Genomic DNA, 116,309 nt, shown 5'->3' with positions numbered 1-116,309 from the left:
TATGGTTCATAGTATGTGTGTTGAGACTTTCTATTTGAAGTTGTCTGGCAGAGTCAAGAATCAGTTCTCCATCCATGGCTTCAGTCATGAGATATTTTATTTCATTTGAGCTGTGGATTGTTATTCCATCTGTAGTCTTTATCTTGAGACATTTTAAAGCTGTTGGCTATTATACCAAAACCAAGTCGTATTCTTTTTCAGAAGACTCCTAAGCTATGTGGTGGTTACATAAGGACCTGGTTGTCGATTCATTTTGTCAAGAATCATTGCCTTATAATTTTTTTAAGCCGTTAGGTCTTATATCAATACAACACGTCGTTAGTTGTTTTGTACCATCCAACAAAAGTCTATGGCATAGAATCTCTCAAGAGACTTCCAAGCCGTGTGGTTAATAAGAATATGTGTTTGATTCAGAATCTTTGTCAGGAATCTTCAGGCAGTTTATTTCTTTAGCCGTCGTTAGTTGTTTTTACAATCCAAGAACTCTAAATTGTTTACAAGCTGTGGGGCATTTCTAAGCCGTGGGTTGTCTTTGTTTAGAGAGTTTAGAGAATTTCCAGAGCTGTCGTTAGTCTCTGTCAACTTTTAAGCCATGTGGGTTATCAAACACAAAATAGGTCTTTAAGCCTTCTGGTTCATGTAGTCTATCTTATGACTTTTTAAATCTGTTTGTCATTTTCTTCATCCGACAAGACATTCTCTCTCAGCCATTAGTCGTTTATATTCATCTAATGACCTATTTTTTCTAAGCCGCTGGTCACTGTTTCCATCCAACATGTCTACAAACGGACCCATATTGTCTTTGTCTAGAGTAAGCCGTTGGCAGCCTTTATCATAAGAATTCCCAAAGCCATTGGTTGTTTCTGTATCAGCTCTATCTTAAGGACAATTGTTAATTCTTTCAATCCACCAAATTACAAACCATCTCAAACATGTCTTGAGAGCCTTTTCAGCCTGTCTCAAGTCGTTGGTCATGATACCCATCCAACTCATAGTCTTTGTATACTTTTTAGGCCTTGTATTTATCAAGCAGACCATTTTTTTTAACACCCTTTGGTTCATAGTCTTTGTTTCAAGACTTGAAAGCTATTGGTTTTTTTTCCATATGCTGACTTTTTTTTTGTCTGAGCCATTGGTCTTTTTTTCCCATCCAGCATCATATCTATAGAAACCGACCCCTTTTGTCTTTGTCAAGAGACTTCTTAAACTCTTTTATTCCACCAAGGACCCTTTTCTAAGCAACCCTTTTGTGTAGAGGACTTTTGTTTCAGGCTTCATTTTTCTTTGCCATCCAACAAATCGTAAACCAACCCCATCCAAACTCAGACATCATTGCCTACTTTAAAGCCTTGTGGTGGTTCAGAGTCTTTTGTCTTAAGACATCTTTAAGCTGCTGGTCGTTTTTCCAATCCAACGAGTCTTATTTCTCAACTCTCTTCAATGAAAACTGAAAAGTGTGGAATAAAATTTAGGAGAAATGTAAAGCTGCGTTAGACAAAAACGACCTTTTTAACGGTTATATTTTCGGACAAAAATAAAATAAAATCCGGTTATATTTTCACGCGTTTGACAAACATGCGTTTTCTAACAGTTATATTTTACAATACCGAGCCAAATTAGTTTTAACTGGGCATGCATTTTCCACCTAAACCGTACCTCTGTCCAAACGGTTATATTAAAATCTGGGTCGGTTTATTTGAAAACAGTTTATTCAAGCAGCAAAACACTGTGTAAGGTCTGAAGATCCTAAGAATACTGAGCAAGTTTAGAAATCACAAACGCGATATCATGTTTAGTGATAGTAATAGTCCAATAATATTGAAGATTGTTGGATCCAATGAAGAAATGAGTCCCTAAACAACAAAATGTACATCTAGCTAAGGTTCTTCCCTTCTAATATTAATGAAGAAATGAGTCCATTTAACTAAGCACTGGTAGCCTAGGAGTAAGAGCTAGTTTGAGATAATGCGCAAGTCCTTCGGTCCTGGATTTGTTTTCTTAGGAATAAAATTGTTGTTGCTTGGTTACGGGAAGATGGTGCCACGCTTTAAAAAGCTTGGGACCGGACTAGTCGTCGGTACTGTTTTCTTGGATGATTTGTTAGGTCATAACAACCACTTTTCTTGTCTTCTCCCCTTTTTTCCACCTAAGTTGATCTTGTGTTTGGAATGGACATTTCATCTTTGCACTAGCCCATTGTATTTCCTTTGAAGCTTATTCAAGATTGGTGGTTTTCTCTTCTTCTTCTTCTAAGTCCACATGTAGTAATGTTTAGTGATTCTGTTGCAGAAAGCTGTTTTGCTTTTGGAAGCCAAACCTTCTTCATACCGTCCGTTTGCACACCATTTCTACTTCCCAAGTATTAAGTGTCGGTTATTAAACCAAAAGAACAGCACCCGTTTTACTAAATAAAAGGTTTGAAACCTCTAATTACCGTTGTTTGAATGGTAGAGATTAAATTATGTGAGTAAACAATATATTCGGACGCAATTCACAGAATAGTAAAGGAGAAAGACTTTTATTGCAAAAAAAATATCTTCTAATGGGATAATAAAAGCGTCCTTTTGGAAATATTTTAATGTCAACGTGACATTACATAATGGTCCATCATAGTTTGCTGCTTAAGATTAGTTTTTTTTCCTTATTATTTTCTTGCTATGAATACGTAGGGAATCCCTGAATACGTACAAGTAGGATTTTTGTGAAACATTATTCACTTTCACAATTTCTGGATCTCTCTTAAGAACGAAGGATGATATCAATTAATGATTGATTTCGCAATACGCATACGATTAGGCGTTTGGTAAATTTTAATACGGAAAATAGAAATTTGACCAAATATCAGTGTATCTTTAAATTACGTACGTACGTGGGCTAATGAACTTCTCATGAAATACAATATTGAAAATGATATATCTGCTTTCACGACTTTTTAACATCCACGTGATTATATACAAACACAAAACAATCGATGTCACTATTCATTTATGAAATTCATATTATATAATATCATACTCTATCGTTCTTATCAGTAATTGAACCACTTGTCATGCAGACATGCACATTGCGGCTTTGTGACGGAGATCCATAACTCGTGATTATTGTTTCTTTTTTTTCTGCTGATTATTATTTTAGTCAAAATCTTTGTATCTATTCTCCAAGATCCATGTTTTAAAAATTAGTTTGTATTATTAGCTTCTATAATTGTACTATATTAATTCCTACTGATGTATACAATTAGAGGATGGACAAAAAACAAATGTATGTAAAAAGAGAAATCACATGGCTTGTGGGAGGGTCCTGGCAGTGATTAATTATTATGCCATCCCTTAAGCAATCATAGCTTTGTGGAACCTTTTTTTTTTCTTAGTTGTTGCCAAAACTAATTGTTTTATTATCTACTTAGATACATTTGCTTATGGATTTCAATAGACTACATTTGATGATTTGTCTCTAGTGCTCTAGACTTGTAAATATTCTATCCTGGAATAAGTTCTAGTTTATTTTACCTGGAAAATCTTATAATATTCCATGCAAAAACCAAAATATTCACTCCACAAAGATAATAATATAAAATTTGCTAAAATAATTGAGGAAAGGCTGCCCATGTGGGCACTTCTAAGTAATCTCCAGAATCGATGCTTGAAATACATTGGATATTTACTAAACAACACATATATGAACAAAACAAACACCCACAAAAGAAGATCAGAAGACCATATCTTTGTTATAAACACACAAGTTCTCTCTTTTTAGCATCTCTTGTCTCCATCTTCTCAACTTTCTAGTCTTTCTTTTCTTTTGTTATCTCTTGTCTGAAAAGGAAATGAATCTCTCAAGTTCAAGTGAATCACTTATTGATGATCTTCTAGATGATTACTGGTTCTTTGAGAACTTATTTACCAGAAGGTCGAGAGTCTTAAGGTATTGTCACTCAGATCCTTACCCATCTTCTTCTTCTTCTTTGACATCTCCTGAAAAAGTGGGAGATTTAGATGAGAAGAAGTCTTTAGAAGCCTCCACAGGGAGATGTTTGATCAGGGCAGCTTCTATAGATGGAAGAAAAGGAGAGACAAAGCAGTTCTCTGAAAAGACTAGGGTTCAAGAACCGAGACCAGTTGGATCTTTCTTGCGGCAAAAGGAACCTGTGGTTCTTCCCAAATCTGCTGGATCTTGTTCTGCTCCAGGAAAGATTCAAGAAGCTTCCACCGACCGCTGTTTGGTCCGAGCACCCTCTTTGCCGCCTCGGATAGAAAAAAGAAATGTTGATTACGAGGCAAAGAAGATGATCAGTAAGCTGACGCGTCAGTTCTCTGAGAAGATTAGGGTTCTAGAACCGAAGACAACGGGTGAACGTTACTTGCATAAGAAGAAAAGGAATAGTGAAAGGAACATGACAGAAGGTGGTAGTAGTAGTAGTAGTAGCAGCAGCAGTGTCAAGATTAGTTTGCAAAGAACTCAAACGATGCCAAATAACATAAGAGAAGAAGATGAACTTGAAGATCACGAAACCGACTCAAGAATGGGATTCTTGATCCGTGAAGCACTCGCTAGCTCACAAAATGTTCCAAAGGTAAATAAATTACTTACTATTTATGTAAAAAGCAAATGGGTTTTTGAAAATCTAGAAACCAAAATAGAGTTTGATTCTTGATGTAGGTTTCAATCAATCCAAGGCAGAGACCACCAAGACAGCTGAGATCAGAAGAAACTGTTATGGTCAAACAAGGAAGCTCAAGTTCCAAAACGCTGCGTAAAACGGTAAGTAGCATAGAAACAACCAAAGAGATTCAAAGGCTGAAAGGTTATGATGACCAGCTGGTCGAGCCACATGGATTAGCTACACCGCCTAGGGTTCCAAAGGATTCGAGGAAAGAAATGAAGGATCAGATCAAGTTTTGGGCTCGGGCAGTTGCTAGTAATGTCAGACAAGAGTGCTGAAAATTCTTTTAACTACACTTATTAACTTTGTGTTTTGTATGACAATATTCTGTACATATGATTCTTATCTTGAACTCTTTTGTGATCTTTTTTCTTTCTGAACCTCCTGAAATAATGAGATTCCTCTGTTTATATGATGATGATGTTCTTTTCGTTGGGGGCAAGAAGAAAGTCATGATTATCATGAAGAAAAGGAGATGAGAGAAAAACAACAAGGAAGAACATTATAATAATCAAATTTATATTGAAAACCAAAAGAAAGAACATAATAATTTATGATTTGATTGCGATTTATGAAGAGTTTCCTAGAAGCATTCGAATCAAAATATTCATTCGATTTTAGTAAACATTACACGTAAAATACGTTGAATCATGTTGAGTTAAAATCTATATATAAATGTAATAACGTGGAACTAACTAGATTGAACCGGTTCTTGATTGCAGATATCTCTCGTAAGACCAAAACAATAATAACTTATGCATTCATTCAACTTCAGTTTCTTATTGTTAAATGATTATTTTAAAATATATATATATATAAATGATAATAACTGAAGATCATTTGATAGGATCACTAACGCATATCAGTTTGCACAAAATGATTCCATAACATTTTTTTTTTTGAAAAATGATTCCATAACATGTTACCGTTAATTACGGGTTATTGTTAGGATGAATAGTTGCTACCTTCCATTTTACTATCTTTGCGACCCAATCATCTTACAAAAAGAGAAACACATGTAACAAACAGACAAATCTCACCAGACTTTTAACACTTTTTCAGATGACAGAAAACAGTAGGTTAGATCAAATCACTACGTAGAATAATGAAGAAACTATGACTTTTTAAAAGCATCAAAAAAAAGAAAACCCTGAAAAGTAGAAAAATGAATTTACAAAAAAGTAGCCAATTGGTGTAAACAAACCAAAAACAAGTAGCCACTTTTTTTCAAAATTACACATCCTATTCTTACTTACCCTCATGTGAAGAGACCATCTCTACTACGTGTAGATCATAGATAATAAAAAATAACATTTTGAAAGGCACCACGAAAAAAAAAACTATATATGTTGTAAAGAAATCTAATATTTTATAATCTTAACTAAAACTTAAAAAAAAAACTTAATATGATAACAACCAAAATATCCTATATCAATAAAATTTACTAAAATAATATGATAGACACTATTATATATAAAATTTAGTAAAATAATAGGGCTATATTATTTAAACAAAGAAGTGTTTTACTTATAAATCCCATAAAATACAAAATAATATATGTTAAAGTATATATTTAAACACAACATGTAAATATATAAATGATCTTTAACATATTTCTTTTCTATAATATAAATAAATAAATTTTAAAAATGTATTATAGCAAAATGTATAAATTAATGAGAAAACATATTTTGAAGGAGGTTGTCTATTTGATTATTTCATATTGTTATTTTATTGTATCTAACTCAAAACTATATTAGTAGGTAATAGATATTAATACAAAGTAAAATGTATTACGAAAATCACTATATATTAATAATACTGAATAAGAAATATAAACAATAATATTATAGAGTTACACAATATATAATACTAAAAAGAAAATTTAATATTTAAAATAATTGTAATAATATCAAATATGTTTATAAAATAAAAAATATCCGCACGGATGTGCGGTTTAAAATCTAGTTAATGTTAAAATAGGTTTAATCACATCTAATCCGGTTAAGCCACATTGCTAAGAAAGTCTCTCATATTTACATCCAGAAGAAAGCAAACACTTTATCTCGTGTGACACTCTGTGGTGAGAAACAGATTTTCGTCAAGACTGATAGAAAAAGACCATAACATTTGAGGTCGATAGCTCTGATACGATTGATAATGAGATCCAAAATTCAGGACAAAGAAGGGATCCGACCGGTTCGGGAAAGGCTCATCTTTGGTCGGACTTTAGCAGAATAAAACATTCAGAAAGAGTCAACTTGCTGTTCAATGGTGTTTAGAACATTAAGCACTTGATTCTTTCTTTAGCACTATATTTTCTTCTTCTTTTATTTTGTTACGTCGAACCTCGTAAGCTCATATTTGGGCAATTACATAACTCAGGCGATCGATAAAAAGTTTCAAATATGCCAGTCTCTGTCGACTGGTCTTAAATTTTCATAAATTTTCAAGTTTATTTGGATTCCATAAATTCTTCTTATATTAAGTTTTTTATTCTAAGTTTTCACCATTATTCTTAAAATTTCCTGTCAACATTCTCGATTAAAATGCACCCACTTGATGTAAGTTCTGCTGGTTTATGTTTTTCTATGGGCTAGAAGACCCCTAAATACTAAACTATGACTCGTCTTGTATTATATTTATACAGTACTTTTAATTTATAACCATTCGAAAAAAAAAATTCTATCATAGGCATTAGGCACCATATGTGTAAATCCTCTCGGTCGTTTATCTACGTTATTAAAATTGAAATACCATTTTGACTTAACATTTGAATCACCTAATTATTTACAACTCATGCCACTATATTTAATTAAAAACTAGATTTTGATCCGCGCTTTTAAAGTGCGAGATTATTTTTCTGCCAAATTTATTAATCCGTCTGATTGTTCACTAATATTTTTTGGTTTTCGGTTTGGTTCCAATTTTTTTTATTTAGTTTTTAGTTTTTTTGTTTTCAGTTCGGTTGTGGTTTTTTTTTGTTTAAGCGATATATGAACCATTCAGTTATTTATGAATATGAGTTTGGTTTGGGTTTAGTTATTTTGGTTTTCATTTTTATCTAGATAATAATGTTAGGAACCCGATATTGTAAGTGTTTTAGATAAATATTAAGTGATGCAAAAATATAAATATTAAGAAACTAATGGAAATATGGAAGTATAAGCCCAAAATAGTTAGTGAAAAGAATTTTTTTGAGATATTTTTTGTTATCTCTGGTGTTTTATTAAAAACGTACTTAACAAATACAAAGAATGTCTTCTACAGTTTCGAATTTTTGACTATATTCCTTATAAGAAGTTTGTGCTCTCTCATCATGTCATATAACATTGTATAACCTTTAATTGTTGCTCGATTGGAGATTCTGAATATAATTCAGAGTTTGAAGAGTTGAGTTTCATTTTATAATGAAATTGCTACTACAAGATCAAATTTTCAAAGCTCCATTTTCTTGTTTTTCTAGTGTGTATCACAAAAAAAATAAAAGATGGATCTGTTTGGTTTTAGCTTAGAGTGTTGAAGAGTTGGGTTTCATTTTATCATGAAATTGCTACTACAAGATCAGATTTTCAAAGCTCCATTTTCTTGTTTTTCTAGTGTGTATCACAAAAAAAAATGAGATGGATCTGTTTGGTTTTAGCTTAGAGTGTTGTTGGTCTTTCAAATAGATATGAATACCAACAAGTTCAGTGTCACATAAAAATAATAATTGTAAGAATGTTACTGAATAAACAATTAATAGTTCAAAAAAATCATAGTCTCGCATTCTTTTGACCATCTTCAACATCTTATGAAGAATATCTTTCTTCTCAGCAGATTACATGTGAATAAGTTCCTCACAATTGTCTCTAGTAGCTACAAGGAAATAAAAACAATTACAACATATATTCATTTTCTCATGTAATATATATTGAACAAAGAATCAAAACAAGTAATTGTCGAAAGTGATGTTTATGTGATGTTTTAAGTATTGATTTTTTTAAAATTTTTGATATAATATTGTAATGCAACTGTTTTCTTAAATTTAGTCTAATGTTATCTTTTAATTTCACTATAGAATAGATAGAAAGAGAATGTTTGTTCTAGATGCAAAAGTCTGGAAGGCATGTGCGTAAACGAGAAAGACTGAATATGCATATATTAGAATAGACATTTATTCTAAAGTCAGTTTTATTCATTTTCAACTTTTGTTTGCCATTAGATGAAATGTTTTCAACCACTTCACTAAAAATATAAATGAAAAAATAATAAAATATTACTTCATTTTAAAGAATTAAAAATTTTACTCCAATTATTTTAAATTAAGTTCCTCTGTTTTTCAATCACACTCTAAAAATGTTGTATTCACTAAAATCATTAATAAATATTATTTGTTCTTAAATGATCTATGTTATTATGTTTCAAATATTACAAATAGTAAAATTTAATTATAAATATATTAAACTCCTCCTCCTCATGTTGATGAATATGTGAAGAAAAACAATGATGGCTTAACTCCTCCTCCTGGTGGTGATGATGCTGAGAACAAAAAGAAGCAGCAAGAGGAAGCAGAGAGGAAGCGGTAGGATAATGAGCTTGAGGCTGATGAGAGAATAGCAGAAGATGAGGGAAAGCGACAAGATGATGAGCTTGAGACTGAGGAAAAAAGAGCAAAATATTAAAAGAAGCGGCATGACGATGAGCTTGAAGCTGAGGAGAGAATAACAGAGGCTGAGGAGAGAATAACAGAGGCTGAGGAGATAAAAACATAAGCTGAGAGGAAACATCAAGATGATGAGCTTGCAGCATGGATATATGAGAAGCTACGACTTCAAGCTTTTTTTGAGAGGAACAAAGAAGCTGACATGGAAGAGCTGCTAAATTTTGTAACCAATATAATCTCGACATGAAATTCAAGATTCCGACAAAAGGAGTAGCCTGAAAAGGAAAGTCTGTTGTTGGTTGCAAATTCTTGAAGCAGTAGCTAGAAAGGGAAAGTCGATACAAACGATGATGATGAAAAAAAATGATGGCTTAACTATTCCTCCTCCGGATGATGAAGATGTGAAGAAAAAAAACAATGGCTTTACTTGTTTTCTCTGGTTGATGAAGATGTGAAGAAGAATAACAACAGTTTAACTCCTCCTCATCTGGTTGATGAAGATGTGAAGAATAAGAACAATGGATTAACTCATCCTCTCTGGTTGACGAAGATTTAAAGAGAAACAACAATGGCTTAACTTCTCCTCTTCTTGTTGATGAAGATGTGAAGAAGACCAATGATGGATTGACTATCCTTCATGATGATGCTAAATGATGATGAGAAGAAAAACGATGGTTTAACTATTCCTCCTTCGGTTGTGGTTTTTTTTTGTTTAAGCGATATAGGAACCATTCAGTTATTTATGAATATGAGTTTGATTTTGGTTTAGTTATTTTGGTTTTCATTTTTATATGGATAATAATGTTAGCAACCCGATATTGTAAGTGTTTTAGATAAATATTAAGTGATGCAAAAATATAAATATTAAGAAACTAATGGAAATATGGAAGTATATGCCCAAAATAGTTAGTGAAAAGAATTTTTTTGAGATATTTTTTTTATCTCTAGTGTTATATTAAAAACGTACTTAACAAATACAAAGAATGTCTTCTAAAATTTCGAATTTTTGACTATATTCCTTATAAGAAGTTTGTGCTCTCTCATCATGTCATAGAACATTGTATAACCTTTAATTGTTGCTCAATTGGAGATTCTGAATATAATTCAGAGTTTGAAGAGTTGGGTTTCATTTTATCATGTAATTGCTACTACAAGATCAGATTTTCAAAGCTCCATTTTCTTGTTTTTCTAGTGTGTATCACAAAAAAAAATGAGATGGATATGTTTGGTTTTAGCTTAGAGTGTTGTTGGTATTTCAAATTGATATGAATACCAACAAGTTCAATGTCACATAAAAATAATAATTGTAAGAATGTTACTGAATAAACAATTAATAGTTTAAAAAAATCATAGTCTGACATTCTTTTGACCATCTTCAACTTCTTATGAAGAATATCCTTCTTCTCAGCAGATTACATGTGAATGAGTTCCTCACAATTATCTCAAGTAGCTACAAGGAAATAAAAACAATTACAACATATATTCATTTTCTCATGTAATATATATTGAACAAAGAATCAAAACAAGTAGTTGTCTAAAGTGATGTTTATGGGATGTTTTAAGTATTGATTTTTTTTTAAATTTTGATATAATATTGTAATGCAATTGTTTCCTTAAATTTGGTCTAATGTTATCTTTTAATTTCACTAAAAACAATCATTTTTAGCAAAAAAAATAATAATTAACCTCAATTACCTACAAAAATTAAGTTCAAATTTAATTGTTCCAATACAATATATATGATTTTGTTGATTTGAAAAATATTAATATCATACATATGATTCTATATTGCACAGTTGTAAGATAAAGAGGACAAGAATGATGATGATGAGAATGTTGATGATGGGTTACATCCGGTTGATGATGATGATAATGTTGATGATGAGTTACCTCATGATAAGAATTGTTTTGATGGATTACATCCGGTTTATTATGATGAGAATGATGATGAGCTTCACGCATAGTTAGCATTTTATGAAGCTGATGAAATGGAGGAAGTGCTTGGAGTTTATGAAACAATTCATGAAGACATGAAGTCTAAGCTCCGAGAAAAAATAATGGATAGAAAGAAAATGTTTGTTCTAGATAAAAAATTCTGGAAGGCATGTGCGTAAACGAGAAAGACTGAATATGCATATATTAGAATAGACATTTATTTTAAATTCAGTTTTATTCCTTTTCAACTTTTGTTTGCCATTAGATGAAAGGTTTTCAACCACTTTACTAAAAATATAAATGAAAACATAATAAAATATTACTTCATTTTAAAGAATTAAAAAATTTACTCCAATTATTTTAAATTAAGTTCTTCTCTTTTTTCAATCACACTCTAAAAATGTTGTACTCACTAAAATCATTAATAAATATTATTTATTCTTAAATGATCTATGTTATTATGTTTCAAATATTACAAATAGTAAAATTTAATTATAAATATATTAAACTCCTCATCCTCATGTTGATGAACATGTGAAGGAAAACAATAATGGCTTAACTCCTCCTCCTGGTGGTGATGATGCTGAGAACAAGAAGAAGCAGCAAGAGGAAGCGGTAGGATGATGACCTTGAGACTGATGAGAGAATAGCAGAATATGAGGGAAGCGACAAGATGATGAGCTAGAAGCTGATGAAAGAAGAGCAAAATATTAAAGGAAGCGGCATGACGATGAGCTTGAGGCTGAGGAGAGAATAACAGAGGTTGAGTAGATAAAAACTTAAGCTGAGAGGAAACATCAAGATGATGAGCTTGCAGCATGGATATATGAGAAGCTAGGACTTCAAGCTCTTTTTGAGAGGAACAAAGAAGCTGACATGGAAAAGAATTTTTGACTATATTCCTTATAAGAAGTTAATGTTCTCTCATCATGTCATATAACATTGTATAACCTTTAATTGTTGCTCGATTGGAGATTCTGAATATAATTCAGAGTTTGAATAGTTGGGTTTCATTTTATCATGTAATTGCTACTACAAGATCAGATTTTCAAAGCTCTATTTTCTTGTTTTTCTAGTGTATATCACCAAAAAAAATTGAGATGAATCTGTTTGGTTTTAGCTTAGAGTGTTGTTGGTCTTTCAAATTGATATGAATACCAACAAGTTCAGTGTCACATAAAAATAATAATTGTAAGAATGTTACTGAATAAACAATTAATAGTTCAAAAAAATCATAGTCTGACATTCTTTTGACCATCTTCAACATCTTATGAAGAATATCCTTCTTCTTAGCAGATTAATGTGAATGAGTTCCTCACAATTGTCTCTAGTAGCTATAAGGAAATGAAAACAATTACAACATATATTCATTTTCTCATGTAATATATATTGAACAAAGAATCAAAACAAGTAATTATCTAAAGTGATGTTTATGTGATGTTTTAAGTATTGATTTTTAATAAAAAATTTGATATAATAATGTAATGCAACTGTTTCCTTAAATTTGGTCTAATGTTATCTTTCAATTTCACTAAAAACAATCATTTTTAGGAAATAAAATAATAATTAACCTAAATTATCTACAAAAATTAAGTTCAAATTTAATTGTTCCAATACAATATATATGCTTTTGTTGATTTGGAAAATATTAATATCATACATATGATTCTATATTGGACAAATGTAAGATAAAGATGAGAAGAATGTTGATGATGGGTTACATCCGGTTGATGATGATGATAATGTTGATGATGAGTTACCTCATGATATGAATTGTTATGATGGATTACCTCTGGTTTATTATGATGAGAATGATGATGAGCTTCACGCATGGTTAGCATTTTATGAAGCTGATGAAATGGAGGAAGTGCTAGGAGTTTATGAAAAAATTCGTGAAGACATAAAGTCTAAGCTCCAAGAAAAAAGAATAGATAGAAAAAGAATGTTTGTTTTAGATGCAAAATTCTGGAAGGCATGTGCGTAAACGAGAAAGACTAAATATGCATATATTAGAATATACATTTATTTTAAATTCAGTTTTATTCCTTTTCAACTTTTGTTTGCCATTAGATGAAAGATTTTCAACCACTTTACTAAATATATAAATGAAAACATAATAAAATATTACTTCATTTTAAAGAATTAAAAATTTTACTCTAATTATTTTAAATTAAGTTCCTCTCTTTTTCAATCACACTCTAAAAATGTTGTATTCACTAAAATCATTAATAAATATTATTTGTTCTTAAATGATCTATGTTATTATGTTTCAAATATTACAAATAGTAAAATTTAATTATAAATATATTAAACTCCTCCTCCTCATGTTGATGAATATGTGAAGAAAAACAATGATGGCTTAACTCCTCCTCCTGGTGGTGATGATGCTGAGAACAAGAAGAAGCAGCAAGAGGAAGCGGAGAGGAATCGGTAGGATGATGAGCTTGAGGCTGATGAGAGAATAGCAGAAGATGAGGGAAAGCGACAAGATGATGAGCTTGAGACTGAGGAAAAAAGAGCAAAATATTAAAAGAAGCGGCATGACGATGAGCTTGAGGCTGAGGAGAGAATAACAGAGGCTGAGGAGAGAATAACAGAGGTTGAGGAGATAAAAACATAAGCTGAGAAGAAACATCAAGATGATGAGCTTGCATCATTGATATATGAGAAGCTACGACTTCAAGCTTTTTTTGAGAGGAACAAAGAAGCTGACATGGAAGAACTGCTAAATTTTGTAACCAATATAATCTCCACATGAAATTCAAGATTCTGACAAAAGGAGTAGCCTGAAAAGGAAAGTCTGTTGTTGGTTGCAAATTCTTGAAGCAATAGCCAGAAAGGGAAAGTCTATACAAACGATGATGATGAAAAAAAATGATGCCTTAACTATTCCTCCTCCGGATGATGAAGATGTGAAGAAGAAAAACAATGGTTTTACTTGTTTTCTCTGGTTGATGAAGATGTGAAGAAGAATAACAACGGTTTAACTCTTCCTTATCTGGTTGATAAAGATGTGAAGAATAGGAACAATGGCTTAACTCCTCCTCTCTGGCTGACGAAGATTTAAAGAGGAACAACAATGGCTTAACTTCTCCTCTTCTGGTTCATGAAGATGTGAAGAAGACCAATGATGGATTGACTCTCCTTCATGATGATGCTAAATGATGATGAGAAGAAAAACGATGGTTTAACTATTCTTCCTTTGGTTGATGAAGATGTGAAGAAGAAAAACAACAGCATAACTCATTTTTCTCTGGTTGATGAAGATGTGAAAAAAAATAACGATGACTGAACTCCTCGTCCTTCGGTTGATGAAGATGTGAAGAAGAACAACAATGGCTTAACTCATTCTCATGGTGATGATGATGATGATGATGAGAAGAAGAAAACTGATGGCTTAACTATTTCTCATCCGACTGAAGAATATGTGAAGAAGAAGAACGCTTAACTCATATTTCTCTAGTAGATGAAGATGTGAAGAAAAACAACGAAGGTTTAACTCCTCCTCATCCAGATGATGAAGATGTGAAGAAGAACAACGATGGCATAAATCTTCCTCCTTCGGTTGATGAAGATGTTTAGAAGAACAATGATGGCTTAACTCACTCATCCTCCTCTTGTTGATGAAGATGAGAAGAAGAACAACAATAGCTTACCTGCTACACTTCTGGTTGATGAAGATGCGAAAAAGAAGAAAGATGGCTTAATTCTTACTCTTCCGATTAATGAAGATGTGAAGAAAAACATCTATAACGTAACTTTTTCTCAGGGTGATCATGATGATGAGAAGAGAACAATGGATTAAGTACTATTCTTTTGGTTAATGAAGATGTGAAAGAAAACAACGATGGCTTAACTCATCCACCTCCTATTGATGAAGATGTGAAAAAGAACAACGATCGTTTAACTCATCATCTTCCGGTTGATGAAGATGTGAAGAAGAAAAACGATGGCTGAACTCTTTTTCCTCCGGTTGATGAAGATGTGAAGAAGAAGACCGATGGCAAAAGGAGCTGTTATATTTTTGTAACCAATATGATCTCGACATTAAATTCAAGATTCCTACAAAAAGGGTAGCCAGAAAGGAATAGTTCATTGTGGATTGCAAGTTCTGGTAGGCATGTGGATACTATGCCTCGGATGTAAACCAGAAGGTATTTTATGTGAGAAAGGGGTTGTATATGATTATTTCAGAGGTTCAGTTTCAAACGGAATGATTTTTATAGTCGAATTTAAGCACTATGCTTATACCGTTAGGTGGGATGAGGAAGAAAGCCGTGAGCTTTGGAGGAATAACTATTATGAAATTGTTGCAGAACTGGACAGAGAGGAAGAAGAGAAAAAGATAAGGACCGGCTGTGGCGGTGAGGAAGTCCTCGGGTCTGGGTCCGAGAATAGCAACCCGTAAAAGAAAGTAAATGGATGAGATTAGTTTATGTGATGCTTTAATTTTATTTCGTCTAATCTTGTCTTGTATTGAAACCCTAAATTTAGTCTAATCTTGTTTAATCATTCTTATTCTTACTTAGAGTATCAAACTCTTGATATATCCCCCTAAACATATAAAATCTCTTTACATTAGCCTCCAAACTTTTTAGGCATGCACAATACCTCTCTGTAATGAAATTTCGAAATCAGTGTTTTAGGCTGTAAAAAAAACGGTTATACAAACAATGGTGATGAGGATGATGATAAGAAGAAAAACGATGGCATAGCTCCTTTTTCTCTTGTTGATGAAGATGTGAAGAAGTAAAATAAAGATTTAACTCCACATCCGGTTGATGAAGATGTTAAAAAGAACAACTAAGGTTTAACTCCTCCTCATCCGGTTGTTGAAAATGTGAGGAAGAATAACGGTAGCTTAACTCCTCCTCTCTGATTGATGAAGATGTAAAGAATAATAACGATGACTTAACTACTTCTCATCTGGTTGATGAAGATGTGAAGAAAAACAATGGCTTAACTTCTCCTCCAATTCATGAAGATGTGAAGAAGAAGAGCAATAGATTAACTCCTCTACCTTCTGGTTATGATGCTCCTCCCAGTGGTGATGATGCTGAGAAAAAGAAGACGGTTGATGAAGATGTGAAGAATAATAACGATGATGTAACTACACCTCATCCGGTTAATGAAGATGTGAAGAAGAACGATGGCTTAACTTCTCCTCCTCTAATTCACTAAGATGTGAAGAAGAACAATGATAGATTAACTCATCCACCTTCTGGTGATGATGCTCCTCCCAGTGGTGATTATGCCGAGAACAAGAAGAAGCAGACAAAGGAAGCTGAGAGGAAGCAGTAGGATGATGAGCTTGAGGCTGGGGAGAAAAAAGTAAAAGATGAGAGGATGCGGCAGGATGATGAGCTTGAAGCTGAGGAGAGAAGACCAGAAGATGAAATGAAACGGTAGGATGATGAGCTTGAGACTGAGGAGAGAATAGCAGAAGCTAAGAACAAGAAGAAGCAACCAGAGAAAGTTGAGAGAAAGAGGTAGGATGATGAGGTAGAGGCTGAGGAAAGAAAAACAGAAGATGAGAGGATGCGGCATGATGATGAGCTTGAGGTTGAGGAGAGAAAAGCAGAAGATGAAAGGAAGCAGCATGCTGATGAGCTTGAGTCTGAGGAGAGAATAGCCGAAGCTGAGAGGAAGCGGCAGGATGAAGAGCTTGAAGCATGGATAGCTGTTGAGGAGCTAGGACTTCAAGCTCTTTATGAAAGGAACAAAGAAGCTGACATGGAAGAGCTGCTAAGTTTTTGTAACCAATATCATCTCGGCATGAAATTCAAGATTATGGCAAAAGGATTAGCCAGAACAAGGTACGTGGGCACCATGCCTCAGATGTAAACCAGAAGATATTTTATGTGAGAAAGGGGTTGTGTATGATTCTTTCAGAGGTTCAGTTTCAAATGGAAGGACTTTTATAGTTGAATTTAAGCATGATGCTTATACCGTTAGGTGGGATGAAGAAAGAAGCCGTGAGCTATGAAAGAATAATTATCATGAAATTTTTGCAGAAGTGGACATAGAGGAAGAATAGAAGAAGATAAGGACTGGCGGTGGCGGTGAGGAAGTCCTCGGGTCCGGGTCCGAGAATAGCAACACGTAGAAGAAACGAGATGGATGAGATAAGTTTATGTGATGTTTTAATTTTATTTCGTCTAATAATGTCTTGTAATGGAATCCTAAATTTAGTCTAATCTTGTTTAACCCTTCTTATTCTCACCTAGACTATCAAACTCTTGATATATCCCCCTAAACATATACAATCTCTATATTAACCCCAAACTTTTTAGGCCTGCACAACACCCTCTCTGTAATGAAATTACGAAATCAGTGTTTAGGCTGTAAAAACGGTTATAATGAGGATGATGATGAGAAGAAAAACGATGGCTTAACTATTTCCCTCCGGTTGATGAAGATGAGAGGAAGAAAAACGGTGACTTAACTCATTTTTCTCTGGTTGATGAAGATGTGAAGAAGAACAACGTATGTTTAACTCCTCCTCTGATTGATGAAAATTTGAAAAAGAAGAACGATGCTTAACACCTCTTCTCCGGTTGATGAAGATGTGAAGAAAAACAACGATGGATTAACTTCTCCGCAGAGTGATGATAATGATGAGAAGAAAAATGATGGCTAAAGTATTCATTCTCGTGTTGATGAAGATATGGAGAAGAAGAACGATGACATAACTCATTTTTCTCTGGTTTATGAAAATGTGAATAAATAAAATGAAGGTTTAACTGCTCATCCGGTTGATGAAGATGTGAAAAAGAACTACAAATGTTTAACAACTCCTCCTCATCCGGTTGATGAAGATGTGAAGAAGAATAACGATAGCTTAACTCCTCATCTCCAGTTGATGAAGATGTGAAGAATAATAACGATGACTTAATTACTCCTCATCCGGTTGATGAAGATGTGAAGAAGAACGATGGCTAAACTTCTCTTCCTCCGGTTCTAAAGTCAGGATTTTTGATTTAGAGTAGAATGAGAGAAAATGAAGGAAATTAAATATCAATTTTGATTTCCTTTTACGCCACATCTCTCTCATAAAAACATTCTTTTTGATGCTTCGAACGTTTTGGTTGGTTGGATGCAACTTTTTTTTTAGATTTTTTTACGCATTTTTCATGATTGTCAAATTCTAACAATGTAGGTAGTAAAATTCATTTTATACAAAAATAAAACTATGTGTTAGCCTACAAAACACTGTAAAAAGTAAAAACAAAATGTATAAAGGATACATGTATCTTAATCCATTATATTTTGTTGTGTATTTGCCAAATATTAAACTTAAAATAAAATAAATAAAACAAGAAAAAGTTGATAAATATATATGAATACTGTATGATAAAAAAACATCCATATGGCCAGTCGAACATGACGACATACCACCACAAAAACATTTTATCGTAGAATCCTTCGAACAAATTTTAAATCTTTTGTTTGTCACTATTTTTTAAAACAAATAAACTCTATACTTCAAAGGTTATTTATAAAGTGTTTTAACTATATTTCGTTATAACAAGATATATATGATTATAAAATTATATGAATAAAAATCTCATTTAATAGATATTTAGAATGTATATATATATATATTATTTAAATTAAATTATATACCATATAAAAAATATAATAATTTATAAATTGCATTAACAAGTATTTAAACCTTAAAATTTATATTCCGAATTTTTATTAATTTTTTTAAAAGGAAAAAGTCAAAGTACATATCATGCATTATCATATGACATCCAAAGAATCCTATAATATAGAATTTTAACTACAACTAGATCTCGATCTGCGTAACCGCGTGGATTTTTATTTTCATTTATTTTTATGTAAACATTTTGTTTTTAATTTTAAATTGTTATATATTATAATATATATGTGTCTATGAATTTTTAAAACATAATAAATTTACGGTATATTTTTCATTGAATAGATTGTTTTAAACTTTCACATGTATTTGTATCGTCTTCTATATATATATTTTTGGATTATTACTTCATTATTAAAATCGTAACTATATATATAAAGATTAATAAAATATTGTTTTATTGTCATATTCAAAAATATTGTAACATTTCACAAATTTAGAAAGTTTTTAAAAAATTATATTTTTCGCTTTATAGATTTATATTATCGAGTAAATAATTAAACATTTAGTTTTTTTTTAATTTTAAAAATAAAATATATAGTTAAAAATTTGTTTTCACTGGTTTAAGGTAGTAAAGATTAATCATTGTTAGATAATATGATTTTGTTATTTAAAAAAAAATCTTTATAATTTTAAAAGTTAACATCGACAAATATTTAAATTATTAACATGTCGAGGTATAGTATTACAACATTAAATTATATCTATTTATATTATACTATCTATAAATTCAATGGATTATATGTTGTTTAAATCCAATTATTTATAGCCCAATAAAAATTTCTGGTAGACCCAAAATTTAAATGATAAGATTAGAGATTAAATGTAAGATGACTTTCTAAGAATATGTCAATTAGATCCATTTTAAAAAAAAAAATCACACATGAATCAAGATTGTGACTTCTGTTTTTTAATTTATAAAATACATAATTTGTTAAATAACAATTTTGTTCAAGAAAGTAACAATATTATGCAAATAAATCAAAATATATGTAGGACAGGTCGAAGAAAAAACTTCAAAAAATAAATGTTCTAAGACCCTTTAAAATTACGAAATTATTAGTTCTAAAGCCAAAGTAAAATTTAATTAGTATATTCTGGACAATTATTTTACATTAAATATAAATAAGAAAGATAAAAAAATATTCAGACCATATCTAAAATTTAATTTATTAGTTTTGCTCATTATGTTATACATAACTTTTAATAATAAAAATAGTAAGTTCTTTTTTTTTTGAAACATCTAAAAAACAAGTTTTTATTATTATAAATTTCGTTAGACAAAATACTGAAAATAATTCTAAAATTGTCTAACGGCATATATTTTATAACATATATATAAATATATAAAATATAAATACAAAACATATAACAAAAATTATAAAAAAAATTTCGGGCGTAGTCCGGACTTAGTATATTGTATAAAATGATGTCCGCCCGTGCACGGGAGATAAAACGGAACGTAATAGTTAAAATGGTAAAAAAACTCTTCTCTGTTTCATCTTCCTCCTTGAAAACAAATCATCTGCCCCACACGATGTATATCTACTTCAGTCAATAAAAGCTCCAATCATACATACATACATGTGTATATAAACAATACTCATCCACGCACACTCTTTTAACGTCCTCCTCTTTGACTTTTTACTCAAATCAGAACAGAACCAATCATGAGATTCAGATCTCTGATCTCTCTCCTCTTCCTCCTCTTCTTCACTTCCTCCGCTTACGCTCGACTCGTCTCCCTACATCCATCTTCCACTGATCTCATCTCCGATGGAGTCAACGGCGAACCTCTCATCAACTCCAGATCGATCATCAAAACTGTGGTCTCTGCCGAAGAGAAAGAGGAAGCTTGTGAACAGACATATGGGTTCATGCCGTGCACTAAAACAGCGCTTGGGAACGTGTTCTTGATCTTGGTTTATGGGTTTCTCATGTTCACGGCGGCGACGTATCTCTCCGCCGGAAGTGAGCTTTTGCTCGAGATCTTGGGTCCTGGAATCGTCGGTGGCTTGTTTTTACCGATGCTCGGAGCTCTTCCTGACGCTATGCTGATCATGGGTATAGCGAAAATGTTCCTCTTTTTTTGTCCTGAAAGTTTAAAACTTTCGAGATTAGATTCCGACAGGTCCTTTGCTTTACTAATTATGTCGGAGAAAGACAGATTCTTGTCTGAATTTTGAAAAAAAAAAAAAAAAGTGAATCTTTGTTAGGTTATGTGGATCAAATAGCGAGTGACTATGATACTTTGATGGTAACTGATGAGCTTGTCACAAAAAGAGAATCTTTTATTTTTTTGTGTCAAGAAAACTTTTTTTTGGGTGAAGTGTTGATCTTTGCTCTTTTTTTTTTATTTTCTTGATTGGTCTTGAATCTTAAGTATGTGTTGGTGTTTTGTTTCAGTGTCTGGTCTCTCTGGAGACGCGGCAACTGCACAAACCCAAGTCTCTGTGGGAATGGGTTTGCTCGCTGGCTCCACCGTTATGCTTCTCACTGTCATCTGGGGAACTTGCACTGTTGTTGGCAAGTGTGACCTTCGTGATTCCATTGCTGTAAATAACCAAGACACCAAAGGCTTCCATCTCAAAGGTAACGGGAGATTAGACTTATTCATTTTTGTCTGTGACATATACTTACTGTGTGTGTGTTTACATCTATTTTTTTAGATTCTGGTGTAACTGTTGATGTTTGGACCAGCTATGCTGCAAGAATCATGGCTATATCGGTTATACCGTTCATCATTGTCCAGCTTCCACAGATGTTGGACTCAACTTCTGGAAGACATTTGGCTGTGTTGGTTGCTCTTATCCTCTCGGTTCTTATGTTGATCTCATACTGTGTATATCAGGTACATAGCCAGTAGACTGTCTCTTTGTTTTCTGCTTTTCTCCATCTTGTTTATGAGATTTATTTTTCCATTGTATGATGATTATCTAATAGGTCTTCCAACCATGGATCCAAAGGAGACGGCTTGCTTTTGCAAAGCACAAGCATGTTATATCAGGAATCTTAAGGCACTTGAAACAACATGCTTTGGGAAGGCTTCTTAATGATGAAGGTCAGCCTGATGAACATGTCATTCGAAGGTAAGTCAAATGGAGAGAGTATAAAAAGTTCTTTTAGAATTTTACAATAGACCTGGGCGTTTTTACTCTAAACCGAAATCCGATCCGAACCCTTATAAAAATTATCCTAATGGGACTTAAGAGTTAGGTACTTTGGGGCTTTGGTACAATACAAACCAAACCGAAATCCGAACTAGGAACCGATAGAATCCGAAATTATCCAAAATTAGTTAAATATCTTAATATTTATATATATATGTTAAGTTAATTTAGACATTTATAGTATTTTAAAGATTTATTAACTCGACCCGGGAATGGGAATATAGTTCCGATCGACTCGAGCAAAATTACTCAATTTAAATATTTCCTAACTAGCTTTGGCTCAACCCATCATTTTGGTGCATTCCGCTAGACCAGAGCCATAATCCTTGAGTATCGTTTATCTCTTTATTACTTCACTTGGTTACACCATGGGCTTAAATTTTTATCTGTTTAATAGGTTGTTTGAGACAATTGATGCAAACAAGGACGGACACTTATCAGCAGCTGAGCTTAAGGCGCTTATCATTGGAATCAGCTTTGAGGATATAGATTTTGACAAGGATGATGCTGTGGGAAAAGTTCTTCAAGATTTTGACAAGACTCTTGATGAACAAGTTGATCAAGAAGAGTTTGTCCGTGGGATTAAGCGTTGGCTTATTCAGGCAATGGGAGCTGCTGGTCCTTCTGGTCCTGATGCCGGTCCTCGAACCATGAAGTTCCTTGATCATTTCCATGTGGTAAGAAAGAGAGAGACACTGTTGATACCCTATTTTAAAAACCTCTATGGAACTAACTTTTAGTGTGTTTTGTGCAGCAAACAAAGAGAGAGCATGCTCTGTTGGGAGACAATGAAAATGGCGAGAATGATGAGGAATCAGGGGAGGTTGCAGATCCAAAATGGATCACCATTAAAGCAGCTTTGTTGCTACTTTTAGGAGCAGCCATTGCTGCTGCGTTTGCTGATCCTTTGGTCGACACAGTTAACAACTTCTCCGCAGCCACAGGGATCCCATCTTTCTTCATTTCCTTCATTGCTTTGCCTTTAGCCACCAACTCAAGTGAAGCTGTCTCTGCCATCATCTTTGCCTCTCGCAAAAAGATCAGAACCGCCTCCTTAACTTTCTCCGAGCTATGTGGTGGAGTGACAATGAACAACATTCTCTGTCTCTCTGTGTTCTTAGCGATCGTTTACCTTAGAGGATTAACGTGGAACTTCTCATCAGAAGTGTTGGTGATCCTCATAGTTTGTCTGGTGATGGGAGGTTTTGCTAGCTTCCGCACAACGTATCCTCTATGGACATGTTTCATAGCATACTTGCTTTACCCATTCTCTTTGGGTCTGGTCTATATTCTCGATTACTGGTTTGGCTGGTCTTAGTTCAAAAGATTTGGTGACATGAGTGAGTTTGTTCTATGGCGTGTTTTGTTCTTCTTTATTTCTTTATGTTATGGGTTTGAGAGTGTATAAGCGTAAAGTTCAGCTCCTGAGATTTGTCAGTGATGTTGTTTGAAACACTATTAATAAAACTGATACATTATATTTCTTGTTTCTTCGGTGCATATTCCTCTCCTACTCATTTTTAACGTTCTTATGCTGATGGATGTTACCATTCTTTTTTTTTTTTTTTGACAACAGGATGTTACCATTCTACTGTTGAAAAAATGGTAGAGATCAGTTGTATTCTCATTCAGAGGCCTAATATGAGATGAGATGAAGCAACTGATAAGTGGCTATTGCTACTGATGTTAACGTAAGCTTAGATATTCTACAACTACTATGGATAATTTGCTTTCATTTTGTGTTAACACATGATATAATTGACGAGGTCCCGTAGCTCGCTTGGTCTTATGAGCTGAATGTCACGGGTTCGAGCCCCGCCGGGACCATATATATGGTCATATATGCCTTTGAAAATTTAAAACGTTTAGTTTTTAGACCCAAACTTGGTTAGTTGAACAAATCAAAGAAAAAAACAATTTTCAAAACAGAACCAACCTGATGGTTGGACTAGGTTCGACTATGAACCGGTCTTATAACCGGATTGAATCTAACAAATCATTTGACTATGAACGGGTTTCATAACATGATTGGTTCTTAAAACTATTGAACTGAACAAAAACTTTTCGAACTATAAAAAACACAAAATTTAGTTTATATTTATAATATTCTATATTTATTTTTTATTTATATTTTAAGTACTTTTAAATTCATATATTAAAATATAATTGACAAGGTCCCGTAGCTCAGTTGGTTAGAGCGTTGGTCTTATGAGCCGAAGGTCGCGGGTTCGAGCCCCGCCGGGACCATATTTGTCATATTTGCCTTTGAAAATTTAAAACATGTAGTTTTTAGACCCAAACTTGGTTAGTTGAACAATAAAAAAAAAACAATTTTCAAAACCGAACCAACCTGATGGTTGGACCATGTTCGACTATGAACCGATTTCATAACCGAATTGAATCTAACAACTAATCTGACTATGAACGGGGTTCATAACATGATTAGTTCTTAAAACTACTAGATCCTTTCTCCGCGCTACGCGCGGATAATATATTTAAATTTGTTACATTTATCATTTTTATTTGTATGTGAAGTTTTGCATATTAAATTATATATAACTAATTTTTAAATTTGATTTTTTTTAGTTTGAAGTAAGTATTTCTATTATATGTAACACAATTAATTAATAAAATATAAAGAATCAAGTCCGAGATTTTAGAGTTATGCAAAAAACAAATAATTATGTATAGAACATAAATTATCTTAGTTTAAAAGATCAGAATCTCATCTCGAATAAATTTACGAAAAGAAAAGTATTCCAATAACCTACTTAAAATATAAAATCCCCTTTTTAAAAAAAAGCGTTCTTAATAATATATTTTTTACGTGTAATAGTTGAAAACTGACAATTGAATATCGATCTAGAATATTATTTTAATATATCTAATGGTAAAATATTAATTGTAATAAAAAAATTTTGAATTTTAATATATCTAATGGTAAAATCTATTTTATTAACATAATATATTTTTATTCATTTATTATTTCGACGTTACAAAATATTGCTTTTGTTTTATTTGTATATTATTTTTTTAATAATTTAGTTTCTTTTTAAGTAAATTTAAAATTATCAAGAATATAATATATTTAAAATTATTAATTTAAATATATTCAAATATGATGTCTCATTTTTATGTGTGTTTGCGTTAAGCATATTTAATTTGTAGTTTATATATTTAATAACACGTTGTTGCATGCCGTACTATGATTTTAATAAATGTGTTGTCATTTCATTTTTATTACTACTAACATGATTTTTTAGTGATCAGTGATAATGTATTTTTAATGGTTATGCATTATATTTTATCGTATATTTTATAACTCTTCATGCTGACACTTTTTTAGAATCATTTTAATTAGAAAATAGGTTTAAAGATGTAAATAAAATTGTGTATATTGTAAATTTAGACTTTTTAGTGTAACTGAGCACTATCAATTATGGAAATTATATTATGATTTTATTTTACTAAATCTTTATTTATGTTTATATTTTTTGTTTTATTTTGTATTTTTACAAATTTATTGCCTTATTCTTTAATTGGAAAGAATTGTTATTTCTAATTTTTGTTTCATATACCTTAAAAGTCTTCGGGTGATTTTTGTTTGTTTTGTTTCTCCAATTACAATGTACAGTTCGACCGTTTTTTTTTTTTTTGGATCAAACTACTAATATCATCAGATAGAAAAGCTTAAACTCCAAGAATGTAGTGAGTATTTGTGTTAGAGAAAACTGATTTAGCCACTAATATAGTGAGATATTATAATATTAGAAGGTATGAAAACTCTTCTGTGTTGTCCTATGCTGGACATAATTAAATTATTGTCAATTATTTTTTTATTTGTGATAACTGAAAATACATCTTTATGTCTTTCTTACATCATCCTTAATTGGTTTATGGTTCGACCATTTTTAATATACCGAGAGTAACATAATTTTAGATGTTGATTATCTCCTTCCAATTAGGAATGCACATAATGAGAGAAATTCAAGGTGAGACCAATTTACAATTTTGTCGTCATATCTATATAGAGTTAGTATATAGATTACTCTATATGTTTCAAAATGTAATAAGTTTTAATTAAAATCTATAATATTTAAAAGTTATTACTTTAGAAATTTTTTATTTAATATATAAATTTAATCAATTACACAGTAATTAACATAATTTAATTGACCACACAATATTCAATAAATATAAAGTTACATTGAAATATAAAAATAATTTATATAGTGAAAAAAAATACTTTTAAACCATTATATTACAAAACAATGGAATATTCAAATTATATTGAAACATTAGAATAGTTAGAATCAGAAAAGCTGAAATTTCAACGTCGATCATTTACGTCGGCCATGCCTTAGACCATCTCCAATGTATTCTTTTATTTTTTTCTCTAAAATAGAGGAATTTCATAATAGAGATGGATTTGTCTCTGGTGTATTTTCTATTTTCTCTTCTAAAAAGGAATATTCTTGATATATTTTTTTCTAAGTTTACCGATAATATTTTTTATTTGTGAAAGTTGAAAACCAACCTAATTTATTTTAGTATTTTATAAAATTATGATATTATTTACACTAAATATTTCTTTACAAACTATTATGTAAAAAAGATATATTTATATAAATAATATATTTCACTAAAAAAATATTTTTGTTATAATTGTTTAAGTAAAAAATTAAAGGATCATTTTGTAAAAATAAATAGAGAAGGTGACATGGCAAAAATAGAGTTTCTCATTGGCCGATTATTTTCGCCTACATAGACACTCTATCTGAGGCTTATATCCTCCACTTTTAATTAAACTCTGTAATATTTAAAAGTTATTACTTTAGAAAACTGTCATTTAATATATAAATTTAATCAATTACACAGTAATTTACATAATTTAGTTGGCCACACAATATCCAATAAATATAAAGTTACATTGAAATATAAAAACAATTTATATTGTGAAACAAAAAATACTTTTAAACCATTATATTTTAGAGCAGATGGAATATTCAAATTATATTAAAACATTAGAATAGTAAGAATCAGAAAAGCTGAAATCTCAACGTCGATCATTTACGTCGGTCATGCCTTAGATCATCTCCAATGTATTCCTCTATTTTTTTCTCTAAAATAGAGAAATTTCATAATAGAGATGGATTTGTCTCCGATGTATTTTCTATTTTCTCTCGTGAAACAGAATATTCTTGATATATTTTTTTCTAAGTTTACAAATAATACTTTTTATTTGTGAAATTTAAAAACCAACCCAATTTATTTTAGTATTTTATAAAATTATAATATTATTTACACTAAATATTTCTTTACAAACTATTATGTAAATAAAAATATAATTTTATTTATATAGATAATATATTTCACTAAAAAAATATTTTTGGTTATAGTTGTTTAAGTAAAAAGTTAAAGGATTATTTTATAAAAACAAATAGAGGAAGTGATATGGCAAAAAAATAGTTTCTCATTGGCCGATTATTTTCGCCTACGTGGACACTCTATCTAAAGATTATATCCTCCTTTTATTACAACACTTTTAACTGTTCATTTAAAAAAATTAGATATTTGTATAATTATTATAAATCGTTAAAATAAAATTTATTTTTTCCACCGGATTTCTGAAAGAATTTTGAAAATCTAAACTCCAAACGTAATTTAAAACTCTAAATTCTAAGAAAATTTAATAATTAAACTCAAATCTTAAGAGTATACCTTAAACCCTATACTACAAACACCAAAACCCAAATTTTAAAATAAGTTATATTTATTATATACAATTCTTAACACAAATTTTAAACTTTAAACCCTGAATATTAAACAAACTCTTAATATTTAAACTATAAACTTAACCATAAACTTTATTCTCCATGAAAATACTTTTATAATTTAAATTTATAAATAACAAAATTTTAACCTTAGACTTTATATTTAAATATAAAAAATTTAAATCCAAATATAATAACAAATAATAGTCATAATACAAATAAATAAAAACTGTTTTCTCATTGGTTGATAACAAATAGAATGTATCATAGTAAGTGTTATATTTCATGCTTTGCGTGATAATTTTAATGCACAATTCATATTTTAAAAAATTTGTTTAATATTAATAAGGCTCAAAGGAATTTATTATGTTTTGCTAATCCATTATGTATCAATCTAGATGCTAGACTAAAGCTGAGTTGAAACACATGACGAATCCTAACATTTGGAAAAAGAAAGAAGACGCACAGAACAATATTCATTAAGTTTCAGAGCAACTTAATATATGCAAGCCCACAGAAGTCCATTAAAAACACAACTTAAATTAACTTTTTTCGTGAAGAGTATGAAACGTGGCAGCACTTCATTGGCCGATTTTTTTTGAAGACGTGGCAGCCTCACCATTGAGTATATGCCCCTTTTAGTATAGTATAGATTGAACTGAACAAAAACTTTTCGAACTATTAAAACACACACAAAATTTAGTTCATATTTATAATATTCTATATTTATCTTTTTATGTATATTTTAAGTACTTTTTAATTTATATATTAAAATATAATTGACAAGGTCCCGTAGCTCAGTTGGTTAGAGCGTTGGTCTTATGAGCCGAAGGTCGCGGGTTCGAGCCCCGCCGGGACCATATTTGTAGTCATATTTACCTTTTGAAAATTTAAAATGTTTAGTTTTTAGACCAAACTTGGTTAGTTGAAAAAATCAAAGAATAAGTCAATTTTCAAAACTGAACCAACCTGATGGTTGGACCAGGTTCGACTATGAACCGGTCTCATAACTGGGTTGGATCTATCAATTAATTTGACTATTAACGGGGTTCATAACATGATTGATTCTTAAAACTATTGAATTGAATAAAAAAACTTTTTGAACTATAGAAAAACACAAAATTTAGTTTATATTAATAATATTATATATTTATATTTTATTTATATTTTAAGTACTTTTAAATTCATATATTAAAATATATTGAATCAAGTTATTGAATCGAGTCGAACTATATTAAACATTTATCCGGTTTAGCTTCCGATCTGGTTTCAAAACAAGCTAATGTGACCGAATGGGGTCCATATTTTCATATCTTCTCACTATTATCTATCTTGGGTCTGGGTCCTCAATTCTTTTTCTTCATCTCATCAAATAGATCAGATTTTGTTCTTCTTCTAATTATGGATTGGGTTTAATTTAGTCACAGCAAAAGTTGTAACGTCAATGATCAGTATAAGAAAGATGTCACATTGACAAGATTGGGTTTAAACCACTACCTAGCCCATAATCAAGTTCTGAGCCATTTTTGCATTTATTTCCCTCTGGATCTATGTATTCTCAATCTAAAAACTGATCATTGGGGTATGGAATGGAATGAAAAAAAAAAATCATAACCAGTAACCTTGAGATCTTACAAGAGAAAGAGGGGACCATTCATTCTTTAAAGCTGACAACCTTTTTACCATTTTGGTTCCATCATTTTCTTACACTTTGATATCTTTATAATTGATGAGTTCATGTCTTTTTTACACGTTCATTCCTTCTATTTGATTCCTTCTATCTCTACAAAGTAAAACCTAAAATAAAAGAGGTTTTTCTTTGAGTTCTCTTTATCTTTTATTATTTATCTTCCAGATAACCCCATGACTGAGCTACATATATATAAATAGCACATATGCATTTGAATGAGAAGGCCAAAGAAAAAAAATCAAACACATTTTCAACGAAACTAGCATTAAGACCGTCTCCAATGGTTTACTCTATTTTTTACTCTAAAATAGAGTAATTCTATAATAGAGTTTGAGTTTGCTCCAATGGTACTCTATTTTAGATTAGAAAATAGAGTGATGAACAAACAAAAAACAAATTACTCTATATTTGGAGTAAACTTATTTTTCACTCTATTATAGAGTGAAAAATAGAATACCACTAGAGCATTTTTACTCTAAACTCTATTTTAAATTAAAAAATAGAGTGAGATTGGAGATGCCCTAACTCTATTAGTTTAACTTTCTTATGCTAATTGATCTGAAAAGAATAGAGACTTGCTCTTCCTTTTCAAGTTTCCTTCATTTAGACCAACATGGGGTGTCTTCATGTACTACTCTCATGTCCCATTCTTCTTTACTCATTAAAGACTATATGTCACACTCAATTTGGTGGATCTCCTTCACCCTTCTTAAAAGTGTAGTATGTGTTAAAAGAAGGTAGACATTATTGACACTAGTCACTCAATATCTCTTTTGCTCTTTTTTCATTAAATGTTTTTTCCCCTTTATCTTTGTACAGACACATGATTCTAAATCCCGAATTCCACAAAAGCAAACACATGCAAAACTCTGTCCATGGAAAATGACTCTTCTTCATCAATGGGGCCAAAAGAAGTGATTAAGAAAACACAAGAGCAATTATTGTTCCAAATTCCCTTTGCCACTCAAAGTATTAGCAGTGGGAATGAACCTAAAACGTAAATAACAAATGTTTTAACATTTCGATGCAGATTGATCTCATTGGGTTTGGCAGAAGAAAAAGAGAAATAATTCTTGAGTAAAGCATTAAAACCCACATGGAATAAAGGACAAAAGCTTGGGATTTTAACTTCAAGTGGGGTTAAAAGGAGGTTTCCAACGCAATCAAAAGAGTATAAGAATTTGCAAATTTATTTAATACAAGAACGTATACGCTACAAAAACAGGATACAACAACACAAGATGTGAGCTATGCGTGACTAGAAGAACACAATAGAGTTTACAGAAAATGGTTTAATTGATCCAAATTGGATTCAAATCATTATAGGCTCGGTTACATGAAAGAAACAAGAACCTGAAACTGTTGATAACACACATAAGCATTCGATATCACAAAAACACAACAACAAGACACACATTCCTTATTACACAAAGCTCCCTGAAACGTTAACAGTTTGATGAATGGAAACCATTTTTGTTGCGCAATCTTATGTTTGGGATCTCGTTCAATGTCGAGAATCAGATGAAGCAGACGAGGGCTTGTCGCCGTGACCATCTTCCTCACTCAGATACCGTGCTGGTATTGCTGATTGGTGAATTGCCGGAGAAATATGGTAAGGATGGTGATGATGATTATGATGATGATCATGGTAAGGATCAAACCAAGCACGAGGAGGCATTGGTGTGTTAATGGACTGAAGGGGACCCCTCTGAGAAAAAACCTGACTTTGTGGCTGAAACGACGTCGTTGTCGCCGGAGAAGCAAATACAAACCCTCCTCCACCAAATGCGGCGGAGTCAGCTGCTCCGCCGTTGTTCCACGTCACAAGTCTCTGCATTTTCCCAAATTCCGGCGACTGGTCGCAGCTCGCCGTCGATGAATCAAACACTAACGGATTGCTCTGGCCGGAGAACAGAGCATGCTCTGTTTCATCGGCGAAAGCAGGACCATTTTGGAAGGAGTGAAGCGAGAGACGAAGATCTTGGCTTTGTGCATTGGCTCGTGACGACGGTGGCGGATGATAATGCGGCGTTGAAACAGACGCCGGGAGAAAACTCGACTGATGATGACGCTCTGTTTCTTCTCCGGAACCACCGTGAATTCCCGTCTCCGGCGGAGGAATTACGGTTTTGGGTCTTTTGGGTTTATTTGCAGCAGCTTGACGGGTTGTGTCGGCGGGGTTCCACGGAGGAAGCTCGGCGAGGTTATCAATGGCGGATTTAGCTTTCATGATGAGCCAATCAACAGCTTTGCTTGGTCGATCTAAACCGAGTCTATCTTGAACATCGTAGAACTGAATAGCCGTTGGAGCTGAGAGCCTCACGCGCCTGTCACGTGGTCCTTTGGCCGTACAGACTTTGCTGTGTCTGTCTTTTTTTCCTGTTGATCGGACAATGTGACCTCCTTCAACCTCCACGATCTCGCCGCAGCCACCGTGTTCTGCCGCCGTTGAAAACACTGATTGGTGTCTCATTCCGAGAGGATGCGGCGACGACGGCGAATGTATTGAATGGTGGTGGTTGGATTCTTCATCAGCCATTGTTGAGCATATTTAGGAAACTGAGGTGTTGGGATGATGAGGAAGAAGAGAGTGTTTGGTCATAGAAAGATATGTCATCTCATAGCTGTCGCCGCATTTCTGCTTTTATTTCGTTTTTCAAAATTACGTTATAGTCATATTTTATGAACTGTATGTATACTTGTATATTTTATGCATTTTCGTCTTTAGACTGTGATTGGAATTGTATACTTGTATGTTTCCGATGAATTATGAGGTTTTATACATATTTGTCATTATTGAAAATATTACACCATACTTGTATTTTTTTCAAAAACATAAATAAATCATAATAATAAGAGTTTTTAACCTCTTAACACATATTAATAAAACAAAAAAATTGATTATAAATACTTTTGTGATTAATTATTTTAAATAATTTAGTAGGTTCAATTATTTTTAAAGTTTACAATTTATTATCACCTGATAAATCTTTACAGAAAACTTTAAAAATCTATATTTAAAAATAACTATTTGTATAACAATTTATTTTTGAAAAACTGAGGGATTGGTTTACAACCACAAGGTAGATAATTTTACCATGAGTGAGACATGTCCCAAAGAGGTTTTAGTGTTAGTGGGGTATGAAGGGTTTTACAAAAAGCAGACCTTAAGCAAGCCATCTGCTGACAAAAAAAGCAAGCCATCTGAGTTCACATGTGGTCATACACCGATCTTTGGTTTGTGTGGGTGAACGTGAAACCAAAACGTTGCTTCTTGGTTATGTTCGAAATCAGTGATCCACTAAAAAAAGAGTGACAAGAGCACTAAGAAAACGTCAGACATACCTATAAGGCTATGATCATTATTATTTTTTGGTATGACTATTATAATTTTTCTTGTTTTGTTATCAGTTTATTTCCAACCACTTTCCATAGAGACACCGACCATGTCCTGATTTTTCAATATAAATACTCTACTTGTTTTGTATGTTTCGATTTTGTGACATCATTTTATCTATAAAGATCGTATGATAATGTAAGCGGACGCTCTAATCATGAAATAATGATACTGCACAAATAAATGTACTCCTACTCCTACCAGTTGACCAAAAATAAAATGTACTCCTACCATTCCACCTACTATACTAGTCCACCAGTTTGTCAGTAAGTGCGTACACTCCCCCGTCACCCTCGCGGTCAATTATCTCTCTTGTTTTTAGTTTGTCAACCTTTTATTTTGGAGAAAACTTTCATTCAATTATTTCTGTATCAGAACTAAAATGAAAACTGTACACAGTTATTTCGTCCATTTCCTTTCAAAGTTGGTTTGGGATTTTGTTTGATGAATTATGGTCTGATAAATTAGGACAGAGTTGGATCTTTCGTGATGATAAGGGACATGCTAGATGGTTATTTGCAAAGGCCTACCCTTGTCTCTGCAACTATGTAGAAGCAATAGCACTCACATGAATTGTCAACTATATTAGTAACATCTTTTCCGAATATGTTCAAATTGAGAGTCACTTTTAAGTCATAAAGGATCCTTAGTCAAGACAAACTTTTAAGTTGCTAATTAATTCCCATCATGTAGTCTTATTAGTCTATGATCGTGACATTTATTACGCCATTTTCAACAACAGATAACATAACTAAACCATCACCACAATGCAATCTGGCAGAGACACTCGAGGGAATAGTTGGTACGACGATCCTATGCATCATGAGTCTCTAGTATTAGCTAACAATGTGATTTATCTCTCTTGCTTTGTATCTATCTCAAGTAAACCATGTTGCTCGTCAGAGCAGGAGAGGCACAAATTGATCCATAACATGGTTTGTTTGATTTCGCTTGCGTCTTTAACAAATCCCAACAAATTCACTAATTTCTTTACACTTGCAAATGCTTCAGCACTACCCTGTGAATTAAAAGGAAGTTCATCATGTTGGTTTTAATTCAACTTGCTTGAAATTTATATTCTTTCGGCATATGAAGAAGTTAGCACTCACATGCAACACAATCATATTATATGAATTCTTTTCAGCCTCATCGAGAAGCGCATCTACCACCATCTTGACTTTAGGAAATGCTACCACGTCCCAGCACAGCAATGACGACATTTGCTTTCGCGCACCTCAAGACATCAATGATAGCAACAACTATCATTTCCTACAAACCATCTGGTACAAGAATCTGAACAAGAAAACAACTGAAGAATGTTGAACGAAACATATACACATCAGAAAAGGTGTGACCAGTTTCCCTGTCAACTTTTTTCCATTTCGATACTCATCATAGAAACCACCTGGAGTAGCTAGCTTCTCATACAAAATTCTCACAGATTAAGGGTGCCAACAAAGTGGCTAGGCAGCAACTGAAAGTTAGATATGGGGTACTATCAAAGGACCAACTCATTTGGTTAAGCTCAGTAATGGTGTACTCATCAGCAGGGTTGGGACGCATCACCTGTTGTCAAAACGGGAAGAAGAGAATGTAAGAGCATACCATGGAACAACGTCAATCCTACCACATGTGAATAGACAAGTGAAACATTGACTTAGATTCCCGAAATTTGTTGTTCAGAAAAAAAAAAAAAAAAGATTCCCGAAATTTAAAAGGTAAATTTACATAAATATAGACTCGAGAAGCTGTCAACTTTTAATTAAAATATTTACTAAATTGTTTATAACCCAAAAATCTTAGTACAGGTCATGATCCTACCACAATAGATTTTACTTGTGAAATAAGAAGCTCATGTACCCAAAGCGTTCAATTGCATGTAATCTCTTAAAAACAATCAATGAACACTGGGCAGAGGAACTAAATCTGGAAAGTTTCAGACTTTTATAGACTTCAGATTCAAGGAATTAAAGAAATAGCGAGGTCAAGCAAAGGTTGTACCACTTATATCAAGTTGCTGCCCTATACTTAGTAGAATGTTACCATCAAATATTAAACAACTACTTTGTTGACAATCATGATGTTCAGAGCCAAAATGATAAACTCTGCTCTATTTGTGAAAAAAACTTGGAGAAATAAGTCAATTAAGATAGAAGTGACATGTGTTATCACATAAACTATATACCCAATTATTTGGATTGATGCATTCTATTTATTAAACAACTAGGTAGTTTGTTGTACGTTGTACTAAAACCTATTAGATTGTTTGTTGTACGTTGTACTAAGAGATTTTTCATATAGTTTTTAGGGATGAATATTCTTATATCTGTTTGGATTCAGTTTATCTATTTGGATTTTAGATTTTTAGAGTTAGATATTTAAATCTTATTCGGATATTTATAAATTTTGGTTTGTATTTGTTTTGAATCATTACGGGTTTGGTTCGAATTCGAGTTTGGATACCCATTTTAATTACATATTTATTAACAAAACTCCCGATATAATTAATTCTCAAAATCCGAAAATAAAATAATATAAAACATAAAAATGAATAATATAAGACTAACTATTTAAATTTACATAAGAATTAGTTCAATTTAAATATTTGAATGGAAAACAAATAAATATTATCAGTATTTTGAACATTTACTGTTATTTTTAGACATTTACTTATGACTATGTTGACAATTTATAGATACTTTCATATTTTGAATATCTAATAGATATAAAATTTTAAATAATTAATATATTTAAGTATATAATTGTGATTTAGATATTTTGGTATACAAAATATTTTATTTTGGATTAGATTCGAGTCTGGTTATCTGGATATTAAACTTTTAGATCCCTCTGAGTAATGAATCAGTTTTATTTTGTGTTTAGTATTATTTTAAAACCTAGTTCGGTTCAGTTCTTCGGATCCAGATATTTTACTCATACCTAATTTCTTCTATTAATAAAAAGCAAAATAAAATAAATGTAAAACAAATATTCTTGGCTTATTTAACATACATGATTATTGAACTATACTTCAGAATACCAATAAAAATTGTTGGACGTCGTGTCAATATTGGTGGGCAAGTTGAAAGTTGATGTAGACTATAATTAATAAGGTACATTTTCTCATAAAATACTCGTAGTAACTATAATAAAAACACGATACAATCAAGTGAAAAAGGTTAGAGTTGCCAGTAAAATAATGTGATCTCTTCACTCGGCACATGAATTTTGTTTTTCAATCGATTTCAAGAATTTTCTTTCTTTTTAAAGCTTTTCTGATTTCTGATATTTTCTGGCAATCTGATTATGTTTCCAATTCTTAGTCTGATATGAAAATTCTGTAAAGAAAAATCAATACTTAACTAAACTAAAGATCCGACTTCATATGTGGTGTTTTTTTTTACTTCAGTTTTCTTAAGTCATAACCAATCACGATTATTTGTTGCTTTCGTGTAGAGAAACTTCAACTATGGCCAAGTTTGTCAAGATATGAAATTTTCAGTTTTTAAAAATATTTTTATTACATCATTTTAGTTTATGCCAATATTAATAATTGTGTATTTCTTTTTTTAAAATGATATTATTCAGTAGTTGTAAAGAGATAATTTCAATTCATTAATAAAAAAGTTAAAAATGTATAAATTAAAAATGATTTGATTAAAAAATAGTGTGTGAACACATTAAATTGTCAGCGGTGGAGATAAAAAAAGTGTGTAAACGCATTAATTGTTAAACTAGAGTTTAAACCGCACATCGTGCTGGTATATTTTCATTTTATAAATATTTAATTTTGATATTATTATATAAATTTAAATAAATAATTTATATCTTAGTGTTATGTATTTTATAACTCTTTACTTTTTTTTAGGTTTCTTATTACTTTATTAATATAAGGGTTTGTTTTATTCATTTTACCTTTTATTACGTTTTCGAGTTTTCATGATTTGAAATAATCAAATAAAAAATATTCTTCAACATATGATTTTGGAAAATATATAGCTGTAGAAATAAAATTTTAACATATGTTAATAACTTCATTTGTATAAACAAATATGACATGATTAACAAATTTGAACCCGTTTTAGTGGTAGATGATAATTTATTTAAATGAAAGCATTATATTACTTAATTACGAAATTAATTAATGTAATATTTAATAAAAATTATTTAAAAATTTAGTAAGATTTTGTTAGATTTTTCTCAACAGATTTTGTTATAATTAAAATAAAATTCAAATCTATAGTTAAAATTAATTTATTATTAATATTCTTATTAATTATTATGTCATATTATGTGATTAATGAAATGGTCCTAGTAAACTTCTAAATAGTAGATAAATATGATAATTTTCTTTTAATAGAGAGGATGATTATGAGGCCGACAAGTCATCATATTCAAATTGAAATCGATGTAAAACTACCACATGACCAATATAATATGAATGCATTAATGATAAATTATTCTCTTTTAATATATAAAAATATTATATTGATACTTTTTTTTCTTAAAATGAATACTTTAACAAAATGACGAGTTACTACCCAACTAAAGAAAACGAACCGAGTTATCATTGGTTTTGGTGGATATATTAATAATTATAACGAATTAGAAACTATCTTATTCTTCATATCTTCATTTTCACTTATGTGGGTACTATTTCCTCCTCCACCACCGCATCTTCCTCTTTCTCCGGTGTTCATTTTCTGGTGTTTTATTGTAGTAGTAGTAAACAAACATGACTAATTACGTTGCTCTCGATAATGTCCGAATCCGTTTGCAATATATTGTAAAAGGGTTAAATAAGTAAATTTACATTATAATATATATATAAAGTTCTACAAAATAAAAATAAAAATAAAAATATTATAAAATAAATGATATATCATGCTAATATATCGAATCTCCAAACGGTATATGTGAACCAACATCCACCGTTAAGGAATGTCGCCAATGAAACCAAAAGCCACATGTTTTCATACATTTGGTCTTGATAACATGTATCTGTTTTAATCATAACAAAATCATAATTTCGTCAAATTTTATAAAAATATAAATAAAGATAAAAAAAATCAAGAAAAATTAGTAAAGAACAAAAACAAAATAAATTGTTGTCCACCATGGTAACAGTGTCAATGTAGGTGAGACAAGCAACGTAAATAGCGCACAGAAAACCTCTAGCTAGATAGGATCGCTGGTGAGACAAGTCTGGTAAAAGAGTGCATACTATTAATCCTACCACGAAACAACCACACCCAACAAAATCCTAACTATCATATGCATCAATTATCAGTTTAAGGTAATCAGTTGTCTATTTCCATCAGACAAAGTCTTTCATTACCATTTCTAATCATATTGCCGTGTATCATTCCTGGAGAAAAGTTTTAAAGTCGGCTTTGAAGAAAGTTGTTAAAGTCGCCAAGCCAGTTTTTTATTAATTATATGATGGATTCGACTACATTGATGGTTTTATTATTGCGGGTTTTTCTATCCAACATGTAAATATATAGAACAATACAAGATGAATTAAAGAACAAATTATCTCTTCGCACAAAAAAAGAACTAATTATCTCATTTTTATTATATAAAATAGCAAAAACAGATGTTGACAACTCTGAGACTGATTAAATGGATCGACCATTTCAGTTATAAAAATATTCAAATACTAAAATTAATGAGAATAAAATTAAATCGATGAGTTGTCTTTTTTCATCAATATTTAGTTTAGTTCTAATGACAAGGTTTTAAAATTAATAAACTAAGCTTATTATAATTTTTAATTCCAACAACTTTATCCAAAAAAGTAAACATGGTTATTAATATAAGCAAAAATTAATAAAATTTAAGCAAAAAATAATAAAAAAGGAAAAATATATTTTTTAAAAAAGTTATTTTCATTAAACTATATTTTTCTATCAAACAACATTATATTGATGCTTTTTAAATATTTAATTTTCTTAGAATGAAAATTTTAACAAAATGATGAGTTATTAACTTATTATACAATTAAAGATAAACGACCAAGTGATAACTGGTTTTGTAGTAATTTAAATACAGTATAACCTCTTTAAATTAATACTCTATAAATTAATATACACTAAAAATTTCTATAAAATAATATAATTTTATAGTCTCAAATCGAGTTTTTGATTCAATTAATATATCGATAAATTAATATCTCTATAAATTAATAAAAAAAACTATTGTTTTGGTGTAGTCCCAACATTATTAATTTATAGAGATTTCACTGTATTTATAACTCATTTGAAACTACCTTATTCTTCATGTATCCATCTTCACTCACATTGATACTATGTTTTCCTTCACCACCACCTCCTTCATTTCTGCTTATTTCACCCTTTTTTTTTCTTCTTAATCCCAACGCATCGCATCATGCTTCAGTGGGTTGATAATACCCTGAGGAGACTCCGGAATTTCCTCAACCAGAACCTCATGATAGTTGGAGCTGTTGTGCTCTTTTCTTTTTTTTCATAATGGGGATCTGCTTCATTGGATTCATCATAAAGAACAAAGGTGCAGCACCAAAGTTCTAGAGGACCTTCAAAATCGTTACTCTAGTAGTTACTATAGTTCAAAAACTCAATAATGAATAAGAATAACTCTCTTATTATCTTAAGAAAAAATAACTCAATAACTCTTGCATATCCTTATATAAAAACTTTCCCACAGCTTTAGACTCATTCAGCAAAAACTTGAAATCACTAGCAATACTGATCGCATCTTTATTACTAAACCCAATCTAACAAGGTAAACGAAGTGATGTCACCTTTGTAACCTCACAGCTCAAAACAGAAACAGAGTCCACAATTATTGTAAGAGAATGTGAACCTATGAACTCCATGGCAATACTGTCCTTTCCTACACTAAACCAATCATAGCTTGGCCTGCTTCCTAGGCTCCGACATGAGCGCATCTAGTCACCAATTTCACAAACTGATAGCAGTTCTGCATCTCCAGGTGAGAACTTCCACAATGTCTCTCTATCAGTCACATGTGCACTCAGAGTATCATCAATGTTGATTCTCATTATTATGCCAATAGTTGTTGGAGTCTCGTTTGACCATCCAACTCCATGGTGTTCCTGTTTAAGTTTTAAGGTGAATTATTATTTGTACTTCTATTTGTCTAATATAGATTGATGGGTGAAAACATGTACCTTCTATTCTATGCTTGTGAAGTAGTATCAGCTAGACACCCATTTTGATATGTTTATTATTTATATCATTAAAACTGAGAATATAATTTTGAATCCACCCTAAAATAAAACTATTGTATTAAATATAATTGTGTATTTATTAAAAATTACATTAAAACGTGATTTAAAAATGTATAAGAATCTAGAAAAATTTAAAATCAATAAAGAAATAAAACACAAATGACTATAAATAAATAATCATTCATACTATGGGAGATGCCACACAGTAGTTTGAGTATAATGGGAGGGGAGGTCGAGGAGCAGAGACAGAATCGACGAGCCTCACAGCTTAAGATCGGATGGCGTCTATGCAACTATTTAAAGAGCATTTCCAACTCCACTGCAAAATGGAGTAGAAAATGTAGTCATGAACAAACAAAAAAAGATATTACTCTATATATGCAGTAATACCTTTTTTGTTTGTTCATGACTGCATTTTCTATTCTATTTTGTATTTTTTGTTTGCAATGGGGTTGAAGATGCTCTAAGTACAAACATATATGTAATGTTGATGAATTATGGTCTGATAAATTAGGACAGCGTTGGTCTGATAAATTATGGTCCTAATTATTTTTTTTGTTCAAAAAAACATATTAGGACAGCGTTGGATCTTTCGTGATGATAAGGGACATGCTAGATGGGTATGTACAGAAGCTCACTCTTGTCTCTCAAACTATCAAGAAGCGAAGCTATAACACTCACATTTGTTGTCAACTGTGTTTTTAAAATCATGTTTTGAAAATGTCAAAAAAGAGAGCGGCTTTAGAACCTTTAATGCAAGTCCTAAATGATCTTTCTTCTTAGCCAAGAAAAACTTTAAGCTGCTAAATACTATCACGAAATCTTATTTGTTTGTGACAGTGTCATTTATTACCCGCAAAATACATTGTTTGAAAATAAAAAAGTAAGACTCAATCATGGATTTTATGGAAGGCCAGCTCTAGCCGGAAAATTGGAAAGAAACATAACCGAGTCAAACCGGTTTAACTCATTGGTTGGCAAACTTAACTCCCTTCTCAATGGAAGACTTGAGTTCCGGCTTCAATGCTTCCAAGCCTTCCTTCTCAAAGTCAGAGAGTGGCCCCAAATCAAGAACCTCCTCAACACCGTTCTTCCCCAACCTCACCTGAATCACACAACCAAACCATCACCACACATTCGCATTCATCAACTGAGTCATGAGACCGTATGATGCACATTGATGCTAAGTTTAGAGGATTACCTTTGAGGCAAAGAAAGGAAGCTCAGTGATTGTGGACTGCACGTATGAGCATTCCACTACATCTGGAACACCATTGAGTCCCTTCAAGCATGCGTCAGCGAATAGTGCTCCAGCATACCTGTGTGACAATGATCAGATTACATAATACAAGAATTCAAAAGCAAGAATAATAATAGCACAACACTTACGCCATTGACAATGTAGCTGAACCTTTCCCTGCTTTTGCCTCCACAACTTCTGTACCTCCATCTTGAGTACGCTTGGTGAGGGCAGTGAGCACGTCACCTGACAAGTTAGCTTGGGGAGTGGCCTACATTGTTTACAAAACAGAATATGACTTAGTCCAGCAGAACTAAAACGCTCTAAGAAATAAGAAGATTGTGTGAGAGAGGTAACCTGAGAGAAGAGTGGGAGGATTGTAACCCCAGCATGACCACCAATCACAGGAACATTAACTTCTGTAGACACAACAAGCATTTAAAACTTAAGAAGAACAAATTTTTAAAAGGAGCTTATGATTACAAAAAGACAGACACACAAACACAAACCTGCAACAGGGACATTAGCCTTTCCAGCATAGAAAGTCTTGGCCCTAACAACGTCAAGAGTGGTGACACCAAACAGCTTCTTCTCATCGTACATACCAGCCTTCTTAAATATCTCTGCTGCAATTGGAACAGTAGAGTTCACTGGGTTGCTGATCATATTAACAAGTGCCTGTTTCAACACAAAAAGAGTAACACCAAATGTCAGCCATTTGATTAAAAAACCACAAAAAGGAGACATCTTTACACCTAACAAATCAAGAATCATGCTCAGGGCTTACATGAGGGCAGTACTTGGCGATGGCAGAGCAAAGGTTCTTGACAATGCCGGCATTGATGTTGAAAAGATCATCACGGGTCATACCAGGCTTCCTGGGGACACCAGCTGGAATGATAACAAGGTCAGCTCCTTCAAGAGCTTTCGCCAACTCATCATCTCCCATGTATCCAACCACCTATACAATAACACAAGTGAATGAACAAACCATATCAATATAAGCCTAAAGTAAACGTATATAGACGAATTGAGAGAAATAATCTAAGCTAAGATTAATCTCCAGATCTAGTAGAAGTAGATATAACCTGAGATCTGGTGTTGATGTGGCCGACGTCAGCGGCGACTCCGGGTGTGTTGGCGATATCGAAGAGGGAGAGGCTTGAGACGAGGGGGTTGAGTTTCATGAGGAGAGCAAGAGGCTGACCGATTCCACCGGCGGCTCCCAAGATGGCGACTTTACGCTCGGGGACGGATCCGGAAGAGAAGCTGCGGCGGAGAAGCGACTGCTTCGCCGAGGCGGAGGATCGGACAAGCATAGATCTGAACATTTTGCAGGAGAGAAGAGATGTCTTTTTAGTGTTTGTGGTGAAGCACTTGGCGAGACACTCGATGATGATGAGATATGTATCTGACTCTTTGCTTTTACTGCTTCCACTTCCAGGGCTGTTTTTGTCTTTTTCAGAAAGGTTTCTTTTAAGTGTACATTTTATTTTTTTTTTTTTTTTTTTTTTTTTTTTTTTTTGATAAGTATGTGAATTTCATTAACAGAGTAATGAGACAAGGTGATACAATCAGTTTTGAGGAACTCAAAGCCTAATGCATCTAATTTTGCTAAACAAAGCAAATAAGTTGAAGAGAACCCCAAAAAAAGCTAAAAAAGATCTCTAAAACACGAAAGGTTTAATCTGAATCCCAAAGGATATGATTAAAGCTTAGCTATCACTATGATTTCAGCAACAAACAGATGAGTTTCAGGAGATCCAAGTATTGGCTTGATACCGGAACCTGAATCAAGAACTAAGACCATTGAAGATAACAGCCGGAGAACGGTCTGAGGCACCGCAGACCATCCCGAAGGCGGCTCCTAAAGGGAAAACAAGCGAAGCAGGGTTGGCATCGTCCTGGTCCGGTCATTACACCCAATGAAGCCTACTCCAGACACTGAACACTCCAGATGATGACCTTCGGATCCCTGTGAATCCTAAACCAAATCAAAGAAACTGGCAATGAAGCACTGGTGAAGATACAAGCTGATGGAAGCGGAGGTTTAATGGCTCCAGCTCCGGTCCCATCACACGAGCAGAGCACACAAGATTCCAGATTCAGAGCTTCGGGAAAGGCAGGTAGCGACGATCAACTTCCTTCTGAAACTTTAAATGCGGGGAAGCAAAGCTCCCATCAACAGGCGCAGAAGGTGAGAAAGATCCGTCTTTAAGCGCTATGGTGAAGCAGAGCAACGGCACAAGCTCTGAGCCACCACGAACCGATGAACAGATCCGAACCTAACAAAGCCATGGTAGCCGTGCGAAACCAAACATAAAAGAAGTCCCCGGCGAATACCTCGACTTCGCCTTTTCAACAATGACCAACAGATCTAGAGGGGGAAGTTCTAGCTTGAGCAACCGAGAGAGGAGACAGGAGAAGGCAGAGGAGGAGCTGGTCCGAGAGGCTGTGGCAGCGACGCACAGGAACTCCGACGAAACCTCCAGTGAAGATCTGACCCAGATCTACTTTAAGCCAAACCCTAGATCCACCATCAAAACGGTGCCTCCTGCGGATCTCAGGCCAAACACGAACTCGCCTTCACTCCAGGGAGTCTGAATACACACCCAGACACCGGTTTCTTCGCCGGATCCGGCCGCTATCCGGAGGAAGACCAGAGATAAAGAAGCAAGGAGGACGTGAAGAGGCCAAGATATAACAGATGAAGAGGAATTGGATAAGGGAGCGGAGATGGGGTGGCGACCGACGGGTAGAGAGTCTCCGTCGGCCACCGGAGGCGAGAAATAGAGGTTATCGGCGAAAGAAAAGTGTTTGGTGGGGAGAGAGATGTCGAGAGAATTTTCTCTCACCTCTCTCTACTTTAGTTTTGCTTTTTAAGTGTACATTTTATATATTACTACTCAGAAGAGTGTACATTTTATATATTACTAAAAACATGTTTAAAAACAAAACATCTTGTGTTACATTCTAATCTAGTGTTCACTTAAATCTAGAGCCAAATTCTAATCTTATGATTTTGAATGTTTAGTAGAAAATAAACAACGAATGTTATAGTTTAAACGTGATATCAGTAGAGATTTTAAGCAAACTATCATTAGAAATTATCATCAAAAGTGACTGGCTTGTATTACTAGAATGTGAACATGATTAGCAACGTACTAAGGGCAACGACACATTCAACTACAAGTTGCAAATAAATGATTTCGCCATTGTTCTTCTCATTGCCACGCCTCCTCGGTCGCTCCGGAAAATCGCAAAATAAAAGGAAAAAAATAATAGTAAAACAAAAGACGAAGTGGTCACAAGGTTAGTGCGAACGAACGATTCCTAACAATGACACCCAAGACAAGTCTGTTTGTGGACAAGAAGCAAGAGATTAGATCAAAGTCTTTGTCTTCAGAGAATAAATCAACCAAATTCTAGTAATATCACAAGCTATGAGATATGTACTTTTTACCCAAACAAACAAAGGCATATCAAGAAAAAATGACAAAAAGAAATCTGGCATAAAACCAAAACGCTATCATGGACAGTTATATGGTATTTATCACAAATAGACAACTTAGATTTGTTATCATCTGAAGCAGAACTTTTTGTGTCAAACAATGGCTACTTATTAAGATGCACACTCTTGAAGATACCTCTATCATGTCTGGTTTTGGCATTATTATACAAATAGAGCTTCACAAGTCTCTGCTTTGAAATCTGGAAAGGCAAAAAATACAATTGTCTACGCTTTGAAATCAGGAAAGGCAAAATACATTTTTCTCTAATATATAAAGCTGCTAAAGCAACACATGGTTCAGCACTTTTGAGATTAACCTATGAATCAACTAGTCATATATAATTCATCAAGGCAACCTTCTAGTGCTACTTTATTTATGTCAAGTAAAAGATTCTCCCCATATAGATGTCCTCAAAGATCACAGACAAGTTAGCCTAGAGTCAAATGTTCCACAATAGTCAAGGAAGAGTAACCAGGAAACAAGGCAGAAGAAACAAATACACCAATATTATTGAAAACTCACTAATCTAACAAACAAAATCAATCTGCTAACTATTGTCTATGAAAGAAAAAATACAGGAAGACAACCTAGGCTAATCAGTCATAAAGCAACAAGGCATTCAGAGGCCAAGACACATTCAGTTAAAGTGCAGAGAGAAAGAGGTCAAAGCAGCAATACATTCATCAATCCAGAGATTTTAAAAGAGGTTGCAATCACGTTATATCATCACGAAGAGCATCTTCGCCCTCCCACAAAACTGATTCAAACATCCATTCCCAACTCAATTTGGTCATTAGCATTAACAAACAAGAGTTTCACTTGGAAACAGAGATTAAACTTCAAGCAGAGAACATCAACTCCACAAGCAATGCATGGAGCAAATGAACAGTGTTATAGAAATGAACTGATGATGCTGATTGTAGATAGACTAACAGATTTTGATATTAATAATTGAATGCCAAAGCAGATGTCCCAAAAAAAAGAAGATATTTAAGCCTAAATTTACCCAAGTATTCACCAACAAAGTAAATACAAGAAATGAACCCATGCTAACAACATAGAGATACTAGCTTACTAGCTCAGACATTGCATCAAGTAGCAAATATCACTGAACCCAAGCAGAGAATTTCTAGCTAGCAAACAAAACTAAGCCGGCAACAGGCAAAAAAATCTATGCTAAAACCGGAGAAGAATACATCAAAACGCAAGGACCATGCAAGCATAGACTATATGGACCACTTCAAGTACCATAACCACCACCCATTGGTCCAGGCCCACAGCAACATCCTGACCCAATGGCTTCCCTTTCTTACCATCTATAGCCAACTTACACTGCAGCTGGATTCCATCAACCACCTTTATAGGATCATGAGCAAGTGCACCTTCAGAACTGATGCAGAGAGGATATTTAGAAAAAATATCTTATTTATTTAGTGTTTTATTTAGAGTTTATTTATTATTAATATAATTATTTCTAATGTTTTAGGGTTTTTATGTTTTCTTATATATAATTTTTGCGGCTATGGTTTTATGTAGTTTATGAGTTGATTGATTATTAATAAAAGTTGAGAGATTTCTCTTTGTTCCTTGTTTTCGGTAAATCATTGGTGATCTCAACAAATTTAAGAAGATATTGATCTTATGCATTCTTAGACTAAATAAAATCTTTGTGATTATCCTAGTTTTCCGGATATTTTCAGAATCAACGGATCTCTAATTGTATCCTATAAATCTTCCGCTACATAAGAACTCTAATGCACACAAACTAGAACGCAAAGCCTCTCTTGATTTAGAGCATCTTTATCCCATGAAAAAAGGGAGCGCTTAGAGGCTGGGGTCCCACCAAAAACCCAAGCACCGCTGTTTCTGCCTGCTAAATAAGCGTCGTGTTTCCTTTGTTGCTTGTTCTGTTCGTGGGTCCCATCGACACGTGGCGACCCACGATTGGTTCCTTTTTATTATTTTTTTTAATTAGATAAAAAAATAAAATAAAAATTAAAAAATAAGCACCTCTTAATGGGGTGCTGGGATAAAGATGGCCTTACTCTTATAAGCGTAAGTAAATTAGGCTTGTCGAGGTGACTTTTATAAGGCCAATAAAATAAGACGAGGCCCATATAAGGCCCATTAGTTCTCCCTTATCTGTTTCTCCTCCCGCTCTCTCTCGGCGCACTCTTCTCCCTCCATCAATGGGACTCGCCGGAAGTGCGATCAAACTGAGAGGAGAAACTTCGTGCTATGTTTCTTTTTGCAGAGGACTAACGATGGAGATGAAATACCCAATTCAATGCGTTTGGTGTTTCCCAAATACAGTTTACTTGAATCTCAAAGAACCCAATAGCATCTTCAGAACATCTAATTCGATTGCTTCGTTGAATGCTACGAGACAATTGGAGTTGAAATCTGCTGCTACTGTATGGTCATTTTACAATGTGAGTGAGATTCGTAACAAGCCAAGACTTTTAAAGATGCAGGCTTTGGAGAAAGCTGATAGGGAGGTGAGAGAAGAGGAAAGGAGAAGGAAGATTGGGTTAGCTAATAAAGGAAAAGTACCATGGAACAAAGGAATTAAACACTCTCAAGGTTAGTCTATACAAAGTCTTCATCTTTTTGTGAAGTGATTGTTTGATCCATCAACCTCTTGAACAGACACTCGGAGACGAATCAAGCAGAGAACTATTGAAGCTTTGAGAAACCCCAAGGTGATGTCAAGTAAGACTCTTTCAATATCTGTTTTTTCTACACGTTAAGATGAGGAAACCCATATGGCAAAAGTTGAACTCTTTACCATTTTTTTCAGGTTCGGGATAAGATGTCTTAGCATCAACAACCTCACAGGTGAGTACCTTCATTGTTTAACTGTTTTAAGTGTAGATACACTAGGCTAAGTTTGTCTCTTGCAGTGATGAAACCAAGGAGAAGATAAGAGCTTCAATGAAACAAATTTGGGCTGAAAGGTTAAGATCCAAGAGGTTAAAGGAGAAGCTTACTTCACTGTGGTCAAAAAGCATTGCAGAAGCTGCAAGGAGAGGAGGAAGTGGTGAGGTGGAACTTGATTGGGACAGCTACAATAAAGCAAAACTGGAGATTTCATCTGAAGAGAAAGCTAGAACAAAGGAACAAAACAAGGTGAGAGCAGAAGAAGCAAAGACAGAGAAGAAGGTGAGGAGAGTTGTGGAAAGACAGAAAGAACGGCAAGAGAGAGACCAGAGAGGAGGAAAGACTCGAAAACCACAACAGAACAAGGAGAGTGCAACTACTCCCTCACGTTCTAAACTGAAGAAGAGACTCACAAAGGTAAAAAGAAAAACTATTCTTTTGGCGTTTCAGACAAAACAAGAAACTAATACTCTGGTTTGAATAAATGTCTTTGTCAGATTCACAAGAAGAAAACAAGTCTTGGTAAAATTGCTGTTGGAAAGGATAGGGTGGTTTCAGTTGCAGCCAAGCTGGAGAAACTGGACTTGGAGCTGATAATGAAAGAGAGAAGAAGAGGAGATATCTCACTTTCTGATCAGATCCAAGCTGCCAAGAACCAAAGAGGAAATGATTTTTCATCAAGATTTGGTCTTTTTGCCATGAAATCGATGGATTTTGATTGACTCTTTTCAACTCATAGTTTATAGAGTTGCCCCTTTGCTCCCTGTTCCACTAAATACTGAAGTAATACTTAAAAGATATAATAGACAAACCAATTCTTAACAGACTCTCAGTCTCTCACTCAAACCAGAGTGACAACTGATGAATACTGACCACAATAGTTTCAGTTCCCTGTTGAATACAAAGGTTAAGCTACTTAACCATGGTACTACTGTTCCCTAATGACCGGGTAAGACTGCCTGATGTGTCCCACCACCCTGGCCTTGTTGTTAGTATCCACCTTTCTTCTGGTAGATTCCAAACCATCATCCACTCATGTTCGGTGGTAGTGCTCCATGGTAGTTCTGACTCATGTTTAGTGGTGGCTGTGGTGGAACAAGACCACTGTAGTTCTGGCCGATATTTGGTGGTGGTGAACCCTGGTAGTTCTGGTTCACGTACGGTTATGCTGGTGGTCTCTTATAAGAGATGTTGTTACTACATTGCACACAACTGTCAGAGCAAATCGACTTACCTTCATAGTCTTTGTTCTTAACATCCAAGTATGAGTCAGAAAGAACCCATCTAACATTGGGCTAATCTGGATTTCACATAAAATCTTGAGAATTCCCATTTGTCTGCATTGTAGTAACGTCCTTCAAATTTGTAGTTAAATTTTTTTTTTTTTTGACATCAATTTGTAGTTAAATTTAAAATTGATCAATTTGTAACTCAAATGTAAGCTTAACCCCATTAAATTGAAAAGATTAAAAAAAGGTTTTATTTTTCACCAACTGCAAGTTATATCAGTAACGAATTATTGGGTTTTGCATAAATAAATGAATAGTATGGGTGTCAAATTGGAAAACGAAATCCTGTGCTATGTTGTATCTTTTACATAAACATTCAAATTATTGAGGTTATCAGTTATATACTGGGAACCCTCTAAATGAGACAGAGGTTTTCCAAAACGCGTAATGAAATTTGTAGGTACACAACCAACCAAACTGAGTCTCTCTCTTTTAAAGAAGTTTATAAAATAAAAGAATGAAATTAGATAAAACAAGTTCACCAACAAGAAAACGTTTTACAGTCAAGTTTTCTGCTCACCCGTATTTGAGAATCTTCACAAGAAACCAATCTCTTTACGCCCTTTTTTCTTGTTAATTCTTGTTAAACAAGAAACCAATCTCTTTTAACTAATTATTTTCTTGTACCTCTTCACAATTTCAAATCCCAATTTAAGAAAAAGACAAAATGTTTATAATTTTATAAGATATTTAAAATACAAAAGAAAGTACATTTCATCCACTTAAGAATTTATCTGACTATATCAAAATATTCTTATAAGAAACAAATACTTTACTATATAGTTTAGGCTTGGAATAATAAATATCTTTGATTTTCTTTCGTCTCAGTCAATGCTTTCCAGTTTTTCATGGAAGGCAACAAGAGAGCGCTGTTAAAGTCTCAAGCTTTCAAAATGTTTGAATACTACTAAAGTGAGGTTCCTTAAAGTTTGGTGTGTTAGTTCATCTTCTCTACCATTTATTCTTCACTTAATCTCATACTCTTTGCTAACTTTTGTTTGATTTCTCTTATCTCCCAAAACTTAATGCTCTCTTTCTCCCTCTTTCTTTCTTAGATGGAGTTACCGGTGAAAGCTCCCGTTTCCGGTTGTCGGAAAATCTCTTACAAACTAGAAACCAAGAATCTATCGTATAGATTATATGGAAACACTTCAAAATTTTCAAATTTATGTGGCTTGTTGAATGAAAAGGAAGAAAAGGTTATCTTGAAGGATGTTTCTTGTGACGCAAGGTCCGGGGAGATCACTGCCATCGCGGGTCCTAGTGGAGCTGGGAAGACAACGTTACTAGAGATACTAGCTGGAAAAGTTTCTCAAGGGAAAGTCTCAGGGCAAGTGCTTGTCAATGGAAGGCCTATGAATGGTCCTGAGTACAGGAGGGTTTCAGGGTTTGTACCACAAGAAGATGCTCTGTTTCCATTTCTTACGGTGCAAGAAACACTGACGTACAGCGCACTCCTGAGGCTGAAGACGAACAGGAAAGAGGCGAAGGCCAAGGTGAAGAAGCTGATGGAAGAGCTCGGTCTTGAACATGTGGCGGATTCGAGGATAGGGGAAGGATCAAGATCTGGGATCTCTGGAGGTGAGAGAAGAAGGGTTTCTATTGGAGTTGAGCTTGTTCATGACCCTAATGTTATATTGATTGATGAGCCAACCTCTGGTTTGGACTCAGCTTCTGCTCTTCAAGTTGTGATGCTTCTCAAAGATATGACAATCAAACAAGGTAAAACCATTGTCCTGACGATTCACCAGCCCGGTTTTCGTATTCTCGAGCAGATAAACCGGATAGTGTTGCTCTCTAGTGGACTGGTTGTTCAGAACGGATCGGTTAATAGTCTTTATCAGAAGATCAAGTTCTTTGGTCACCAGATTCCTCGCCGTGTGAATGTCTTGGAGTACGCTATTGACATTGCAGGGAGCCTTGAACCGGTCTTGACGCAGAGCTGCAGAGAGATCTCGTGTTACGGTCATGGCAAAACATGGAAGAGTAATAATGCAGGAAGAGAGTTTCATCAACCTGACTCTCACAGCAACTCGGTGTTAGAGGAGGTGCAGATACTTGGGCAAAGATCTTGCAAGAACATCTTCAGAACCAAACAGCTGTTCACAACCAGAGCTTTACAAGCCTCCATAGCCGGTCTAATACTCGGTTCCATTTACCTGAACGTTGGGAATCAAAAGCAAGAAGGGAGAGTCTTGCGAACAGGGTTTTTCGCCTTTACCCTCACTTTCCTACTCTCTTCCACAACAGAGGGACTTCCAATATTCTTGCAAGACAGGAGAATCCTTATGAGAGAGACATCAAGAAGGGCTTACAGAGTTTTGTCTTATGTTTTAGCAGATACCCTCATCTTCATCCCCTTCCTGTTGATCATAAGCATGCTCTTCGCTACACCGGTTTACTGGCTGGTCGGTCTCAGAAGAGAGCTAGATGGGTTCCTCTACTTCTCGTTGGTGATCTGGATCGTTCTTCTCATGTCAAACTCCTTTGTTGCGTGTTTCAGTGCTCTTGTCCCAAACTTCATCATGGGGACATCAGTGATCTCAGGTCTCATGGGATCTTTCTTCCTCTTCTCTGGCTATTTCATCGCAAAGGACAGGATCCCGGTTTACTGGGAGTTCATGCATTATCTCAGCCTCTTCAAGTATCCATTCGAGTGCCTGATGATCAACGAGTATAGAGGAGACGTGTTCTTGAAGGAACAAGACCTGGAGGAGTCTCAGAAATGGAGCAATCTTGGAATCATGGCAAGTTTCATCGTTGGGTACAGAGTCCTTGGATTCTTCATCTTGTGGTATAGATGTTACAAAACAAAACGCTAGGTTAATAACATCATTTCTGCAGCTATATAATTCAATTTGTTTCAATTTGTTTTGTGATTTAAATATAACAGAGTAACCTCTTTTATTTATAAAGACATATTATTAAGCATTACATTCAGCACAAAGATTCACAGATAGCTTGATACTAAAGCCTTTTTTAAATTAAAGTTACTCTTACCTAAGATACTACACAAGTGTTGCCTTTGCGAGCTGAAGTCCTTTCTCGCGCCCATAAAACTTCTCTACAATTGTGAGTGCAAACTCCAAAGAGGTTCCTGGACCTCTGCTCGTTATGAGGTTTCCATCAACTAAGACTCTATGCTCGATGTGACTCTGGTCCGAGAGTTTGTTGCACATTGCTGGAAACGCTGTCGCCTTCTTGCCCTATACAAACATCCATAAAATTGAAATAAGATAATGATCCTATGCATCTGAGTCTCTATTATTAGCTAACAATGTGTATGCGATTGTGGTGTCTCTCTCGCTTTTCTTGTACCTTGAGTAAACCATGTGGCTCGAATACCAGAGCAGGAGAGGCACAAATTGCTCCATATGGTTTGCTTGATTCCGCTTGCTTCTTTAACATATTCACTAGCTTCTCCGAACTTGCAAATGCTTCAGCACCACCGAGACCACCCTGTGAATTAAAACAAGTTCATCATGTTGCTTGACATTATATTCTTTCTGGCATTTGAAGTAGTTAGCACTCACAGGCAACACTATCAGATCGTATGAATTCTTTACAGCTTCATCGAGAAGCACATCTGCAACAAGCTTGACTTTACGAGATGCTACCACTTCCAAGCTGTTACCAAGCGCAGCAACGACGACATTTGCTTTTGCCCGCCTCAGAAAATCAATGATAGCAACCGCTTCCATTTCCTCTGAGCCATCTGCAATGGGTACAAGAATCTGAAAAGAAAAACCACTGACTCTCAGTCTACGGAAGAATGTTGAATGAAACAGATACATGAGCTCATCAAAATAGAACTCTTTTTTAAATATTAAAGGTGACAACCAAGTGACTATCGGCTATTGAAAGTTACCTGTGGGGTGCTGTCAAACGACCAGTTCATTTGGTTAAGCTCGGTAATTGTGTACTCATCACCAGGGTTGGGGCGCATCACCTGATGTCAAAACGGGAAGTAGAGAGTGTAACAGGATACCATACCATAAAACAACTACTAGGCTACCAAATAATAGTTTTTTTCCTTGTGGAAATAAGAAGTTCCTGTATCCTATAGCTTCATGAAACCTCTCAAGAACAGTCAATGGCACTGGACAAAGGAGCTAATGCGGGAAAGTTCAGACTCTTACAGACCTCAGATTCAACCAAAGTTTCAGTTCTATTAAGAGCATCAAATTATAAACAGCTACTTCTTCTGCCCAGTTCCCCATATGTGGATTTGAAGTGAGGTTTGATAACAGAATCCAGGACAAGAGACATACCAAGGGTGCAGAGACTTCAGCAGCTTTCTCTTTCCCAAACAGCTGCTCCACAAGCGTGACAGAGAATTCCATGGTAGTTCCAGGCCCTCTACTAGTCACTATCCTCCCGTCTACTTCCACTCTTGACTCAACAGCTGTGCCACAGGTCGCTCCAAGCTTCTCCATAAAAACCGGATAACATGTTGCCTACAAGTACCATATATGATTTTATACACCCAAAATACAAACTCAAAACTAATAAAAGCAAAGTTCTTGGAAACTCATCACTGCATACATACTCTTCTACCCTCTAGTAAACCCCAAGTACCAAGCGCCAACGCAGGAGCGCAACAGATAGCAGCGTTGAGTCGTCCCTCACTGTCTTGTTTCTTCACCATATTCTCTAAAGGTTTACAGTTCTTAAGAGTCTCTCCCCCAGGAAGTCCTCCCTTCACCAAACAATCATTCATATAAACCAGATACAATGCATATAAAACAGATTTGCTATTCAATCCAATCCCTAATTGTTCAGTTATGTGCTCAGAGACGTACGGGGAGCATAATAAGGTCGAAAACGGAGTCGTTAACATCAGAGAGAAGCGCATCGGCGACAATCTTGATTCCATGGCAAGCATCAACGCCGACCTGATTCTCGACGGACGCCACCGTCACATCCGCCCCGCCTCGCCGCAGCACATCGATCATCGCCACCGCTTCGAACGGCTCCGTACCATGCGCAACGGGAATCAAAACCTAAAACGCACGAACGATACAGTAATCAATTTACAGGATCGATAAGCATTTGAAGAAGTCGATAACAGATCTTCTTACTCTCTTAGCAGGTGAAGCCATAGTCGCGGAGACGGAGAAGGATCGAGAAGTTCGTCTCCAAGTTGAGCGATGGAGTCTAGTGCTGGAGAATGGAGTGGCAGTGATTGGGTTTAAACAGTGAAACGCCATTGACGACTCTTTTTTTTGTTTCTCTAAAGGAGTTTGATGAAAGTGAAGCAGTGAAACGAGCATTATCCTGACGTGTCTCGACCTCATTGGTGGAATGTAACAATGAGGCCGTTGATTTTTACACGTCATCGTACCGATTGGGAAAGAAAAAAAGTTTGTTTTGGAGAAATATTCAACGGCGCGTAGTTGGTTGGCTAATCCGAGAACAACGTCCCGTTTCATAGTTTCATTGATGCACTTTCTGTCGTTTTTATGCATGTATAAAAACAGTGAAAAATGGGTGGATTTTTTTGTCATTATTATGTTCCACGTGGGTGGCTTGGCTTGACCATGTGCTGAATCTAAATAGCATTCATTACGATTAGTCTCTCAGTTCTGAATAGATACATTTTCCATTCCAAACTATAAAATTCTTTTATTTAATACTACTCCTGAAAATTACAAAGAAGAAGTGTCCGTACGAATCAATACTTGAGGGGGGGAGAAGAGATGAATGGAACCATTCTAATAAAGAGTGAGTGAAACCGTTTGGGATTTCTGAATTTACTTCCTTTCTTGCATCTATATAGCTTCCTCATTTGGATGATGTCTCAGTTTCACTCCTTTGGAACTTGCATTTTCTATTTTTGTTTTTGTTTTCTTTTTGCATTTTCTACTTTTGTTTTTTATTACATTATTGTGTGGATGTGTAAATGATACTATAATATACAATACAGGTAGGAATGCCTGATATGGTTTTCGATTTTTTATTTTTTAAGTTAATAAATATATTTTAAAAATAATAATGAAAAAGAGACTACAAAAACAATCATTTAATTATAAAAAGTGTACGTGTTAATATTGGATTCTGGGTGGTCAATGCGAGTGTGCAGAAGCGTAATCACATCTATCTAACCGAGATAATCCAGTGATAATGCGTACTCTGAGTCTCTGACGCCACTTTTGAAGGACAAGCGTTATCGTGGACCAAATCTACATTTACTTTGACTATTATATTTTTATTTAACTGGTACGTAAACACCAACGCTCTTCTTTCCATCTCTTTTGCGAACAAAAACATTTACAAAATTTACTTATCCTAGTTTTCTAGTATCATACTTGATTTTTCTATATGAAGTTGACTATTGTCGACAAAAAAAATTGACTATTGAAAAATTAACTCAATCCAAAAATAAAACATATTAAAAAGCAAATTTAATTACAAATGAGAGCAAATGAAATATTGAAGCATAACAGAAATGTAAAGTGATCAAAGCTTCAATCACTATCATAAAGATTACACAAGTCTAATTGCTGGGTAAGTATATCAGGGTTAAAATAATTTATCAGGATTCTCATATGCTTAAAAAAGCATAGTGAGAGGGTTCAATTTTTGAATAATTTATCAATTCTGTGGGCAAGGGAAAGAGACGAGTAACATGGCTTGTTGTGACATGTGTTATTGCGTTCTCTCCATAAATAGATCACGGTTTAGAAATGCAATCGGACCAGAGTAAAGTCAAATCTTGTTTCACCAAGGATGTAGCAGCGAGTGGAATATAGTCCAGTCCAGATCAGTTATGATGATATTTTGAAAATGTAAACACTCCACGTTTTATCGAAAGACAGAAAAGAAACACACCATAGGTTTTGACTTAACCCATATAAAACCAACGAGATGTTTATAATTTGTAATCATGGCGAATAAATATGGTTTTTTACATAGTTGTATTAATCAAAATAAATTTACCCATATTATTTTGCTTTTCAAATTCCCTTTTTAACAATTAAAAAGAGTGTAGATTGCATATCACCACTTTTTTATTTGTCATCATTCATAGCCATAACAGCTATAGACAATGAAAAATTCAACACTTCTAGGACACTTGCATTTAAATGAAATCTCGAAGCTGGATTCAAGATTCATAGAAGACTTGCCCTGAGTACTACCAATAAAGATATATAGAAACGCATCTTTTTTTTTTTTTTTTTTTTTTGTAACTGATAGAAACGCATCTTTCTCCATCACTATAACGTCGTTGCTCAATAAATTCACCACCAGTCCTTCAATTTTGACGACAGATTACTGTATAATGTAACTATGTTTAACTAAGCCGTAATGTACAGTACATGCCAAGTATGCAGCAGCAAATGAATTATTCATAATACATTCAATATAAAATTTAGTTTGACGTGTTACGTAAATGCTTCCTTTTAGTGTGAAGATGACATCAAGATTCAAGTTTATCACTATTGGGAACTTTTGAGTCGGGCGAGACTAAATAACTATAAAAGAGAAGCTTTTGAATTAAGTTTTATTAGCTTTTTCTTTTCATTCTCTTTAAACAACCTAACTTGTTCCAAAAGAAACCACCATCTATTTTATACATGATGACATATTTTCAAAGTATACGCACATAAAAACGTGTGGTTAGAAGCATCTGAAGTATAACTAAAGATTTCGGTATATTATATGCTTAAACAAAATTTGAAGTAAGAAAACCCTTGTGTAAAAAAAACACAAAATGTTATGTAGAAATACATAACATTGAGGATTATATGATTAAAGCATAGTAAAAAAAAAAATTTGTTACTCTATGTCAAAGACATTTTTTTCGGGAGAGAGGAAGATGATGACATAATATTTTTACGTTTGATAATTTCTTGTTGTGAAACAAGTTTTGGATAAGAACATATAAAATTATGCAAATGTCGGTATACCAAACCCCACTATACCACGCTTGTGTAAAATTATAACTTGTAAGAACATTTTGTAATTTTCTAATTGGTTCAAATTTAACTATATGACTATGTTCTACTAGAATATAATATTAACTTGTGTGAGTTCCAAAAAAAAATATTTTGTAATAAATCATGTAACTGGCTTAAGAACAACTCGGTATATTGCTTAAAACCCTATTTTAAAAATATTATACCAAAGAAAATACTGTAAGAGCATGCACACTGGTTAAATTGTGTGAGTTTATCATAATTAAAATTAAAGATAATAAATAGAAAGTAAATGCAAAAAAAAAGAGAGAAATATTGTTTATGAAAGTCTCTTGGCAAGAGACTTTTTTCCATGTATCAACCTCTAAATACTCTAATTATACAAAAGATTAAAAGATATAATTCATTATATTTTAGGGTGAATTGGTTTAAAACTCTAAAAAAACGAAAATACCTATGATGTGACTAGTTTATGTCTATGAAAAAAGGTATAACATTGTGAAATTTAGGGTATTTGGTTAATTAGGATAAAAATTCTCTATATTTTATCTTTGTTGAGAGACTCAACCATACACCACTGTTGATGCTTTAACCGCTCCATTATCAACTAAGATATACTATGGCATACATATAATTGACACAAACGTTATGCTTTTGTTTATTGACATATACATATATGTTATAAACACACCACACACTTTTAACGATTCAATCTTCAATTACTTTGACGTAAATGGTCGAATATAAAAAGTGGAAGCTCATATATGTTTATAACAGAATCTGTTTCCAGCTGTTGAAAAATTGCAATGAGTACATATATGTACATATATCTTTGTCACAACCTAATGCTATTATTTTCTGATTTTTATCTGTGTATATATATATATATGTTGTTGTTGGACAAATCACATCTAAGTGCATTCTCCAATTCCAGTCTATTTTTCAGTTTAAAATAGAATTTATAGTAAAAATATTTCAGTAGTACTCTCTTTTTTACTATATAATAAAAGAAAAAATGAGTTTGCTATATATATAGAATAATGTTTTTTTTTTCATTACTCTATTTTTACTATAAAATAAAATACCGTTGGATTATATCACAATTCTAGAATTAGTATATTTTACAGTGAAAAATAGGATGAATCATTGAAAATAGTCTAGTATTGTTGTCGTGTGGATAGTATAACACTATAACTTTTAAAACTGAGTTAACTGATTTAATCTTTAAACACTAGTTGTTCTTTCTCTTTTTTTTGTGCACCTAGTTGTACAAACTGAATTATTAAAGTTTACTTAAAATTCTGATATCCTATAACATTCGGATCGACATTTAATCGTATTAATTAGATGTAATGTTTACATTTGGGTGTATATGTAAACATGTAAATGTAAGCGTATATAAAGTGTGTTAAAAATAGAATAAAGAAACAGAAACTACATTCTATAACCAATAGAGCCTTGCAAACTACGAGGTAACTTAGGGCATGATTAATTATGGTCTCTTAGCTGGAGTTCTTAATTCACGATTTGACATTTTTTTCATTTTTCGGTTAAAAAATGACTTTTATATCTATTATTTAAGAGACGGTTCTTAGTTTTTCTTAATTAAAATCTAAAAAAAATTAAAAAGCGTCTCTTAGCTGAAGTTAAGAACCTCAGTTAAAAAACTGGAGTTATGATCGTCTAACACCGATGTGATTATTGGTTGCTATCATACCCAAACCTATTATGCTTGTTAACTTTTTGCGGCAATATTTTTGTTAACACTATTTACAAATAAATTGAATTAAAATGTATGTATAAGAATTGAGTGTAAGTAAGTCTAGTCTATACTTACTATATATATGTGTGTGATTATCAGTGGCCAACTTTTTGTTCAGAGTTGGTTAAATTTTCTTTTTATAATGTGAGAATTCTAAACACTTTTTCTGTATCCGCTGGCAATGTATTGGATGTATCAACTTTCATATAAGCTTTCATCTCAGTGCTCTAATTCACCAGTTTAATGTGCTGGGAGATTTTTTTTTACTTATTTTTGGGTTCACCCCTAGGTGAATCCTTCACAAACCAATAAGATTGTATTATTTTATATTCGATATCTTTTTAAAAAGGAAACAAAATATTTTTAAGTTATATTATATTTTTAAAATAAAAATAAATAAATAAATATTAGTAATTACAAAAAAATATATTTTTTTAACGTCGTCAGCAAAACACTAAACACTATTCTTTAAATCCTAAATCCTACATCCTAAACCCTTGGATAAATCCTAAACTCTAAATCAAGGGTTTAGGGTTTATGATTTAGGGTTTAGGGTTTAGTGTTTTTGATTTAGAGTTTAAGATTTATCCAAGATTTAGGTTTTATCCAAGAGTTTAGAGTTTAGTGTTTTGCTGACGATGTTTAAAAAAAAATTAAAAACTTTTTTTTCTGTAACTACAATATTCTTTTTTTTATGCTTTTATTTTAAAAACATAATATAACTAGACAATATTTTATTTTTTTCTTCTAAAAAATATGAATTTGAAACAATGAAATACTATTGGTTGGTGAATTTAGAAATTCACTATATAAAGTGTGAACTAAAGAATAACTTTTTTTTTTCTGCCAACAATTAATCAAGTGGATTTTTCTGTGCGAAATACTGGTATGATATGGAAGACTCTTTATTTTTATTTAATTGCCAATACAATGAACTTATGTAAACTAGTCAATAAATACTCCTTGTTTAAGTTGACTGATTTTGAACATTAAAACATGTTATCGGATTTTGTGTTAGTAGTATTAACTTCTTACAAGTAACCTTAAAGTGTATTTATGTGCGTGGGACTTGTATGACATACTCTCTATTTTCATTTAGTTGCTATTCTATTGCTATTGCTAATACATTGAAAGAAAGTGTTTTTTATTGTAAAACAGGAAGCAGTTAACAAGCTTATAACTACAAGAAAATACGCAGTTATTTAACACATATTTTCTCTACTTCCATAATCAACTTCAAATTCACTTTACAAGAAAGTAAACAAAAGCGTTTATGCGAAAAATTATATGAAACAATAATGTATTACGCGTTTGCTCTCTACAATTGTTATTTTAGGACACAACACGATAGATTGTCTAAGAGCGTAGACGTCACTTCCTATACGCCGCGAGTTGGCTTTCTGGAATGTAAGCGTCAAAGTACAAAGATAAATGAGGAGTATCATTTGTCCAAAAAAAAAAAAATGAAGAGTATCGAAGTAAGCAGATTTTGTAAGTATACTCACTCATCTTTATAAAAAATAAATTTTCTGATTAAACGATTAAAATGGAAAGACTAAAGCAAAAATAAACATGTCTCGTGAAGCAGCAGGTGAAGAAGAAAGTGTTATTTTGTACATTTAATTAATACTAGTTATTTCCGAAATTTCCTGTTCATCTTATAAGGGCATCTCCAACCCTACTCCATTTTCAACTCCAAACATCATTATGGAGTAAAATCTTCTCCAACCCCACTCCATTTTGGAGTTGAAAATGGAGTAATAGCTAAGGTTACTCCATTTATGGAGTAATCTTACCCATTACTCCATTTTGGAGTTGAACTTTTTTTATTTATAAAATGGTCCTTTTAATCTTTAATGTTTTTATTTCTTACTTAAATAATATTTAAAATGATACATTAACATGAAAATAGTATATTCCACAAAAGATTATTTAATAATTTTAAATAAATAATGAAAATAACAGAAAAAATAAATAATAAAAATAAAAATAACATAAAATAAGTAAATTTAATAATCTGGAAAATCCGTTCCGGATCCGCTAAGGTCGGTGAAATATTGCCCAAACGGAGAAGTCTAAGAAAGAGCTTGTTGATCTTGTGATTCAACATTTCGCTTTGATATTATTTGTATTTGTTGAGTTTGAATATACGCACGAACATTTGGATCTTGTATAGATGAGCGTGAACTCGATGCACCAATTGAACTTGGAAGAGAAGCTCCACATCCGAGTATCAAAATTGCAGAAGATGAAAATGTCTGATTTCAAAATTTTCTTGCTCGATTTAGAAATATCAAAGATAAAGAAGCTCATTTTCATTACGAAATACATTAGTTAATCATTTGTGGGAAAAATATTATAATGCTCATTGTTGAACCCACATATATGTTGTCTTTTTAATGATTTCTTGTACTTTTTAATAATAAATATTTAATTCAAATAATTTATATTTTAATTATTTATCATAAACATAAAATAGTTGGGGTTAATTGGTAAATTTTTATAAGTATAAGATTTTATTTGCAATTATGAATAAAATAAAAATGAAATCTTTAAGAAATATTATTTTTGGAGTAGAAAATGGAGTAATACATTGGAGTAAAACCTTACTCCATTTTGGTGTTGCACCATTTTGGAGTAAAAAATGGAGTAATACATTGGAGATGCTCTAACTAAAAATTTCGCAGAGAAAGTTACTTTACTCAAACAAATCTTAATTTTTTTTACAAAATTTAGATTATTATTAATTGAATTTGATTTAAAAGCATATAAATAATTAAGTTGATCAAAAAAAAAAGCATATAAATAATTATAATTTATCTGCTATTTCTGCTTATCCATAATTTAAAGGGTTCGTTAATTCAAGGTCCTGTCAAATTAAAATTTTAGTAATACTTTTGCTTTCCGATTTTTAGTACTACAATAATGAATTTATTTTCCTTTGTCAAATGAAATAAATTAATATATAATATTCGGTCTGCATCTCCACCTTCACTCTTCTTCTTCTTCTATGAACCTTCTCTCTTCTCTCTCTCTCTAGACACTCACATTCATTCTTTGCTTCACCCTTTTAAATCACGAGATCCCCATCTCTTTCACTTTCCCTTCCATGCCTTTGTTCATAGTATCTCATCCTCCTCCCTTCGTCTCCTTCTCCACTCTTCGCCGTCTCCATTAACGGCCATTTGAAACCTTTAGCGGTAGTACCGAGAAACGTCCGTTAGAGTTTCCGTCCATCATTCACTGATCTCGTTTTGATTTTTTTCGTTAACCGGAAAACAAAATAAAAAAAATGTCACCGTCAGGTAAACCGGTCCCTCCCCGTGATTCATCATTAACCTCCGAGATTAATAAACCGGATTTTCGCGAGCTAGATCTCGGTTCACCGGTTTCTCCGCTTCGTTCTCAGCCACGTGGACTCACCACAACCACAACAACTAGCAGCAGCAGCTCTAGCTCTTCCGGATCTGTAACTAGACAACACGCTCCGGTTAACGGAAGATCCGGTTCGGTTCGCGGTAGTAGTCAATCCGGTTCGAGTAGTGGCAACCTGAGAACGAGTCAAGCAAGATCGGACTCGGTTACTTCCAACTCACAACAACCACTCGTCTCCTCCTCCACTCAAAGCTCCGCCACTTCTCCAGCCACGGCGGCGAATGTGCTTCCCACCGGAAACATCTGCCCCTCCGGGAAGATCCAACTCACCGGAATGACGCAGAGCCGCTCCAGAAGCGACGTTCTCGGATCCGGCACGGGAACGTACGGTCACGGCAGCATAATGCGCGGCGGAGGAGGAAGCGGCGTATCTCCGGCGAAGCCTGTTGCTCCGGTGACCGTCGGTGGTTCTATCAGAAGCAGTCCCGCCGCGATGTTAGGTTCGGACGCAGAGGAAGTGAAGAGAGTAGGTAACGAGATGTATAGGAAAGGTTTGTTCGGCGAGGCTTTGAAGTTGTACGATAGGGCGATAGCTTTGTCGCCGGCGAACGCGGCTTACCGGAGCAACCGAGCCGCTGCGTTGACGGGTTTGGGTCGAGTCGGTGAAGCTGTGAAGGAGTGTGAAGAGGCTTTGAGATTGGATCCTAACTATGGAAGAGCTCATCAACGTTTGGCCTCATTGCTTATTAGGTAGAGTTTTTGATGCTGTCTGAAACTTGTTTTTTGATGCTGTCTGAAACTTATTAGGTAGACAAATCTCTTGTTTTTTTTAATATGTTGTCTGAAACTTCAATGCAGTGTTCTAAATATTGGTCTAGGTGGCGACTAGGCTTCTGCTTAGACGTCTAGGCGCCATTCTAAAGAATAATCTCTTATAAAGCGTCTAATTACCGCCTAGCGATCTCTTGAACATTGGTTTAAGCTTTTCTGAGAGACTTCAGTGTGTGTCTTGGTTGCAGATTAGGACAGGTTGATAATGCGAGGAAGCATCTATGTGTTCTTGGGAAACCATCAGATCCTATGGAGTTGCAGAAGCTTGAAGCTGTTGAGAAACATATAAGCAAATGCGCAGATGCAAGGAAGCTCGGTGATTGGAAAGCTGCTTTGATGGGAGTAGATGCAGCTATTGTTGCTGGAGCAGACTTTTCTCCACAGGTAAGAACTCAACTTATGTCGGATAGATAGAGTCAGAACTGGAATAAAATGTTGCGTCTTAAACAATGTTCTAAAAATCAGTTTAGGCGGCCTATTTGGGAAATCAGGATCTAAACGAAACAATTTATAGAACTATTTAGTTTAAAATAAATCAGTCCAAAAAGTTGGTCGAGGCGTCCGCTTAATCAATAATCTCATATTTATTTCTTGAACATTGGTCTTAAAAAATGCAGCTAGGTATGTGTAAAGTAGAAGCACTCTTGAAACTTCACCGGCTTGATGCTGCCCAATCAAAGCTATTAGAAGCTCTCAAAGTAGAGCCGTTTCCAGCATCTTGTTCTCAGACTCGGTTCTCTGGTATAGCCTGTGAAGCTTACACATACTTTGTCAAAGCTCAAATCGAGATGGCTTTAGGTAGGTTTGAAAATGCAGTGATGGCTGCTGAGAAAGCTAGCAAATTAGATCCACGAAGCAACGAAGTTGCCATGCTACACAACACTGTTACATTGGTTGCTAGATCTCGTGTTCGCGGTAACGATCTCTACAAATCAGAAAGATACACTGAAGCAAGCTCAGCTTATGCAGAAGGCCTTAGGCTTGATCCATGCAACGCTATTCTATATTGTAACCGAGCAGCTTGTTGGTTTAAACTCGGAATGTGGGAACGCTCTATCGAAGATTGTAACCACGCGCTGCGTTTTCAACCACGTTACACTAAGCCTCTTCTCCGTAGAGCTGCCTCAAATAGCAAGGTACACTAATCAAACTTTTAAATTTGTTGTAAGCTTAAGGGATTGAGATTTTCTCTGTTTGAACTGTAGGTGGAGAGATGGGCAGCTGCAGTGAGTGATTATGAAGCGTTGAGAAAGGAACTCCCTCATGATAAGGAAGTTGCTGAGTCTTTGTTTCATGCTCAAGTCGCGTTGAAGAAGTCTCGCGGAGAGGAAGTTTTGAATATGGAGTTCGGTGGTGAAGTTGAGGAAGTTTACAGCCGTGAACAGTTTAAAGCTGCCATGAATCTACCAGGAGTTTCGGTTATTCATTTCTCGACGGCCTCTGATCATCAATGCAAGCAGTTATCTCCGTTTGTGGACTCGTTATGTACTCGCTATCCTTCTATACACTTCCTCAAGGTAAAGTTACATGAGCATGTCATAATAGCATAGGAAGAGATTGACTCTGATGTCTTACCTTGTTTTATTGGTTAGGTGGACATAGATAAATGTCCGTCTATAGGTAATGCAGAGAACGTGAGGGTTGTACCGACAGTGAAGATATACAAGAATGGTACTCGTGTAAAGGAGATTGTCTGTCCAAGCAAAGAAGTGTTGGAGTACTCAGTGAGGCACTATAGCAGTTAGTTAATACACTCTTTTTCAATCATTACCCTCAATAATCCCACTTAACTTCATTACCAGGGAACCTCATTAGTGTAGAGTTTTCAGCTCTTTATGATTTGTTCATTCATTCCCCCCTCTTCATTGCCCTGTGATATGTTCTTCTTCCATTCATTTTTCTCAGATTGAGATTGCATTGGCTCCTCTTCTTCAGCCTTCACTTGTTTAGGTATTGACAAGTGTTTACCGGTTGGAGATTACTCTTGTGTACATAAGAGAAGTTTGTATGTGAGTGAAGCAGGGGGCTTTACTAAAATGGGCAAAAGAGGAAGATTTGGATTCTTCATTTTTTTTTTTCCCTTTGTTACTCTTAAGTGTAGTGAACCCATCTTGTCATTCCAGTTCTCCTCTTTGTCACAACATTTTCATCAATAAAAAGATATAATTTATTCATTTTCCTACAAAGTTGATGTTACTATTATTTTATTTTTTGGATCAAAAAAGTTGATGTTATTTGTGTTTTGTACATTCTACACAAATTCATGTATAACTAACTACATCTAAAAATATTATAGGAAAATGTGAGTTTACTGAAATATGTATACCTTTATGATGAAAAAAATGAGCTTGGATATAGTTTTTTTTTTTTTTTTTTGAATTGAATGTTAAATTGAACTCAAAAAAAAAAGACCTTACATCAAGTGTTTTTCAAAAATAAATTGCAACATTTTCGAAAAATCTATTTGTATCTTCGAACTTGACTAATATCCCTCATTTCCCTATCCTCTAGTACCAAACCAAAAAGACATCCCTTCTCTATATTCCTTGTCTCCTCTTCTTTGAACCACAGTGAACTGATTTCTCACATTCTTATCCAACCTCCTTATCATAACTTCTGCAGGCACTGCATCTTCTCCATGCCTTCGCCTATTGCGCTCTCTCCAAATAGTATGAACCGTTGCCTGCAGAACATATCTCATTGTGAACATCTGCAATCTGCTCCAATTTGGACTCTCCACAAGCATTCTAATGATCCTTTCCCAATCAACAGTATACTGATCATGAAGAATGCCTTTCGTTAATGCCTCCCACACTTGAGCTGAGTAAGGACACTCAAAAAAGAGGTGATATAATGTCTCCAAAGGCTCTCGACATAAGACACAGGAAATATCAGCAGCACCATTCCAGTTTCTCATTCTATCACCCGTTGCTAGTCTCCCCCGTATAGCTATCCAAGTAACAACTGAGAACTTTGGGGTTGCATGTTTGAACCAAATCGCTTGATGCCAGTAACAAGGCTGATGTTTTTCTCTAATACTAAGCCAAGTACTTTTTGTAGAGAATTTCCTTTTGTACTTACCCTTCTCATTCTTCCATAGAGGAATATCCGCTTCCTCATTACTATTATCTTTGAACTTCTCTATCTCCATCTCTATTCTGTTGAGTATTTGTATTCGATGATGCCTCTTCCTGTGATTTAAGCAATCCTCTACTTTTGCATTCATCAAGATACCCATGTCTATATGACTGCCCTCCCCTGCCACTTCCTTCAAACGACCCATTGGGTTCCACATTTCATACCAAAAAGAAGTTCCTCGACCATTTCCCACCTCCACTTTGTAGAAATGCTTCGCCATCTCTCTACTCTTGAGAATTTTCCTCCACATCCAAGACCCACTCTGTGTATTATCCTTAATCATCCAAAGTGAGCCTTTTCTAATAAGATAGACCTTGATCCAATTCACCCAAAGCGAGTGAGTCGATAGAATTCTCCAAATGAGTTTGAGACAGCTAACTTGATTCACCTCCTTTAGCGGTCTCAATCCCAGTCCTCCTTCATATTTCATCTTGCAAATGTCTTTCCAAGATATCTTAGCTTTCCTGCCATTCAGCTCTGGACCAGACCATAGAAAAGCAGAACAAATTCTCTCTATCTCCTTTATACATCCACTGGGTAATCGAAAGGATGCCATCCAAAAATTAGTGAGGCTTCTAATAACAGAGTTGATCAGTTGAAGTCTACCTGCATAGGAAAGGAACCTCCCTGTCCTTGGATATAGTTTTATATACAGTATATTATTAAATACTATATTTGACTGTTATTATAAACTTTCAACCAAATAAAAGGGAGATAGGTGCAGGAACGAAGCTACGTTGACGTTTATGGGTGCACGTGCACCCCTAATTATTTATAGAGTTAACTTTTACAATGAACATAGGAGCTATTATTGGCTCATTTGGTTGTGGTGCACCCACAACTCTCAAGGGACATGGGTTCAAGACTCCATTTTTCTAATTTTTATGATTAATATTAGTTATTGTGCATCCAGTAAAAGACAAGTCTGGCTTCGCCCCTGGATAGGTGACTGATTTAAAAGTTAATTTTAAAAAATACTTTAGTCGTTACCAACTACAAAAAGGAGATACGGATTTATTAGAGAATGATTTAGTTTGTTAATGCAAGCAACTTTAGCTAATGCTTTTGGTCTTAATGTGTTAGTTGCCCTCTCTTCAAGGGATTGAAAAGAAAAGAGAATACAATATGCACCATACAAAGCTCCTTTTAGTTAGTTTTTAACTAAGAAGTTGTTGTAAAGGGATAATTATGAACATAACGCCCAACAATAAAGATAACTAGAAACCCAAAATTATTTTTAAAATAAAAAAAGGTAGGAAGGTTATGGACTTTACGGTGGTTGGGCGGTGCTATATTGCGCCGGCTGTAGTCGGTGCCTTGTATTCCTCGTCCACTGACACGTATTTATCCTTTCTTTAGTGGATAATATTTTTGGTCGTCTTCATAAAATATCAGAAAAGCCTATTCATAAAATTTCTCATTTTCTTATTATTTTTCCACCTTCAAAACCAGTGGAGGCGCGTGGTTTACAGACACCGGCTTTCGAGTTGTGGACTTTTTTACATTTGAGAGTGAAATCCAAAACGTACTTGATTACTTAAGAGTTAATTACGCATAAAGTACGCTTTAGTTAAAAAAAACAGATACACGTACAGTGTACACTATAATAAATTCCCCACAATAAATACAACCGTTGAGGCGTAACAGAATAAAAAAATGCAAGGCGTGTCTATAGACAAGACCCAAACACCACGTCGTTTTCTTGCACCACTACTTTCCTTCTTCAACGGCCTCTTTTCTCAAACATGTCTGTCGTTTCTCGGGACCACCACATACACATACTCAGCCGACATGTATGTTATTGAGTCGAGACAAACGAAAGCATATGAGGCAAAAAACTAAACCAAAAACTATTTATTATTATCCGGTTTAGAACAAACCAAACCGAAATCAAATAGCAACGATCCGTAAAGAGGAAGAAGGTTAAGTAAAAGACAAACAAACAAGAATGAGATTCCCTTGCTCGGTTTTGTTACATTCGATAAATAAAAAAACAGAGCATGTGTTCATAATCTCGAAAGAGTAATTCGTACACAAAGATCAACACTTTGACGGTGGATTTACATAAACAAACCAATAAACCCAACCGCAATAATTTATTATTTTTGAATCCGTAGATAAAAAAAAGCAGAGTGTGGAGAAACAGAGAGGCTCATCTCTGTTTTTTTTTACTCAACCGGTGTTCTGTAGACCAGCAGCGACACCCTTCATGGTCAGGATGAGTGTATCTTCAAGTCCAGGCGCGTACTCGCTCGTCGGGTTAAGCTCGATGAGTTCTTTGCTCGATTCAGCAATCTCCTTAGAGATGTGAGGTCGTAGAGTCACATTGTAGCTCGGGTCACGGATCCTCTTCAGTGTGTAAGCTTGACAGACATTGAGTGTGGTGATGTAAGAGTTACGTAGTCTCAGTCTCTGCTTCAAGTAAGGATCTCCTTCAAGCAGATCCTTGTGCCCAGCAGTCTGCAACACAACAAAATCGATTAGTTCTGAGTTTGATGTAACCAATCAAGAAAATCAAGAAAGCTCTGTTTATTTCTGTATTAACCTGGAGGACGAGTTTCTTGGTTTCTTCGAAGTTAGCTCTGAGTTTCTCCCCAAAAGGCCATAGCTCCTCTGAGACAAGAAGCTTATCGTACAAGGCAGCGATACCTGGATCTCCTTTAGCGAACACCATTTCGATTAGATCAATAGTGACTCTAAAGAAAGGCCAGTGTTGGTACATGTCCTGAAGCATGTGTAGGTTCTTCACGTCTTTCTCAACCACGTGCCTGATGGCTGCTCCGAATCCAAGCCACACAGGGAGATGGAATCTCGTTTGAGTCCAAGCAAAGATCCATGGGATGGCACGGAGAGACTCAATGCCGCCGCTTGGTTTCCTCTTTGAAGGTCTGCTTCCAATGTTCATACGACCATACTCTAGCTCCGGTGTAGCCTGCGTAGAGGTTGACAAGATTATGTGTTAAAGTGAACTCTTAAGAATCTAAGTGAACATGGAATATAGCCCTGCTGAATTGAACCAAACCAAACCGAAACTTTCGGTTTTGTTTCGGTTTTGAATCCGGTGTAGTTCCAAAAGCTTTTGAAAATACTTTGGTTTTTGGTTTGATCGGTTTTCAAAATTAATTTCTTTAAAACATATAAAATAAGCGAGTAATCCGAAATAATCAAAAAGAACTAAAATAATCGAACCAAATTTAACCAAAAATTTCCAAGTTTTTTTATTTTTTTTTTTGTAAATTCCAATCTAACCGTAACAAAAGAAAAGTTTTTCTGTAAATGTAAAATTTTAAAAACAGAAATCAACCGATAACCAAATCAAATTTTCAGTGGGATTGTGACCGAACCAAACTAACCAAAATAAACCGAATAAACAGAAACAACATGGCTAATGGAATACTTACGAGGCGGAAGTACTCGACAAAGCGAGGCTCTTGGAACACAACAGACCGGTACTCTTCGGTCGCAACAACCGCCATTTCATCCAGCAACTCGCGCCATTCCGGTTTTGGAGAAACCGGAGGACGCATACCATGCTCAAGCGTTGCAGCGGTGAAACGCTGAAGCGTTCTGAAGCACAGATGCTCCTCTCCAAAAGACTGCTCAATGACTTCACCTTGAACCGTGACACGGAGCGAGCCGTTGATAGTATCCGGAGGCTGAGACAATATAGCAAGATGAGTCGGTCCGCCTCCTCTTCCGACAGTCCCACCACGACCATGGAACATCGTCAGCTTCACACCGTACTCTTTCGCAACCTTCACAAGCTCCTCTTGAGCTTTGTATAGCTGCCAAGCAGCAGAGAGACGACCAGCGTCTTTGCCTGAGTCTGAATAACCAATCATGACCTCTTGCTTGCCGTTGATCCGGTTCTTGTACCAATCAACAGAGAAGAGCCTTGCAACTGCCGCAGGAGCTGCTTCCAGATCAGCTAGCTTCTCAAAGAGGGGGACAACTCTCAAAGGCCGTTTCACGTGGCACTCACGCTGCAAAAGCTCAACAGCTAACACATCAGAAGGAGCCGTCGCCATGGAGATGATGTAGGCACCGAAGCTGTCTGAAGGCAGCTCGGCAATGACATGGAAAGTGTCGAGAACGTCTGCGATCTCTTCGGTTTTGGGTAGATCAGAACCGAAGAGAGGACGTTTGCCGCTAAGCTCAGACAAAAGCCATTCTTGGCGGCGCTCTTCAGACCATTCTCTGTATGATCCAATCTCTAAATGCGTTGTGATAGCGTCCAGTACATCGGTGTGGCGGTCGGATTCTTGCCTTATGTCAAGGCGCACAAGAGAGAGTCCAAAGGTTGAGACTTGCCTCAGGAAATCAAGAAGGCTTCCATCAGCTATTGGACGGTCACCGCATGAGCATAGTGATCGGTAACAAAGCTCAAGTGGTTCCAAGAACTACAACAACAACAACAACACATCGGTTTAGTACTAAACCAGAAATTAAAGGATTCTAAATTGCAATAAATGATTACCTCTTCCAAGTTGTTGAAAGTAGCTTCCTCAGGTACATCAGAGGTTCCATTGCTGAGAAGTTGACGAGCTCGTTCACGTGTGTGGTAAAGCTTGTCTCTTACGTCACCAAGAACCACACGGTACGGTTCGGTTGGTGGAATTGACTTCCAAAACTCTGCAAGACAAATGAGAGATCAGTTCAGAACAAAACAGAGACATAAACAGATTCTCTAAGACAGGTTCCTTCTCGTACCAATGTAATGTTTTGCAGCGTCTTTCCTCCTGTTTACATGAAGTTCATCAGCACGCACACGTAGCTCATCATTGCAACGCCACATAGACAGCTACAAACAAAGCAGGACAAAATGAATCAATGGGATACATACTAGACTAAACCGGAAAAGAAAGAACCTAGAGCAAACCTCAAACATAAGATCTTCAATTTGGTTGAAGTACATAGTAGCAGCCATCATTCTAGCTAGCAAACACACATCTCTTGTGACTTCAGGTGTGACCCTTGGGTTACCATCACGGTCACCACCCATCCAAGAAGAGAACTGAATCAGTGGAGCGTTGTATGGAACACGCTCTTCGATACCGATGTTCTTGAGAGCAGTGTCTACACGGCGAAGAAACTTGGGAACACCTTTCCAGATAGTTTCATGAAAGTAACTCATCCCAGCTCTCATCTCATCTTGAGGTGTTGGTGGCGTTCTCTTGATTTCATCTGTTCGGAACGCAGCTTGAATCTAACCAAAAAACGCAAATCAATACATTACATTTTGAGGATTGAATTAAAAAACAAAGGCATTATATGACAAAGCTTTTACCTCTCTCTGTAGAGCCTCATCAAGCTCTTGCTTGTCATCAGGAGTAATATCCTTAGCATAGAGCTGAGCCAGACAGTCTCTTATCCTGTAAGAAAGTTAACTTAAGCACCAAAACATGGATCCAAAGCTAGCCCGGTTCGGTAAATAAAACTACTAACCTCCCATGTTTCTGAAGCAAAGATCTTCTCACGGACTGAGTAGGATGAGCAGTCAAAACCAAATCAACAGTCTGGTTCTTGAGAGCATCAAAGATCTCTTCAGGAGACTTGTTGAGATCACCAACAAGCTTCTTGAAAGTCTCTTCGAGATCAGACTCAGTAGTAGCAGAGCTCTCATCAACGAAATCACCTTTCTTCAGCTTCTTGATCCTACGGCGGTAAGCAATCTGCACTTCCTCAGCGAGATTAGCCAGGTTGAGCATGTGAGAGAAGGCTTTAGCGATAACAATGGAGTCTCCTGGATCTAAGCTCGTTAGAACATTGCCTAGCTCCTCTAGCTTCTTTGGCTCATGCTTCCCTTCGTACTCTGCAGAGTGCTCATAGAGCTCTTGAACCTATACAAACAATAAAAAGATCAAATCTTTAGCTAACCCATGATCAAGAAAATTAAAAAGTCAAAACCTTTATTCATAAAATCATCATACATGATCTTTAGCCAAATGGGTTTAATTCAAACCCTAAAAGTTCAAATCTTTCTTCGTTTAAAACACTAATCTAACTAACCCATGATCGAGATAACTGAAAAGTCAAACCTTTATTCATAAAATCAACATAGATGTAGTAACTTTAATGATCTTTAACCAAATGGGTTTATACTTTATAGTAACTCAAACCACAAAAGTTTAAATCTTTGATCGTTTTAAACCCTAATCTAATCCATGACCGAGAGAAACTTGATAAAGTCAAAACCTTTTATTCATAAAACTCATCATAGATGTAACTCTTATGATCTTTAGCCAAATGGGTTATACTTAAAACGTACAGTTTCACGAAGATCCTCGCCGTGCAACTCCTGAAGGATATCGAGGAACCGATCTAGAAGCAGAGCATCGTACTCGACAAGTTTGTCGTCTTCACTAACTTTGCCAGGAACCAATTGACGGAGATGAACATCCATCGATGCCATCTTCTCTAACTTCCCATGAGGCATGTTCGCTGCACTTCTCTCTGATTGAAACAACAAACAAAAAGCAAAATCAAATCGGGAATTTGATGGGACACAAGAGCAAAAAGGAGGAGACTTTTTTAGTCAATTGAGAGCGACCCAGATGAGAAAAGATCTGCGTATAGTGCGGAGAAGAGTAGATCTAGGGAGGGAATTAGACACTAACCGGTTTGGAGCAAAAGACAGCTGTTGAGATCGGATCAGATTCAGTGAGATGAGTATGAGTAAACGAGAGAGAGTACAAGGCTTACGTATATATAGAGGGAGATTCTCTGTGATGATGGCTTTAATATTTTATTTTATTTTATTTTAACAATTATTTCACTGAATAATTTCTACAGAATATTCTAATCACAACCAGTGAAAGTCAAAAACTGATTTACTTACCAAAACATTCGTATGGAAACAATTGACTCTGGAAATTTACAGATTTCTCTCTTTGTTTTTCTTTTTGTGTCGGATTCGCAAATTTTACTGTTTTGACTTTCGGCTAAAGAAAAACAAGATGTTAAGAGTGACTAAAACAAAGTAATAAAGATGAAATGAATAATAAAAAGATAGAGGGAAAAAGAAAAAAAGATATTTATAATATTATTTTTTGTCGTCCAAATTTGATTATGAATCGTTATCAATATTTACTACCAAGAGAGGTTTTACTTTTACTTTCTCTCTACAATCATATAAATTATCAATCATAATTTAACTAGTTTTTAAAGCTAAAACTAAGAGCTTGATTGGTTTTCCCGCTACCACCCGCAAACGCAGCTTTTGCGATTGGTAGCGGTTGACAGCGTTTCGAAACAATCATACAAACCGCTACAAATCGCTTCAAACCGCTCCGAACCTCTTAAAATCAAAAGCTGGTTCCAGCTAGCGTTTGCGGTTGCGGGCGGTTGCGGGAGGATAATTTTTTTTTCTTTTTTTAAAAAAAACCATATAAATACAAAAATAAAAATAAAAATAAAATTTTTAAAATGGAATTATAAAAATACTAAAATATATCTATTATATTTTAATTAATATTATAAAATTTTAAAATAAAAATATTTTCTATAATTTAAAAAATTTAAAACTATAACTTTGAAAATATAATTTACATATTTATTATAATATTATGATTTTTGATATTTTTATAATTATATAAAGTGTAAATATTGTTAATTTATTATTTAACCGCTGTTGTATTTGGTAGTTAACCAGTCATAAGTATCCCGCAAACGCACCAATTTCTAACCGCAGAACCAGTCGTACAAATCTCTTAAAACCGCTAGAAACCGCAACCACCCACATCCGCAAACGCCCGCAGCCGCAACCGCAACCGCTGCGTTTGAACCAGTCAGACCCTAAAAATAGATGTAGAAATCTTATTTTTTAAAACAAAATATATATTGCTGAATAAATTTATTTATTTATTCATTTAATTCTTACAGTTACACTATTAGATACAATTAAATTAAAATATTTTACAGACTAAATTTTATAGTAACATTTCTAAGTTACATCCCAATCAATCACTCTTAGTTATGTGTTACTTTCAATTCTTCTCCAAAGAATACGAGGTTAAAATACTATTGTGGAGCCAAAATAATTATTCATGTTTTTTAAGTTTCAAAAAAGAGAGTATTCATATACATGGGAGAGTGATGAATATAAGCTTTCAAAACAAAATTATTCACTGTGATTTCTTACTCAATTATATATTTCCAGCTAATTGACAAAAAATAACTAAAACTATAGCAACTATGATTTCTTCCTCAAAAAGTGCCAACCAATGCAAACAAAGGGTAAATAGCATGTGTGCACGAAGATTGATGATGAATCTCTAAATTGTGTACCTAACTTCAACTTTAAGCGATTAGGTTGATAATTTTTATATTTTATCTTATATTACCAGGATTTAATATTTAACCGACCGTCGACAACTTTTCGTTTTATTTAACGGTCTAATTTTCCACTATACTTAAATTAGCACTAATATCAACAGTAATCACACTATTAGATACTAATTTCCCACAAGAAAATATCTGAGATAACTTACAAAAGATATAGAAATATATATACTGATTTTGAATTTAAAATTGTTGCAGCTTAATATGATTTTATATTTTGATCTATAGTGTCAAAATCACTTTATAGTTAACCTAACTCAAATATTGATCAACTGATGTTTGTCCAAATGTACCAATACCAATTATAAAAGAATCATCACTTCGAAAGCCTATTACCATAAAATGTCATACTAGGTCCATTTCATCAGTTATATCTATTTGATTATTTAGTTTAATTGGTTAAATATATAACATTTAAAAAATATTAATAGTTATAAAAATATTAATAATAAAACAATATTATTTTTAAATTTAAATTTTACTTTTAGTTATAAAAAAAAATGTTGAGAGAAAATGTAACAAAATTGTACTAAAATTTTAAAATATTTTATAAATTAATGTATTGATTAATTTTGATATTAGTAATATAATATTATTATAAATTAATTAAAAATAAAATTTTATAATAGAAATAAAATAAAATTGTATGCTATTATAAATTAATAATGTATGATAAAAACTTAACTAATAATATTATAGAGTTACATAATATATTCCATAAAATTGTAAATGATATATTTGAAAAAAAATCGATAATATCAAAATTATATATTTATAAAATGAAAAATTACATACGGACAAGGTCAAAATCTAGTTCAAGCTAATACTCGGATTGGAATACTCGACTAGTGTTCATCAACGAATGATTTTGAATTTATTAAATAAATCGAAAATTTATCTAATATTAAATAAGAAGACTTTACAAATATATATATATATATATTTGCATTCGTGTCATGTAATGAGGCAAGTGAACAACCTATAGTCTACGATAAATTGATAATTTAAACACATTACTTCATGCTGAGCGAAAAATGGCATATATAAAATACACTAGAGCATTTATATGACGCTAAGCAGATCATGTCATGCTATTATTCTTATTATACTATTCTTTGGTAAAGTGGCAAAGTCATACATACATCTGTTGTGATGTCACATTACGAATATTTTAGGCTGGTATGCTCCAATTATTAGAAAATTTTAGATGTTGACAAAAAAAAAAAATATTAGATATTTCTTCGCTATGCATCACCTATGTATCAGTGGAATATTCGGATAATGTGGAATGTCCTTATCTACCGAAAGTAACAGAGATAAGTGGTTTTCTCTCAGTAACTTACTTGGAAAAAAAAAACATACTTGGAATATTCGACGGTGTTTTTGTCTTTATAATCTTTTGCAAAACCTATTAGTTTCATCAAATTATTTCGTAGCTCATACTGTGCGTTTGACATGTTTTAGGAATAAATACATTTTTACGAAAGTTAAGAAATCAAATAAGATGGAAACATGGAATACGAATTTCGTTTACAGTTAGAGATGCATATTGTCAACAACTTATATGTTCATATAATTTTCTTAGGGTTTATAAGTTTAGATTATTTAAAATATACAACCACAAGGACATATATAAGTTTATAACAACTTTTAGCAAAAAGTTTTATAACAACTAGTTACATAAAAGTTCATATATACTGTAGCAATTTTACTAGGATACTTTCTTCTTTAGGAAATTCAGAATTCTGATTAGACAGAAATTAAGTAGTCTTGAAGTTATGAAACTGACATGTTCTGTTTGTCGTGTTTTTATTTAACTACATGTCCTGAAATAATATTATGAAAGAAATGGCTTAATTAGTACACATCTTAATTTCATAAAAGTGTCACTGTTTTCGCTAATTCATACGAACACATTTCATGTGTTGATGTATTGTGGCGTTTTAGTTTTTCTTAGAGATACTGCTAGTGCTAGGTGCCGAATTATAGTAAATATATATATATATATATATACACACAATGTTGCATAAACTAGAGAAGGGATGAATTAATAGTTTGTTGTTACTTATAAGTCACCAAAAATAATATATATATATATATATATATATATCGAGAAGTGGTTAGCTGATAACTTGGTTGACGTATAAGAGATGATAACTAAAGTCCATTATCAATAAGAGTTTTGGAAAAAAAAAGGAAAAGCTAGGCGTGAAACATCTTTTGTTCCTTTGAGCACCTTTTTCCTTTTTATACGGCATCGATCCTTTTGAACACCTTTTCTTAGTGGGATGCTGCATGTTAAGCAATACGGTCGTGGTTCCAAGTCACCAAAAGATGTAGAGCAGAGTCGTGTGATTAATGCCGACATGCCGTTGAAAACGGCCAAATACACAGTAGAGCACAAGATATACCTTTAACTACAAAGCATCTAACAAAATTTGAAATGTTAAAGTTGTATAGTTTGTTTAATCGCTTTTTAGCTATAATTACAGTTAAATCTAACTAAAAAGCTATATATCTTCGTATATATCATACAAGAATCAAAACAGTCTCAAATTATTTGAAACCCTGGTGGATTTTTATGTATCAAGAATAGATTTGATCGATGTATTAACATGTTTGATGTCCAAGTTACCTATTAGCAGATTACACAATTATTTGAATTGATGGTGCCAGTTTTCATATCAACATCATGGCTTACGTATCGGCACCTCTACTTTCATTTATCATTGAAATGTTACTTAAGGTGATTTCACAGTGATTCGGAATGTTTCTCTATCAATGATCATGTCTTGAATTATCTTTAAACCTATTATCGCAATATCCAAGCGCTGACTGACGTATCAAACAATTGGTATGATCAATTTCGGCCATGAATAAATATTTGAAGTTTTTGGAATATATATTGCATAATATATAATTGAATGTGAAATAAGGTGGAACCTTCAACATATGTTGCATAAGAATTTAATGGAATAAAAAAACCCGTTCATTATAATAGATCCAAAAATAAAGAATCAGAAAGAGAGGCAATGGTAAAAGATGCCTTTTATACTGCAACAATATCATAATTCATAAGTCCCACACCGTTCATGTAAAGCTGCGTTTATATATTAACTAGAATCAGTTCCATGGTCGGAAAGAAGCCATAAAAATCTATAAAATTTAGCTTACGTTTAAACAACTGGAGGCAGAGAGTTTAATATAATCATAATAACAAGCAACTGTTTGAAACAATCTCTCTAGAGTTTTGTAAAAGACGACTGCATGATATACAAGTTTCTATTTCCACAAAATTCAATGTTAAATCGCAGAAAGTTTTGATAGCTCCAAAATAAAATTGGTATAAATCAAACTGAACCGGATTGTATTTGATGAAGAAGTATTCTGGTTTGGAAAATCATTTTCAATAAGAAGGAGAAGACAGTGATAAATTTTGGGCCTAATAAAACCGAAGAAATATTTAGATCTTTTAATATCTAACCGGGCCTAGCTAAGTTATCCTATGGGCCTTATTAGTTTATCGTACAGGCCCAATATTTAGTCACCTTCCTGGTTTGTCTCCCACATCGTTTATCAGAGAAGCAGAAGCCGAGTTTATATAGGGACGGAGTGACGAAGGAGATTGTCCCTTCGGGGACATCCGATAAAATTGGAACGATACAGAGAAGATTAGCATGGCCCCTGCGCAAGGATGACACGCACAAATCGAGAAATGGTCCAAATTTTTTTTGGTCTCTTTTTTTTAAAATCGATCCCTTCTTCTTCATCCGTTAAACCAGTTTCTCGTTTTCACGAGTCGCAGTTCAAGTTTTGGATGAGTATCCGTTCGTAATAGCTCCGCAAATTAATCGTAATTCGGATTTGAAACGACTCAGTTCTAAAGTTTTGAAACCCTAATTTGACGGTGTTGAACCTAATTCCCAAATCTTGGTTTGTCTAGCCAACTAAATTGAATTTTAACTAAACCAATTTTCCGGTACAATCTAAGTAAACCGGATTCTCCCAGTTTGGTTATTCTGGTTTAGGAGAACCGCTTCCTCTCTTCTGTCTTAGCTCCTTCTAAGACCCTCTCTAAACCTTTAGGCGTCTCCATCTAAGATTAGAGGAAGGTCCAGGTGCTTCAATGGCTTTCTTATAGATCAGTGATGCTCCCAAAATTAATCTCTCTTGTTAGTTTCTCTGAACCCATGGCGAACCTGCTCAAATCATTTCTCCAAAACCAATCCTTTCTCAAGCCTTCGACCATTTGCAGAACCATAGCTTCTTCAACGGAGCCTTACAAGAAACTACTCTCTGTTGTATTCGAAGAGGCCGTAGGATTAAGACCCAAACCCGAAACGAGCGAAACCCAAGAAGAAGAAGAGGGGAACGAGTTGAAGAGAAAGCTTTTTGAATTAGAGAAGAAACTCACAGAACTGAAGAACACAGAACCAGTGATAAAGAAGAAGCTGAAGAAGGTTGTCGGGACAGTGCCAGAGCTGCAAACCGAGAAAAGTCGCAACCTTTACACGTTGTTTAAAGCCAACGAAGAGAAACGAGAGGAGGAACACGATGTGGTTAGAGTTTACAAGGAGCTTCCTTTGGAGATGGTGTCCTTTGTGAAGCTTCTGCATAAAAAAGGGTATTTGAACAAGGCTAATTTCATCAGTGGAGAGAAGCTGGAGTTGGGGAGTCTTGATGAAGAATAATCTAGAACTTTTGTTAAGTTTGCTGCTGAGAGATTCGGAAAAGATTACCAGGAGATCGCAAAGTAAGAATCTTTGACTTGTACATTTGATCATATCTTGTGTGTTTGCTCTTTAGGTTTCACTTATTATATGTTACCATTTCATGAGAAATGAAGTTGGTAAATGTGTTAGTTCTAGTTGGAATGACGAGTTTTTTTATGATGAATGTAGCTCTTGTGGCTGGATCATAGACTATTTGTAGTATAGAAAGAGAAACTCTGTTGTAAGAAGTGGCTAAGGCTTTCGTAAAGTGATCATTTCTGTAAAGTGTCTCACTTCTGAGATTTTCTGTTGCTTTAAATGAAAGATGGAGTTGGTGAAGGTGTTAGTTCTGTTAGAATGATGAATCTTTTGTGATGAATTTTGTTGTTGGTGGTTGGATCATAGACTAGTTCTAGCATTGATAGAGAACCTCTGATGTAAGAAGAAGTGGCTAAAACTTTGTAGATGCTTCAAATGGTATTATTTGTCGACTGTCTGAGTTTTTAGGAGTTCTCTTGTATGGTCTTGATTCCCATACCCTGCAGCATTTTATCTACACTTAGATGTTGTTTCAGCAGCTAGGGACTTTTCATAACCTCAGATTCAACTTATAGGTGGTTGTCAGGTAGTGACCTGAAGACCATTGTGCTATTTGGCTGCCCAAGCTTGGAGAAAAGGGCGATATTCGCTGCTAAAACCCTTCGCAAGTTTTTCGACATCCATGAGAACAATGTAACTTTTTGCTTTACACTCTACACTGTTGATTCCATTTTCCTTTTCTCTTCAGCCGCATCTAACCTAGTCTCTTTTTTTGGCATAATAGGTGTGTGAGAAATGTGTGTTAAAAGACAAGTGCAAGTTTCCAAACCAGAGTGTGTGGGACGGCAAGTCACAGAACTTACACTTGTCTGTCGTGATGAAAGTCATCACACTGTATCCATTGGACTTGACTCATCCAAAGCTTCAAGTTCCTCAAGAGGTACAAGACTCAGTCTCAAGGTTGCTGACAGAGATTCAGAACCTTAGCCGAACTATCTGTACTCCTCTCGCATGAGTTGAAACCTTATGATTGTTTCCAAGTAGACATCATCAACTTAGTGTTATTGCCAACTTCTAATGTTAGTTTGCAACAACTGCAACTCTTATGTTACTGATCGGAATGCTTAGTTTTAATCTTTACCTGCAATGTTGTTCCGTATTTGATCTGTTTCAGACTATTTTTGTCGTTTGAGAACACAAAAAATACAGCAGAAACCTCTCATTACATACCCAGGAGCCATTTAACCTCTGAATCAATCATATGAAAATGGTGGAAATGGGGAAAGCTTGAAGAAGCTTACAAGAGGAAAAATACCACATGGGGTTGATCTTGATGGTAAGCTGTCTATCCGGATCTGTGGTTGCAGGCTCTATATATGAGGAAAAGGAATATGAAACATGGGGTTGATGGTTCATGATGATAAATTAATGCAAGAACTCTATGCGTACAGGGGGTTGCTGATGCTTATATGGTTCTAAGGGCTGAGGTAAGTTGACTATCTTATGAGTTTTCTGTAACAGTTGTAAGTTACACGTTTGGTTTTATTGTTCTGAGTTAATGAAATTGTTGTTATCACTCTTTAATTGTTTGATGCACACAGCTTTATCTTCTTGTGTGTATGGTTTTGTCTCAAACCAGGTATGAAATTTGAAATGTTTAATTGCACAGAGAAATGAACAATAATATAAAAAGGAACAAAACTACTCAGCGTTCTTTTGTACCTATAATATTATTAAATTGAATCAAACTTGCGTATTTTTATTTTGAGATGGTAAATTCTGGTGAAATTGTATTGTAACTCTTTTTATATCTAAAGAGTAGTGCATCTCATTTTAAAAGAATGGTTATGGTTGATGTTATTGGATTCAACTGTTGTTATATTATCTAGGTAAATGATGCTATGCGTGGTTTGTATATCTGAATTATTTTGGACGTCTTATTACTATATAAATTATTTTGTTTGAACTTGAATTTATTTTGCATATTTTTTTTTTGTATGTTAAGCAGTTTTAACTAAATAGTTCATTTACTATTTGCTTTGTTTCTTCCAATAAGTTTAGAAGATAATTTGCCATTTCTTATATTATACCACATATCTTTCGATATTATAAAATATGTTTCCAACTTATGAAATAAAAATTGACTTTGATAACTAACAAAGGGGAGTAATTTAATTTGTTGTTAATTTTTTTTTGTCAACGTAATTTGTTGTTATTTTTTCTCATGTCACCTATTTTGATCTTATATATGGTATGATGTGATTTTTTGTATTTTTTCATTTCCATTTAAAACCTGAATAATTTATATTTTTTATGAATTAGTTGAAATAATTTGAATGGTATTGTGACAAGAAGTACTAATTTTACTACATTGTTTTGATTGAGCGGTCAAAGTTACGTCTATTTGAGCTATGAAGGTACTACTTAGAATTATAGGTTTTCAAATGCGATGGAGTTATATTTAGAATTATAAGTTACGTCTGTTTGAGCTTCGAAGTTGCTACTTTAAAGTATTTGTTTGTTTTTTAATAGGACTGAGCTTACCTTTTGTTTCTCAGTACATTTTGCTTTAACATATATACATTTTGATGGGTGGATGAAATAAATGTATCAAGAAATAAAGAATCAGATTTAACAACACTAAAATGATCAAACATAAAACTTAAAGAAAGAATCATTAAACATAAGTATAACCAACAGAGATTATAAGAAAAATAGTTCAAATGTTGTAAAGATAAAGTCTGAAATTGAAAAGAAACAAAGCATAGACTTTTAGTAACCAAAAAAACCACCACTTAACACACGTTAGCCACATTTGGCTCGCTTGGGCTCTTCTGCCTCAACAATATCAGCAGCCCTTTTCAACCTCTCACCATCAGATTCTTCAAAGCCTCTGGAAGGACCATCCTCAGCAACTCCCTTCTGTAAAGTTTCCTGGGCATCTGGTACAATAACATTTTCTACTAAATCGCCTTCAAGTTCGGTAGCTTCTTGAGCGAGCACCTTTGTTACAGTCAAAGATTCGGTCTTGCCAGTCATATTGTGATTTGATACCTTCACAATGAACTTGCGAGTTTGTCCTATGATATTAATCAAAGCTTGAGGCACGGGAACTAAGTGATCATCTCCTACACTCTCATTGGCCTACCATACATTTAAACAATTGTCACTATACATTTCTAACTCTTTATATCGGGAGAATACAGTTTCAAATAATAAAGACAGACAGAATTGTAATTACCTCGAAATAGCTCTCAACCAATTCAGAAGCTTTCTTTCCAGTCAACTCATGACCAGCTTCACCAAGGAGCACAAAAAACACCTGGTCATTATTGTCGTAAACAGAAATCTTGGCTAGGTACATGTGTCATGAGCAGATTAATAATGAATGCGTTGAAGTATGAGTATAAGTAAATCTGAACTGTGCAACACCAACAATATCACTTTTCCCATATATTTTACACATAAGGGTGGTAGGCCCTTTGGTTGCCTTAGTGTGGCACCCACCGCAGCCTATGTAACACCATCCTGAACCGTGGACAACATCATCAATGGCTGCTATGCACTCAAACCAAGCAACCTGCAAAAATGTTGTAAAAATTAAATGAGAAACTAATATTATCATAATAATGTGTTTTGGTACTGTACTACCTTGGCAGCGGCCTGCTTCATATAGGAAAAGAGCTCGCCTATGGTCACTGTCTCAGTCTTAGTGACAACGTCTGCATCAACTCTGTTAGCGGCATCTAAGTTTGAGTTCAGCCTGAAGACAATGTCAATACATACATTACAATAATGGAAAAACAACGAACAATATTTAAATACAGGAATGCTTACCAAGTGAGATAGTCTCAGGTTGCTTGGACATCACTGTCCATAAATACCCGTGATGGCGTCATAGAAGAGAGAGCTAGGGCACCTATATCAGATCCAATGATATAATATCTGTTATTTCAGAACCTATCGAGTTTACTCAACTCTAAATTATTCACAGACTTTACAAATGTTTCATAGCCAATAAGCTTCAAATTCAATCAAATGCGGTTCTATTACTCAATAAGCAAAATTGTTTAGCATGTCGGCTAAACAATTATTAAACTAATAATGTAAAAAGAATTGGGTGTATACCTCTTCGTCGATGAGAAGCATTTCGAGACCGATAAGCATCTTCGTCCGAACATTTCGAGCTTCTCAATAGTGGATCAACCGAAACCTCAACTCGCCTTCATGAGGTCCGAATTTCACATCTTTGAAAGACATCACTTCCCCAACGTTGGCGGCGACAATGGCTTTTCCGCTGACGCTAGAGGAGACAGCAGCTTTGCCCCTAACGCCGGAAGAGACACCGGTCTTCGCGGTGTGAATGATCGGACCTGTAGAAGAAATATGAGCGTTGCCATCATCAGAAAAGGAATTTCATCTCATTGTCTGAGAAAACACAAAGCTTCGGACTTTATAATTTGATAACGAAACGATACATGTTCACTTACCATTGGGTTTCTTCGAATTAGGTACGCCGATCGAGACGTTAGAAGAGACACCGGTCTTGCTGCTGGGTTTGGTCAGACTGGGAGAGGAGACTGACGCTTCGCCTTTGGCTTTCTTGGAGTGGGGATCGCCGATCGAGAGGCCGGAAGAGACACTGGTTTTGCCGATGGGCTTGATCGGTCCGGGAAAGGAGTCAGCCTCAACACCTTTTGGTTTCTTCGAGTTAGGAACACCGGATAACATGAATTTTCTGTAGGAACTCATTGTAATATACTAATGAGAATATACAACCAAGTTTGATCGAAATAAAATTCCGATTAAGAGTTTTTTAAATAAAATCAGAATGAGAAAAGCTAAAAGAATCCATAAATGAGAGTAAAAGAAGAAACGAAGTGGAGGATGTATTGATTGATCGTTGATCAGATCGTGAAACGGAAAGAAGAGGAAGAGCAAAGGGTTTCACGAATCGATCTAGCAAATTAGGGTTTGGAGAAATGAGGAAGGCAAGGTTCGAATATTAGGTAAGAAGCTTTGACTTTTTATGGGCTTCCTGACCCATTCGTATAACACGACGGATTTAAAAAAAAAGTCAAAGCCCAACATAAGCAAACCGTAACTTACGTGGCAAAACGTTATAACATGATCGAGTGATTTTTTGTGCCGACGTGGACAGTCTATATGAAGCTCTTATTCCTCTTTTATTACTTGTTTGATACACACAAATACATATCGACTTTGGGTCATTAAAATTACAATTTTGTTTTCATACTTAGATATTATTATGTGCTTCTCCTTCCACAAACCTTTTAACACATGATTTTACATCAAAACATTACACTTTTCTTTCACTCGCAGGCAAGTTTAGTGCCGAAACTCGTGAGACAGATAGCAAAAGCCTGAAAAGCAGACAGAGGCTGTCTATAATCCATGGTGAACGTGTCATCTCCAACTTTACCAAACTGAAGCAGCACTGTCTCTTCATCACCTTTACCACCCGGTTGACTCTGGTCAACGGTCGCAGCCAGCTGGAAGTTCTTGACCGAAGCAACGGTCACTCTTCCGTGGAAGTTCAGACACCAGCATTGTAAGTGCTCGTGCCATCTCGGAGCTTTGTTCTTTAGTATCGTCAACCCTGAACCGTCTTTGTTGGGTTTCTTCATGATCTTGGTGACAACATCACATGGGTTTTGGTGGTCAGTGGATGATGATGATGGTGGTGGAGGTGATGAGGATGGGCAACGGAGTGTGCTTATCATTCTTCTTGGACCTCTTGATTTCAATAGGTTGAATTTATATGAGACATGACCCACTTCGAAGTTGCCTGCTGGAACTTGTGGGCTTATCTGCTTTGATGCGAATCTGCGGCTGGCTTTGCCGTTTGAGGGTTTGGCTCCGTTGTGTGGTGGTTGGCTATCGTATACTGTAAAGTTGGTCCCAAGAAAATCCGATCTGCAGAGGTTCCAAATAGAAAGAAGATGAGTCTCAGCTTTAGAGCAACTCATCTATGGCTGCATAAGAACAATACCTTAGTTTACCAACGTAGGCATTACTTCCTTGTGAGAAATCATCAGCGTCAAGTGATATAATGTACTCAGTGTAAGCTCCGGTCCTGAACCTTCGTGCCGCCAGAAGAAACTTCCCCTTATCAGTGAATGCTGGTTAAGAACAAAAACAAAATTAATAAGCATATAAAGATGAATTTAACCAGATATAAATAACCATATGATTAATGAAAAGTTTGCGTTCAACTTTGGCAATACACAAGCTGATTGTTTCCTATATTATTAGGAGGACTAGAGAGCAGAAGCTTCTTTGTTATTACCCAAGTCAACAACATAGTCAACTCACTTATTAATGACAATGGGTGGGTGAGTGTCCCTTTCAGTGACCCACTCAAGGCATCATTTTGGTGACAAATTAAATTACACGCCTAGAAAGTCACTAACTCAATCGTTTTCACACCAACGTAGACAGACTTTTAAATAAAGTCATATCTTTCCCCCACCAAGATTGACAGAATCAAACCCAACTCTGGTTTCAAAGGCAGCCAAATAAGAGAAAAAATAATTTGGAATTTGCTTACATGGTGTGAGGGCGAGGTACAAGTAAAAGGTTGATGTCTTCTTGTTCCTCTTTATCAGGCACTGATTTGAAAACTCCCTTGGACCTGGCTGCATCCATCTCATAGAAAACTCACAACTTTCAGTAACCCATTTTCAATTGAAAGCGGTAAATACACTCAAACAGCATAACAAGGCAAGGAGTAAAAATCATTAATGATAACAAAAGAAATAAAACAACTTTTCAATTACATTAGTATTCTTACAAACATGAACCAAAACAATCACATTTACAGAATATATCATCATAATATAATCAAAGAACTTGCATTTAACAATGCCCTAATGCGTAAACTCAAGAATAGCATCCTTGTTGAGATTATAAGCTTAGAAAGGAAGACATACTAAGCAAAAGCAAGGAATAAAGTTCCACCAATCACCACCCCAACTTTCAATTATAGTAACAATTATTCTTTCAAACATGTATCAAATCAATTAAAATCTACAGAAGACTATCATCTTATAATATATGATCAAAAAGTCTCCCCTTTTCAGAAACCAAGAAAGTGTAAGAACCAAAGCAAAGAACAAAATTCACCACTAACAACCTCAACTTTCAATTACAGTAACAAGTATTCTATCAAACATGTATCAAATCAATCAAAATCTACAGAAAATCAAAAAGTCTTGCACTTTTCAGAAATCAAGAAAGTGTAATCCAAATACAAAGCAAAGAATAAAGTTCAGCACTTACCACTACAAAAAAAAGTCTACAACTTTCGATAAAGTAGCAAGTAAACATGATCCTAACAACCAAATCAACATAATACCAATCAATCAAAGAACTTGCATTTGATCAATGACCTAATTGAAAACTCAATTCAATTGCCCAAGATTGATTCTCTCAAATCGAAATCGAAATCGAAATCGAAGGCATACCAATTTGAGGCAAGAAGGGAAAGTGATTTTGCCGGAGTTAAGCGGAGATCTAACCATCTCCTGCGCGATCTCCCTCCACTTCTTCGACACGCAGGCGCAACTCACCACGTCGCGGCGGTGGGGCCATTGGTCCTCGCTGTCCTCCACGCGGCGTATGATTTCCCCCAGCAGCTCAGGGAGCATCGCCGACCACGACGACCCCGCGGCCCCGTTCGAAGGCGGCGGAGGAAGCATCATCTTCGTCGTCGGTGGCGGTGGTGGTTGGTGAGAATCGGCCTCGGGGGGCGTCTTCCCTCCTTGGGACTCTCTGAAGGAAATCGAGAACCTCCGCGAAAGGAGGGAACGTGACAAAGGCATTTGTGGGGAGAGGCGAGTTCGATCTGGAAATAGAGATTAGGGAAGAGAGAGAAAGTGGAGGAGAGAGAGAGTGGAGGAGATGTGTTTATTTTTGGGGGAATTAATATATTACCAACGTGCGAAATCTAGAAAGGTGGGGGTGTGGTATATAGGGTAAATGTGACAGCGCTGTGAGGATAGGCGACGGATCTGTCAAGTTGAAGGAGTGTATCTAATTGGGATGGGACACGTCTGTCTCTCTACCTATGACTTGGTGTAAGGTGAATTTTATATGACAGACTGCTGATTTCCCCTTTTTAATTAGATCAAAGGAAAAAATAAACTTTCATCCACAGTTTAAGTCAAAACTAAAAATATAGTTAGGTCAAAAAGAAGGGGGCAATTCTCTCAAATAATCCGTTTTAAGTTTTTGTCAAAAAAAAAAAAAGTTTTCAAAAAAGAAAATTTTTAAGTTTTTGTCAAAAAAAAAAGTTTTCAAAAAAGAAAATGATCAAAATAGCTATTTTTATTTTAAAATTCTTAATATTTATTTTTTGTTTTTTTTTTAAATTTGAAACCTTATCTCCAAAATCTCACTTTTTAACTCTAAACTTTAACTCTAGATTAGTTAATCCTAGGGTAAAAATGTATTTATACCCTTTAATAAAACTTATTTTGGTCATTTTTTTTATTGAAATATATTTTTGTGAAAATAAACTAAAAAAATTAAAGTTATTTTTGGGTTCACCTTTTAGGGTGAACCTTTAGATTCACCAACTAATATGATTTTGTTATTACATATTCGATATCTTATAGAAAAAAAAAATATTGTCAAGTTATATTATGTTTTTAAAATAAAAAGATATGGGTAAAACACTAAACCCTAAATCTTAAACCCTTGGATAAACCCTAAATCCTTAGATTTTATGATTTATCTCCAAGAGTTTAAGGATTATGATTTAGGGTTTAGTGTTTTGCTGAGGACCCGTTTATTTTTTTTTAATTTTCTTTTTGTAACTATTACTATTTTTTATTTTTTTTTATTTTAAAAACATAATATAAGTTTACAATATTTTGTTTCATTTTTAAAAGATATCGAATATGAAATAACACAATCCTATTGGTGGGTGAATCTAGAGGTTCACCCTAGGAGGTGAACCCAAGAATAAATCAAAAGTTTATTCTATGAAATTTCTCAAAAGAAAAAGAAGGAAAATAAACATTTATCCACACTTTAAACTATTAAGTTGTTCAAAAAAAACTAATAAGCTGTAAATGATAGACAAAAAAATGGAATTAACTTAATAAAATTGGATGGAATAACATAAATTGAATACATGAAAAATGTAAGAAATTTGTTCCTTATCAAAATTGTAGATGAATGTATATGAATATTTTTCTTTGTATTTTTGTGAACATGAATTAGAATGGATAGAATGATATTTCTTTCTCATTTTTTAAAAGTTGTGAAATTAATGGAATAGTCCATTTCAAATAATTTATTCCATAAACTTGTGGATCCAGTTGGAGCCTTGGCCAATAACTACAATGATATTATCTAAAGGTTTAAAAAGCTCCAATGATAGGTAAGATTAAAGGTTTTTGAAGTATGTATGATACTAAAGGGAAATGAATTCATACTATAAAGCTGAAGTATTAGTCCTGTGTAATATTTAATTTGAAAAGATAATTCCATTGATTGGAGATGGAAAAGGTATAATTGCGAGTATTTTAGGAACGTGTCAAAAAAATTGTAAACTATAAAGCTAATGCAATAGTTTGAGCAAAATTTGAATTGTCTTTTTTTTTTTTGGTTTCTGCACGTAGTATAGTTGTTTCTTGGTTTTATAAGAAAACAAGAGTGACGACCCAAAAAAACATTGTTTAATTTTCTTAGTGATATTTTGGGATTAATTATGATGATTTTTAACCATTAAAGTCTAGTTTTTGAATTAATACAAAGTAGATACACATCTTCTATTTAATTAAGACTTGAACAGAATGAGGAAACAACAAATGTTTGTTCTTCATTTGTAAACTAAAAAAGAAGAGTTTCGATATTCATTACCAGCCAAAACCATGTCCGCCGTGAAGAAAGTCTCCTCCTTCAAGCTCGCCTCTCTCCTCCGCCGCGAGAATGATCCATCCGCCGCCATCACGCTTTTCCGAAACCCTGATCCAGAATCAACAAACCCACAAAAACCCTTCAGATACTCGCTTCTCTGCTACGATCTCATCATCACGAAACTCGGCCGCTCCAAAATGTTCGACGAGCTTGACCAGATCCTCCTCCAGCTCAAGAATGACACTCGCATCGTCCCAACGGAGATCCTATTCTGCAACGTGATCAAATACTTCGCCCGCGGAAGATTGCCAACACGTGCCCTCCACGTGTTCGACGAAATGCCTCAGTACCGATGCCAAAGAACAATGAAGTCAGCGAACTCTCTGTTGAACGCGCTCTTAAAGTGCGGAGCTTTCGATGAATCGAAGGAAGTTCTCACGAGGGTTGGTGAGTTCGGTAAGCCAGACGCTTGTACTTACAACATACTGATCAATGGATACACTCAGAGCGGGCGTTTCGATGAGGCCTTGAAGCTGTTCGACGAAATGGTCAAGAAGAAGGTGAAACCCACTGGTGTAACCTTTGGAACGATCATTCGTGTGTTGTGTAATGATTTGAAAGTGAAGGAAGCGTTGAAGATGAAGCACGATATGTTGAAAGTGTATGGAGTGTTTCCCACGGTACACATCTATGCATCGTTGATCAAAGCGTTGTGTCAAGTTGGTGAATTGGGTTTGGCGTTTAAGCTAAAGGATGAGGTTAAAGCAGACTCAGCCATCTACTCTACGTTGATCAGCTCGCTTATAAAAGCTGGAAGGTCAGACGAGGTGTCAGGGATCTTGGAGGAGATGAGGGAAAAGGGATGTGAACCGGATACAGTGACTTACAATGTACTGATTAATGGGTTTTGTCTTGAGAATGATTTCGAATCAGCTTATAAAGTTTTGGATGAGATGGTTGAGAAGGGTTTGAAACCAGATGTTATAAGCTACAACGTGATACTTGGCGCCTTGTTTAGAATCCAAAACTGGAAAGAAGGAGCTTACTTGTTTGAAGATATGCCTCGGAGAGGTTGCGTCCCTGATGTCTTATCGTATAGGATAGTTTTCGATGGGCTTTGTGAGGGTTTACAGTTCGAAGAAGCGGCGGTTATATTGGATGAAATGGTTTTTAAAGGGTACAAGCCTAGGAGGGATAGACTAGAGAGGTTTCTGCAAAGGCTATGTGAGAGTGGAAAGGTGGAGATTCTTGGTGATGTTATCAGTAGCTTGAATAAAGGGAATGCTTATGATGCTGACTTTTGGTCGGTTACAGTGCCTGAAGTGTGCAAAGAACCTGTTCTATCAGATTCTATTGATCTGTTGTTGAACAAATTGAAGAAAGAGTGTCCTTAAAGGTGATGGAAAACTGAATTTTCCAGCAAAACAAGCTCGAGGTACGTAAGGTTACTTTGGTCATTTACACTTAAAAGAACCCTACTTAGGTTTCTGGTTGTTGTTTTCTTTGATTAGTTCGTTTTTTTTTGTCTGAGAGGTCTCTTCCTCAACTACTCGGTACTTTTCTCTAGTCCTGTGAAATCTTTTTTTCTTCATGTAACTGTTTGGTGATTGCTTCTGCATATATGGATCTGTTCCAAACTCATCTCAGATCAGCTCTTTGACATGAGCGTCGCTTTCTGTGTATATGATTCTGTTTTATTTGGTTTTTCAGGAATGAATCTCGGAGTGAAGATGGTGCAGAAGAAGGTGGCGGTTCTCTACCATTACCCTTGCCATGATGGTGTATTCGCCGCCTTGGCAGCTCATCTCTACTTCGCAGCGAACTCAACCCCTTCCCTCTTCTTCCCAAACACAGTCTACTCTCCAATCACAATCAGCCAGCTTCCTCTCCAAGACATCAGCCATCTCTATCTTCTCGATTTCACAGGACCGCCTGGCTTCGTCCAACAAGTCTCTCCCAAAGTCGACAGTGTAGTCATCCTCGACCACCACAAAACTGCTATTGATACCCTCGGTGATGTCTCTACCACTTGCAAGAACGTTACCAAAGTTTTGGATATAACAAGAAGCGGTGCGACCATTGCCTTTGACTATTTTACTCAGAAGCTGAAGGAAGAGACTCGAGGAAACTGCAGAGAGATGAGTGATTTCAAGAGGATGAGGCGTGTTTTCGAGTACATTGAAGATGCTGATATCTGGAAGTGGAAGCTACCAGAAAGCAAAGCGTTCAACAGTGGGATCATAGACTTAGGGATCGAATACAATTTCAATCAGAACAGTTCACTGTTTCAGCAGCTGCTCTCGTTGGATCATGACAGTGTGATCAACAGAGGAAAAGAGAGTTTGTGTAGGAAACATAAACTGATCCACGAGGCGCTGGAACATTCCTATGAGATTGTTCTTGGAGGTGCTGAAGAGTTTGGTCGGTGTTTGGCTGTAAATGGAGACGAGATTGCCGAGCTTAGAAGCGAGCTAGGGAATCATTTGGCGGAGAAGAGCAAGAATCTGAAACTCAGAGGTGTTGGAGCTGTTGTTTACAGAGTTCCAGAGCTTGGGGATGAGACCAAACTGAAGATAAGTTTGAGGAGTGTTGCAGAAGAAGACACAACAGTGGTTTCTCAGAGATTCGGAGGTGGTGGTCATAAAAACGCAAGCTCCTTCCTGTTAAGCTCAACAGAGTTCGAGCAATGGAAAGTGAAAAGAAACTCTTGTTGTAATACATTAAACTAGAGATGTTTTTTCATTTTAATTCTACATGGAATGCTAACTTGAACCGGTTTGGTTTACGCATTGACATTGATAATACATCTGGTTTTGTATTGTTTCTTTAGTCTCAATTCATGAATCAGTTTCTTCTTATGTGATGATAATCTCTCCAAGATCAAAACACTGGCTACAAGCCAGAACAATGTAAATGAAGAAACGATCCAATACAAAAAAGCACAAGAAAACCGTAACCAAGTAGCAGCACCTAAACCGAAACAAACCAGAAGTACATCTGTCTCTTCTTAGTGAATGTGAACCAAGCTTGGAACATAGGTGAGAACAAGTGGACAGTTGAGAAGAGATGCATTCACAATATCATCGTTATAGACTTGCTTATAGATATCCTCACCAACAATGTAGATTCTGTTCTTCTCTTCCCCCTTCATCTCTTCGTCACAAACGTCACAACACATTGCCACTTTCTTGTCCTCGTCCAACAAGAAGCTCGCCACATTCACCACACACGGGAGCTGAAACTTATCGAAATCCACAGTCAAAACAAAGTCTTTCCTCCACGACAACACTTTCCCCTCTTCATCAACCTTATTGCTCACCCAAATCCTCATCACATTGGACCAAGCAAGAATGTCCTGATGACACACAGAGAGCTTCTCATCCCTAACAACAGAGAGAACCGCGGTGTCCTCAGGATCAAAGCTCTGAAACGGGAGAGGGAGACGCACGAACCTCTCCTCCGTGAAATCAAACTTCATCAAGAAGAAACCCATTTCTTTACCTCCAGCAGCAAAGTAAGTATCTCCTCTCAAAGACACGCCACTGCAATACATGCCATAGTCAGGAGCGAACGATTCAAGAAACCTCCAAGAATCAGAGCTAAGATCATACATCTCACACTCAACAAACCACACTTTCTCCTCGTTTTGATAATAGCCATACCTCAAGATCTTGTAGCCACGGCGAGAATCATCATATCCTAAGGAGAATCTATCTCTAATCTGGTAACGAGTTCTTGGTTTGATCATCTTCGTTTCACCAGTACACGGATTCCAAACCACAAGGCTAGAGTTATTCTTCGCTTGGCATAGCATCAAACCGTCGCAGTGAGAGATCGTATACAAGTCCAAGTCCTTTGAGAGTTTACCGGCGAACTCGAGAGGCTGTGCGACGTCGCCGCTGCTGTGGAGATCTCCGGCGATTGAGTAAACCTCGTGATTGCTCAGTAGAAACGTCTCTCTTGCAGCTTCACTACTCATCTTCTTGTTCTTCTCCACGAACTTGGGATCTTTGAATAGAGTGTACCATCGTTTGCAAGTCGTTTTCAGTTGCGAAAGAGACTTCGCCGGAACCCTAGCTAGTATCTCCGATTCCAAATCGTTCGGAAGATCGCTTATCATCATCATCATCATCGTTTCGTTTCTAATCTCTCGTGATGACGAAAGTTTCTTCGTATATAAATTAGACTGCATTTTATTTGAAGCCCATTAGCGTTGTTTACAAGCCCATTCGTTTTATCTACGAGAGCCCATTAGTTATGGAAAAAACACACAAAGTTAGTCTACGTATTGGTTGTTCAAAAAAAAAAAGTCTACGTACTCCACAAAATTACTAAACTATAATAATTAAATAATATTTTGTTTTTATTTATTTATAAATTTATAATTGATACATATAATAAAAATATTATATGATTTAATATATTGTTTTTAACTGTACATGTAATTTTTTTATCTATGCTATCATGTTTTTTTTTTTGGATTGCAGTGATTCTTCTAAGTTAAAATACAACTATTTTAAATTTAAAATAAGTAAAAAAAATTAGTTTTGTTAATTCAATTGTGTTCAGTTTTTTTTTTAGTTTTGTAGATGTGTAATCTGTTATATTCTGTTTTAAAAACATAAGAAAATCTAAGGCTAGGCAATCGGAGTCCCATCCGTATTTCAAATCGGGTTCATTCAATTTTCCGGTTCATGAATTTCGGCGTTATTCAGATATTATAAAATTTTGGATCGGATTCGGTTCGGGTTTAGTTACATGTCCAAGATCCAATTGAACCGGAATAGTTTCAGTTTCAAATATTAATTGGGTTAGTGGTTCCAAAAATATTGATATGTACTTGATTAAACTCAATATATTTCTAATAATGTCAATTAAATTGTTCACGTAGCTTTCTCAAATCATATTGTTTTTCTTCAAAATAAGTTTAGGAGACTCATTTATCAACCATACGCGACTCTTTTTTAAGCTATACGTAACAACATTAGATATATCATGACAAATCAAAGCCTTGTACGAACGAGAATCATATATAATGAAATGCAAACAAATTAAAATTAACAACTAACAACTTTATAAACCTAAAAACACTATTTAAACTTTAGAAGCAAAACTTATTCAAAAATGAATTTCCAATGCAATTGTCAAAATATAAAATATTAATATTACCAAATACAAATACCAATATATATATTAACTAAATATTTAAATTAATTATTTATGTAATAGATAATTATTTTAGATGTTCAGTAATACTTTAGTGTATTTTGAATACATATTAGGAACTTAGATCATGTTTCTCTGAGTTCTTTTTCGGGATTTAAATTTTTTTGAATTCTATCGGATATTCAATTAGGTTCGGATTCGGTTCGGATAATACCCATAACCTAAAATAACCATAAAACAAGATTCATTCAGTATTAATGTCGGGTTCAGATCGGTTAGATTCAGTTTTACCGGATCGGGTTCGGTTTATTTGCTCGGTCCTACGAAAATTTAAGAAAATGATACCATTTTAACTAAGTTTATCTTTGATCAATTGACAATCATAATTTGAGTTCTAATGCTTGATTATTTATTATAGTCATAACTTATATCCCTTTGTTTTTTTTCTAACACAAACTATCAATCAGAACAGTTTCACTGTTTCAGCAGCTGCTCTCGTTGGATCATGACACTGTGATCAACAAAGGGAAAGAGAGTTTGTCTAGGAAACGTAAACTGATTCAGCAGGCGCTGGAACAGTCTTATAAGATTGTTCTTGGAGGTGCTGATGAAGAGTTTGGTCGGTGTTTGGCTGTAAACGCAGACGAGATTGCAGAGCTTAGAAGCGAGCTAGGGAATCAATTGGCGGAGAAGAGCAAGAATCTGGAACTCAGAGGTCTTGGAGCTGTAGTTTACAGAGTCCCCGAGCTTGGGGATGAGACTAAACTGAAGATAAGCTTGAGGAGTGTGGAAGAAGAAGACACAACAGTGGCTTCACAGAGATTCGGAGGTGTTGGTCATAAAAACGCAAGCTCATTCCTGTTAAGCTCAGTGGAGTTAGAGCAATGTAAGGTGAAAAGAAACTCTGCTTCTAATACATTACAACACAACTAGAGATGTTTTCCTCATTTTAGCTCTTTTATGGAATGCTTACTTGAACCGAATTGGTTTACTGAATCTGGTTTGCTATTGTCTTCTTTACTCGATCCATAATAAGATTCTGCTTACATGATAATATTCTTTCCAAGACCAAACACTTGGCTACAATACACAAAAGCATAGGAAGAGACGCAAGAAAACCATAACCAAGATATCAACTAAACCGAAACAAACCAGAAGAACATGTGTCTCTTCTTAGTGAATGCAAACCAAGCTTGGAACATAGGTGAGGAGAAGTGGATAACTGAGACGAGTTACATTTACACTACCTTCTTTACAGACTTGCTTATACATACCCTCACCAGCAATGTAGATTCTGGTCTGCTCTTCACCCTTGGTCGCTTTAGTCTCACAAAACACTGCCACTTTCTTCTCCTCGTTCAACAAAAAGCTCGCCACATTCACCTCACATGGGAGTTGAAACTTGTCAAAATCCACTTCCAAGACGAAATCTTTCCTCCACGATAACTCTTTACCCTCCTCATCAACCTTATTGCTCACCCAAATCCTCATCAAATTGAATAGAGCGTACCATCGTTTGCAAGTCGTTTTCAGTTGCGAAAGAGACTTCGCCGGAACCCTAGCTAGTATCTCCGATTCCAAATCGTGCGGAAGATTGGCTAATATCATCTTCGATTCCCTTCTCGTTGAAAGTTGAAGCTTCGTATATAAATAAGGTTTAGTTTATTAAAGCCCATTAGCGTTATTTAAAAGCCCATTAAATTGTTGTAGTAAAGCCCATTAAATTTAATAACTTCTCACTCGAGAGCAAAATTTATGGGGGTTTACAAAAGCCCATTAACAATTCAGTAGTCTACGGAGAGCAGTATATGGAGTTTATCCGGTTTACATTTATCACGACCACAATGGGAATTCCACAACAAAATTTTTGTTGCATCACCTCCCATAAACCACTCTATATATTCAATATTTTTTAAAATAGGAACTATATAAGAGACTCCAAAATTTGGAAAAGCCTTGAGAGTTGTTTGTTTTTAGAAAATAATGCTTGAATAAAATTGATTGTATTAAAAATTAAATGCAACAGTGGCGTATATATTATTTATTTTTATTTAAAGTAGAAATAAAAATGACTATTGGAACAAACATATTCTCTATTAAAAAAAAAAGATCAAGAGCATCATGGGAGATAACTTTAGAAATAAATTTCAACATGCACTTTCGAATTTGTAAAAATTATGTAATTACTAAATAAGCATATATAAACATTAAGAAGATCATATCAATATTTAGCCACACCGAAATGCTTAAGAGAAAAGTAGATGAGGACTTTCCGACAAACATTAAAACCATATTTTAAAAAGATTTTTGTACAGTCATTTTGCTAGATACGAACCCTACCATAATATTTGGTCAATTCATCTTTTAGATTTCGTGTCATAGAGAAGCATCGTTCTCATTAAATATAATATAGACTGAATTTGAAAAGAAACTATATAAAATAAATGCACACCAATAACAGTACATATAAATCATAAGATAACAAAAATATTATTCTTTCAATGAACTTGTCATCGTAGCACCGTCTTGTGATACCCCACAATATTATTTTGAGGTCTTTGTCCAATTTATTTGTTTGGTCAACAATCAATTACTTACTAGCCATGGCTTACTACTAGCATAACTTATCTAATTTTAAAATGAACAAAAGACTCCCAAATTTTTTTTCAAACAACGCGTCAATTTTTCTTCGTGTATACTTGTAATAATTATTTAGTAGAAATATTTTTAAATATTCAAACCTAAAAATGAACAAAATCCCAAAAATCTTAGCAGATAAGAATTTTAATGTGCATGTGAGTGGTGACACAACACAAGACAGGGAGACATAATGCTGGATGGTTCATAAACCAGCGATACATTTAGAAACGAATCCAATGCTTTTGTAAATGTAATTATGTACTATAAATAAACAAAAATGCAACAAATAAATCAAAATATGAATGCATTTCAGTATTTTCACTATTCCATTGTTACGCTCCTTGGCATTTATTTATAATATTGTTTTCTCTAACTATATTATTTAAGTACATATCGAAAATCATAAAATATTTACATATTATTCAGAAAAAAAGGAGATAAATATTCAATGGACAACAGCTAATCTCGACAAAACTCAAAAGCCAGAGAAAAACATTAGCAAAAGACCACACTACTTCCCATTCTCCAAAAATCAACCCCACAACTTCGTAAATTACAAAAACGTCCTTAAGGACCCACCACCGTCCATTTTCAGATCTTTGATCGAACGGCTATCACGAACCCGAGAGATAAACCTCGCACTGTACCAAACTGTTCCCGACCCTAAACCCCGGAACCACCGTGAACGCGACACGTGGCTGCTCTGTTTCCTCCAACGCTTCCTCCGCAACGCTCTTCATGTACACTTCAGAGAATCTACAACCTTTCTGCACTCTAAAGATCTCAGCTTCATGCTCAAAAGAGAGAGCCAAGCAATGCAGAAGCCAAACCCTTTTCGCCATTTCGAGAAACCCAGAGCACAAGCTCGTCTCCGGGAACACACCAGCAGAGACCTGGTTTCTCAAGTGCGTGTGTCCGAAGAAAGCTTCCTCCATCTTCGGATGTATAACCTGCAAGAACTTGGCTCTGCAGAACCTAGCGAATCTTGATCTTGGCCGTGCGTTGAAGTAATCTCTAGCTTTCATCGACTTGAGCTCTGTAAACCTCTCAAAGAACGCTTCCCTCTCTGTTTTGCTCTGTTTCTTGAAGCTTCTTGAATCGGTTGAGAAGTGTGGTAGATGGAAAGCTTCGAACATTACGTTAGAGACAAAGTGTTCGAAAGCGAAACACTTGTGGTCTTGCTTGTAATAAACCACACCGGGCTGGATCGAGTTAGCAGCCATTGAAAGATCCCATCCCGCGAGTTTCATCTGTTGGACCATCAGCTTGACGAACCCTCTGATGGATTTGACTGTGTGGTTCAGATAAGCGACGAAGTGGGTTGGATTCAGCGCAGAGAGGTGAAGATTGTCTAAAGGGTTGCAGAGCTGTCCGCTTTGGTTAAGCCTCTTCTCTGTTAACTTGTTCTGTTTTGTAGTTTCTTCGAGCTTCTCTCTTAGAAACAGAATCTCTGAGTCTTTAAGCTTACACTGAGACTCAAGCTTCCTCCCCATTACCTCATACGTCTTCAGTAAACTCCTCAGCTCTTGAATCTCTGCGAGAACCAGCGTTCTCTCGGGGTTTGGATCCATCTGTTTCTTCAAGAAACATTGTTTCAGCTCAGACAAAGTCTTCAGCTCGGAGACCACCAAGTTGTCAGCTTTCTGAATCCCTATTGCGTCATAAGGAGACTGAGAGTGCTGTAGCTGCGCATAACCCGCTTTTATTGTAGAAACAGTAGCAAACAGCTTCGCAAGAAGAGCTTCTAAGGATAGACGTCTCTCATACTCTTCCTCAAGCTTGTAGAAAGACTCAGAGATATTGGCATTCTTGGAATCCAACTTTATCTTCTTCACATCTGGAGCAACACCGGTTAGCTTGTGAATGTTGAGAACTTTGGCAAACGTGCGTCTGAATTTACCCTTGGGAGCAACAGCCCTTGGTTTCACAGTCTCCATCTGCAGATCCATCACAAAGAAGCTTGAAAGTATTAAGTAACAAATAGGACAAAGAAAAAACACCACAAAAAGGAATTCAAAAGCAGAGAAGAGGAGAGGAGAGAGCTTGTAATGATGAATATAAAGAAAAAGAGCTAGAAGCTTTAATTCTAGGATCAGGGAGCGTTAATGGAGGGCCACAAGGTTTCTTTATGTAATATTCTCCAAATAGGACTTGCTTTATGTTAAGAACTATATAAAAAAAGCTCAATGTAAAGGAGTGTCTCCCTAATAAAAAAATCTATTAACAAAAGAGAAATCTACACATATATAATGCAATGGATACTGCTATAAAATATTCAACAAAGAGTTGTGAAAACTTCATGGTTCATGCTTGAAATATTAATCAACAAAGAGTTGTGAAGACTTCATGGTCCAATCTACTTTTATTTTCTTCTTTAATTTATTTTTGTGGGGTTATTTAGTCAAAATGTGCTGCTAGAAAACAAAGAACAATTAAAGATTTGCAGAAGATTTCACCCATGCAGAATAATCCACCTCTCTCAAAAGAAACAAAAAAAAAAAACAGATCAAATATGCATTTACCATGTAACATAACCTTAATGTAAAACCAGTAATATTATTATACTGTAGTGCCTCAAAAATCCCTTAGAGAAAACAGTACAAACCTTTTAAAAAAATGGTAAAAAAATGGTTTGATAACCATGTGAAACAACAAAAGGAAGTGATCACTTCCACTTCCTCTCCTCCTTCTGGTTTCTCCGCCTTCTCTCCTCCTCTTTCCAGTCTGAGTTTTTCCGATGACCGGCGCGTGGCGGTTCCGTTAACGCCAACGCCGGTCCCAATCTGCTTGGTTTTCTTTCTAGTTTAACATATGTTCGGCGTGTGGTGACTGGAGCCTATTTTGATGGAGATCTTGGTTGGAAAGCTTAGCTTTCATTCTCAGATCTGTATAAGGTTTTTGGAGGTGAAAGTACCGGATCGTTAGATCAACGGTTTGTTTCTCCTTTTCTTTCTCTATCTTGTTACTGGTGGGGTTCTGGGTGGGCTTGTTCTCTCTTTTGGAAACTGCTGTGGATTCTCTCCGGTTCTTTAGTGAGCCTTTCATGTGGGATTGGTGTCTCTGAGTTCGGTTAGGCTTGGTTCCTTGTTTCTCTGTCAGATCTAGGTGTGATCTGGTTTCTTCATAAGCTCCATTACTAGGCATTCAACGGCCGTGCTTGCCCTGCCGTTTCCGAGAGTGTGTGGTGAATCTGCTGATTCCAACTTGTCAGAAGGTGGAGTTTGGTTATTTGGTTCCTGAGGTATTCCCTCGTTGTTCAAGGAGGAAGTGGCTTATTGGTGGTTTGGCCGTGGGCAATCTCTATAAGTATCTTTCATGGAGTTCTGAATCTGTTGTTTCATGTCCGTTTGGAGCCCTCACCAGTGACGTTTGGTTTCAGTCGCGTTTATCTTTTATTGCTGTTATGTGTATGTGTTTATTGGCATCCCTTGTATGGGCTTAGTTTCCAGGGTCAGTTCTGTGTGACCGCTGGCTTGTGTACCGAACGTAATCCTCTTCGGTTTAAGAATGCTATCTTGTAATCCTTTATGTTTCTTCTTAATAAAATCAGGCGACAAAAAAAAACCATGTGAAACAACAAGACAACCTCAAAGCCTGACAAACCCACCAAACACATTCAGTACAAGACCCACAACCTATGTCTCATTCTAGACTCAAAACGCACTAGCAGCAGCGGTCTAAACGCTATGTCACTAACCAAACAAAACCTTAAGACACTCTCATCTACATACCCTTAAGCAGATAGATGTCTTGGGTCTAATAAACCTAAGAGAACTTCACAAAAAAGTGGAATGTTATAATGAGACTGAATATTTCAACACAAACCAGAGAAACCCAGATTTAAAAATTCAAAGTTTGAAACTTTCAGAAGCAAGTTTCTTTCAAGTAAACCAATAAAGTCAAAGGTTGTACCTTGCGGAAGTTGCAAGCTTCTCTCTTTGTTTAATGTTGGAGGGTGTCTCACTTCATCATAGAGTAAATCTGAAGAAAGAAACTTGAGAATCTGACAAACCCAATCTCTGCTTAAACCCTGCAGACTAAATTAATTCAAAACGACATTACAAATCTCAAACATAGAACCCAGATGAGAAAAAATGATAAAAGAAACAAGATGATTAAAAATCCAAACTTTTGTGTTTTTTCTTTTTTTTGGCTGTAAAGGATGGAAGTCCTAAAACCCTTTTTTGAGAATCGACTATTTATACAAGTGAACCCAACAAAACAATTAATGCGAAAAAAGGTTCAGCATTATTGTGATTAGCTAACAACAATGGGGATTAGGCCCACGACCAGCGACATGAACCTTCCATTGCTTTAAATAAATAAAAACGAGAAGAAAAAAATAAACGCAATAATGGAATCGAATCATTCACCAGAAACCCACATGAAAGCTAACAACAACAGTAGAAATATAAACACTCACCAGGTTATATCGTTCTGTTATTTTTAGCCCACTTGAAAAAACTACAAGCAACACACACAGAAGAATTTTAAGAAGAAGAATAACGTGAAATGACGGAAAAGGGCAACCACAGAGAGCAAAGTTTAGCACAGCAAAGCGACAGCGTTGGGTGTTTCAATGTGTTTTCCGAAAATACACCTCGTTTACGGTGAGATCTCGAGACGTGCGAAGGGTGTTTTTGGTAAATTGCAAACACTGTTGAATGGAATATTTGTAATCAATATGAACTTTGATGGGCTTGTAAATGGACTATATAAGAAATCAGTTAACAACTTTAACTGTCATCAATTTTTATTTTTTCTTTGTTTTCTGCTTTGTGCAGAAATACATTTATCGAATTTCAAAATTTGAGATGAGTTGATAGTTTTCTTTTGGTATAAACACTATACATAATAATAAATCATAATCGGGTTAACAAATTATTTCAAAAATAATTGTTTAATGTTTGTTAGGAGTTATATTTTCAAATATTATTTGATCGTGACATTCAAGAAATATAGTCTTCAAATCGAAGCAAAATTTAATTATTATATATTATTTTCAATCATCTTTTTCAAATTGAAAATTTCTTAAAAATACATTGACTAATTTATATTTGCTAATAAAATATACAAACTATTTTGAATTTTCGTTTAATACACGATCTAATTTTTGTTGCATATTAAATATACAAACTTTTGAAATTCGTAGATTTTACACTTTGCTTTAGACGACGTCAACTCTGTTTAACTAAATACATGGTTAAACAGTGAAAGGAAAATTCCTTAAAAATGCACGAATTAATTTTCATTTGCTCATAAAATATACAAACTATTTTGGAACTCCGTTTAATACACGAACTAATTTTCGTATCCTTTAAATACAAAACCTTTTGAAATTTACAGATTTTATACATTGATGTAGACAATGTTAACTATGTTTAACATGAGTGAAGACCACATTAGTGTTTAATTAAACACATATTTAAACTATGAAAAACAAACTCACCCCTCAGCAAAAAACTCTCAAATCGATTGACTTCTAATTAAATTTTATTTCAATTCTAATTCAATTTATTTTCAGTATGAGTTCCCTAATTTGTTCTAACTTCTCTTATTCTTCTTCTTCTTTACTTTGATTTCACTTAAATCACTTTGAAGTGGAGTCGATTTCAGTGTTGTGAAAAAGACGAAAAAACGAGGTAATGTTCAAACGAGTTTATGATTTTGGAATTAGTTTAGTGTTATGCATTTTTGATTCTTCCCTTCTTTCTTTTGACTGCAGTGATAATGAGTCAGTCAAGGTTAACTTACACTATGAAAACATAACAGAGAAGAAAACTAACAGTATAATATATCTGGGACGATTTTAAAGGATTTTTAAGTGAAAACTAATATCAATTTCACTTATGTTAAACATAGTTGGCGTCGTTTAAATCGATATGTAAAATCTGAAAATTACAAAAAAATTGTGTATGTAATAGGATATGAAAATTAATTTGTGCATTAAACTGAGATCCAAAATAGTTTGTGTATTTTATGAGAGAATAAAAATGAGTTCGTATATTTTTAAGGAATGTTTCTTTCATAATTTAACCATATGTTTAATTAAACATTAATGCCGTCATTATTTCTGTTAAACAGAGTTGACGTCGTTTAAAGTGATGTGTAAAATCTGTAAATTTCAAAAGTTTATGTATTTAATAGATAAAAAATTTTGTTCGTGTATTAAATAAGGATCTAAAATAGTTTGTATATTTTATTAGCAACTGGAAATTAGTTAGTGTATTTTTAAGGAATTGTTTCTTTTAAATTTAGTATCGTTATACCATAAAAAAATTGGTTGCAAAATAAATGTTATTTTATGATTCCAATGCAACTTTTTAATTAATTTATCTTTTTGCCTCTAAGAGCATGTCCAAACTCTACTTTGAAGTTTCCAAAACTCTATATTTGAAGTTCCAAGATATTCTTGTCCAAAAGCAAAATTTCAAAGTTAACTTCAAAATTATTTGTATTGTACACTATAGTCCTTATATTTTTCATAATTAAAATAAATCCGTAATTATAAATGACTATCAGATATATAAAAATATTACAGCAATATTTATTAATAAAATCTTACACTAAAATATAAAATTATAAATAGAAATACATAATTTAATAATAAATTACAAGAAAAATACCACATTGTTCCATCTTCGATTACACAAAATTTATTTGAAGAATGTTTTTTAGATTAATGTGATTGGTTAAATATTCAGATTAATGTGATCGATTACATTACTAATTAAATATTCAAAATTTATTTGGAGAATGTTTTTGTTCATTCTCCAAATTATGAAAATTTATTTGGAGAATGTTTGACCATTAATTAAATCATTTATAAAATCTTAAAATCATAAATGTGATGTGTAATTAATTGTACCTTTGAACCAATAAATCGATCCTGAACAAATCCAAAAACTTGCACCTTTGAACCCCCTAGATTTTCCGGGAATGCCCAAGTATGATTTAATTAATGGTCAAACAATGGCAAATTTGAATATTTAATTAGTTTCATAATTTGTGTGCAAAATTTTAAAATGATAACTAATTTGAAATAGAGGAAGTAGTTATTACTAATCCCTTTTATATTATATGATGACATGATTTTAATCACAAGCTTTTTACTTGGTTCCAAAATAGTTGATCATTCACCTACAATTTGTTTCTTTCTAATACCATATATATGTTTTATAATGCTTTTGTTATTTAAATTATTTTTAATGAACTTTTTTTTTATATCTTGTCATCCACATGTTCTAATTTAAGGATTTTGTTTTAGAATTTGATGACTTTTAAGCCAAATAACATATATTTACTAGATCTAACTTACTCGGCTATAACTTAAACATATTTTACCAAAAAAAAAACTTAAACATATTCCAAAAATTATTATGGGATTTTTGAAAATATGATTCAAAATTCAAACTCAAACACAAAACTAACTCATATTTGTTTTTGGAATTTTGACTTGCCCTATTCACTCCAAAAGTTCGGATTGTTCACGAAAATGTCATTATTTTTTTCTTTTCGAAAATGAGTATTTTACTCTATCATCCTCATCTTCATCAAGTATTTAAAAATATTGTCATTACCATCAATACACCAACCACAATGAACAACTAATTTGAAGCTTTTAATGCACCTAAAAATCGATTTTATCTTCTTCTATCTCATTTCTTATGAACTAAAAACAACATCTCTTTGACTTTCTCTCTATATTCATCCAAAAAACTCAAGATTTTGATTCTAATTTTTTTTAAAGTTCGTAGAGCCATTCAAGCTAACGATTCTTGGTGGGTCGCTTTCGTTTGAGGTTCTGGGTGCGTGGAGAAGGCTTCTATGTGCTAAGGAAGTTATCTCACTAATTTAAGGTACAAAATCATTTTTTTCCAGATCTGTCTGTCATAAGACTTACGTTAAGTCTTCTTTACGTTAAGACTTCTGCACGGAAGTCTTCTAGTCAATGAAGAAGTTGGTTTTGCAATTGACTTTATGTGTGTCTTTTTGAGCCGACTTCTCTGAAAGTCTTCCTGTTTTATTTGTTTCAAAAAAATATCGAAAACACCAGAGAAGACTTCCTTGTAAGTCATCTAAGATAAAAAAGGTTAGTTTTGCATTTGACCGGATTGTGTTAGAAATTTAACTTTTCTTAAACGACTTACACAGAAGTCATCCAAGAAAAAATAAAACTTCAATATTTAATTTTTTAGATGACTTTCATGTAAGTCGTTTCGGGTTACTATTTGTAATTGAAAAATAAAACTTAAATATTTAATTTCATCCGGACGACTTACATGTAAGTCATTCGATAGACGACTTACACGGAAGACGAAGAGGGAGATAGAGAGAGAACAAAAAAATTTTATGAGACAGAGATTTTTTTCTGGGGTCGAAAAGAAACTAGGGTTTTGAGTTTTAGTTTTTTAGTTTATATTTTTCGATAGACGGCTAACACGGAAGACGACGAGGGAGAGAGAGAGAGAGAACAAAAAAAGTTTATGAGACAAAGATTTTTATCTCGGGTCGAAAAGAAACTTTAGTTTTTTAGTTTTATATTTTTAGTTTAATATTTTTTTGACAAAATAAATTAATTTAATGTTTAGGCGGGAAACTAAAATATTTTTAGCGGGAATAAGAACACTTCAATATTTTTAACTCAGAAGACTTCCATAAAGTATTCTAATGTAAAAAACACAAGAAGAAGACTTTTTGGAAGTCGTCTTGACCCTACATATAGCATGAACTCAAATAATTAACTAAATAGAAACAAATAATTTATAAAACTTAAATACAACTCAAAAAGTGTTTAAAATATACACAAAACTAAATACATATAGATCAACTTTTTTAAAATAAATCTTAAGCTTCCAAAATCTAACCCTAAGAATACATACAATACTACAATATATGTTGCCAAACTCTAAACCAAGGAATATCATGACTCACTACTTCCACTCATCTATGTTGAAAACAATTCAATTTTATTATATCTTAATTTATATCACTTACAACTGTTTACAATTACATGATTTCAATTCTTTTCCGATCAAAATATTTTTTACAAAATTTATAAATTACCTTTAAGATCTATTATATGAGAAGACTTACCGGAAGTCTTCAAGACTTACAAAACTTCAGAAGACTTACAAAATCTCATAAGAATTTATGGGGTTATATTCGTAAAATAAATTCTGTTTTTTTGTTCGGTCATAAGGGGATGGTTGTAATTTCACAAGACTTTTGGGTTACCTTTACATTTGATTCAAGTTTGTGTATACTTTTGCATTTAAAATCAACTTTTGAGTCATATTTGACACATTCTCCATTTATTATTCTATAACAAAGTTCAATTTTGATTTGAATACTAACATGTGATATGTGTTGTTGTCGATGTTCTTCAAAACTTTTCTTTTTTTATATGTATCCGACATTGAAGTTATTTAAATAAGTCCAATCAGTCTTTGTTGCAACTATCACACTTGGAGAATCAATTGAAGCTCATGTGTTTCGAGAATGCATACATAAAATTAAAACAGATAAAAAAAACAAACGTGAGTAAACAAATAATAGATCAAAAAGACAAAGATTTAAAGACTCAAAACTGAAATTACATGTGTAGACACAATCGAAATAACTCAACCGATCGATAACTTAATCTCCTTTTCTCTTTTCGTCGATACTTTTGATGTTCTCTTTTTGATAGTAGTATTTTTCGGCAGAGAGCAGACTGAGTACCGCTTTGTTATGTAAGCCCAACGTAAATTAATACGGCTTTACGTAAAACAAAACATCAACAAACCTGGTCCGATACTCAACAGTTTTTTTGACATCACTCGCGACTTTAAATTAAAGTTCTATGACTCTATAGTCTATACATTTGTGGGCTTATATGACGCGATATAAATATGGTTGAACGATCAATGTCAGTATTCAACAATTATTAGAATATATATTTGATCCCGCGCACATGCACAGATAATCACCTAGTCCATTACTATTTTAAAAGTGCAATCGGTTATGTACCGGTGTCTCTTTATTAACATGAATGACATATAGAGAGCTGAGAGAATATTTCATGTAAGTAACACTTTTTTTAAAAGCATATAATACTCTATTTTTAATTTATATTTTTGACAAACATATAATACTATTTTTTGATGAAATTCAAATTTATTGATCACCCCAAAAATATATATGTACAAAGTAAATATTTATAGTGCAAATAATAAGGTAGAGACAAAACGTTAAGCGAAATGAGTTTCAAACCATCTTCTCATCAAACCTTGCAGCTTTGGTCGCAGTTAGTAACCAGTGGAGGTGATACAATTTCGAACCGCTGTGTCCACCATCCTAGCAATATGATCAACCGGCTTTGAGATGTTATTATGCTTTCTGTCAGTTCACCCGCCCCAAATGTAATATCGTAACCTTCAGTACAAGCCTAAAGAGAATAAACGTAAGCCTGTCGTAGGTGCTCATAAGAAGACAAGTCATGGTGTTATCCCAGTCCCAGTCAGGATCTCGATCTGTTCCAAAGAGGTTCCCAGCAACACGGAGCCAAAGCGTATAACTTTGTATGGGCATGCAAAGAATAAGTGGTTTGTGTTATTAATTGTAGTGGCCGATTTAATTTGTTGCGTTTATTATACAACGTGAAATATGATAGACGAAGGATTGAGAGGATAATTGATGTGTTTTACAATTTTTTTTTTTGTTTAACAATTTTTTGGTTCGTGTAATTAAATGTAGTGGTAGACATAAATGGAGTAGGCATAATATATTGAGATATTAAATTAAAATATTTTTTCTAACATCAATTAGATAATCATAGTAAATATTAATTAATGCAAATATTAACATAATAAGCCTTTAGTTCCTTTCTGGCAGACCTAGTCTGATCTCTTCTCCTCTCCAACAACCATCATGGTCGTGGTCATTCCTGCAAACAATCAAACTCATCAAAAGCATTTGCATCTCCTTTTCTTAAAGATTTTACTCTTCTTTCTAGAGCTACTTTTGTCACTGAGTTAAAATGGCTATAGACTAATTCCTTCTCACGACGTCTCCTCCTGTCTGATCCATATATCTTGCTACCTGAAAAATACTTAAACAAACTGATTACAGAAAATAACTCTCTTTCTCTCGGTTTGTAAGTAGTTACTCAAGTTTTATTGTTCTTCCTTGAGAGTCTAGCCTTGAGCAAGATTCCAATCACTTTAGATCTAGAAATCCTAACCCAAAACAGAAAGAAGATAGGTAGACCGAAGGATTTTTGGTGTCAAACCGATTGACCTGTCCTAACCCGATTTCTCCTACGCATTTTCTTTGTTTTTCTTTTTGGATCGTTTGATCTCTGTTCTCGTTTCTTCTGAACTTTATTTTCTTTCTATTTCCATTCAAACGATGTCTTGGTTTGTCTTACAAAATATAGACAGAGAAGAAAGTGTTTAAGATAGATAGATAGATAGATTATTTTTTCTGAAACAAGAATAAGAATACAAACCCTAACCTTCAAGTGGCTCTGATACCATTTTGTGCCACCTTTGATAGGCTTTTTTTTTTTTTTTTGAGAAAGGGCTTAGGCTTCTTTCCCTGGAACACTTGAGTAGGCGTGGGTGAAGGGATCAAGAGGATACTATCAATCTTGGATGGATTGTGAACTTCACCATAGAGCTATGGGATGCTCTCAGAACGATATGCTACTCTTATGACACATGATCACCCTGCTTAGTTATGCCATGGATGGTTCATGAGAGATCACTCTCTTTAATGTGAAGGTAATGTTCAAGGCTGAACAAAGGTAACGTTTCTCCAAAGGAGGAATTTTGACTGGAAATAGTTTATTGCTTGATTCAGGTTGTGGGTACACTTTAGTTTAAGCTCAAAAAAACTGAAACCCTAATCCTACATCAACGTGATTAGTGAAAACAAAACCCTAATTCTATTTTTTAGTTGGTTTAAGAATACAAATCTAATCCTAAGTGGTGTACACATTAATAAAATAAATTATATACAATTAAAACAAATTCGGCCAAGAGTTGAGCCATGGTTGTGGATCTTTTGTCTTCATGGGTTGATAAGCCCCTTGTTCGAGCAAGTCCTTATTAGGTCCGCCCCATTGTCATTCTGATCCAACCAGATCGTTCCCCAAGCTCATTTAGTTGATAAAAGTGTTATTGTTGGTCCATTTCCAGATCCGGACATTCATCATCCATTTCACACTCATTTCTTGCTCATTTCGGGTTCGGCTATCTCATTTCTCGATCATACCGGAGCGCCCTGACCATGTCCATTTTCTGTCCAAACACGTTTGTCCATATATAACATTTCATAATCAGTTATTGTTGCTCCACACTCTATAAAGGATTTTATCTTCTCTCGGTCTAAAATTTCATGGAGCCTATTAGATCACCTTTCATTCCATTAGACCCTTCTTGAGTCCATTTCAGTCCATTAAGTTGTGCCTTAGACCAATGTCTAGCTGATTCTTCCATGGTCTTCAAGTCTTGGACCATAGTTTTGCCCCTGATCAATTCTTGATCTAGATCCGCCACTGGCTAAGATCCCAACTATAGAGGTGTCAAATGGGCGGGCCGTCCAATGGTTGTCCATGTCCATATACAAACGGGCTTAATATGGACAAACCCATTTTTCCCATTAGTTTTCATTGGACAAAATGTGGAAGACCATTAAGAAAATGGTCTTTATTGATTTTGGGCTTTATGGACGTGGACTGTCCAATGGTCACAAAACCTAAGGTTTATAAAATTTAAGTTTTTCCGCTAAACTCGTAAAATCGATTTTTTCGCTTAAATTTTAATATCAAATTTTCCCGTCAGAACCAGAAAATCGAGTTTTTCTTCAAAACGCAAAATCGAATTTTTCCGCTAAAACCGGAAAATCGAGTTTTTCTGCCAAAACCGCAAAATCGATTTTTCTCGCCAAAACCGAAATTGTTGTACTTATGAACTTATGTATTATTGTACTTATGAATTTATGGATGAATTTTAATTTTATGAACTTGTATATGTAATTGTATGCTTATAAATTAAAATTTTCTTATATGGTCATTATAGACCCCATGGCAAAACCGAAAAATCGAGTTTCTCTGCCAAAATCAAAAAATCGAGTTTTCCGCCAAAACCGCAAAAATGAGTTTTTTCCGCCAAAACTGAAAAATCGAGTTTTTCCGTCAAAACTGCAAAATCGAGTTTTTCCGTCAAAACTGCAAAATCGAGTTTTTCCGCCAAAACTGCAAAATCAATTTTTCCCACCAAAACCGTAATTGTTGTATTTATGAACTTATGTATTGTTGTACTTTTGAATTTATGGATGAATTTTAATTTTATGAACTTTTATATATAATTGTATGCTTATAAATTAAAATTTAAAATTTTCTTATATGGTCATTATGGACCCCATGGCAGCCCATAAAAATATGGGTGTTAGTGGGTATGGTCTTTAATGGACATGGTTCTTAATGGACATGATCACTTTGCTGTCCACAAACAATGAATGGACAAATAGATATGGGCTAATGGACATGGGCTCGCCCAGTTTACAGCTCTACCCAACTATGACTGCTTTTCCTAATACCAAAGAAATGAACAATAATGCAAATAAAAAAAGAACATAACTATTTTCCCCAACAATTTCGCATTTTCCTATATCATCTTGTTTAAACATTATTCAATAAATAATGCTAACACAATTAATAAACAAGAATGCAAACCATAGAGTTTATAACGAACAAAAGATAGTTTATTACTAATAAGACAATATTTTATCTTCTATGTTATTTATGACTCTACTTCTGTTCTATTCCGATCATCATTAGATAACCTTATTAACGTGAAAAAAAAGAACCCGACTACATACCCTCATTCCCTCAATAGAGGAATTATATTTAACTTGTGTTTCAGTCATTATAACTCGACCACAATGATATTATTAATATTGAAAAAATTTCAACCGAAGCAAGAATTACATCAAAGACATAATATTCTCAACAGGATCCGTGACAGGCCAGATCCTAACGAGATCAGTGCCTCCTAACCTTGGTGACTGGATTACAAAACTTCTACGACTATTTATGTTTGGATTATAGTAATAACCCTCTGACCCTAAGTAATAATAAAAATAAGGGACTATAACGATTTCACCACCAGGATGTGTCACACCAAATCTGCACATAGATCTTGGTATTCCTTGAAGCACAGCCATGTGTGTAATCTTCGACCACTCTTGCTTCTCCGCATTCTCCATAACCCACACATCCATATCCTCATTGTTGAGGTAGTTGTAACATATGCATCCTAACTTCCCTTGGTAGTCTACAAGAGATGATTTTCCATACCTTACATTTAATTTTTCCGGAACCTGAAATACATGACTAAACTTCTCAGACACAACATTGAAGCTAATGATAACATTTCTCTGATTCTCCGCCTTTGCTGTGTAATAGATTGTCCCTCCGATGCAAACTGCAGTTCCGAATGGACTGTGACGTTCGATGCAGCATTTGATATTCCTCCACTCCTTTCCGAGATCTCCCAACGTGAAAACTTTATAAGACTGCTCCGGCTCACTTGTTGGCCTTGCTATGCACGCTACTTTGTACTGATTCCTCATCGGGTCGTACCCGAATAAGTAGAACCGCCTTGGGGGTATACCTGTATCGGGTAAGGGAACAGAACGCCTTGTGGTAGGGTTGTGCAACGTGAACTGACCACGAGTACATGACCAAAACCCGATCAAGCCGCGAACGTATTGAAACTCTCTCGCTGTTGCGGTCATGGCAAACATTTTCTCTACGATTTGGTTTCTTTCGCTTCTAATTTGACGAGAGTAAGTGTACGAGAAGACCACACCACAGTCTAACAAAGTATCCAATATGAAGTGTGGAGCATCAGGCGAGGGTTGACTCAAAGACCGAGTCACGACGGAGTTTTTGACTATGTAGTCGTCGATAATAGTTCTCCATTGCTTAGAGACGCATCGGGTCCTCGCGAGGGACTTTGCTGGAAGTCTGTGGAGGATCTCTACGGTTAGATCCAGAGGTGTGTTGATACCATCACCGGATCTTTTTCTTTTTCTGGCCATAAGATGTCAGAAGTTGCGTACACCCTTTTGTTGTCCCTTGTTTGTAGTTGTTTGTTCTATTCCTTATCTTCTAACACAAACCCTAACATATATATACGTACACCCTTTTGTTGTCCCTTTTGTTGTTGGTCAACTAATGCATGAACCAAATCTAGCCAACAAATGGAGAAACAAACAAATGCATGAACGAAAAAGATAACATATCATTTCTTCCTTTTTTTGGGGTCAAATCATATCATTTCTTTCTATTTTGGAAAATTTAGAGTAGAGTTTATCATAGAATCTATATATATATAATTAATAGCAAACCAACTTTTTTGTCTTCATTGATGTCCGCATTTTTTTTATAGGAAAATAAAAATCAAATCTAAAAGTAGAGATTGCTCCCTTATGCAATCTAATGGTCATTTTTAGCTTCATTTAAAGGGACATTTGCTAAAACCAACCCAAATATTCAAGTCAAATGTAAAAGTGTACCCCACTTTCAGTCAAATGCAAAACCAACCTAAAGGAGTAGTGAAAGTACTATTTCACCCTTATGACCAAACAAAAAACATAAATGTATTTTACGTTTCTATCCTTTGGAAGTCTACACGTAATAAAAGAAGTCTACATATATATAGACTTCCTACGAAGTCTACTTTATAGACTTGTTTTGTAGTCTACACTCTAATTTGGTCTACTAATTTAATTTTGAAAATGTATAAAAATAATTATTGTGATATTTTTAATTAATCATCAATATAATGGATAATATGAAGTAAATAAATTAAAATTTCATATAATCGAACAATTTTGAAGAATATATACTAATTTGGTTATCATGTGCTAGACTATGTTCATAGTTTAGAAACAAAAGGTTCTAACATGTTATGTCTTTTAGTAGTTGATTTCATAGGGTTAGATTTTAGATTTTTTTTTTTTTTTTTTTTATTAACTTAAATCTGCATATTAATGTTTAGTAGTTTATATTTTGTATAAATGAGACTTTTTGATTATCAAGCAAAACATTTAGGGTTTGATATTTGTGGTTTAGGGTTTCGTAGACCTACAATAAAGTCTATTTATCTGAAGACGTCTTTTTCAGTCTATATTTTTCAATTTGTTTTACAAAAAATCATTATATTTAAACTAAGTTAAGTTCCTTAAGAATAAAAAAGTGAAATCATATACTATAACTATTAAAAAATAAAGAAATAAATTTAATAAATCATATATTAAAATTATTAAAATAATAAAGAATAAACAACAATAATTAAATTATTATAGTAGACTTCCAAAAAGGTCTACTATGTTATAGTAAGATCTACTCCAAAATTTTAATTTTAGTAGACTTCAAACGAAGTCTACAGTATCGTAAATTTTAACCTAGTTACATTTTTGTCTCCCTATATAAACAAAATTTATTCAATCTCTCTCTAAAGTGGCTGCACAAGTTCTTAAAACTCTCTCCCTTCTCTCTAAAACTTTCTCTCTTCTCTCTAAAATTCTCTCAATTGTTTTTAAATCTCTCTCATTATCTTCTTTCTCTCTAAAATTTTCTCAAGTCTTTCTCACAATATTATCTTGTCATTTTAGATATTATGATTCATGGTTTTCATCTTCTCCTTTAAAAAATGTAAGTTTTAGATCTATAGATTTTAAATGTGTATTTTATGTTTATTTCTCACAATATTATCTTTTTTTTGTAGGTATTATCACTCATGGATTTCATCATCTCCTCTAAAAATGTAAGTTTTAGATTAATAGATTTTAAATATGTATTTACATGTTTATATTCAAATAAATTTATAGATCAAGCTCTCTACATTAATTTGCTACTAGTTTACCTTATAAATTATATTATGTAAAGTATTTTCAGATTTAAAATTATTTTCACATTTCAAAATATATAGATTTTTTCAGATCTGAAAATTATCAGACAGTGTAGACTTCTAAAGAAGTTTACTAAAGCTTGCAGACTTCATATGAAGTTTACTAAACCATAAAGTTTAAGCAGACTTCATTGGAAGTCTACAAAAATATGACTTTAATTTTTTTTCTATGTTTTTTAATAATTTTATCTTATTTTGCAGGTATTTTCTTCCATAGTTGTTCTCTTCTCCTCCTAGAAATGTAAGGTTTACATCTATAGATTTAAAATATGTGTTCTAGTATTTATATTCAAATAAAGTTACATATTAAAATTCATATTAATATGTCTTTAATTTATAACTATTTTGTCTATTAAATCATATTTTTAAAAGTTTTTTAGATTTAAACTTATTTCATATTTTTAATGTATTATTTTTCAGATCTATTTTTTTTTATAGAGTAGACTTCATTTGAAATCTACTTAAAACTTACGGCTGGTAGACTTCAAATGAAGTCTACTAGCCTTGAATTTTAAGCAAATTTCATTAGAAGTTTACTCAAATATGATTTTAATTTTTATCTTATTTTTTAAAATTTTAGTTTATTTTGCAGGTATTCTCTTCCAGTATTTTCAAATCATCTTCCCAAAAATGTAAGCTTTCCATATATTCATTATAAGATATTTTGTGTTTATAATGAACTAAATTTATAGATTCATACATTATCTTTTTGCTTTGTTACAAGGATGACAAAAAACCATTTTTGAAATATTTTCCAGAACAAAGTATTTTCAAATTTTCTAAATGCACACTTTTAAATATGAAAATTTTCCATTAGTGTAGACTTCAACTAAAGTCTACTAAACAATAACTTTACGTAGACTTAATAAAAAGTCTACTAAAATATGATTTTATTTTTTATCTTATGTTTTTCTCATAACTCTATCTTATTTGGCAGGTACTTTTTCCAAGACTTTATTTGAAGCATCAAGATTATGAAAAATCAAACATACTCAAGAATACTTTTTAATATATTGCTCTGTAATAACTTTCATAATAAAATATTAATTTTTAAATAATTTTTTAATGCATAATCTATAAACATTGTATTCATTTTTAGTTGTTTTCACTTGTATGATATTATTAATTTTTGTTAGATATCAATTTTTTCACAAGATCTAACCAACCAAACAAGTAAAACCACCATAAGCTAAAATAATAACTAACACACATGTGAGAAGAAGAAAATCTATACAAATTTTCCCAAAAATTTTCAAGAATAATACTAATCAAAACAATTTGCAATAAGTATCAAGTGTATAATTATAACACATTAAATTGTGAAATTCATCCAAGACCATTAAAATTTTACTAACATACACTGTAAAATAATTAAATCATGAAAAAATATGATGAATAATACACAAATACACTTTTAATAGAATTTACGACGTAGACTTCAACTGCAGTCTACATTTGTAGATTTACAAAAATGTCTACACTTATTATTTAACATAAGTCAATCCAAATTTTTTTAGTGTATTGGCGCAGGCTTGATACACAAAGGCGTACAAAGTGTGTCTTAGATAACTCGATCAAGTTCCGTACTTGTCGATTATTCGTGACAGGCATAAAAGGAGTATATTCCTATTCGGAGTCATTTGTTTTAAATGATGGTTGGTAAGGAATAGGTTAGCACCATCTTCTCAATTTTGTTGTCCAGATCATAATCTTCTTGTGTCATTTCAAGAAGTTTACCATGTGTACAGCCATCATGCACAAGGAACATTCTTCAACCTTTCCGATTCTTCATCTTTTTCGAATATTTTGTCACCCAAAATGTCTTTGGCCCATACTTCACACTCGCTCTAAGTTTCCAACCACATCCTTGAACACGACACTTAGCCACATACAGAGTTTTTGTTGTCTTATATGCTGAAAATGTAAAATTATATTCCACAGTCACCGACTTCAGCTTTGAAACAAGCTCAGCCTTACTAGCAAAACTATAAACGAAGACTTAGAAATACGTCTACAATTATTAGCTAACAACATTGTCAAATCAAATGAATTATACCTTCATAATTATAAAAAAAAATTATTTTCAAAATCACTCAAACCCATTAGGATTAACTAACACACACTGTCAAACAAAAAACTAGAAAAAATTAATGAATAATACACAAATTCACATTTTTATAGATTTTTCTATGAAGACTTAATATTTAGTCTCTGAAGATGTTGACGTTCTTTTCAGTTTACAGACGTAGACTGTCAAATAGGTCTACTCTTTGGGTTGGTTTTTGCAATTGACCATTTTACGGGTTGCTTTCTATAGTTGAATAAAAGTTGTAATTTTGTACATGTAGACTTTCATTTCAGTCTACAATTTAAAAAGGTTACTTTTGCAATTGACCAGAATTCATCCAAGATTTGACTTTCAGAACTAGACTTCATATGCAGT

At 34.2% G+C, this 116,309-nt stretch overlaps 17 protein-coding genes, 1 long non-coding RNA gene, 3 other non-coding genes and 2 pseudogenes across 28 annotated transcripts; 12 read left to right on the top strand and 11 right to left on the bottom strand.

Annotated features, from left to right (window-relative positions):
* Nucleotides 1-3,589: 3,589 nt before the first annotated feature.
* Nucleotides 3,590-4,263, bottom strand: LOC125577243. Its single transcript, XR_007315602.1, has 2 exons — nt 3,904-4,263; nt 3,590-3,815 (listed from the first exon to the last, which is right to left on the bottom strand). It is a non-coding gene; the product is annotated as an uncharacterized LOC125577243 (long non-coding RNA).
* On the top strand, nt 3,807-5,078 carry LOC106351252. Its single transcript, XM_013791067.3, has 2 exons — nt 3,807-4,573; nt 4,660-5,078. Exons 1-2 carry the CDS (start codon nt 3,827-3,829, stop codon nt 4,939-4,941), a joined length of 1,029 nt encoding a protein of 342 aa, XP_013646521.1. The 5' UTR covers nt 3,807-3,826; the 3' UTR covers nt 4,942-5,078.
* A 15,409-nt stretch (nt 5,079-20,487) lies between these two features.
* LOC106360427 (sodium/calcium exchanger NCL) lies at nt 20,488-23,565 on the top strand. The gene is made up of 6 exons (XM_013800019.3): nt 20,488-20,970; nt 21,313-21,498; nt 21,576-21,757; nt 21,850-21,995; nt 22,474-22,753; nt 22,831-23,565. The coding sequence occupies exons 1-6, from the start codon at nt 20,577-20,579 to the stop codon at nt 23,392-23,394; spliced, it is 1,752 nt and encodes a 583-aa protein (XP_013655473.1). The 5' UTR covers nt 20,488-20,576; the 3' UTR covers nt 23,395-23,565.
* A 684-nt stretch (nt 23,566-24,249) lies between these two features.
* TRNAI-UAU lies at nt 24,250-24,323 on the top strand. The gene has a single exon. It is a non-coding gene; the product is annotated as a tRNA-Ile (tRNA).
* Nucleotides 24,324-28,636: 4,313 nt separating this feature from the next.
* On the top strand, nt 28,637-28,710 carry TRNAI-UAU. The gene has a single exon. It is a non-coding gene; the product is annotated as a tRNA-Ile (tRNA).
* A 2,107-nt stretch (nt 28,711-30,817) lies between these two features.
* On the bottom strand, nt 30,818-32,290 carry LOC106359455 (transcription factor TCP3). 2 transcript variants are annotated; one of them, XM_048738452.1, is made up of 2 exons: nt 32,040-32,285; nt 30,818-31,988 (listed from the first exon to the last, which is right to left on the bottom strand). In XM_048738452.1, exons 1-2 carry the CDS (start codon nt 32,077-32,079, stop codon nt 31,045-31,047), a joined length of 984 nt encoding a protein of 327 aa, XP_048594409.1. In that variant the 5' UTR covers nt 32,080-32,285; the 3' UTR covers nt 30,818-31,044. The 2 variants fall into 2 exon arrangements, with proteins under 2 accessions (XP_048594409.1, XP_013654613.2); XM_013799159.3 differs by having other exon boundaries at nt 30,818-32,290.
* Nucleotides 32,291-40,997: 8,707 nt separating this feature from the next.
* Nucleotides 40,998-42,822, bottom strand: LOC106360426 (malate dehydrogenase 1, mitochondrial). Its single transcript, XM_048738451.1, has 7 exons — nt 42,500-42,822; nt 42,199-42,372; nt 41,921-42,089; nt 41,769-41,830; nt 41,561-41,682; nt 41,373-41,490; nt 40,998-41,276 (listed from the first exon to the last, which is right to left on the bottom strand). Exons 1-7 carry the CDS (start codon nt 42,740-42,742, stop codon nt 41,139-41,141), a joined length of 1,026 nt encoding a protein of 341 aa, XP_048594408.1. The 5' UTR covers nt 42,743-42,822; the 3' UTR covers nt 40,998-41,138.
* A 4,252-nt stretch (nt 42,823-47,074) lies between these two features.
* LOC106358661 lies at nt 47,075-48,627 on the top strand (annotated as a pseudogene).
* A 921-nt stretch (nt 48,628-49,548) lies between these two features.
* Nucleotides 49,549-51,914, top strand: LOC106360424 (ABC transporter G family member 10-like). The gene has a single exon (XM_013800015.3). It carries the CDS (start codon nt 50,148-50,150, stop codon nt 51,912-51,914), a length of 1,767 nt encoding a protein of 588 aa, XP_013655469.2. The 5' UTR covers nt 49,549-50,147.
* LOC106360425 (protein DJ-1 homolog B) lies at nt 50,716-54,446 on the bottom strand. 4 transcript variants are annotated; one of them, XR_007315601.1, is made up of 10 exons: nt 54,174-54,446; nt 53,895-54,095; nt 53,642-53,791; nt 53,364-53,549; nt 52,961-53,041; nt 52,626-52,826; nt 52,411-52,551; nt 52,093-52,298; nt 51,109-51,880; nt 50,716-51,034 (listed from the first exon to the last, which is right to left on the bottom strand). XR_007315601.1 is itself a non-coding variant. In XM_013800017.3 (9 exons), exons 1-8 carry the CDS (start codon nt 54,429-54,431, stop codon nt 52,101-52,103), a joined length of 1,416 nt encoding a protein of 471 aa, XP_013655471.2. In that variant the 5' UTR covers nt 54,432-54,446; the 3' UTR covers nt 50,716-51,880; nt 52,093-52,100. The 4 variants fall into 4 exon arrangements, 3 of the variants coding, with proteins under 3 accessions (XP_013655471.2, XP_048594406.1, XP_013655470.2); XM_013800017.3 differs by having other exon boundaries at nt 50,716-51,880; XM_048738449.1 differs by having other exon boundaries at nt 50,716-51,874.
* A 7,282-nt stretch (nt 54,447-61,728) lies between these two features.
* On the top strand, nt 61,729-65,153 carry LOC106360423 (TPR repeat-containing thioredoxin TTL1). 2 transcript variants are annotated; one of them, XM_048738448.1, is made up of 6 exons: nt 61,755-62,615; nt 62,649-62,898; nt 63,168-63,363; nt 63,597-64,115; nt 64,185-64,496; nt 64,572-65,153. In XM_048738448.1, the coding sequence occupies exons 1-6, from the start codon at nt 62,066-62,068 to the stop codon at nt 64,722-64,724; spliced, it is 1,980 nt and encodes a 659-aa protein (XP_048594405.1). In that variant the 5' UTR covers nt 61,755-62,065; the 3' UTR covers nt 64,725-65,153. The 2 variants fall into 2 exon arrangements, with proteins under 2 accessions (XP_048594404.1, XP_048594405.1); XM_048738447.1 differs by having other exon boundaries at nt 61,729-62,898.
* Nucleotides 65,154-65,479: 326 nt separating this feature from the next.
* On the bottom strand, nt 65,480-66,547 carry LOC111200142. The gene has a single exon (XM_022690831.1). It carries the CDS (start codon nt 66,545-66,547, stop codon nt 65,480-65,482), a length of 1,068 nt encoding a protein of 355 aa, XP_022546552.1.
* A 1,498-nt stretch (nt 66,548-68,045) lies between these two features.
* On the bottom strand, nt 68,046-72,872 carry LOC106377292 (phosphoenolpyruvate carboxylase 1). Its single transcript, XM_013817493.3, has 10 exons — nt 72,735-72,872; nt 72,386-72,570; nt 71,563-71,957; nt 71,405-71,489; nt 70,997-71,323; nt 70,828-70,918; nt 70,595-70,749; nt 69,519-70,517; nt 68,663-69,049; nt 68,046-68,577 (listed from the first exon to the last, which is right to left on the bottom strand). The coding sequence occupies exons 2-10, from the start codon at nt 72,551-72,553 to the stop codon at nt 68,290-68,292; spliced, it is 2,895 nt and encodes a 964-aa protein (XP_013672947.2). The 5' UTR covers nt 72,554-72,570; nt 72,735-72,872; the 3' UTR covers nt 68,046-68,289.
* A 4,062-nt stretch (nt 72,873-76,934) lies between these two features.
* LOC106360420 lies at nt 76,935-80,792 on the top strand (annotated as a pseudogene).
* Nucleotides 78,085-78,187, top strand: LOC125577518. The gene has a single exon (XR_007315927.1). It is a non-coding gene; the product is annotated as a U6 spliceosomal RNA (small nuclear RNA).
* A 3,583-nt stretch (nt 80,793-84,375) lies between the features above and the next one.
* Nucleotides 84,376-87,167, bottom strand: LOC106360418 (tubby-like F-box protein 7). The gene is made up of 4 exons (XM_013800010.2): nt 86,696-87,167; nt 85,780-85,867; nt 85,222-85,351; nt 84,376-85,145 (listed from the first exon to the last, which is right to left on the bottom strand). Exons 1-4 carry the CDS (start codon nt 87,050-87,052, stop codon nt 84,542-84,544), a joined length of 1,179 nt encoding a protein of 392 aa, XP_013655464.2. The 5' UTR covers nt 87,053-87,167; the 3' UTR covers nt 84,376-84,541.
* A 1,184-nt stretch (nt 87,168-88,351) lies between these two features.
* On the top strand, nt 88,352-91,959 carry LOC106360415 (putative pentatricopeptide repeat-containing protein At1g53330). The gene is made up of 2 exons (XM_048738443.1): nt 88,352-90,531; nt 90,807-91,959. Exon 1 carries the CDS (start codon nt 89,111-89,113, stop codon nt 90,488-90,490), a length of 1,380 nt encoding a protein of 459 aa, XP_048594400.1. The 5' UTR covers nt 88,352-89,110; the 3' UTR covers nt 90,491-90,531; nt 90,807-91,959.
* Nucleotides 90,612-91,959, top strand: LOC106360417. The gene is made up of 2 exons (XM_013800009.3): nt 90,612-90,649; nt 90,807-91,959. Exon 2 carries the CDS (start codon nt 90,809-90,811, stop codon nt 91,823-91,825), a length of 1,017 nt encoding a protein of 338 aa, XP_013655463.2. The 5' UTR covers nt 90,612-90,649; nt 90,807-90,808; the 3' UTR covers nt 91,826-91,959.
* On the bottom strand, nt 91,933-93,247 carry LOC125575129 (putative F-box/kelch-repeat protein At3g17540). 2 transcript variants are annotated; one of them, XM_048738445.1, is made up of 2 exons: nt 92,759-93,247; nt 91,933-92,638 (listed from the first exon to the last, which is right to left on the bottom strand). In XM_048738445.1, the coding sequence occupies exons 1-2, from the start codon at nt 93,226-93,228 to the stop codon at nt 92,104-92,106; spliced, it is 1,005 nt and encodes a 334-aa protein (XP_048594402.1). In that variant the 5' UTR covers nt 93,229-93,247; the 3' UTR covers nt 91,933-92,103. The 2 variants fall into 2 exon arrangements, with proteins under 2 accessions (XP_048594402.1, XP_048594401.1); XM_048738444.1 differs by having other exon boundaries at nt 91,933-93,247.
* Nucleotides 93,248-94,519: 1,272 nt separating this feature from the next.
* LOC106374040 lies at nt 94,520-95,195 on the top strand. The gene is made up of 2 exons (XM_013814144.2): nt 94,520-94,536; nt 94,730-95,195. The coding sequence occupies exons 1-2, from the start codon at nt 94,520-94,522 to the stop codon at nt 95,193-95,195; spliced, it is 483 nt and encodes a 160-aa protein (XP_013669598.2).
* A 240-nt stretch (nt 95,196-95,435) lies between these two features.
* Nucleotides 95,436-95,870, bottom strand: LOC125577428 (F-box/kelch-repeat protein At3g17530-like). Its single transcript, XM_048738939.1, has one exon. The coding sequence runs from the start codon at nt 95,868-95,870 to the stop codon at nt 95,436-95,438; it is 435 nt and encodes a 144-aa protein (XP_048594896.1).
* Nucleotides 95,871-97,300: 1,430 nt separating this feature from the next.
* Nucleotides 97,301-101,473, bottom strand: LOC106396580 (protein GRAVITROPIC IN THE LIGHT 1-like). Of its 2 annotated transcripts, none has more exons than XM_013837010.3 (3): nt 101,326-101,473; nt 100,815-100,939; nt 97,301-98,839 (listed from the first exon to the last, which is right to left on the bottom strand). In XM_013837010.3, exon 3 carries the CDS (start codon nt 98,837-98,839, stop codon nt 97,517-97,519), a length of 1,323 nt encoding a protein of 440 aa, XP_013692464.2. In that variant the 5' UTR covers nt 100,815-100,939; nt 101,326-101,473; the 3' UTR covers nt 97,301-97,516. The 2 variants fall into 2 exon arrangements, with proteins under 2 accessions (XP_013692464.2, XP_013692465.2); XM_013837011.3 differs by having other exon boundaries at nt 100,815-100,932; nt 101,326-101,363.
* A 9,400-nt stretch (nt 101,474-110,873) lies between these two features.
* Nucleotides 110,874-111,992, bottom strand: LOC125577427 (putative F-box protein At1g32420). Its single transcript, XM_048738938.1, has one exon. The coding sequence runs from the start codon at nt 111,990-111,992 to the stop codon at nt 110,874-110,876; it is 1,119 nt and encodes a 372-aa protein (XP_048594895.1).
* Between the last annotated feature and the right edge of the window lie 4,317 nt (nt 111,993-116,309).

The sequence above is a fragment of the Brassica napus genome, chromosome A8 (assembly GCF_020379485.1).
Source record: "Brassica napus cultivar Da-Ae chromosome A8, Da-Ae, whole genome shotgun sequence".
Taxonomy (NCBI): Eukaryota; Viridiplantae; Streptophyta; class Magnoliopsida; order Brassicales; family Brassicaceae; genus Brassica; species Brassica napus.
Note: the sequence above shows the minus strand (reverse complement) of the source record. Positions and strands in the feature narration are given on the sequence as shown.

Coding starts and splice junctions, on each gene's coding strand:
- LOC106351252 (XM_013791067.3), top strand. CDS start 3,827: ATGAATCTCTCAAGTTCAAGTGAATCACTTATTGATGATCTTCTAGAT. Junction 4,574..4,659: donor GCTCACAAAATGTTCCAAAG/GTAAATAAATTA, acceptor TTCTTGATGTAG/GTTTCAATCAATCCAAGGCA.
- LOC106360427 (XM_013800019.3), top strand. CDS start 20,577: ATGAGATTCAGATCTCTGATCTCTCTCCTCTTCCTCCTCTTCTTCACT. Junction 21,758..21,849: donor TCTCATACTGTGTATATCAG/GTACATAGCCAG, acceptor ATTATCTAATAG/GTCTTCCAACCATGGATCCA. Junction 22,754..22,830: donor TCCTTGATCATTTCCATGTG/GTAAGAAAGAGA, acceptor TGTTTTGTGCAG/CAAACAAAGAGAGAGCATGC.
- LOC106359455 (XM_013799159.3), bottom strand. CDS start 32,079: ATGGCTGATGAAGAATCCAACCACCACCATTCAATACATTCGCCGTCG.
- LOC106360426 (XM_048738451.1), bottom strand. CDS start 42,742: ATGTTCAGATCTATGCTTGTCCGATCCTCCGCCTCGGCGAAGCAGTCG. Junction 41,683..41,768: donor TCCTCCCACTCTTCTCTCAG/GTTACCTCTCTC, acceptor TAAACAATGTAG/GCCACTCCCCAAGCTAACTT. Junction 41,277..41,372: donor TTCCTTTCTTTGCCTCAAAG/GTAATCCTCTAA, acceptor TGTGTGATTCAG/GTGAGGTTGGGGAAGAACGG.
- LOC106360424 (XM_013800015.3), top strand. CDS start 50,148: ATGGAGTTACCGGTGAAAGCTCCCGTTTCCGGTTGTCGGAAAATCTCT.
- LOC106360425 (XM_013800017.3), bottom strand. CDS start 54,431: ATGACGTGTAAAAATCAACGGCCTCATTGTTACATTCCACCAATGAGG. Junction 53,792..53,894: donor TCGACCTTATTATGCTCCCC/GTACGTCTCTGA, acceptor TGTTTGGTGAAG/GGAGGACTTCCTGGGGGAGA. Junction 52,827..52,960: donor CGTTTGACAGCACCCCACAG/GTAACTTTCAAT, acceptor TTTTCTTTTCAG/ATTCTTGTACCCATTGCAGA.
- LOC106360423 (XM_048738447.1), top strand. CDS start 62,066: ATGTCACCGTCAGGTAAACCGGTCCCTCCCCGTGATTCATCATTAACC. Junction 63,364..63,596: donor GAGCAGACTTTTCTCCACAG/GTAAGAACTCAA, acceptor TAAAAAATGCAG/CTAGGTATGTGTAAAGTAGA. Junction 64,497..64,571: donor CTTCTATACACTTCCTCAAG/GTAAAGTTACAT, acceptor TTTATTGGTTAG/GTGGACATAGATAAATGTCC.
- LOC111200142 (XM_022690831.1), bottom strand. CDS start 66,547: ATGAAATATGAAGGAGGACTGGGATTGAGACCGCTAAAGGAGGTGAAT.
- LOC106377292 (XM_013817493.3), bottom strand. CDS start 72,553: ATGCCTCATGGGAAGTTAGAGAAGATGGCATCGATGGATGTTCATCTC. Junction 71,324..71,404: donor ATGAGGCTCTACAGAGAGAG/GTAAAAGCTTTG, acceptor TTTTTTGGTTAG/ATTCAAGCTGCGTTCCGAAC. Junction 70,750..70,827: donor CGCTGCAAAACATTACATTG/GTACGAGAAGGA, acceptor TTTGTCTTGCAG/AGTTTTGGAAGTCAATTCCA.
- LOC106360418 (XM_013800010.2), bottom strand. CDS start 87,052: ATGCCTTTGTCACGTTCCCTCCTTTCGCGGAGGTTCTCGATTTCCTTC. Junction 85,352..85,779: donor GTACCTCGCCCTCACACCAT/GTAAGCAAATTC, acceptor GTTCTTAACCAG/CATTCACTGATAAGGGGAAG. Junction 85,146..85,221: donor GCCTACGTTGGTAAACTAAG/GTATTGTTCTTA, acceptor GAACCTCTGCAG/ATCGGATTTTCTTGGGACCA.
- LOC106360415 (XM_048738443.1), top strand. CDS start 89,111: ATGTCCGCCGTGAAGAAAGTCTCCTCCTTCAAGCTCGCCTCTCTCCTC.
- LOC106360417 (XM_013800009.3), top strand. CDS start 90,809: ATGAATCTCGGAGTGAAGATGGTGCAGAAGAAGGTGGCGGTTCTCTAC.
- LOC125575129 (XM_048738444.1), bottom strand. CDS start 93,228: ATGATGATGATGATGATAAGCGATCTTCCGAACGATTTGGAATCGGAG.
- LOC125577428 (XM_048738939.1), bottom strand. CDS start 95,870: ATGATATTAGCCAATCTTCCGCACGATTTGGAATCGGAGATACTAGCT.
- LOC106396580 (XM_013837010.3), bottom strand. CDS start 98,839: ATGGAGACTGTGAAACCAAGGGCTGTTGCTCCCAAGGGTAAATTCAGA.
- LOC125577427 (XM_048738938.1), bottom strand. CDS start 111,992: ATGGCCAGAAAAAGAAAAAGATCCGGTGATGGTATCAACACACCTCTG.